The sequence below is a fragment of the Plecotus auritus genome (assembly GCF_963455305.1).
Source record: "Plecotus auritus genome assembly, chromosome: 5".
In the NCBI taxonomy this organism is placed as follows: domain Eukaryota; kingdom Metazoa; phylum Chordata; class Mammalia; order Chiroptera; family Vespertilionidae; genus Plecotus; species Plecotus auritus.
In genome coordinates, this window is record NC_137776.1 from 32,133,108 (window position 1) to 32,277,286 (window position 144,179).

The window sequence follows — 144,179 nt, forward strand, 5'->3', positions numbered from 1 at the left end:
CCGGCAGTGTCAAAGACCTGTCTGGGTGGTGGTGCTGATGCATTCCTAGAAAAGGCCACTCTTCCCATCTGGATTCTTACCAGCTTTGTAGGAAGACTCAGGAGTCCGCAGCTGTACCCTCACTGAACCCAGTCACTAACATTCTACTAAGTGGGAGAAGGGGGCTCCACAGCATCCCAATCCCTAAAAGCTCAAATATTGCCATTGAGTACCATCAAGTCTACACAACCATGCAATTGCCAGGGGTATGACTGCCCACCTCTTTACCCACCTAGGGCACAAGTGGACAAGAACTCAAGGAGCAAGACATATACCCAGGTGCTTGAATCCTTTCAAGATGTTCATGCCCTCCCCACCCCCTTCCCCAAAATGCATGCCTTTCCACCTGAATTCCAAACCAACTGACAGGCAAAAGCATGAGACAGATAGGGAGCAAAATACCAGCTTTCTTCCTCATAAAAGCTGGGGACATGGTTTGGATGTGTGTCAAAAAATAATTCCTCAATCTGAACCCCTGAACTGGGCTTATCCACAAGGCCCAAGGCTGCTCCAATCAACCACACACATTCCCCATACCCCAGACCGCTGTCCCTGTGCACAGGAGCTCGGAGGAGCACAGAGCCCTGGCCCCTCCAGCAGGATGAGCCCAGGGAGACCCACCAAGGAGCAGACTCACTTTCACAGAACTCCCAGCCTCAGAGTCTCCCCAGGAAGAAGGGAGGGCAGGGGGGCCAGGAGTCCTGCTGACTGATGGGCCACCTCCCAGAAGGGGACATTGGTGTGGGGCCTGAGTGCTCCCACTTGGGTCCCAGGTGTGCCTCCTCTCCATTTCTGCATCCGCAGAATGCCAGGTCTTCATCCTCTGGGCCAGTGGCTGCTGATGCTGTTACCTCCGATTCCTCCTGCACCTAAATTCTCAGGCCCGGGACTCTGTCTCCTCTCCGGAACAAACCCTGTCCCCACAGGGTCTCCCAGGCCAGAGACTCAGCCCCCTAGTGTGGTCTGAATGGAAGCTGCTCCTGGTGAAGCTAAGGAAGCCCGTCCCCTGGGTGTTTTCTCTGCCCCCTATCTCTTTTTAGTCGCTGCCTCTCCTGCTCTCCAGGTTTCCAGGCGCCGTAGCTAGGCTATTTTCCTGTTTTTGGAGTCATTGCTCAAACAAGAAAACTCCTGGGGGCTGGCCCTGCCCCTCCCCTTGGGTCCTCCTCCCCTTGCCTCCTGGTCCTGACTGTCCCTTTTTGTCCTCCATTCCTGCTGCCACATGTCCTGATGGCTGAGAACTACTGTGGGGCTGCAGAAGGAGAGAGACATGTCTGAAAATACTCAGAAAATTAGTTTCACTTCTAATTTCCCCGTTTGGGAGGAGCTCTCCCCGGATGATTGTACACACTTCCTGCTTAGGCCTGGGCAGCCACGCTAGACAGAGGCTGGGGACACAGGAGGGCTCCAGGCCCAGAAAGGGCCCAGGGCAAGACGATGGCCAGTGAGGGCACAGACCTCAGCACCAGGTCAGTCTCTGTCTTCCTTCCTTTAACTTTCTGTCTGGCTGTGCTGCTGCTTTAGTGAGTGTCTTTAGACACTCGTCTAAACCTTGACCTCATCCTGCTTTACAAGAACACTCGTGTGCAATGTAATGAAATGCAGGAATACTAGTGAAGGAATCAGATCTTTAAACTGCAAAGGGGCAGCTGCCACAACTCACAGGACTCTTGTCTTACAGCTACTGCTCAGCTGTGGGCCATCTGGACTCGGCTGTCCTTTCTGATGCAATTTGTTATTTTCTCATGACCTCTGAACCCTCTCGTTTCCCTCGGGACCCCTCTGCCTTCAGGTTTTTTCAAACAGGGTACTTTAGAAAATATAAAATTCTGGGTGCCTTGGTCTCATACCTGAGCTAAGGACGGGTCAGTTCCAGGCCTATTCCCTTCTCTGGCTGGGGCTCTGGACTCTCCCTCCAGGGATCTTGGTCTAAGGGAGTAAACGAAAAAGAAAGGGCCAAGACATGAAAGACTAGTGCAGGCTGAGTATTTTCATCTGTACTTTGAGTTTCTGCTCTGTAATGGGTTATACCTCTAACAAGGCAAAGGCCAGAAATCCCATCTTTTTCTCTAGTAATGGGTCAGAAATAACATTACTTAATATGTTTAACCTTTTTTAATAGAAAAGAATTACATTTTCCATTCTTGCTCATAAAATTTCAAATGACATGCAAGTGTGTAGAGGGGAAATTCCCCTTCACTTGCCACCTGCCTAAGCTGTCAGTCACGGTCCTTTTGAGTGTTGTGGGCACAGAATTCCATGTCTCTTTCTCTGTGTTTACACATATAACTGGTTTTCCTAAATACATAATTTGTGTTTTGTTTTTTAACAAAGAGGATTATATTATATATGCTATTTTGCATTGTTATTTTAGTAGTGAAAATATTAAAGATTTTTTCACATGAATGAACATACAGATCTCCTCCATTCTTTTTTAAAGCTGCATACTACTCCATGGAATCAATATGCCCTAATTTTTTTAAAAGAAGTTTTATTTTTTTAATTTTTTAAAAATCTTTATTGTTTAAAGTATTACATATAGTATTACATGTCTCCTTTTCCCCCCATTAACCTCTCCCCAGCCACCTCCACCCCCCACACACGTCCTTACCCTCCTAGTGTCTATGTCCGTTGGTTATGCTTATATGCATGCATACAAGTCGTTTAGTTGATCTCTTATGCCCGGCCTCCCTCCCCTGCCTTCCCTCTGAAGTTTCACAGTCTATTCGATGCTTCTCTGTCTCTGGAGCTATTTTTGTTCATCAGTTTATGTTGTTCATTATTTCTACATATGAGTGAAATCATGTGATATTTATCTTTCTCCAACTGGCTTATTTCGCTTAGCATAATGCTCTCCAGTTCCATCCATGCTATTTCGAGTGATAAAGAATTCTTTCTTTTTTACAGAAGCATAGTATTCCATTGTGTAGATGTACCATAGTTTTTTAATCCAGTTATCTGCTGATGGGCACTTAGGCTGGTTCCAAATCTTAGCTATTGTAAATTGTGCTGCTATGAACAAAGGGGTGCATATGTCCTTTCTGATTGGTGTTTCCGATTTCTTAAGCTATATTCCTAAGAAGTGGGATTACTGGGTCAAATGGGAGTCCCATTTTTAATTTTTTGAGGAAACTCCATACTGTTTTCCACAGTAACATGCCATAATTTTTAAACCATTCTCTTCCATTGACAGATACTTAGGTCATTTCAACAAGCTGTGATAACAACAATTATGTATTTCTCTTTTTTGCTTGTGTATGCACTAGAGGCCCAATGCAAAAAATTCGTGCAAGAGTAGGCCTTCCTTCCCCCAGGTGCCCTGCCAGCACAGGCTTCTGGCACCTGGGACCCAGGCTTCCCTTGGGCCCTGGCTTTGTCTGGAAGGACATCTATTAGCATATTACCCTTTTATTATTATAGATATATGAATTTGTCTTGTGTCACTAACCAAAAAATCAAATTGTTGAGGCAAAAAATACTAATACTTATGTATTTACATATTCTGCCAAGCTGCCTTTCTAAGGAACTGAACCAATATATTCTGCTAGCAATAGCAAATAAGATGAATCATCTCCCAACACCCATTTTCACAGATTCATTTAGTTAATTTGCATTTTCTGATTACATGGGAGGTGGAGGTATTTTGTGTCTATTGGTCATTTAAATTGCCTCTTAGGTGAGTTGCTGGCTTATTTATTGCCAGTGCTATTAGTTGAAGAGATTGTCCTTTCTTTGATGATAAGGGAGGGTTTGTTAATTATGAAAGTTATAAATTTACTTTCCTTTTCTTTAATTTTGTTTATGGTGACTTCTACTTATAAAGCTTGAAATTTGAAGACTTATTATAATATTGTTTTTTATAAGATAAATACACCCTGGTTATCCTATCTAATAAAAGGGTAATATGCAAATTAACCACCACTCTGTCACAAAGATGGTGGTGCCCATAGCCACAAGATGGCGGTGCCCAGTCCTCTCAGCCCTGCTGGAGTCCCCCAGTCCTGGGGAGGGGGGGTGAGGGGGTGTTGCCGCTGAGAGCGTGAGTGGCCTGGTGGAATGCTTGCTTCATTGCCGTGGCTACGAGACAAGCGTTCTGAGCCCAGCCATGGATGGGCCTCTGGGCTGTGGACAGCCTCTGGGTAGCAGGTGCAGAGCAGCCAGGCCCCACAGAGAGCTACTGGCACATGGATTCGTGAGCAGGGCTACTAGTTATGAATAAATAGAAGTGATGCTGAAAGTTACTGGTGAATTCCATGCACACCATCTTCAACCATAGTTCTCATGTTCTTAAGGTGGCAGAGTCAACTCTACCTTTACTTCAGTGAAAGTTTCTTCTCTACTATCTTTAAAAATGTATTCTTATTTAATTTTGGGGCAAAACTATTCTTCCATTGGTACAACTTTAGCCTTCACAGCTTTATCTGTCCCTAATAAATCTTCTCTTTCTCTCTTTACTTTCTGTTGTCTCAAACCTTTCTTCTATAAGAGTTATTTAACTTTTAGTCATTTTTTGGTTTCTTGTTATATCTAACTAGAGGCCCAGTGCACAACATTCGTGCACCTGGGGAGGAGTGGGAGAAGAGGTCCCTCAGCCCAGACTGCGCCCTTTCATAGTCTGGAGCCCTCAGGACTCCACATTCCTTAGGGCTGCCGCAGAGGCGGGAGAGACTCCTGCCACCACCGCTGCACTCACCAGCCGTGAGCCTGGCTTGTGGCTGAGAGGCACTCCCCCTGTGGGAGTGGACTGACCACCAGGGGTCAGCTCCTGCAGTGAGCATCTTCCCCCTGGTGGTCAGTGCATGTCATAGCAACCAGTCATTCCACCGTTCGGTCAATTTGCATATTACCTTTTAATTAAATAGGATATTTTTTGAAGTTGGTTGTGTTTTTTTTGAGGGGGTGTCTTAATTTCCCTCAATTATTATTTTTTAATGGTCACAGAACTAATTTTATTTTTTAACTTTATGCAAGCTTGACTGTAAACCACGTGTTATTTTATCAGCCCATTGGTGCATAGTTGCTTTATTTAGTTGTTTCTGTGATATTAAGTGCTTTGGGGATGTCTTCCTCACCCTCTGGGTTATTCCTCCAGATTGACCCTGTCTGCAGTTTGGTGCCTGTGTTGCTTCACTTTCTTTCTATTTATTTATTTACTAGAAGCCCAGCACACAAAATCACGTGGCCCCGCCCACCCACGCCAGTCTTTGGTCATTACGGCATTATGGCCACTGGGTTTTTATCTATATAGATTTATTTATTTATTATTTGTTTGTTTGTTTATTTTCCATCACCATTTATCCCCTCTATGTCCTCTTCACCTCCAACCATCCCTCAATACCCCACTCCCCAATCACCACACTTGTATTGCTACACTCTCTTTCTCACGTGCCTGCCATGGTTTTACAGACCATTTCAGGCATGTTTGACTTAGGCAGCTCTCCCTTCTTCCCCAGTTTGCACTGTCCTCATCTGGGTTAACCATCCTTTTCCCCTCTGCTCTGCACTACTGCCCTTTCATTACCCAGGGGCCACAGGAGCAGAGTCTGTTCTATGCTCTCTCTTCTCTGCCACTGGCCCACAAGAGTCTCTCCTTGTGCCTTACTGACTGTCATAGCTCCATATGAACTCTTGACACTTGGTAGAGTACATCTCCCCATCCTCTTTCCTTCTTCAAAGTGTCATGACCCTTTGCATCTCCAAATCAGCATGTCTAAATCTTGTTTGGATATTTTTTTTAGGATTGTAATGATTCTATGGATTGATTAAAAGAGAATTGTCATCTGTATAATATTGTGTATTCTATCTCATTAATATGGCATATGTATACTGTTAATTAAAAATATTTTCTGATAAAATTTATATTTTTCCTTCTGCTAGATTTATTATAAATACTTGATATATTTAGGCTTTTAAATCTACATAATTTAAAATGAGCTTTCTAGCTGTTTGTTATTAATATATAAAAGTAAATTAAAATTTTGCCAAATTCTTTTTAATTTTAATGACTTTGGAGAAATATATACATATTAATTTACATAATATATTTATAATGACAGTTTTGTTTCTACAAATCTGATCCTTACTAGTACACTTATTATTTCTATTTCTTGCCTGTGTTGGCCAGGACTTCCAGTATTATGGTGAATACAAGTAATAATAGTAATCATCTGTACCTTAAGCCCAATCCCAAAGGGAACGCTTTTCTCATTGTACCATTATGGGTAATGTTTGCTGTGGGTTTTCTTTTTTAATATGGAAACTTGCACAGATTAAAGAAGTTTTGTAGTTGGCCTCTGATATTTTCAATGTTTGAGGTGTTTCTCATCCTGTTTTCTACTTTTTCTACTATTCTCACTTGCAAAAATTTTTAAATAAATGATTGTTTTGGAATAATTTTATATTTACATTAAAGGTGTAAAGTTACTACAGAACTTTCTGTATACTGCACACCTAGTTTCATTTCCTGTGATGTTATCCTTTTACACTGTTATAGTATAATTTTCAAAACTGAAAAGCCAACAAGCGTACATCAGTGTTAACTAAACCACAGGCTTTTTTGTTTTTTAAATTGCAACTTTTTTAATTTTTAAATTATAATATATATTCAATATTACTGTGTATTAGTTTCAGGTGTACTGTATAGTGGTTAGACAATCATATACTTTACAAAATGTTCCCACTGTTATTTTCAGTATGCAACTGTCACCAGACATAGTTATTATATTACTAGTGGCCCGATGCATGGATTTGTGCACATTGAAAGGAAATTAATTAGAAGAAATATTTTAATATCACTATTCACTCTTTCTCTATAATATAAGTATCAGAGATGAAAGAAAATTAGTAAAATGTATTTGAAAATAATATATAAATTGATTAATGAATAAATAACAACAACAGGATCGAACAACAAAGACTTGATATAAAAACAACATTGATAAAAACAAAGACTGATAAATTGATTAAATTTATTCTAATATCTCCCTGTATACCATATTAAGAGTAAAAACACTTTCAGAGTGCTTGACTAATTTCCCTTGTGATGAACTTTAACATTTTTAACTTTAACATCACACGCTCTTCAAACTCGAGAGAAAGCAACATATAACTGATCATGTCTGAAAAGGGGTTCAGGTAGGAATATTCCTACTCTGTCTAGAGTTTGTCTTTGTGATTTATTAATAGTCATCACAAATGCTGGCATCATGGGAAACTGTCTTTGAATTCATTTAAATGTGAGACCAGTGTCAGCTGGGGACAAATATCGCGCATGCGCAAGTCAACATTTATTTTTAAATTGCCAGTGAGTGTCATATGTACCAGCCGGTCAGTCAGACAGTCAGTAACTTAGCCTTTTATATAGAAAGATATATAGATATATAGAGATATATATATATGATTAATCTTTAGTCTAGTTTTACTTTTCCACCTTACTCAAAAATTACATTTAAAAAATTGTATGTACTCCAATTTGCCAATGTTATCCTCCTGTGTCTTTTATAAGAATGTATACACACACACACACACACACACACACACACACACACATACTTGGATTTTGTATATCCTCATTACCAATTCTTCCCAAACACTCTACAGAACTATAAAAACTCTTCTCAATATGGTGAGACACATTAGATAATTGATCAGTTCTGTTTATTTTCTAAGTAAGGTCTCCTGGAACCCTTTATTCTCCTGCTCTAATTACTTCTGATTGCTTTAGGCCACCAGGGCTGACCTTCTGAAGCTTGATCTCTCTCAGGTTGCATTCTGTTTTTTGGATTATATGTATTCCGCTTTCTTATTTTACTCCCTCATTTTGAGTAGCACATTATCCATAGCCTCCTGAATATCATAGAAGGTATGCATATATTTTAAGATCATTCATGGATTTTTTTAAATGATTATTTTTGACCTCACACTTGTATGAAAATTTGGTAAGGAAAAAGGCCTATTCCAGAAATTAATTCAGTCTATTGTCTTGCAGTTTACAGTATTGCTAATGAGAACTCTGCTGCCATTCTGATTTCTGATTCTTTCTTTGTATGTTACTTGCTTTGACTCTGAGACTTTCTGGTTCTTTAATCACTTGATTTCATGATAATTTGCTCTGGTGGGAAGGTTGGTTTTAATCATTGTTCTGGATACTTTAGAGCTCTTTCAAATGGAAACTGATTCATTTCAATTCACATAATTTTACTTTCAATATTTCTTCAACAATTTCTTCCCTTCTGCCTCTCTCTTCTATCTTTTTGGAATTCCTGATAGTTGGATATTAGGTCTCCTAGGTTGATCCCCTACAAGCTTTCTGTTTTTGTGTTTTCTTGGCAATCTTTGATAATTTTTTCTTTTTTGCCATATTTTTAATTTCTAACAACTCTTTTTTATGTTTCTCCTTTTTTTTCATTTTATTTATTTATTGTTTAAAGTATTACAAATAGTAGTACATATATCTCCTCTTTTTCCCCCATTGACCTTCCCCCAGCCTTCCTTACCCCCTGTCGCATGCCCTCATCCCAACCCCCCAGTGTCTTGTATCCATTGGTTGTGCTTATATGCATGCATACAAGTCCTTTGTTGATCACTTCCCCCCTTCCCCAACACTCCCCAGGCTTCCCACTGTAATTTGATAGTCTGTTCGATGCTTTACTGCCTCTGTATCTATCTTTTTGTTCATCAGGTTATAATGTTCTTTATTTTCCATAAATGAGTGAGATCATGTGGTATTTTTCTTTCATTGCCTGGCTTATTTCACTTAATATAATGCTCTCCAGATCCATTCAAGCTGCTGCAAATGGTAAGAATTCCTTCTTTTTTATAGCAGCGTAGTATTCCATTGTGTAGATGTGCCATAGTTTCCTAATCCACTCAACTGCTGATGGGCATTTAGGCTGTTTCCAACTCTTAGCTATGGTGAATTGTGCTGCTATGAACATAGGGGTGCATATATCCTTTCTGATTGGTGTTTCTAGTTTCTATATACAATCTCTCTTTTTTAATTATTTTAATTATTTTTTAATTTAATAAATCTTTATTGTTCAGATTATTACAATTATTCCTCTTTTTCCCCCATAGCTCCCCTCCACCCGCTTCCCACCCCATCCTCTACCCTTACCCCTCCCACTGTCCTCATCCATAGGTGTACGATTTTTGTCCAGTCTCTTCCCGCACCCCCCACACCCCTTTCCTCCCGAGAATTGTCAGTCCACTCCCTTTCTATGCCCCTGATTCTATTATATTCACCAGTTTATTCTGTTCATCAGATTTTTTATTCACTTGATTTTTAGATTCACTTGTTGATAGATATGTATTTGTTGTTCATAATTTTTATCTTTACCTTTTTATTCTTCTTCCTCTTCTTAAAGAATACCTTTCAGCATTTCATATAATACTGGTTTGGTGGTGATGAACTCCTTTAGCTTTTTCTTATCTGTGAAGCTCTTCATCTGACCTTCAATTCTGAATGATAACTTTGCTGGGTAGAGTAATTTTGGTTGTAGGTTCTTGCTTCATCACCTTGAATATTTCTTGCCACTCCCGTCTGGCCTGCATAGTTTCTGTTGAGAAATCAGCTGACAATCATATAGGTGCTCCCTTGTAGGTAACTAACTGTTTTTCTCTTGCTGCTTTTAATATTCTCTCTTTGTCTTTTGCCCTTGGCATTTTAATTATGATGGGTCTTGATGTGGTCCTCTTTGGATTCCTTTTGTTTGGGGTTCTCTGTGCTTCCTGGACTTGTAAGTCTATTTCTTTCACCAGGTGGGGGAAGTTTTCGATCACTATTTCTTCAAATAGGTTTTCAGTATCTTTCTCTCTTCTTCTGGCACCCCCATAATTCTGATGTTGGTGTGCTTGAAGTTGTCCCAGAGGCTCCTTACACTATCTTCATATTTTTGGATTCTTTTTGCTTTTTGCTTTTCTGATTGGGTGTTTTTTGCTTCTTTGTATTTCAAATCTTTGGCTTGATTCTTGGGATCCTCTAGTCTGCTGTTAGATATCTGTATAATATTTTTTATTTTAGTCAGTGTATGCTTAATTTCTAGTTGGTCTTTTTTCATATCCTCAAGGGTCTCACTAAATTTCTCAGAGGTTTCAAGAAGATTCTTGAGTAACCTTATAACCATGGTTTTGAACTCTATATCCAGTCGTTTGCTTTCCTCCATTTCTTTCATTTGTGACCTGTTTCTTTGTCTCTGCATTTTGGCTGCTTCCCTGAGTTGATAGAGTGGCTTTGTATGCTAGGTGTCCTATAGGACCCAGTGGCTCAGCCTCCCCAGTTACCTGATGTGGACACTCTTGGTGCACCCCTTTGTGGGCTGTGTGCACAGTCTTGTTGTAGTTAAGCCTTGATTGTTGTTGGTATGACTGGGAGGAATTGACCTCCAGGCCAATTGGCTGTGAGGATCAGCTGTGTCTATGCTGGGAGAACTTCTGTGCTGGAGACACCCTTATGAGACAAGAATTGCAAAAGCCTCTGTGCTCAGCTTGGATGGGGCAGAGTCTCAGGGCGGAGCAGACAGCATTGGTTTCCCATCAGCCCTGCCCTAATAGGCCCCTGTGTCTCAGTGTCCCATGGTAATCGCTGCAAGCACCTCTGAGAGAAAGCTGCCCTCAAGTTACGCCTTCTGCCAGGCAGTCCAATTTCTCCCTGAATGAGTCTGGGTCCCCAGAGTCTCGCCTGGAACTGGAGTTCAGTGCAGTCAGGAGCTTTTGTCTCCCTCCTGCTTGAGAAAGCCAGCTGCGTACTCAGTTGCCCGCCCTCTCCACACGCGCGCATTGGTACCTCTGCCTTCCGCAGTTCCTCTGAGTCTCAGTGTGCTTTTATCTTTCCTGACAGTCCAGTTTCACCTCATATGAGTCTGGGTCCCCAGAGTCTTGCCTGGAACTGGAGTTCAGAGCAGTCGGGAGCTTTTGTCTCCCTCCCGCTTGAGAAAGCCAGCTGCGCACTCAGTTGCCAGTCCTCTTCGCGTGCGCGTCTCAGTACCTCTGCCTCCTGCAGCTCCTCTGAGTCTCAGTGTGCTTTTCTCTTTCCTTCTAGTTGTAGAATTTCCACTCAGCCAGTCTTCCTGTGGTTCTGGATGATGTCCGTTTTGTCTTTTAGTTGTAGTTTTGAAATTGTTATGCAAGGCAGCAGTTTAGATGTTTACCTATGCCGCCATCTTGGTTTCTCCTATACAATCTCTTGTGTGTGTGTGTGTGTGTGTGTGTGTGTGTGTGTGTGTGTGTTTTCATTGGTTTTAGAGAGAGAAAGGAAGGGAGAGGGAGAGAGAGAGAGAGAAACAGTGATGAGAGAGAACCATCAATAGGCTGCCTTCTGCATACCCCCGACTGAAGATCGAGCCTGCAATCCAGACATACACCCTTACTGGGAATCAAATCAGTGATCTCTTGGTGCATAGGATGATGCTCAACCAACTGAGCCACCCTGGCCAGGGTTATATCATGCTCTTTTTTAATAAATCTAATATTTTCTCTCTATTACTGAGGATGATAATGTTTTTAATTCATCTGTTTCTTCCAATGTTCTTTTAAGAGTTCATTTTTCCTCAGCTCCTGCCCCATTATTTGTTTGTTCTCAAAGATCCCATCAGGCATCCACTGGGTATCCATTTAGAAATGAGACATGAACACCTGATTAGGGCTATGTTAATGAATGGATGCCTCTAGATGACTTGTGAGCTTCAATATGCCAGTTTTGCTTTTCACCTCCCCACCTGTCTTCTGAAGTAATGGTGCCTCTGATTCCTGAATCCTTTCATAATTCAAAAACCCAAATTGGCTTGCCTCTTGCTAGTTTCCCTGTAACATCATATGAAACATGTAATTACTATGTTTTCTAAAGATTTATTGCGCTATTTAATACAAAAATTGCCCTAATCGGTTTTGCTCAGTGGATAGAGCATCGGCTTGCAGACTGAAAGGTCCCAGGTTCGATTCCGGTCAAGGGTATGTACCTTGGTTGCGGGCACATCCCCAGTATGAGGTGTGCAGGAGGCAGCTGATCGATGTTTCTCTCTCATCGATGTTCCTAACTCTCTATCCCTTTCCCTTCCTCTCTGTAAAAAAGCAATAAAATATATATTTTTAAATACAAAAATTATGCACATTAATGTATACATCTTCATGAATTTGGACATATCCATACATTTATGATACCATCACCACAACCAAGGTACTAAATATATTCATCATCTCCAAAAACTTTTTTATGCTTGTTAACTATAGGTACCATTTTATAGTAGATCTCTAGAACATATTCATCTTTCATAAATGAATCTTTATACCCACTGAAAAACAATTTCCCATCTCCCTCTCTCCCACTCCTGGACACTGCTATTCTGTTATCTTTGGTTGTTTTGGATACCTCATATAAGTGGAATCATGTAGTATTAATCCTTCTGTGACTGGTTTGTGTCACTTAGCATAATGTTCTCTAGTTTAGCCTGAATCTGTGAAACTTTTTGACATTGTTCTTGGCAATAATTTCTTGGATTTGACACCAAACACACAGGCAACAAATCATTAAGAATTTCAAAACTGTAAAAACAGAGCATTAGAGCAAACACAGTGCCTTGTGTGACCACATAGACGCATGCCAGTATACTGGCCCTACTCTCACATTTAGGACTACGATCTATCTTCAGTTGATTGTGGTATATTCTGTGAGGTAAAGTTATAAATTAATATTTTTGCTGTAGATATCCAAATATCGTATCACCATTTATTGAAAGACTGTCTTTTCCTCATTGAATTGTCTTGGCATTTTTTATTGAAAATCTATTGACCAATAACATAGTTTATTTCTTCACTCTCAATTCTGTACCAGTGATCCATATATTTTTTTTCTGCCAGTATTATTAATGTATCAATTACTGTAGCTTTATAATAACTGTTGAAATCAGAAAGTATAAGTCCTCCAACTTGGTTTCTCAAAATTGTTTTGGCTATTCACATTTCCACATAAAATTTGGGATCAGCTTTGTAATTTCTGCAATAAGGCCTGCTAGGATTTTGATAACTGCATTGAACCTATAAATCAATTAGAGGAAATTGCCATCTTAAATATGTTGAGTCTTCCAATCCATGAACATGGAATGTTTCCATTTATTTAGATCTTTAATTTTTTCGTAGCAATGTTTTGATGTTATCAGCATTTAAGATTTGTGTTCCAGCCCTAGCCAGTTTGGCTCAGTGGATAGAGCATCAGCCTGGGTTCGATTCTGAGCAAGAGCACATACTTTTGTTGCAGGCTCAAATCCCCAGCCCTGGTTGGGGTGCATGCCCTTCCCTGGTTGGAGTATGTGTGGAAGGCAACCATTCCATGTGTTTCTCTCACATTAATGTTTCTCTGTCTCTACCCCTCCCTTTCACTCTCTCTAAAAATGAATGGAAAACTATACTTGGAGGAGGATTAACAACAACAACAGATTTGTGTTCCATTTGTTAAATTTATTCCTAAAAATTTTATTATTTTCCTACCTTTATTTTTTAATTAGAAAATCAACTTTTAAATTTCTAAATTTCCCAGCCAATTGTTTTACAGAAACTATATTATCTCATAAGCTATAGGGGTATTAAATATACTTGTTCTAAAGTCTTACTTTGGCCCTATTTTTTCCTATTTCCTCTGATGTTACCAAAAATGATAAAACAAGGAACTGAAGGGACTGGGGTGAAATCCTGACACTCTGAACTAAGCCAATGTTAACAGCCTGGGTATAACATTGCATCCCTTTCCCAACATTTGCTCCAAACTTTACACACAAATAAAAGACTTTTATTACTTTGATTTGTATAAAAATGTAATCATAACATATTAATATGAAATTTATGTTTTCATTCATCAATAAAACTATACCTTTCCATTCAAATACTAGAAGTAAATAATTATGTATCCAGCAATATGAATTCACCATAATTTACTCAACCATTTAGCTGAATGAATCATCAAACTGTTTTCAGGTTTGGTGGATCAGTGTTACGTTGTTATGGTTATATTTTGCCTCAACAAAAACTTTTGCACTTATAGGCATCTAACCAATAAATATTGATTATCACCTTATGTGTATCAAGTACCCCCCCCAAAAAAAAATCAAAGGACAAAACAGACACAATCCCTATGCTTATAGCTTATATATTTTGAGAGAAGACAATGAATATGACAATAAAAGCAAAATAAAATATATAACTAATTGACTTAATATATTAAGGAGTAGTAAGGACATGGCAAAAAGAGAGCTAGGTTATGGGATTGGGAGCATAGGAGTAGGTTGGAGTTTAATATTGTTAAAATGTCAGTTCTCATCAAATTTCTCTATAGTTTCAAAATGCAAAAGGCTATAAAAATCCAAAAAGCTTTCCTTGTAAAAATTGACAAATTGATTTTTCCCCCAAATGTCTGCATTTATTATAAACAAAGGTGCATATCCCAGACTCAGAAACGCATCAACAGTACAAAGTTGAGACAGATCTGGCGAGACAGTTACAGAGGGACGGGGACTCCGAGGTATTCATATCTGGACCAGCAGCCACCCGGGGCCCCTCCACGTTGGTCGAGAGGCTGGTGGCCCACTGTCCCCGCTGCCAGGACAATGGAACTAGGGTCCAGGAGCTGGTGTGAGGGAGGCAGGAATTGTCAGGTCAGATGGTCCCTCTCCTCTGAGCCAATGTTTCTCTAGGAGCCAGGGGTTTCAGCCTCAGCAACTATCACATTTTAAAACAGAAAAGAGGCAAAAAAAAAAAAAAAAAAAAAAGTTTGGCTAAAAGTATAACAAAGACACTGCAGGGAGGACACCTGAGTGTGTAGGTGGACAGAGGCCACCCTGTCCACTTGTGTCGGGGCCCAGGGCAGCCAGCACTGATGTGGGTGTGGCCTCCAGATGGTCTCAGGGAGGTTGCAGGAATACTCCTGGCTCCAGGGAACTATGGGACCAAAACTCAGCTTAGCCCGGCCCCACCCACTGCCTTGCATCACAGCTCTGTTCTGTGAAGGGAGGCCACTCCTGGGGGCAGGCATGGCCTCAAGCTGGGCTGGCCACTGCAGAAGCCGAGCATGTGTGCTCTCTGCCCACAAAAAGCTGGGCTGTCCTAGTGATGACGACCCCATCTGGCCTCCCTAGGCGGACTGGCCAGGAACTCACCCCATTCTTTGCGTTTTGCTTGAGATTTCAAGGAAGCATAATTTGAAGTGGGGAAGAGAACAAAGTATGGTTCCAGCAATTCTGGTGAGGATCATCCCCACCTTGTCATCATAAGTGTACAAACAGGACACACACACCCCACGGGGAGGAAGGCCATGCCTGCATAGCCGCACATACACACACACACACACACACACACACACACACACACACACATGCACACACATGCACACACGGTGCCCATGCCCACGCTCACCCCATGTCAGCCTCCCTCTCACTCAGGGCCCTCCTCCGAACTTCGCTCTTCCCATCCTGGGTCACTCCATTTCATCTCCTCCCCTTTCCTCTCTCACATCCTCTTTCGGGGGAGGGAAAAGGTAAGTGAACCCTCTGGGCCCTGCCTCCCTTGATGTCAGAGGCAGGAAGCACAGAGCCTCTTAAAGCCACAGCAGGTGCAACCTCGCAGAGAACCAGCATGGGGGCTGTTGAGAGTGAAGGTGAGCCTCTCACGGCCCATCCACGTTTCTCTCCCTCTCCCCTCCTCCCTCTCTGAAAAGTAAAACAAAACAAAAAGATAAGCCTCTTAGTAGAGAAGTGACCTGCCCACTTAGGAATTCATGATCAGAGGACCCTGTGAGGGTACTTTCCACAGAACCACTTTTTTTTTTTCCATCCACAGATTTTCGGACCTAACCTCAGTCTAGCATTTCTTTTTATTTGTTTGTTTTGTTTTGTTAATCCTCACAGACGCTATTTTTCCATTGATTTTTTTTTTTTTTTTTTAGAAAGTGAAAGGGAGGGAGAGAGACAGAGAGAAACATCAATATGAGAGACACATTAATTGATTGCCTTCTGCACTCACCCTAACCAGGACCAGGGATACGTGCCCTTGACTGGAATCGAACCTGGGACCCTTCAGTCTGTGGGCAAATGCTCTATCCACTGAACCAAACCAACCAGGGCTAGTATATCTTTTATACCAGAGAGATTTATGGCTCAAAGGGCCCAAACATAATACAGAGATATTTAAAATGTGGGTTTCGGGGCACATGCCTAGGTTGCATGCTCTATCCCCAGTGCGGGCTGTGCAGGAGGCAGCCAATCGATGTTTCTCTCTCTTCAATGTTTCAATCTCTCTGTCCCTCTCCCTTCAATAAAATCACTAAAAACATTTAAAAGATATAGATATAGATATAGATATAGATATAGATAGATATATAGATATAGATATAGATATAGATATAGATATAGATATAGATATAGATATAGATGTAGATGTAGATGTAGATGTAGATGTAGGTGTAGGTGTAGGTGTAGGTGTAGGTGTAGGTGTAGGTGTAGGTGTAGGTGTAGATGTAGATATAGATATAGAGATATAGAGATAGATAGAGATAGAGATAGAGATAGAGATAGAGATAGAGATAGAGATAGAGATAGAGATAGAGATAGATATAGATATACTAGAGGCCTGGTGCATGAAATTTGTGCACTGGCGGGGGGGAGGTCCCTCAGCCCAGATTGCGAGAGGGCACAGGCCAGGCTGAGGGACCCCACCGGTGCATGATTGGGGCCAGGGAGGGATGTGGGAGGTTGGCCAGCTAGGGAGGGACCATTGGAGGGCTCCAGGGCACGTCCAGCCTATCTCACTCAGTCCCCATCGGTCAGACTCCAGCAGCAAGCTAACCTATCGGTCAGAGCGTCTGCCCCCTGGTGATCAGTGCACATCATAGCAAGCGGTTGAGTGGCCTTAGCATATCATTAGCATATTATGATTTGATTGGTTGAACAGACGACCAAACAACCAGACACTTAGCATATTAGGCTTTTATTATATAGGATGGATGACTGTGGACTTCCTGGTTTTCCTGGGCTTCATGGAATGCCAAGATTAAAGGGTGAAATGGGTCCCAAAGAAGATAAAGGATTACCTGGATTTTATGATAAAAAGAGTACAAAAGGTGACAAGGGGAAGCTGGTTTGCCTGGCCTTCCCGGATGTGCCAGGGAACCATGCCTGATCACCCATCCGGATACACTCACCACTATCACCCATCACTGTGTCTCCCTGTGCTCAGTGTGCCCACCCCATCACTGAGTCAATATGAACCCCCACCCTTGGCCTTTCAAATGCCAACCCCCAACCATGGTCACTCCCATCCCCAGCACAATGATAAGGATACAACTTCCCAGCATAAGGATTAAGACATGGTGACGGCTTCCAGGGGACACTTTCAGGGGGCTCCACCCTGATGACTCTGACTCATCCCAGACCCCGCAGCACTCCCCCGAGCCCGCCTGAGTCCCCTTGACACCTCCGCCAGAAAGACACCCCAACCCGCCGGCTGTATTTACCCTGGCAGGGGGTCAGTGTCTATGTTGGAGGTGTACTCCAGCGATGAGGCCGCCTTCTCCAGGTTCTTCCTGACAAAACTATGGAATGCTTCATGAATTTGCATGTCATCCTTGCACAGCGGCCATGCTAATCTCTATATCGTTCCAATTTTAGTATATGTGCTGCCGAAGCAAGCACAACAAATTGATTTTAAAAGATATTGTGCCAGATGGGTACTGGAACTATCTGGGGGAATGTTTTGTGAAGTATATGATTGTCTAATCACTATAATGTATACCTGAAACCAATACAAATAATATTTTTCAAAAGGACAGTGCCCTCAATAAACACTTTTTGGATTAAAAAAAAGAATAAAAAATAAATAAAAGATATGTGGAAAGCAAAAGACTTAGAAAACCAAAATAATCTTTCCTTAATTGACATCAAGACCTTCTATAACCTGTTGTAGTTAAGTCTTTGAAAGGATATAAGCTGGAACCAGAGTTGGCATTTCCAAATGATGGGAGAAGGCAGCTTGACAGATCACTGGGCCCATGGAGTGAACATGATTCACTTTGTGTGTATGTGTGTGTGGTAGTGGGCGGGGGTGGATGTCTGAGGTAGGGGTTGTGCAGTTTTAATTGCTAAAAGCAGGGTGTTTAGCATATTTGCCCTGAGATTTCAGATATATAACCTCTTTAAAAAAAAAAAAACTAAAAAAATGAAAACCACTTATTTCCGTAATATATAACAAACTCCTACACATCAATAAGGAGTAAAAGACAACACAATAATCTAAATAGGACAAAAACTTGAACAGACACTTTACATGAAGATATATAATACATAAAGATACATGAATCGCCAATAAGCATATGAAAATGTCATCAGTATTAGTCATTAAAGAAATACAAATTAAAGCTATTTGAGATAGCACATCACACATTAGAATGACTAAAATTGGAAAGGATATTTCTTATAGACTTCAAAAAACAGTTTGGCAGATACTGTAATGGTTAAACATACTGCTACACAATGACCTTACAATTACAATTTTAGCTGTTTCTCCAAGAGGAATGAAAACATCTTGCCAGCAGCCTTATTTACACTAGTCCCAAACTGGAATCAATCCAAATGTTCATCAATAGGAAAATAAGTAAGCAGATTGTGGTGAAAACATCCAATGGAGTATTCTGTACAATAAAAAGGAACTAACTTCTAATTACCCAAAAACATAGATAATGAACAAAAGCAGTTAGACACATAAGCATACACAATGTATTATTCTATATACGAATCCAGTAACAGGCAACTTAACATACGTTGATAAAAGGACAGCAATGTTTGCCTCTGAGAAGCTGCCTGGCTCCGGGCGGTCAGCTTGTGGGTTGTGGGGTTGTTCTGCTCTTCATTGTTCAAATGACATGCTGGTATTAAGCACCATGTCTCCCATTCAATTTCCACTGCCTTTAGGATCCCACAGGGCACGCAGTTGCTTTCCTGACTGCTGGGAGTATCCTCCACCTACATTCGTTCATTATCATTTTAGTAGGGTTTTCAATAAAAGAGAAGACAAATGCTTCTCTTCATCTCCCATCTTTAACCAGAAACATTTTCTTGCAGGAATTTGAAACAATAATGTGACATTATTATTACCTGATGTGTATATGCCTATTGGGTACTTTTCTGGTTTGACAAAAATATGTTATGAGTCTTCATAACATTTAGAAATGCAAGATGTTGATTAAAACATTGTTATCATAGTAATAAAATGATCAACTAAGAACCAGAATTATAGGCTCAGGTTTACAATTACTTTCACTGGAAACAACAGCAATTTCTGAAGTTTAAATACATAAAAAAATTCACATATATAACAAAGCAGAGGTAGATTTATAACAACACAAAGCAGAAGTCGCAGAAGAAATGGTGATATTCTTGTGAAATACTAAATTTATTCTATATCATTATCAAACCACAACTTTTCAGTTATGAACTAGTTTTATAATGCAGGGTGCTATTTCTCTTAACCACCTCCACAAGCATCTCAGAATCTTGATAACCATTTTCACATGGTATCTCTTCTCCCTAGGATGTCCACAGAAGATCAGAGCGTAGACCGTTTTATCTACAATATTATATTCAAGCACTTCAAAAGACATAAGGTGGAGATTTCAAGAGCAATAAAAAAGGGATTTCCTTTCCTTCAGATTCTTCGTGACCGTGAACTCATCACCAATAAAATGTATGAAGTAAGTGAGATTTATTATGTTACAAGGACTTAGTAGTCGTACAAATATATAGCAATTCTAAATTTTACATGAGAAAATACCTATGCAGGGAAATTGTAACACAGTTACAACCAAATCAATTGCTAGCTCTGGCCTGACTGGCTCAATGGTTAGAGTGTTTCCCTGAGCACTGTAGGGTCGCAGGTTTGATTCCTGGTCAAGGGCACATACCTGGGTTGCAGGTTCCCAGCCCCAGTCAGGACTCCTGCGGGAGGCAATCAGTTGATGTATCTCTCTCTCATCAATGATTTTTTCTTTCTCCCTCTCCCCCTCCCTCCTTCCCTTCCCACTCTCTCTGAAAAGCAATGGAAAAAAAATATCCTCTGGTGAGGATTAGCAACAACAAAAATCACTTTCTAGGGCTCTTCTGTAACTTGGAAGTCCATATTTATATTTTCTCCATTTATTATTTTTAGGATTGTCAAGAATCTTGTAGAAACCTGGTCCCTGTACAGAGAGTAGTGTACAATGTGCTCGAAGAACTGGAGAAGACATTTGACCTGCCACTCCTGGAAGCATTGTTCAGTGAGGCCAACAAACAGGAATACCCTGACTTAAATAACATTTATAAAAGCTTTGAAAATGGTAATTAGGTTTATTATCTACCTCTTCCTGTACAAGAATAACTTTTTTTTGACAAGTATATATTTAGCTCCTACTATGTACCACTCACAGTGCTGGGCAGTAGGGATATAGCAGTTAAGAAAACAAACGTATCATGAGCCTCTCAAAATTTTTGATAAAATGGCTACAATATAAACACCCATCTGCAGGTCTGCTTAACTAGGCATTTAGGGTCACAGGACAGCCAGAGCCATGGTGGCATGAGATCTACTTAGAAAGACAAATGTCAGGAAACTCAGCATCCCAACAGGGCAGCATCAGTTGCTGCTCTTCTGTGGGACCCCTTGAAGCTGTCCACACAGCAGTCCACCAAGTTGACTACCACCCACCACAAGTGACAGCTTAGTTGTGGGATCCACTGTGATTTGGCCATACCATGCCCATGGGAGTCAATGTCTCATGTAACAACTCTGTAGTTGTAACTTTCAGGGACCCCACAAAGAAGAGCTGAGTTATAAGAGTCACTACATTGAAGGAAGATCATAAATGGCTTATAGTTCACATATAGTCCTTCCTAGTATACATCCAATTTATCTACCTACAGTCACAGGTCATTTTTTATCATAAGCTCAGTCTTGGCCTAGTGACACAGAAGAGAGGCCACCTTCATCAGCTGTCTAGAGTAATAAGCAAGAAATTTAACCCAAAGTCAAATTTGCTCTTAAAGAACAAGAAATGGTTTTATTAACTTTCTTCACAATGGGTGAAACACACATTAGTCATAGAATCACAAAACCTATTGCTCTCCCAGGGACTACTTTTGATGCTATATAACACTACAGGTATGATTCTCAAGAAGGTATGACTTTCTAAGAAGACATAATTTATACTTTTTAATGGTATCCAGTTAAGAGAATTCTCTACTATATCTAGATGATGATGATGATAGATAGATAGATAGATAGATAGATAGATAGATAGATAGATAGATAATTTACTTGCCTAAGTGAACTTTTTATTCCAATGGAGGCTCAATGGAGTTCTCCAGATAAGAGATAAAGATATTACAAGAAAAATGGTCATATGTCCTAAGAGGGTGTATGCTCTGGGATCAGACATGAGTGTGAAAAGGACTAGTATGTCTTCAAAACAAGGACAAATTTGATTTGGCTCAATCAGAGAGTGAGAAGTAGACTGTGGGAGCTAATTCAAGAGAGATAAGTTTGAAGATGATTTTACAAAGTTTAGTATATAAAGCTAAGCAATTTGAAGTTTATAAGTAGGCAATAAAGAGATACTAAGAGGTTTGTAAACAAGGAAATAGTTTAAAGTAGATATGAAGCATGTGGCTTATTGAATTGTATCAATAGCAGTCTTATGTAATGAAGAAAAAAGTCGTTACAGCAAGTCATTTAGTCAGAAAAGAGATAAAGGAAGTCAAATACCCAGTCACAAATTTCAAATAAATATTATATTTGTAACCAGGATGTCCCAAGACATGGGTAAGACGGGAATGGCAGTTACCTTTACTACCTACATCTTAGGGTCTCTGATCCTCTCCATGGAGTTCAGGAACTTCCCTCCCCAGGGCTTAGCACCCAAATCACATGCCTCGGTTTCTAAGGCTCCCCATTCTGGGGTGACCCACACGTACACCAGCAGCTGCCCACCTGCCTCTGAGGAAGGCTGCAGCTTCCACCTCCCATATTCTGCTGCCCATGTAGCTACAGGTCAACCACCCAAAATTCAAGAAGCTAAAGGTTGTGGTTTGGGATGTGACACTCCCCTACTGCCTGGACTCCACCTTCATCCATTCAAAGATCCGCTCAACCCCTCATCAGAACACCTGCCCATAGGTTACCTTCACCATTTCTGGGCTTTAAGCCCTATGTTCTCTTCCTATCTTCCACCTGATTTTTCCTGGATTTATAGCCATGTCCTGGAATGACAAAGAATCTGTGGTTCCCACGGTCTTGTTCATCTACCAACCAATGGGCATGGTCCCAATAGGAGCTCCCATTATTGGCCTAAGATAGCCTTCATTTTCTTCCACGGTGCCTCATTCCTCCCTGGACTCCCCATAGACACTCACACCCAGACTTCTCAGTTTATGTACTTCCTCCTTACATTTATTTGTCATCTACATGCAGGGGCCCTAAGTTAATGCTCTAGTCCAGGGGTCCTCAAACTTTTTAAACAGGGGGCCAGTTCACTGTCCCTCAGACCGTTGGAGGGCTGGACTATAGTTTTTAAAAAAACACTATGAACAAATTCCTATGTGCACTGCGGGCCCGGGACAAGTCGGCTGCTAGGCAGGATAGGCAGCGGCACCCGGCGGGCCGGATAAATGTCCTCGGCGGGCCGCATGTGGCCCGCGGGCCATAGTTTGAGGACCCCTGCTCCCTCCTCACTGCAGCCTCCTGCCCCTGGTCCAGGAATCTAGAGGCATCTTCCAGTGCTGAAATTTTCATTCCCTGCTTGCAGTTTCAGTGTCCTTCCTTTATTTCTGAAATCAATCCCCCAGGAGGTCTGTCTAATTCCACCAGTGTCCTCTGGTCTCTCTCTTTGGGAAAAACTCATCCTCCCTGACCCAAATAAGTCCAACCCTTCTCTTCTCCAAGCCCATCTTTAAAGCTGTTGGGCTTTTTCTTCATCACAAGGATCTCTCTAGGACCCTAGTCCTTCTACTGAGAAACCCCTCTGTTTCTTCATTACATTTGGAACAGTTCAGAAAACACACTTAACTTCCAGTATTTATTTTGATTTTTTTTCCCAACCATATGATTTTTTTTACTATATTTTCACAATTCCTTTATCCTGACATTTGAGTGGCTACTTTCTGTGTTCGAAATATAAATAGTTGCTTGTTGGGGGTTCTTTTTTTCTGTCCCAGCAATGATGGAGAACTTTACCATGAGGATGGAGACCCAATGAGCTCTGAGTGACCCAAGGGCTAGAAATTCTTAAACTCATAAATTTGGGATGATGTCCCTGGTCTCTTATGGAAATCTCTAAGTGTCTTTTCTCTCCATCTTCTCAGCGATCCATGAGAACATTTGTTTCCAAGAAAATGATGGAGAAGAGAGTGTGGAGGACCCTAACACCCAACTAAGTCTTGAACAAGGTGATTGCAAACATAAAAGCTGATTCTCATCTGAAGTGGAAAGGAGAAAGGGAGATGGGCCCTGAGTCCTGATGGAATTTGGGAATCAGAGAAGAACTGTTGAGGAGCATGAAGAAGGCAGGGAGCACTGTTTATATGAGCATCTTACCAGAAACTGATCCTGGAGGAGGAGCTATGATAAGATACCATTAGCTCAATAAACAAGACAAAGGAACAGGAACGCAATGTGTCAGGAAACCAGATTTAAAGACAATGCTAACCTGGAAGTAATTGTGATTTAGAGAGAACCTGTAGGAGAAGATCAGTGTGAAGCTATATAGGATTAGGAACTATGGACCTCAGGTCAACATCACATAGGAGATCCTTGATAATGACAGAAGAAGAGGCTGATTCAAATGTGGGGGATGCTGTTCAAGAGCAGGAATATTCAAGGAGATGGGCAGTAATAGAAAGAAGAGAGGAAATGTGCATATTATGAGAGAAGAAGGAGGGAAAATGAAAGACAGAAGAAAGGGGTAAAGGACACAATAAAACAACCATATTACTAAGAGCTCACTTATTGAACATTTACTCTGACAGTTGTGGACTTAGTGCTCACAGCTGCCATTAGAAGTTAATATTACGTATGTACTCTTTCTGCAATTAGGAGACTAAAATCTATGTGTAGTTGGCTGGTTGTATGTGTAGTTGGACTGGGGTCAAATGAGCAAGATGAACCCAGGCATTCTGAATCCAGAGCCTATGTTCTTAACCCTGCACACACCCAGATAATCTCATGGAAAAACCAGAAGCATGAAACAAAAATAGGGAAATATATGCAGAGAGAAACACAGAAAGAAGAATACTAGGAGCTGGAAGGAGTACAGGAGAATCAGACACTGAACCTCATGAAAAAGCCAACAAGACAGAGAAACAGACATAGGGAGGGAGGGTATGGTGTGAAGAGGGTGCAATGAGGCACCAGGACTTTGTAGGAACTACAGCAAGGCCACCAGTCAGGGGCAACTGTGGGAACAAAAACAGGTTCACTATGGCCATGGCTGACATGAAAAGCCATTTCCAGTCACCTAAGGTGCTCATGGAAAATACTTAGTGAGATGGACTGGCCAAGGCGCTTTCAGTCCAAAGGGGGACTTGGGTCTGACTATAAGAGTGGGGTGGAATCCTCCAGGTCCAGATGGGCTCTGTATTGATACCTGAGGGAGGGCATCCTCAATTCCTACTTTATAACGATTAAAGGGGAATTTGGGGAGAATGGCATTTCTGAAATAAACTTCCCATTTTTCCTCCCAGGCACTGGTGAAAACTCGTATCAAAACCTGACCTGGATCTGCTCACATCTCTCGAATTACAACGGTCTGTTCCTGTTGACAGTTCTGTGACCCTTTGCAGTTCTTGTCCCATCCGGCAGGTGCTATGTTGGGAGGGCTGCTTCTTTGTAGTACTGATCACCCAGAATTGTCCATCTTTGCTTCTGCAATTTCTCCAAGGATTTAGATAACAGAGTCTTCATTTTCCTAGTTGCCTGGGAAGGTCACTCCTTCCATATTTTTTAAATGCACTTACTGCCAGCTCCTGACAACTTAGACCTGGACCTATTGCCCATGCACCTGGCTTCACAGTTTTCTGCCTCTGTGTTGCTTGAATCTGGCTGCAGTCTTGCTTTGACGTCACATCCAGCTGTGGCCAGCACTGTAGCAAGGGTGGTAGGGTAGGGGTGATAAGTGTGTTCCTCCTGGGCCAGGGTCTCTCACCTGTTGGGTCCCTCACACAGGACCATGGACGCCATGTGCCTCCTGAGCAAACCCTCTCTCATCATCTCTGGGGCAGCAGGCCTGGAGCTGCCCTCCAAATACCTGACCAGCCTCTAAAAAAGTACTTCAGTAATTTAGCAATCAATAGCCACTGTTTACAACTCTTGACCTTCCCTTAATCTATAACACTCTTAATAATGGTATTAAATGATTTAAAATATTATAAATTTAAGATATTAATCATAAAGAGTTAATTTTCTGATCAGTCACAATATCCCTTATAGTGATATAGGCAATATTTTATTTAATCTTCTCAAACACTTAAAATGATGGTATATCACCCTGGCCAGTGTGGCTCAGTTGCTTGGAGCATCATCCTGTACATGGAAAGGTCGAGGGTTCAATTCCCTGGCAGGGCACATACCTAGGTTGCCGGTTCAGTTCCCAATTGGGGCACATAAAGGAGGCAACCAATTTCTTTCTCAATATCTCTCTTTCTTTCTCTCTCTCTCTCTCTCTCTCTCCCTCCCTCCCCCTTTTTTTCTCTAAAATCAATGAACATGTCCTCAGGTGAGGATTAAAAAGATACAATGGTGGTGTATCAACCACATTTTTCAGAGAACAAAGAATGAGCTGAGACTTTGGCTATTTGTGCAAGTTCAGCCACTGAGACTAGGGATTGACCTCTGCCTTAGGGTTGTGTCAGAACAGGAAGTCTGGTGACCCATAGCTGGCTTCAAATTCTTCCCTGTGACCTTGGGAAGTGGATTTCCCTCTTTGTTCCTCAGTTTCATCATTTATAAAATGGAGGTGATAGCCCCAGCCGGTTTGGCTCAGTGGCCAGAGCGTTGGCCTGCGAACTGAAGGGTCCCAGGTTTGATTCCGGCCAAGGGCACATACCCTGGTTGTGGGCTCAATCCCCAGTAGTGGGGGGCGGTGCAGGAGGCAGCCAATCAATGATTCTCTAAATTTAAAAACTAATAATAATAAAATAAAATAAAATGGAGGTGATAATAGTACCTACTTCATAGGGTGATGGATTTTAAAACAAGTTATGTAAAGTATTCACAATCATGCCTGTTACCTCATCAATGTTCCATGCATGTGTTAATATCACTATGTTTAATGATCATTATTATTTGTATCTATTGCCAGAGTCTAAGCTTTTAACTACTAAAGTAAACTGGGCTATTTGGGAAAGCAGTGATAACAGTAATACCAACCTCAGGCCCAGGAAAATAAATTGAGGGTCTCAGGTTCTGTACCCTAAAGCACACTAGTCTATAAGAAGTATCATGTGTTTGTTGCATGACTCTCCTTTGGAAATGAGTGACAGGGAGGAGATTCAGGAAAATTCACTATGGACGGCATTGCAGTGTAGCTTCCAGTGGGAAGTGTTATTTAAGACAGGATATTCAAATTAGCAATACATTTTTATAAAAGAAAAACTTCTCAGGGTTATTTTTGAAAGCATAGTTATACTTTTAGCAAATCATATTTACTCAAAAAGTTGAATTTAAAAATATCTTTTAAAGTATATGAATCCATATTAGCCATGTAGCCACCGGTCCTGCTGGTGGGAAAAGGAAGGGTGAAAGGAAAGAATTCTGAGGAGTAATGAGCAGGAAATGGATTCTGTGTGTGTGTGCATTTGTGTGCGTGTGTGTGTGTGTGTGTGTGTAGGATGCAATGACATTAACTCCCAATGTGGTCTGAGAGCAAACCTGCTTGGAAATAAAATCCCAGAGCATCTTAATGATTGGGAACAATGTATACTAGTATAAAGAGAGGAATTTCAAAGATAAATAAAAATAAAGAGAGGGATTTCAACCTACAACCCAAATGATGCACCATAAGCAGGGATGGTTGACTGTGACATGCACAGGCGAGGTAAGGGCTGTGTCTCATGCTTACCACCCCAGGAGGAGGCTCTAAGAAACTGTAGATGTGGCATTAAAATGCACCAGGGCTCACATTCTGTATTAAAATTAGGGGTATTATTCTTAAATCATACTTTACACAAATTACTTTGCTTAGAAAATAGCACTAAATGAAAAAAAATCCAAACTGCACTGAAAAAAAAGTATTTACCAATTCATACAACTATTGAGATTGGGAGGAACAGAGTGGGATTGGTCAATGGAACCAATAATGAACCAAGGAGGCTCACCATAGGGAAGAGGGTGCACTGGTCCTGGGTGGTTTACTCGGGGATTCATTCCTTATGGGCTTCTGTTCTGCTCTGCCCTCTGTCTCTGGCCACAGACCCCTGCAGCCTCTCTTGCTACATTTTCCTGCTGGATCCCTAAACTGGGAGACAGCAAGAGTGGAGAGTGGAAGCAAGGGAGAAGCATGGTATTTCCCCATCCCTGTCTTGGGTAGCAATTCTCTCAATAGCTGCATCTCCCGTGACTCTACCTCCCACCAAGCAGGCCAGCCATGGTCCAGCTTCTACCTTCCCAGTGACTGGACACATGAGTTCACCATTGGTCCCTCCCACAGCTTCCTGCTGACTCTTCTTCAACTTGGAATTGTCAGCTCTTCCACCAGGTGTATAACTAACCCCCTGGATTAAATTCCCTCTGCTCCAAAGGCTTAGAGAGCTTTATATTTTCCTGTTGGACCCTGACTGATGCTCAAAGCAAATAAAATATCTATTAATCAAAACGTGGTTTAGGTACATCCCCACATGAAAATGGACTGTCAGAGCACCGTTGTGAAAGAGGACAGATAAATGTGAATGAAACAGTTACAACCAGTAACAACAATGATGCACTAGAAAGCCAACAAGTGAACGAACAATCTGCCCAAGAGACTGAGTCAGCAGGTAAGCCTGAATGGATGGGTTTGATGAATGTGGAGAGGCCAAGGGGCATTTGCTGGTGTCAGAGAATGAAGTAAGGTACGACTCAAGGAGTCACTTATTAACAAAAAGAGGGAAATCACACAGACACGCAGAGTGCAGAAATGGATCCTGATATATTGATAGGAGAGACCTGGAGAAAAAGAGAAATGCTAAGATAAGAGACAAAGGGAGAAGAGCTGCAGAGCTTCACTGGGGAAGACAGACAGAAACAAAAGTCAAAATAAGTCAGAGAGAGATTTACCGTGGAATCAACCAAACACAAACACTTTCACTGAGTGAAAGTGGCAATATATAAGTAGGAACAGGAGAAGAAAAGAGAAGCTGGTGAGGTGCAACAAAATGGTAATAGGCAGAGTAAGGCTCGGTGGGACCTCAGCTGTCGTTTTTTTTATTTCAGAGTCCTATGAACAAGTACCCATCCAAGGAAATAATGGAAATGGAAGACTAGAGATACCCAGCCCATTGCCCTCGGATGAAGAAAGTAATTATTACCTACCTTACCAATGATCTAAACATATCTTTGTTTTTCTATGAGAGCAAAAGCTTTCCTTTGTTCTCCCATAGTAGCCATCTCCCTCACCTACCTAAACACCACGTAAGACACGCAGCCTTGTGCACAGCCTCAGCTGTTTTTAACAGGTGGGAAAGGCCGGGGAGCAAGAGAGCTAGGCTCTTTGATAAAGGGTTGTCCCTGGAAGAAAATGCAAAGAGAGAAACTATGGAGAAGGTGAACTGGGAACACCAAACAACAATGTATAAGAGTGAGATAGAGTTCACATAAATTGACATGGAATCCAACCAGTGCCATGTTGTGGAGTTGGTGAAAAAGAAATAAGCTGCACTTCACTTATTTTTAATTTCTTTATTGATTATGGTGTTACATATATGTCCTTATTCCCCCATACCCCCCGTATCCTCCCTCCTCGTGCCCTCACCACGCCCCCCTCTGTCTGCACTTCACTTTTAGAATTTATAACAGAAACATGGAAGTCATGGGTAATGCTGCTGGTTAGATCTTCAACTAAGGAAGCCCAGGTGAAGGACCTTTAGAATGAACTGGCAGGTGGAGGGATTTTGTGCAGTGCACAAAATCACAGGGGACAACTTTGGTGATGATTTGAAAGCTTGAGATGAGGAAAATATGTGGAAAGACAAAATTGATACAGAAGAAGCATACACAGGTCCCATTACCAATTAAAAAACATAATTATAATGGAAGAAAGCAGGAACCAAACAGAAATGTAGGAACTAAAAAATCAGCTAGGGGATAGCAGGGCTAGGTCTAGATTCTAGAATGAGGCAAGGGAAATCTGAGGTGACAGATAAGGAGGATCTAACTCAGCACCTTCTTATGTCCTGAGCACCTCATTTGCATCACCCTAGACCTTTCTGGGCCCTGAGGGAAAGACATAAAAATGTGAAGGAAAAGAATATGAAGAAAGAAAGACACAGGAGGAAATGAATGCAAGTACATAGAAAAACTGGGGAAGACACAAAAGAAACTATGTAAAGAATGAGTAAAGAACAATGAATAAAAAACTGGTAGAGAGATGACCAAATAAAGAGAGAGAGCAGACAAATCAAAATATTGTTTTATTCGAGAGACAGTCACAGGTAAAAAGATGCAAGGGGCTGTTCATAATACCACTGAGAAGTTAAGGTGTCCACAATTATCAAAAGGGCCCTGGAACATTCTCAGATAAAAATAGGCCTCCTATCGCTTCTTGGCCTTTTGACTAAGATCAGGTGTAGTATCTATTTTTATCAGTTTAGTATCTGATACATCCTCTCTCTGAGGACAGTGTTTTGTGGGGTTGTATGGATTTAATTTAAAAAGATAAATTTTTTAAATGACCTCTTTCCAAATATCTCATCCTTTCCATTGCTTCAGTCGCCATTTATGATCTATTGATTTCCAAACACACATCTCCAGCCCAGACCTGTCACCTATGCTCATTTGATCAAGTGCCTGAAGCTCTTGATGGGAAGATCTAATGAACATCTCTACTGGAGGCTGTATCAGTTATCTACTGCTGAGTGACAAACAGTTCCAAAACATAGTGGATTAAAACAACCATGATTTTATTTGCCACTTCTGTCAATTCCAACTTTTAAAAATCTCCTCCAACCTTTCCATTTTTTCCATACCCAGCACACTACTCTAATCCAGACCCCCTTCACTTCTCACTTCAGTAGAGGAACAGTCTTCTGCTGGGCTCCTTTTTCCTATCTTGCTCCTTTCAGATCCATTCTTCACACTTCAGCTCAATGGACCTTTCAAAAATTCAAACAAGGTCTGATGGCTCTACTGTTTAAAACCCAATACCATCTTGTGGCCCTCAGTATTAGGTCAATACTGCATGCTGTGGGGATTAAAGGACACCTACCACAGCTTCATATTTCCCCTTCCCTCATGCCACCTTCCCATTGGAAAAAAAAACTCCTTTTAGTTACTTGAATTTGCCAAGCTCTCACAACTAAATCTCTGCCTTTATACATGCTTTTGGAAAACAGTTTGGTATAATCTTTTAATGGTTTTACTTTTAATGGATAATTTATATTATGGAATACTGTACCTCAGTGAAAATAAATATACAAAGTAAATACAAATGACTTTAATACACATAATGTTGAAAAAATAAGTCAAATCCCCACAACTAAATGGCAGAGAGGCAGAGACATAGAGAAGACATGGTTCCATTTATACAAATTTATATAAAATATAGAGCTGACAAACTTAATTATCTGTAATATTGAAAATCAAAGTGATGATTAACTTGAGTAAGATTGGTGGGAACAGTTAGTGACAGTCATCACTAAGGGGCTTCTGGGGTGTTGTCAATCTTCTATTACTTGACCAAAGTTATGGTTACTCAGATATGCTTCCTCTATAATTCAAAATACATGATTTACCCATTTTTATCCATGTATGTTTACAACAATTATTATTCTTATTTTTGAAAAAAACAAAAAAAATGATCATCATCAAATAATGAGAAGAGTCAGTAAAAACAAAAAATAATGCTAGTTAAGAGATGCATAAAGGAAAGACAGAGTTGAGCAGCTGAAAGGAGAGGGATGGGAGTAACTTTCCCTAGAGTGGAATTACAGGGAGAAGGGCTTGTTGATTGCAGTGAGGGTACTCACTCCCTTTGTGGGAGACAAATAAAATTCTTCATTTATTTTAATTTTGTTCAGGAGCAGAACTACCCAACCATGGAATCCAAGTAAATTCCTGTTCTGTACGTCTGGTGGATATAAAGAAGGAAAAGCCATTTTTTAATTCAAATGTTGAAAAGGAAACCCAAATATCTGACATAATAGGTAAGACTGACTGAAAGAATGTGTGATATGAATCCCAGATACTGTGTAAGGGTTTGGGACATGTCACCAGGGTCCACCGAGGAGATTCAAGTGACCTTGGGCGGAGGCAGGAGAAGAGGGAACCAGCGCCTTAGCAGTGATTTTAGCAGAAGAGTGTTCCTAGGAATTGAAAAAATGCAGATATAAGAATTGATGCCTGAGAAACTATTTCTAAAATAAGAGAGTAATGTATGGTGGTAGGAGATGAAGAAAAGAGAAAACAAAAGATTTTTAAAAAGGAAAAAATAATCAGAGCCAAGATACTTCTGAGAGGAAATGAGAAAGAAATGCAGGAAGAAAAAAAGAGGTACACAGAGATAACATCCCCAGAAAGACAGGCATAATTAAGAGAAATGGGCTGAGCCAATAGGAAAGTGAAGTAAAATGAGAATGAAAGAAGAGGTGGAATGAGGGTGGGCATTGGAGGTAGACTGAGGATGGAGGTAGGATATAGAGTAAGAGTGGGGGGAAGAAGTGCTTCAGGATGGGCAAAGCTGCTCTCTGTGCATGGATTTCACCACCTTCTGGGTAGGAGTTGGAGCAACCTGCAGGTTGCACATTTGGGTACAAACCAGAGAGACCTGAGTTAACTTAACTTCTCGTTATGGGGTTTTCTGTTCAGGGCTCCTTGGCCCCATCCTGAGACACTAAGGAGTTTTTCTCCTTCTGTGCAGTGATCAGCAGTGATGAAGATGAGTCCCCCAAAGCCTCCACCTCGGAACAAAGAAGGGGGTCTGGTAAGAAGGTGGGAGCTTAAGGATGGGACTGCAGGAACCTCAGTTAAGAGCTACTGCTTCCTGAGGCATCAGTTCTGAGTTTATTCTGTACCATGGATCCAGTTTATCCTGCAATCCCATTCTCTGCATTCATTTTACCTTGACCTTTTTGGGAAATGCAGGAAGATAAGATATATATATATATATATATATATATATATAAAATTATTAAATAAACATATACGTATTTTTGAGGATGACATCTATTGATGGGTTCTAATAGTCAACATATGTACTTGATTGTACAGTAGAAATAAGCTAGAACTAACTAGTTGTTATGACTATAAACTGTTGGATTTCTACAGTAATTTCTATAGAGAAGAGAAACCTCATATTTCTTAATTGGACAGTCATGTTGTCTTCTGATTACAAACTTTGAATCATGTCTGAATGCAATTCATCCAGCTATCTAGAGTTAGCAGAAATAAACACTTCAAGTAAAGTATGCTGAAACTCTTGTTTTTTAGAGTTTTTCAGCAAGTCATGATATATAGAGTGATTTTTCAAAGGACCTTTGCAAATAGTGTCTTAGCTTTTCCTTTACAACAGCCTTGAGGATTAAGCAGGAAGGACACTATTATCCTTGTTACTGGGTGAGAAAATGCAATCACATAAACCTTTCGGGGTCATCTACAAAGCCTCATGAAAATTAAGGGAAAGACAAGGCTACTGGATTCTGTGTTATTTCCTTTGTAAATTAGAGCTTGAAATGATTAACAAAATGTTATTTCCTCAATCCCATGAGCAGCACAAATGGTCACAAACTACAGCTCTTTAGTGCACAGGCTGGTCCTTCCTACTTTCTCAGAGGATATTTTGGAAAACACACTAGGAAAAGATCTAAGAACAAATAAAAATGTTACCTGGTCTTGATGTTACAAAAGATCAATATTTCAAATAATATGTTCATTCCATTGATCACTAGATCTATCAAAGTAAAATGTAAATTTACTTCTTCAGTTTTCATGGAGTATGCATTCTAACTTAGGTGTTAGTGTAAGCAAACTGCTTTAATAGGTCATTTCAATATAGGTCTATGTCTCAGACACAAGAGAAGATTATTTCTCAGCCTTGTAAACAGTTCAAGTTGCATCTGGGTGTGCAGAGGCTCTCTACCTTTAGCACAAGATTTCCAAGCTCTCCCCACAAAGAAACAACAAATAAAGGAAGTGTGAAATGACAAGAGAAGGGGTAAGAGGCAGGAGAGAGGTGTAGGAAAGTAAGGTTCAAACAGAGCAGAGGGGCTCTTTGCTAGTGACTTGTCTCTGTTCTGGGGACAAGGAATGGAGCATCACTAACCTACAAGGCAGGTGACTTAGAGGGACAGACCAGGTGAGCCTGTGTGTAGGCCATGGTATACATGGGTTTTCAAGATTTTTCAAGTTGTATTAGAGAATTTCCTGCTGAATCGGTTTCTTGGTTACATAGCGAGACATCTAAAGAATCCTATTCTTTTTTGCACTAATCAATAACCTTGACTCCTTAGAATCAAATGAGGAAGGAGAGATCCAAGAAGCCACCTGCTCAGCACCTGAGATTGCACCACGTAAGAATATTTGGATTGCATTCCTGGGTGAAAAATATCCAGAGTCTAAATCCAGAGCTCTATTTCCTAATAAACCTTATTCTGACATTCTCTATATGCATTGATTCTATTACTTCTAGGGCACAATTTCTGCTTTTAACTTCTTTGACCCTTTGGAATGTGAAAGAGGGCAAAAAGGCATTATAAACTGTTGTTTAGCTGGATGAGCCCAATCAGTTGATATATTGAAAAGGTAGAAATAATACACTAGCAAATGACTGTCTTTTTTACTACACACTATCATTTCTATTAATGCTGAAGAATTGAAATAATATACGTAGTCTTTACCAACATGCTTTATATTCTACAGAGCACAGTAAGCACAGCATTTCTGTATTTTTTGACAGTATTGTCATTAGTCCCCAACTTAGAAAGTCTTCAAAGAATAATTTGTGCTGCTATTTAATTATTGACATACAAATAGCTTCAGCCCAACTACTCTCAAACCCAAATGATAGTTGAGTGGTGGGCTTATATTGTGATTTTTCACAGGGCTTTTATGAATAAAGATTTGTCTTGTTTTCACAAATACCTTAACTGGGAGATAAAATAACTAAGTTATCCCCACATTATAGATGAGAACACTGGAGATAGACAGTTTAAGGGTCGATTATAAATTCACATGGAGTGCAAAAGGGAGAGCCAGGAAGGAGCCCAGCAGTATGACCATGAGCACCAGAACTTTATTCAGTTGAAGAAAAGAGTAAAATTATCATCTCAACATCAATATTATCATAACCCCTATGTGCTTTGTGACTTGTCATAGAATTTGTAAGATTTTGTTGTACAAATAGCTGTCTCTTCCTCCTACTTTACAGAGCCCCTGGCTTTGAGAACATCACCTACATGCAGGAAAAGACTTTGGGAAACTGGTAAGAGTAAATAAGAATTCTTCATAGTTATAAATGAACAGTATTTTCTACAAAATATTCATTCTAACTTTTTTATGTCCTTAAAAGTAAAATATAAATTTGCTTTAATTTTACCTGGTTTGGATTTTAACTTTTGTATAAGTTAGGCTAATGGCTATAACATATAAACACAAAGAGTCAAAGACTCAAACACAATAGAATTTGACTTTTTTCTCAAGTAAAGGTTCCTAGGAGGATTTGATGGTATACAGATGGGGCTTTATTTCACAAAGTCATTCTGGGAAGCAGCCATGGGGAGATCTGCCTTCTTCAATACCAGATTTCCAAGACAGCCCTGGGAGAGGAGCAGAGCTAAAAATAAATGTGAATACAAATGACTGGATATAGAGTTCAAAACAACAACAACAAATCCATAAAGAGACAAGTAAAAGGAGAAAGCAAATCTGGCATAAAAAAACAGAGGGTCGAGAAACCAAGATGGCGGCATAAGTAAGCACCTAAACTGCTGCCTCACACAACAATTTCAAAACTACAACTAAAAGACAGAACGGACATCATTCAGAACCACAGGAAAGCTGGCTGAATGGAAATTCTACAACTAGAAGTAAAGAAGAAAGCTCACGGAGAATCAGAGGAGCGGCAAAGGGCTGAGGTACTGAGACACAAGCAGAGAGGAAGGGCAACTGAGTGCCTGGCTGACTTTCTCTGGCAGGAGGGGGAAGGAAGCCCCTGACTGCACTGAACCCCAGTTCCGACTGCACTGAACCCCAGTTCCAAGTGAGTCCCTGGGGACCCACGCTCTTACAGGGGGAATCTAGACTGTCAGGCGGAAACTCAGGGGAGTCGAGGAAGTCAGAGGTCTGGAGGCGTGCGTGCAAGGGCAGGGCTAACGGGAAGCCAAGACTGTCTGCTCTGCCCTGAAACTCTGCCCCATCCAAGCTGAGCACAGAGGCTTTTGCAATTATGCAAGTCTAATCTTATAAGGCTGTCTCCAGCACCGAACTTCTCCCAGCATAGACACAGCTGATCCTCACAGCCAACTGGCCTGGAGGTCTATTCCTCCCAGTGATACCAACAACAATCAAGACTTAACTACAACAAGACTGTGCACACAGTCCACAAAGGGGTGCACCAAGAGTGTCCACCTCAGGTAACTGGGGAGGCCAACCCACTGGGCCATATAGGAAACCTAGCACACAAAGCTACTCTACCAACTCAGGGAAGCAACAAAAATGCGGAGACAAAGAAACAGATCACAAACGAAAGAAATGAAGGAAAACAAATGACTGGATATAGAGTTCAAAACCCACAGTTATAAGGCTTTTCAAGAATATCCTAGAAAAGGCCGATAAATTTAGTGAGACCCTGGAGGATATGAAAAAGGACCAACTAGAAATTAAACATACACTGAAAGAAATGAAAAATATTATACAGAGACCCAACGGCAGACTAGAGGAACACAAGAATCAAGTCAAAGATTTGAAAAACAAAGAAGCAAAAAACACTCAACTGGAAAAGCAAAAAGAAAAAAGAATCCAAAAATATGAAGATAGTGTAAGAAGCCTCTGGGACAACTTTAAGCATACCAACATCAGAATTATGGGGGTGCCAGAAGAAGACAGACAGCAAGAAACTGAAAACCTATTTGAAGAAATAATGACTGAAAACTTCCCCTACCTGGTGAAAGAAATAGACTTACAAGTCCAGGAAGCACACAGAACCCCAAACAAGAGGAATCCAAAGAGGACCACACCAAGACACATCATAATTAAAATGCCAAGGGCAAAGACAAAGAGAGAATATTAAAAGCAAGAGAAAAAGAGTTAGTTACCTACAAGGGAGCACCCATACGATTGTCAGCTGATTTCTCAACAGAAACTATGCAGGCCAGATGGGAGTGGCAAGAAATATTCAAGGACCTACAACCAAGATTACTCTACCCAGCAAAGTTATCATTCAGAATGGAAGGTCAGATAAAGAGCTTCACAGATAAGAAAAAGCTAAAGGAGTTCATCACCGCCAAACCAGTATTATATGAAATGCTGAAAGGTATTCTTTAAGAAGAGGAAGAAGAAAAAAGTAAAAATAAAAATTATGAACAACAAATACATATCTATCAACAAGTGAATCTAAAAATCAAGTGAATAAAAAAATCTGATGAACAGAATAAACTGGTGAATATAATAGAATCAGGGGCATAGTCAGGGGGAAAGGGTATGGGGGGTGCAGGAAGAGACTGGACAAAAATCGTACACCTATGGATGAGCACAGTTTGGGGGAGGTAAGGGCAGAGGGTGGGGTGGGAACCGGGTGGAGGGGAGTTATGGGGGGGGGGAGGAGAAACAATTGTTTTTTTTTTGTTTTTTTTTGTTTTATTTCTTTTTATTTTTTTTTTTATTTTTTTTTTATTTTTTTTTTCTTTTCAAATTTTTATTAAGGTATTATATGTGTACATATCTTACCATTGCCCCCCACCCCCACCCCACTCCCATACATGCCCTCACCCCCCAATGTTTTGCATCCGTTGGTTACTCTTATATACATGCATATAAGTCCTTCAGTTGATCTCTTATTTCCCCCACCTCTCCCTAACCTTACCCCTGTAATTTGACAGTCTGTTTGATGCTTTACTGCCTCTGTAACTATCTTTTTGTTCATCAGTTTATAATGTTTTTCATTATCCCCAAATGAGTGGGATCATGTGGTATTTTTCTTTCATTGACTGGCTTATTTCACTTAGCATAATGTTCTCTAATTCCATCCAAGTGCCTACAAATGGTAGTAATTCCTTCTTTTTTACGGCAGCATAGTATTCCATTGTGTAGATGTACCATAGTTTTCTGATCCAGTCATCTGCTGATGGGCACCTAGGCTGTTTCCAAATCTTAGCTATTGTAAATTGTGCTGCTATGAACATAGGGGTGCATATATCCTTTCTGATTGGTGTTTCTGGTTTCTTAGGATATATTCCTAGGAGTGGGATTACTGGGTCAAATGGGAGTTCCATTTTCAGTTTTTTGAGGAAACTCCATACTGTTCTCCACAGTGGCTGCACCAGTCTGCATTCCCACCAGCAGTGCACGAGGGTTCCTTTTTCTCCGCATCCTCGCCAACACTTGCCGTTTGTTGATTTGTTGATGATAGCCATTCTGACAGGTGTGAGATGGTATCGCATTGTTGTTTTGATTTGCATCTCTCGGATAATTAGTGACTTTGAGCATGTTTTCATGTGTCTCTTGGCCTTCCTTCTGTCTTCTTTCGAAAAGATTCTATTTAGGTCCGTTGCCCATTTTTTTATTGGATCCTTTATCTTCCTTTTATTAAGTTGTATAAGCTGCCTGTAGATGTTGGAAATTAAACCTTTATCAGTGATACCATTTGCAAATATGTTCTCCCATACAGTGGGGTTTCTTGTTGTTTTGTTGATGGTTTCTTTTGCTGTGCAAAAGCTTTTTATTTTGATGTAGTCCCATTTGTTTATTTTCTGTTTGGCTTCCATTGCCCTAGGGGCAGTATCACTGAAAAAGTTCTTTTGGCATATGTCTGAGATTTTGCTGCCTGTGGATTCCTCTAGTATTTTTATGGTTTCCCGTCTTATATTTAAGTCCTGTACCCATTTTGAGTTTATTTTTGTGTATGGTGTAAGTTGGTGATCTAGTTTCATTTTTTTGCATGTATCTGTCCAATTTTCCCAACACTATTTATTAAAGAGACTGTCTTGACTCCATTGTATGCTCATGCCTCCTTTGTCAAATATTAAATGCGCATATTGGTTTGGGTCGATATCTGGATTCTCTATTCTGTTCCATTGATCTATATGTCTGTTCTTGTGCCAGTACCAGGCTGTTTTGAGGACAGTGGCTTTGTAATACAGCTTGAAATCTGGTATTGAGATCCCTCCTACTTTATTCTTCTTTCTCAGGATTGCTGTGGCTATTCGGGGTCTTTTTTTATTCCAGATGAATTTTTGGAGAGTTCTTTCTAGGTCTGTGAAATACGCCGTTGGTATTTTAATGGGGAGTGCATTGAATCTATAGATTGCTTTGGGTAGTATGGACATTTTAATGATGTTGATTCTACCAATCCATGAACATGGTATGTTCTTCCATCTGTTTACATCTTCCTCTATCTCTTTTTTCAGTGTCCTGTAGTTTTCCGCATATAGGTCTTTTACCTCCTTGGTTAGGTTTATTCCTAAGTATCTTAATTTTTTTGGTGCGATGGAAAATGGGATTGCTTTTTTAGTCTCTCTTTCTGTAAGTTCATTGTTGGTGTATAGAAATGCCATAGATTTCTTGGTGTTAATTTTGTATCCTGCTACATTGCCGAATTCATTTATTAAGTCTGTTAGTTTTTTGATGGAGTCTTTCGGGTTTTTTATGTACAATATCATGTCATCTGCAAATAAGGACAGGTTTACTTCTTCTTTTCCAATTTGGATGCCTTTTATTTCTTCTTCTTGTCTAATTGCAGTGGCTAATACTTCCAGTACTATGTCAAACAGGAGTGGTGAGAGTGGGCATCCCTGTCTTGTTCCTGTTCTTAGGGGAAATGGTTTTAGTTTTTGCCCATTGAGTATGATGTTAGCTGTGGGTTTATCATATATAGCTTTTATTATGTTGAGGTATGATCCTTCTATTCCCACCTTGTTGAGAGTTTTTATCAAGAAAGTGTGTTGGATTTTGTCAAATGCTTTTTCTGCATCAATTGATATGACTATGTGATTTTTATCTCTCAATTTGTTTATGTGATGTATCACATTTATTGATTTGCGGATATTGAACCATCCTTGCATTCCTGGGATAAATCCTACTTGGTCATGGTGTATGATCTTTCTGATGTACTGCTGGATCCTATTTGCTAGAATTTTATTGAGGATTTTGGCATCTACATTCATGAGGGATATTGGCCTGTAATTCTCCTTCATTGTGTTGTCTTTATCTGGTTTTGGTATTAGGGTGATGCTGGCTTCATAGAAGGAGCTTGGAAGTGTTCCTTCCTCTTGAATTTTTTGGAATAGTCTGAGGAGGATAGGTTTTAGTTCTTCCTTGAATGTTTGGTAGAACTCTCCTGTGAAACAATTGTAATAATCTGAACAATAAAGATTTATTAAATTTTAAAAAATAAATAAATAAAATAAAAGAAAGAAAGCAGAGATGCCCACTGGGGTGAAATAGCTTAGTCCCAGGCCTTGGTCATGTGGCCACTCTAAAAACTGCAAAGAAAGGAAACATTATAATTCCTGCTTAACCAAAAAGGATGGCTCTTGTTGGATGGCAGTGAATCTTATTCCATGTTGTTAGACATGTCACCCCCAAGTGTGGTGGATCACATTGTGATGTTCCCATACCAGCTATTCTGCACAGAGCAGAGAAAATGGGACAGTCAGCTGCTGTTCAGTTTTGTCATAACCTTGTTCAAATCTCAATGGACTCTGGTCATACTCTCTATTGACAGAAGGAACAGCTTCTGGTTATTACCATCAAATCCCATTTATAACTTTTGTCAGATGACCCCCAATATGACATTAACCTACAGAGTGATATTTTTTGAAATAGCTTCACAATTATGGAAAATCACAAATGTGATAAATAGTTTACATAGACTCATGGCAGCTAAGTCCAGATTCACTGCCAAATTAGTTATCTGCCAGCCTATGAAAAAATGTTGGTTTTCTAACATTGATTTTGCACATGGGCTAAAGGATGTGGGTTTTTGCTCCATTTGGTATTGATCTCTTTCCTTTAGATGGGAAGAAACAGAAATAAAAATCATCCCACCTTTATGTTCCAAAGCCTTCTACAATGTGAGGAATCATAAGATTTACCTCTTTTCATTATGGAGTACTAGTTGTGTTTTCCCTTACCTCCTAGATTCTCCAGATATTGGAAACCAATCTACTTGGAAGATGAGCAATAAGAAAAGACGTAAGAACAAACAAAACTCTTGATGTAACAAATTGCTTTCTTTGCTACAATAGCTTCAGCCAATTTTTTGTTATATCCTTTACATTTAAAAAAGTTATTAGGATTTTAGGTGATATACATGATACATTTTGCATTGGGTGGACTGAGCTAATTGGTATAAAAGTTCAATGGCATTATGAGCAATGCAAGTTTATATTCTTCACTCAAATAAAGGACCAAGTAGTTCTGTGGTGGAGGGATACTTTGCTCCACGCGATCATTGAGGAACCAGCTGATGGAGACTCTGACTTCTAGAAAATATCTCTTCCATGGTTCCCCTGGATAAAACAGAGTAGAAGTAGATGTACAGATAAGTGGAAGGTTAAGAAATGTAAGAAATGGTGACAAAAGGAAGTGCCTTCCATGGCAAAGCTGTCCCTGACCTTGGGGATGGTTCCCGGAGTAACCTTGACCAACAGGTCAGATGGAGCCATAGGGTGGCCTGGCAGTAGGAATGTTCCTACCCCTCTCACACAAGCTTTCTTTTTCCAATTTTTCTTTTGATGATTCCATGCTGGATTGGTTCCTAGGACGCAGACTGAGACTGTTACGGAATTTTATTTTTTTCTGCAGGGTTCAGCAGTGGTGACTCTTCAGAATTGAGTAACGAAGAAGAGCCTCAGGAAACTTCTAGTTCAGCCCTCAGAAATGGGTCAGGTAACGAAGATTAAGATGCCAAGCCTTGGTCTGCGAATGTCAGGAATCTGAAATTAAAGCTACTGTTTCCAGATGCATTTTGCTCTGAGCATCTTGAAGAACTTATACCCAGTTAATCCTGGCAACTCCTTTCAGCATTTTAGAAAATTAGAGGAGGCAGGAAATTATTACAAACTCATGTTTAACAGGATGAGCCCTATTGACTAAATGTATATAATTATACATTGCTGTTTTAGAAGAAATAAATAGCAAAATGATAACATCTTTTAAATACCTGCTGTGATGCCGACTAATATTAAGATCTTAGATTTACATTGGTTCACATTAATGTCATTTGTAATGGTAAAAGAGAACTGGCCTGCCCTGCTATGTAATAATAGACAGAAATAAAAAGCTTCAGATCAACCACTCTCAAACTTTAGAATAGTTTTTAAAGATTTCTATCACATTGTAATTGGATTATATTGTGTTATTTTAAAGCACTTCGGCAAATGAGATTTTACTTTGTCATCACAAAGTCCTTAAGACTTAGGCAGGCTAATTCTTCTGTTGTTGTTAATCTTCACCTGCGGGTACTTTTCCATTGGTTTTGAGAGAAAGAGGAAGAGACAGAGAGAAAGAAACATCAATGTGAGAGAGACACATGGATTGGTTGCCTTCCACGCCAAGGTGCCAGAATTAAACCAGAGCCCTTCAGTCTGTGGGCCGATGCTCTATCCACTGAGCCAAACTAGCTAGGGCTAGGCAGGCTAATTCTTTCTATCCCCATTTTAGGATGAGGAAATTGATGTACAAATTTATGTAAGTGTCAAAAAGGATGAGTGTTGCATGTAGCAGGCAGGAAAATAAGGGCTATTTCAATATGATCAAAGTCCAAAGAGAAGGTACAAGGGGACCTGGCATATTCACAAGGGAATGTATCAGTGCCTGATATAAGAAAACTTATTTAGCAAACAACTATATATATATATATATATATATATATATATATATATATATATCCACCTATATTGGTGTGGATATTAATATATTAATATCTTGATGGAGAAGGAAATATGAAAATCATAAAGAATCAGGAGGTAGAAATAGAGTCAGCTCTATGGTATCCAAAACACCTAGAATAATAAAACTAAAAAGAATGGACAGAGAAATAAAAATAAACAGAGATTAACCGTATCATTGATTTAAAAAGAGAAATCAAGGACAGAGAAACTCACAAAATCAACAGGATGGAGACAGAAAGTGTAAGGCAGAGCAATGAGCAAAAATACTGAGAAGTAATAAGAAAATGAGGTATAGCTAGATAGAAAAAGAAACAGGTATCTGTTGTATGTGATGTGTAGTCATTGGAGTAGGCATACTTTTCCCTAGCTCATCTGAGCTGTGAACATAATTCAACATAACCACATTGAAGTGTGTTCCTGGTCATCATGTACTGTGTGTCATTTTCTTACTTCCCTTCAGTGTCCAGTGTCCTGTCTTCAAATGAATAGAGGAAGAGAGTCAGAAGAGATGCCATACTGTAGTGAAGAAGCCAATTGTGATACTACTTACCAGTTATCTTTGTTTTCCTGTCTGCACAGAGGAAAAGCTCTTCCTTCTTTTCCCTACCTCTCCCCCAAAACATTGCCTTACATGTGCACACAAATGAACACACACTCATACACGGACAGACTTAAGCACAGATTAGGACTACATCCTCCACTTTGAGGGAACCAAAGAGAAAGAGGAGCGGGGCTCCTGAATGGAGGGAGGGGACAATGAGAAGATAATGCGAGGAGAATGGAAAAGGTCAGCTGAGGTCATCAAATGAAAAGGTATATGAGTAAGTTTCAAGGTTTTCTAAGTGGACATGGGATCCAAATATCACCAGATGGGGGTTTTGTGGGGCAGAGTAGGATGACTTTCAAGATATGTCTCAGAAGTTTACCAGAAATCTATAATAATAAAAGTGTAATATGCTAATTAGACTGGACGACCTTCCAGACAAACTTCCGGATGAAGCCAGGGCTGTGAGGGAAGCCCTGGTCCCAGGTGCCAGAGGGAAGCCGGTGCTGGCAGCCAGGGGAAGGAAGGCCTACTCTTGCACAAATTTTGTACATTGGGCCTCTAGTATGGTAATAAAGTTCATGACTGACAGACCTGCAATGCAGAAAGATCAGAGGAAACTGGCAAAAGAAACAGTGGTCAATAGTGAAGTCAGTGTCAAAAGAGCAGGCATTTGGTGATGATAAGAGTAGTAATTTGTAAGACTAAGCTGAACATCGATGAAGAAAATGTAAAGACAAAGTTTGCAATTATAAAAACAGCAAAAAGATCAAGATAAGACAGAAAAGGAAGCAAAGAAGCAAAGAAAAACAAAAGGGAAGTGACAGTGGAAAGAGGATTACTTCAATAGTGGAACCACATCCAGAGGCAGAAGCATAGAAAAATAGATGGGAATGAGATGTATATAGGGAGTAATCAGTGGAGAGGAATTAGATGAGGCATAAAAAGAACTGTAGAGAAAGAGTTAAAATAAGAGAGAAATGGTAGAGAAGATGGAGGCAGTGGGAAAGGGAGAGGGAGGTGGAGAAATTGTGGGATCTGAGATGCCCATAAGACAAAAGCAATGTCTGCACAAGGGGTAGTTCACACCAGCAGTGAGTTTTCAGAGTAAGGTGTCTCCAGGTATTAAAATGGTCCATGTAACTCACCCAGACTACTAGAGATGTCACCAGGCATTTCAGCCATTCTTATGGCTTTAATCACCACCCACAACCTAATGGATTGTGGTGGAGAAGCCAATTGTGATACTACTTATGATGGTTCCTATACATCTTCAGTTCAGACCTGTCTTCTAAGCTTCTAAACTCATTCATCCAACTGTCAGCAAGACCTCTGGTCAAGGTCTTAAAGGCCTTAGCCTTCTCCTCTTAGATGTCTTTCCATTTGAAACTCAACTCTTCTAAAACTGAGCACATCATCTTTTTCTCTAAAACCAACACCTGCTCCCAGCGTTCTCAAGCTCTAAAACACACTATTAATTTACCAGTTCTTTCAAGTTCATATTCTCAGAGTCATCAGTATAGCCCTCTGTAACCTAACTCTATTAATTCTTCCTTTTAAATGTCTCCAGGCTGTCCATGCATCTCCATCACCAAGCTATCACTTTAATCAATGTCTATAATCACTTCTCACTGGAACTAGAGTGACAGGCTCCTGCTTGTCCTCCTGCTTCTAATTTTGTTCACACCAAACGTATTCTAAGTTATTTAGCTAAATTGGTCTTTCAAAAATGCAAATATGTCCATGCTGCTCTCCTACATAAAATCCATTGTCCTTCACTTTCCTTTAGGATTAAGTTAAATCTCCTTTGTGTGGCCCCCAAAGCCACCTATCTGGAGGCTCCTGCCTCTTTCTCCATCGTTATCATTACCACTAACTTTCCTACTTCATGTTCAAACATCCCTAAGCTCCTCTTGGTTACTTGCATTCACTGAATATAGACCTTTGCACATACTTCTCCATCCACATGGGGCTATTGTCTTGGTCCCTTTCCTCCATAATCTGGCTAACTCCTGCTTCCATGATACATACTCTGGAAGAGGTCCCTTATCTCAAATTTACTAGTTTTTCCTGCTGTACCCTCCCCTCCTTCCAGAGTACTCTGTGTGATCTGTGTTCTAACATTCTTCAACTTTCAATATATTCACTTCTTTATGTTTCAGTGTCATGGTTGCTCTTAAGTTGACAAACACTGACACTTCAGTAGTCATATGTCCTACATTGTTATCAGTGTCCATCTCAGCATATGGCACACAACAGAAGCTTAACAAATGTGTTGCGTGAATGAAAATAATTGCTTAGTCTCTGTATTCCAACATTTGGAAATTTGTCTGGCCAAAGTTAGTTTATTAGAGCATCTATATGGAATGTTTACAAAAACTATTTTAATAATTTAATTATACATTTAATAATTTAATTAGACTTATAAATGTAACAGTATTTCTGGAAAAGAATAACATCACATAAAAATAAATACAAAGGTTTGTAAAAAATGTCATTGAGGAATGGATGGGAGAAGCACATAAAGAAAAAATAGAAAGCTAAAGATGCAGATCTGGGGCAAAGAAAATAGAGAAGAAAAAAAAAAGATTGAAAGGAAGGGACAGAGATAATGAGGAACAACAATAGATAAAGAGATTTCAGAGGTAGAGCCATCCTTTGATGTAGGGGGAAAGGAGGAGGATTCAAGGCCAGGGGCGCAAATTAAAATTGCAAATTAAAGTTTTCTACAAATCATAACATAGGAGCAGAGATCCAAGGACTTGGAAATCAGAAGTGTTCCTGTGTCATGTGTTCACCAAGTGCTGTGCCAAGAGGCCAAGAAGCAAGGTCTAAATGTAGCCAAGCGAGAACCAAGATGGCAGCATAGGAAAACACCTGAACTTGCTGCCTCACACAACCACTTTGAAACTACAACTAAAAGACAAAACGGATATCATCCAGAACCATGGGAAGGCTGTCTAAGTGGAATTTATACAACTAGAAGGAAAGAGAAGACTACACTGAGACTGGGACGGGGTGCAGAGGTGCGGAGGGATGGAGGCGCACGTGGAAAGGGGCTGGCAACTGAGTACCCTGTTGTCTTTTTCAATAGGGAGGGAGATACAAGCTCCCAACTGCTCTGAACTCCAGTTCTGAGTGAGACTCTGGGGACCCAGACTCATAAGAGGAGAAACTGGACTGTCTGGCATCAGGCCGGAACACAAGGGCAGCTTTCTCTCAGAGATGCTTGCAGCGATCATTGTTCCTGCATGGTGCCACAGAACACAGAGACCTGGGAAACTCTTTGGAGCAGGGCTGACTGTCAGCCATTGCTGTTTTCTCCGCCCTGGTATTCCCACCCAATTTACAACCCCACCCAAGCTATGCTCAGAGGCTTTTGCATAAGTATGGTCTGGCCTTTTGCAATCTAAAACCAAACAAACTGCAGCTGGGTCAGAGAGCCCCAGTGCCTCCAAAAGAAGGCCCGAGGTTCGACAGCAGCTTGCATTGCTTCACAGCTGGGCCTCATCTGGGCACCTCCAACCCCAGACAAAGAGGAGGAACCTGCAGATCTCTCTGTAACTCCTGCTTGGTGGCCTCAGGCAGTGGCTCACTTTGCAACTCCTTGGAGATCCAAGAGCCAGTGTACCCAGTGGTCAGAGTGAGACCATCCAGATTACAACTCTTCACAACCATAAGAGACACACTCAGGGGGCAGACGCAGTGAGTGCCAAAGCCCCACTGAAGCAAGTCTTGCCCCATAAGGGTGTCTCCAGCACAGAAGTTCTCCCATTATAGATACAACTGATCCTCACAGCCCGTTGGCCTGGAGATCAATTCCTCCCAGTGATACCAACAACAATCAAGGCTTAACTACAACAAGACTGTGCACACAGCCCACAAAGGGGTGCACCAAGAGTGTCCACCTCAGGTAATTAGGGAGGCTGAGCCACTGGGCCCTATAGGACACCTAGCACACAAAACCATTCTACCAACACAGGGAAGCAGCCAAAATGCAGAGACAAAGAAACAGGTCACAAATGAAAGAAATGGAGGAAAGCAAACTGGATATAGAGTTCAAAACCACGGTTATAAGGTTACTCAAGAATCTTCTTGAAACCTCTGAGAAATTTAGTGAGACCTTCAAGGATATGAAAAAGGACCAACCAGAAATTAAGCGTACACTGACTGAAATAAAGAATAATATACGGAGATCCAACAGCAGACTAGAGGATCCCAAGAATCAAGTCAAAGATTTGAAATACAAAGAAGCAAAAAACACTCAACCGGAAAAACAAAAAGAAAAAAGAATTTTAAAAAAATATGAAGATAGTGTAAGGAGCCTCTGGGACAACTTCAAGCGTACCAACATCAGAATTATGGGGGTGCCAGAAGAAGAGAGAGAGCAAGACATTGAAAACCTATTTGAAGAAATAATGACAGAAAACTTCCCCACCTGGTGAAAAAAAAATAGACTTACAAGTCCAGGAAGCGCAGAGAACCCCAAGCAAGAGGAGTCCAAAGAGGACCACACCTGTGCCGGGGAAGAGGACGCCGGGATCACCACCCCGGATGCCGCTGGGGAGGAACTTGTCTCCGAACCGGACGGGACTTCGGCGGGCAAGGGGTGGCTACTACCGGTATCGAGGAGAAACCGCTTTCCGGAACAGGGAGCTAGCCTGGGGACCTAGTCAGGGGCCCTCTGCTGGAAGGAGTGTGTGCGGAGATCTCAGCGTTGGGACCCGCGTGGCCTGGGAAGACTCAGGCAGGGAGCCTTCTGATTCAGCCATGGGTGGTCCCGGGACAGAGAGCAGGGGACCTCTGTGTCCTCCTTTGCAGTTTTGCTCCAGAAAATAAATTGAGTATCAAAGAACCAGTGGTTAGCATCTCTTCAAACAATGCAGTAATAGAACTGGCCAAATCTTCAGAGTGCTATGGACATTGGAGAGAGTGGTATTATGGTTTAAACAACGATTCTTTGGAGGAAAGGTTATTTGTCAATGAAGAAAATGTCAATGAATTTCTTGAAGAGGTCCTGAGCTCTCCATTCCAACAGACAATACCCCTAACTTCACCGTTAATTGAAGTTCTTCAGGTTACTGATAGTAAGCTTCAAATTCACACAAAGTTGCAAAAACGTAGTAACTCTGAACAGCTTCATGAAAAGGAAGAAAGTCAATGAAGGAAGTCATCCAACTAAAAAAAATATAGAACATCCTACCACCTCAACAACTGCTTCTGATTCATCTATAGCAGTTAAAGTACGAGAAATAGACAGCTGTGGTTCAGTTGAATACCTGCAACAAGAGTCTCTTGATATGTCCCAAATGTTATTTGGAAAGTCTCAGCAACCCGAGTTAAAAATAGAACCTGAATTTGTAAAAGAAAAAGGTGCTGTTTACTCAAGTGAGGAGAAAGATAATTTAAAAGAACTAATAATAACTAAAGAGGAAGAATTAACAGTTCAGTATATACCTGGTTTTGACAACATAAAAGAAACCAATATGCAGGATGGTAGTGTGCAGATTACTAAAGATCATGTGACTCATTGTGCATTCAGTTTTCAGAATTCTTTGCTATATGACTTGGAACAATTCTTCAGAATTTAAAAGTTAAGAGCAGAAAATTTTTGGATTTAAATTCTATTTCTGTAAACTAATACCTTAAAACCAAAGATACTCAAGAAAGTATATTTTGGATTTAAAATAGGTTTTCTGTTTACTCTCTAAAAACTGAAGATATTCAAGAAATTAAAATTTGCAATTTTGATTCTAATGGGGAAACTGGAGATATTTTTTTGCATGTAGAGTTTATACAGCTTCAGGGAGATAAGTTTTGTGATTCCTCTGAGAGATGTATATTCTTAGAGTTAAACATTTAGTTTTAATATAACCTGTATATATTTACTTCTGTGTTTGTTTTCAGCTTCTTTTGTTTACCATTACACTTTAATAAAGTTTCAAGATATTCACTAAGTTGTGTCTGTCACAAAAAGCAACTCTCAAGAACGTAACTAGAAGTATGAGATGCATTTGTAAGGGGGACAGAATCTCAAAACTGTGTTTAGAAATATCACTAAACAAGATGTATTTATGCTTGAAATAGAGATTCTTAGATGAAAGAACTTTACTAACCAATATTAATAATTCCAATAATTATATACAGATACACTGAAATTTATTATTTTTGCTTCAATTCTGTATTTTACTGTTCTTATCTATCACCAAAAAATATATATATTTAATACAGGTTAATTAGTAATGACTTTAAGGCGGCAGCAGGTAATGTATCTGTGGCTAAGTTATTAATTTTGTGGAATAGTATTTGTATTTGAGGTCAGAAGAAAATCCTAATAGATTTTTTTTCTCACAAAAATTTTTAGGACAGGATGAAAGAAAATATAGAAAGGAAAATATCTGTTGACCTAACCTCTGACCCCAAAGGCCATGACCTGATGCATTTGTTCCAAAAACAGCTACCAATTCAAACTTCTGGCTTTACCTTAGTCCTGGAACTTACCTAGTATCTTTAGTCCTTTGAACTGGGGAGGTCAGATTAGAACACCAAAAGCTGTTTTTCTTTACATTTATAATCTTGGTAAAGTCTGGAACAAGACTAGACTGAGAACAGTATAAATGTGGCTAGCTCACAAAACAAGAGAACTATTTGCCCCAACTTAGATGACCAGATGCATTTTCCAACTATAACATGAATCTTAATTTGAGGCAGTAATTTTGAAAATGTCCACTTAACACAATTTTCGTAGATTGAAATAACTGTAATAGAATGTCAAACTACAGCGGGAAGGCAGGGAAGGTTGCGGTGGGTGGGGCTGTAAGAGATCAACCGAAGGACATGTACGCATGCATATAAGCATAACCAATGGATACAAGACACTGGAGGGGGGGCAGGTAAAGGAATGTACTGGGGGGTAGGGGAGGCCAGGGGGAGGTCAATGGGGGGAAAAAAAGGAGACATATGTACTACTATATGTAATACTTCAAACAATTAAAAAAAATAAAATTAAATTAAAATAAATAAATAAGAAATAACTGTAATAGCTACACAGAAATTAGTCTATAATTTTTGATTGAATGGAATCATATACTGTTAAGGGAAACCTCTACATTAAACGTGGTAAACATGGAGTAATTTTAAGCCTATTTCCTATTATTTATTGTATCTGTCCTTTTAAAAAGTATGACTTCAGTTAAAATAAAGCTGGCACTAGAACATGAAAAAAAAAAAAGAAGACCACACCAAGACACATCATAATTAAAATGCCAAGGGCAAAAGACAAAGAGAGAATATTAAAAGCAGCAAGAGAAAAACAGTTAGTTACCTACAAGGGAGTACCCATACAATTGTCAGCTGATTTCTCAACAGAAACTATGCAAGCCAGAAGGGAGTGGCAAGAAATATTGAAAGTGATGAATAGCAAGAACCTACAACCAAAATTACTCTACCCAGCAAAGCTATCATTTAGAATTGAAGGTCATATAAAGAGCTTCACAGATAAGAAAACACTAAAGGAGTTCATCACCGCCAAACCAGTATTATATGAAATGCTGAAGGGTATTTTTTAAGAAGAGGAAGAAGAATAAAAATGTAAAGATAAAAACTATGAACAACAAAGTGACAACATATACATATCTATCAACAAGTGAATCTAAAAATCAAGTGAATAAAAAATCTGATGAACAGAATAAACTGGTGAATATAATAGAATCAGGGGCATAGAAAGGGAGTGGACTGACAATTCTCAGGGGTAAGGGGATGTGGGGGGTGCAGGAAGAGACTGGACAAAAATCATATACCTATGGATGAGGACAGTGGGGTGGGAACCGGATGGAGGGGAGCTATGGGGGGGGGGGGAGCAGGCAAAGAGGAACAACTGTGATAATCTGAACAATAAAGATTTATTTAAAAAAATAAAAATAAAATAATAAATGTAGCCAAGCATCTGACATGATGGGTAAGGCCACACAAGGATCTTGGGGTGGAGGTGATTCAGCAGATACTACAGACCCTTGGTATATCAGTGATAGTTGATCAGGGCTCAAGGACAACATGAGGTATCTCACCAGCAGGGAGTAGGTCAGTTATAAAGGTGAGAGTCACAGGACCCAGGCTACAGGATGTCAGGAGTCTGAAATCAAAGTACCTGTTTCCTGCTCTCCTTGATGCTGAGGACACTTTGATAAGGAAGGGGTCCAGTCCATGTCAGAATCTCATTCTCTACATTTGCTTGACTTGACCATTTTGAGAACAGCAGGAAGGCAGCAGATCATGATAACAAAATGGGTCCTGTTGATTTTACATGGATTGATATAGTACAAATACATTAATTTAAAAAAACAACAACACAGTCCCTTGTGTACTATATTAGTGTATCAATAACAAAGTGTTGGATTTATATAGTTACTTCCACCCTTATTCATGGAGCAAAGAAGTCCAAGTGTTCTGTTGCTAGATAATAGTGTCACTTGGTCACAACCTTGGAAAAAAACCTCAAAAGACAAATAAATGGTCCTGTTACTTGTCAGGGAAAAGACCTCAGATAACTATTCTTAAGACCAACATATAGTTTTTAAAGGCTGCCCTCCAGCATGCTATTGATTTATATAGTGATTTCTCATTAACTTTTGCTATTTGCCCGGCTGGAGTCGCTGGTTAAGCATCGATCAATGAACCATGAGGTCCCTGGTTCCATCACAAGTCCAATTGCAGGCTTAATCCCCAATCCAGGAGCGTGCAGGAGGCAGCCGATCGAAGTCTCTCCCTCATCAATGCTTCTATCTCTCTATCCTTCTCCCTTCCTATCTCTCTAAAATCAATAAAAACGTGTGCTTTTTTAATCTAAAGCCTGAACAGGATAACTTTGCTACCTACCTATTTCATAAATGAAGAAACTGATGCATATAAGTAGTGAAGAGGGTTTTTTCAAAACCTCAGAGAAATCAACACTTTAGATATCAATTTGTATGTTTAATTCATTTAGATACTCAGACATCCTTATAAACTCTAGCTTTCCACAATGTGAATTGTCATAAGGTTTCTAATTTTTTTTGTAGATTTGTAATTTTTATTTATAAATGACAGTTCTCTGACCACCACCTGTTACTTTCTAGATACTATGGATATTGGAAGCAGTTCTATTTTGGAAAAACACAGTGGGAAAAGAAGTAAAAATGAATAAGAATTTACTTGATTTTTATGTTACAAATTAACTGGTTTTTAATGCTAACGTTTATTATCATTATTTTCTATACCTTTCATAAGGCAAAAAAAAATGCCTTTTAAAGTAACTATTTTTTTTTCAAAATGCTCATATCTTCATGTTGGTTTTTATTCTGATTTTGAAATGTATGTGTTTTATAAACATTGGTGTATGTCTTTTCAGAATTTCTCTATGCATGTATTAGTACAGTTTGTAATATAGTTTTATTTACCTAAATAGGTTAATTCTATGCATACCTCTCCTTTTCCTGCTTTTTAAAATTAAAATGTAATACATCCTATCTAATAAAGAGGGAATATGCTAATTGACCCTCACACTGTCACAAAGATGGCAGCGCCCGCAGCCAATAAGGAAGTAATATGCTAATTGACTGCCATGCCCTCAAAGATGGCGGCACCCACAGCCACAAGATGGTGGCGCCCAGTCCCCTCAGCCCCGCTGGGGCGGCAGGTGCGCAGCAAGGCTGGGCCCACCCCCAGGCGGGCCCAGCTGCTCCGTGCACCTGCCTCCAGAGTCCCCCAGTCCCCTCAGACACCCAACCACCCAGGACCAGCCCGAGGAGCAGGCAAGCCTCAGATGGTGGCTGCCCAGCCACCCAGAGCTGCCCAAGGCTCAGGTAACCAGGGCCGGCTGAAGCTTGTGCTGCCGGCAGTGGCAGCAGCAGAGGTGTGATGGGTCATCGCCTTCCCCTGATCACTGGGTCACCGCCCGCCCCTGAGGGCTCTCAGACTGTGAGAGTGGGCAGGCCGGGCTGAGGGACCCCCCCCTCCAGTGCATGAGTTTTCATGCACTAGGCCTCTAGTAGACAATAAAAACATTTAATATTTTTAATAGCTATAAAAAGTCTTGTTTAAGGGCTTTAACATGCACTATTTTCATTTTTAGTGCAGTTGAACATTTTTTGTTTGTTTTAGTCATTTGTTTTACTTCTTCGTAGAACTCTTTGTCATGGAATGTTATGTCAGTGCTTTCTGTTATGGTGCTTGTCTTCTTACTATGCTGAATGAATACAGAAATTCTTATATGATATATATTAAATATTGGTTGTAAATGTTGCTGGTATGTTGTCCCACTTGTTTTTATTTTTTACTTATTAATATAATCTTGCCTGAGAGAAGTTATAAATTTGTAGGTAGTCAAATTTCTCATCTTTTTCTCTTTAATACTATCATATTTACAACAGCCATTTCTAGCTGAAGATTTAAAAAGTATTATTCTATATTTAATTCTAGTGTGTTTGAAATATTTGATCATTTTTCATGTGTGCATCTATAATCCCTCAGTTTTGCTTCTTTGTGTATATGTGAGATGGGAATCATTAACTATTCCCTCCACTATTACATCATGGTTTGAATCACCTCTTTGATTGCACAGTGCCTTTACCTGTCTACCTAGTAGTTTTTGTCCCTCAATTGAAGGATTTATAGAAAAGAAAGTTGATCCAGGAGTCCCACCATCTTGATGACTCAATGGGAGTGAATTTTTTTAAATATATTTTTATTGATTTCAGAGATGAAGGGAGAAGGAGAGGGAGAAAAACTCAATGACGAGAGAGAATCATTGACAGGCTGCCTTCTGCATGCCCCCCACTGGGGATCAAGCCCACAACCTGGGCATGTGCCCTTGATCAGAATCAAACCCAGAACCTTTCAGTCTGTAGGCCAACACTCTATCCACTGAACCAAATCAGCTAGGGCAAAAATATATTTTTTAAAAAAATAATATTTTATTGCTAAAAAATGTTACCCATTATCTTAGCCTTCAGAGAGTCATAATCTTTTTGCTGATGGAGGGTGTTGCCTCAATATTGTTGGCTGCTAACTGATTAGGGTGGTGGTTGCAGAAGGCTCAGATGACTGTAGCAATTTAAAAAAATAAGACAACCATGAAGTTTGCTGAAATTATTGAGTCTTCCTTTTATAAATAATTTCTCTATAGGATATGATTAATGCCATTTTACCCACAGTAGAACTTCTTTCAAAATTGGATTCAATCCTCTCAAACTTTGCCACTGCCTTATCAACTGATTTCTTTTACTATCAAAACCTTTTATTGTAATTCAAAAATTTTCACAGCTTCTTCCCCAGGAGTAGATTCCATCTCAAGGAACCACTTCCTTTGCTCATCCATAAGAAGCAGTTCCTCATCTATTAAATATTTATCATGAGCCCTAGCCAGTTTGGTTCAGTGAATAGAGCATCGGCCTGTAGACTGAAGGGTCCCGGGTTTGATTCTGGTCAAGGGCAAGTACCTTGGTTGTAGGTTCCCCAGACCTGGTTGTTGTGTGTGCAGGAGGGCACCAATCAATATGTCTCTCTCACATCAATGTTTCTTCTCTGTCTCTCCCTCTCCCTTCCACTCTCTCTCTAAGAAAAAAAAAAAATCAATAGGAAAATAACCTCAACTGAGGATTAACAACAACAAAAATTATCATGAGATTGCAGCAATTCAGTCACATCTCCAGATTCCACTTCTATTTCTAGTTCTCTTGCTATTTCCACCACATCTACAATTACTTCCTTCACTGAAGTCTTGAACCCCTCAAAGTCAACCATGATGGTTGGAGTCAACTTCTTCTAAATTCCCTGTTAATGTTGATATTTTGATCTCTTCCCATGAATCAGGAATATTCTTAATGGCATCTATAATGCTGAATCCTTTCCAGAAGATTTACTTTTCTATAGCTGCCATAGATAATTATTTCATCAGAGGAATAATTATCTATGGCAGCTATAGTCTTATGAAATGTATTTCTTAAATAATAAAACTTGGAAGTCAAAATTACTCCTTAATCCATGGGCTGCAAAATAGATATTGTCTTAGCAGGCATGAAAGAAACATTAATGTCATTGTACATCTCCATCAGAGCTCTTGGGTGACCAAGTGCCTTATTGATGAACAGTAATATTTTAAAGGGAATTTTTTTTTCTGAGCAGTAGGCCTCAATGTTAGGCTTAGAATATTCAGTAAACCATGTTATAACCAAATATGCCGTCATCCAGACTATTTTGTTGCATTTATAGAGCACAGGCAGAGTAGATTTAACATAACTCTTAAGGGCCCTGGTATTTTCAGGATGATAAATGAGCACTGGCTTCAGCTTAAAGTCACAGCTGCACTAGTCCCTCACAGGAGAGTCAGCCTATCCTTTGAAGCCAGACACTGACTTCTCTTCTCTAGCTATGAAAGTTCTACATGAAATCTTTTTTCAATATAGAGCTGTTTTTTCTATACTGAAAAATCTGTTGTTTAGTGTAGTCATCTTCATTCATTATCTTAGCTTAGATCTTCTGGATAACTTCCTGCAGCTTCTACATCAGCATTTGTTGCTTCACCTTGCACTGCTATGTTATGGAAATGGCTTCCTTCCTTAAATCTCATGAACCAACCTCTGCTAGCTTTCAAGGCAAGCCTCTGAATTCCAGGATGTACACTTTGCTGATGATGTCTGAGATCTGTTGTTCCTTGATCTCCTTGACACTCCCTTTTATTTGTTGTCAGCTTCCTGATTTCAGCTGCTCTTACATTTTCCTTATTGTGAATAAGAAAACCTCATATGACTATGCAAAAGCATACTGTAAACAACTGGTACTGTGTAAAGGTAGGTTGTTTTTGTTGCTATTATTGTTTTCAGTGTGATGGCAACCAAGATGGTGTATTGGTACCTGGAGATTTAGCCCCACAAAAGTTGAGTGAAGACAAAATAGCCCTAGCCAGTTTGGCAGAGCGCCAGCCAGTGGACTGAAAGATCTTGGGTTCACTTCCGGTCAAGGGCCTGTACCTTGGTTGCAGGCTCCATACCCAGTCGGAGCTAGTGCGGGAGGCAACCAATCAATGTATCTCTCTCACATCAATGTTTCTCTCTCTTTGTCTCTCCCCTCCCTTCCACTCTATCCAAAAACCAGTGGAAAAGTATCATCTAAATTTTGGTGAGGATTAACAAAAAAACAAAAAAAAAGATAGACAAAAATAAAATATTTGAAGGTTACTGACATATAAAGCTTGTAAATATCTATTTATAATTCTAAATGATTGTTTTATTTTCTGTTTAAAGGAAAAAAGAGAAAGCACATAAGTAAAAAAAACAGTCTCCAAAAACATAAGAACAAATGTGAGGATTCACACCTGTGAGCTTACTACAGACCTAGTCTTCCTGTCAGATCCTATCTTTGCTGTAACCCCAAAATAGCCTATGGGCTTCATAGCTAATGGATTATTTAGAGTACAGATTGAATTGTTGTAACAAAGAGACCCCAAAATACAGTGGCCTGAATCACATAATATGTTTCTCTTTCATCAAACAGGTAGGAAGAACCTTCCCATTTCTTCTGAGTATTTCTGTCACCATATATTCATGTGTGGCACATAATAATCATGTGTTAACTATTAGCTCTCATTATTATTATTCTCAGTGTTCCTTGAGATGCAAATTAAACTCTGTCTTAAATTCCTTTTTTAATTAATGTGGGTATAAATAAATTAGGATTAATGTGAGGGTAAAGAAAATGAAATCTAAAATTAAACTTGCTTAAACATTTAAGGCTTGGTAAATATAAGGCTATGGGTTACATATTTTTCTTTATATGTTGGGCTCTTGAAAAGTTACAGTAAAACGGAATGTTTAAAAAGCACTATTATATACAATGTGATTTTTCACAGTGTCTGTTTTTATTGTTTTTATTTTTTTTCAGTGAGAAACAGAGGCAGAGATAGAATCCAGTCTCTGAATAACAGAATCCCAAGGAAAAGAAGCAAACCAAAAGGTAAAAATTTTAAAGATAGATATATTTTCAATTACTAAACATCTAAATTCTCGTGCTATATTCTTTGCTTTAAGTAACAAACCTATTTCCTTAATCACTTTATGTAATTATACTAACTGTTGAGGAACATATCAGATTTAGTCAATTCCAAAATGCATCAGGGATTGAAAGATAACACTGCAAACAAGTAACCTGGTAATGAATCCACAAACAGAACCCAGGGTCCACCGGCCATGGCAGGGCCAGCTCTGCTGAACTGCTAATGTTCTGGCTGGAAATACAGCCAGGGTGTTTTTCTAAAATACTACTATTTGCAATGCAATTTTATAAACAAGAGACATTTATGTTATTTTTCCCCCCTAGGGACAAAAGCAGTCAACACCAGGCCTTTGAAAAGAAGCAGAAAAAGAGGTAAAAAGAAGTGGTTAATATACTTTTAGTAATTAAGCATCTAAATTTTTATTTCATGCTCTGTTTTCTGAGTGACCAATCAATTTCTTAATTGGCTTATAGAGCCGGTAACAAACGTCAGGGTAGTCATCGGCCTTGGCAATTTCAACAATACAGCAGGTTGCTGATAACACCCACTTTATTGATGTTGAACAGTTGACCTGTGAGAGAGCACAAGCCTCCTTGGGCTTATGAAGGGCTCCCTTCACTACATTGAAAACTTTTAAGGAGAAAAATATGAAGGGTGTGACTAACATGCTGTTTAGTTGACCCTTCTCTTGATCACTTAGAGATCCATCGGTTGCCCACCAAGGGGGTCCCTGAGTGGTAATACAAGACTTGTGTCCTAATTTCTAACATTCCTTTGATTATGTAATTTTGCTTGTCATTTCTTCTTTTTGCCTCAATTTCCTCCTTTGTAAATGGGTGAGTGGCAGATGAACTCAACTGAGTGGCCTCTTAGGCCCTCTCCAACTTTAAAAGAACTGACTCTGAAAGGACCAGGGACAACCTACCCTCCCCATCCCAGACAGAAGCCCCAGTGTATATCTTTCATGGATCCCCCTCAATGTTGGCCAGAAAGACAGGAGTAGGTGCTGCTGCTACTAAAGTTCATTTTAAGGCTTTCAGCCTGGCTGATGTGGCACAGTGGTTGAGCATTGACCTATGAACCAGAGGATATTGGTTTGATTCCCGGGCAGGGTACATGCCCAGGTTGCGAGCTCGATCCTCAGTGGTGAACATGCAGGAGGCAGTCTATCAATGATTCTCTTTCATCAGTGATGTTCCTCTCTCTCTCCCTCTCCCTTCTTCTCTGAAATCAATAAAAAAATATATTTTTAAAAGACTTTCAACACCTACTTAAGCAGAATCAGAGCCAGTGCCCCACCCCAAGGATGTACAGCGGACCTCTTCCTGGGGGATCTGCAGTTTCTTCTGGAGAACCCCGCTCTGAATCACAGAGTGAAAGCCATACAGAAAGTTCACATGAAAGAGAAGTGAAACAAGGCAGAGAGCAAGGAGAGAAGGCAGACACTGCTCCTGCTAAGTTCCCCATTGTCATCCTGCTCTCTGTTCCCCCAGCGGGGCCTCCAATGGGGAGACAACACTAAAATTTGAGGGTATTTTTTTTTTCCATCCACATAATTCAAAGTAATAATACGGCTAGAAATCTTCCTTAAAAAACAGGAGAAAATCATTGTGCAATAGGTAGTTGTGGCCAACAAGCTTGGGAATTCAGGTCCTTCACATGAGACTGTTATGCAGGATTACAGAGAACAGAAGTGGAGGATGACATTATCATTGTGTGTCTAACCTGCCATAAAAGAAAAACATTGATCATGGGGAAACTCCTTCCAATACATTTTGATTTATAAAAGAAGGCTCTCAAGATGGGTGAAAAGAAAGAGGGCACAGTTAGAAGAAGGTGGAATGAAAATAATAATAATAATAACAATAACAATAATAATAATAATAATAATGCTTCCTTGCAGGTCCAAGAATTCCCAGAGATAAACATATGAACTTTAAACTCCCTATACTTCCTGTGACCTGTGGCCCAGCAAATGGGATGTTATATAAAGAGAAAATGAAACAAGGTAAGTTTCCTGGTCTTCTACGCTTTTCAACTAGAAACCACCCATGTGGATATTATATTGCTCAGGGGCTAGACACCTGTGTCAGGGTCTCCACGACCATCCCAAGGTTTGGTGATTTACTAAGAGGACTCACAGGACTCAGCATATAGTCTAACTCATTGCTGTGATTTATTAAGTTGATACAAAGCAAAATCAGCAAAGGAAAAAAGCACATAGGACAAAGTCCAAAGGAAATAGGTGCCAGTTTCCAAGGGTCCTCTCCCAGTGGAGTCATACAGGACACATTTAATTCTCCAGCAACAAATCATAACAACATATGTGACCTGTGGCCCAGCAAATGGGATGTTATATAAAGAGAAAATGAAACAAGGTAAGTTTCCTGGTCTTCTACGCTTTTCAACTAGAAACCACCCATGTGGATATTATATTGCTCAGGGGCTAGACACCTGTGTCAGGGTCTCCACGACCATCCCAAGGTTTGGTGATTTACTAAGAGGACTCACAGGACTCAGCATATAGTCTAACTCATCGCTGTGATTTATTAAGTTGATACAAAGCAAAATCAGCAAAGGAAAAAAGCACATAGGACAAAGTCCAAAGGAAATAGGTGCCAGTTTCCAAGGGTCCTCTCCCAGTGGAGTCATACAGGACACATTTAATTCTCCAGCAACAAATCATAACAACACATGTGAGATGTTGTCTATCACGGAAGCTGCCCTGAGCCTAGGAGTCACAGGGTTTTTACCAGGAGTTAGCCACATAGGTACACTTTACCTCTCATCTGCCAAAATTTCAGACTTCCAGAAGAAAAGCAAGTGTTCAGCACATGCCACATGGGAACGGTGGGACCCCTCCCAAAATCCAGGCTTTCAGATGTCAGCCAAGGATCAGCCTTGGAAGCAGACATTTCTAAAGATAGTTGTCTCAGGTTTGCTCTGTTAGGTCTTTTCTGCACAGCATCTCGGATAGACTGGAGGAAAGATGACATTTCCTCACTTTTAAAGTTCATAAACATTAGCCTACCAGGCCATCTCTCCTTTCCCCCAAGGAAAAGGTCCCTATAATGCCCATCCATCACCCAAATGCTTCAATATCAGGGTAGAAGTGTACACATTTGAGAAATACAACAACAACTTCACAGCCCCATTCCCTGCAACACCTATACCACCTTATGCTAGCCAGGAGCACAGGTTTTAGAATCAGGATACCTGGCTTCAAGTTTCAGCTATACCAAGAGTGTCTGTTGCAACTGGACCAAGCTATTCTTCTCTCTCATCCTAAACTTCCTCCTCTACAAAATGGGAATAAGTAATAAAACTTGCTTTACCATATTATTATGAGAAAAAATGAAATAACAGATATAAAATAATTTGCAAATTATGATTGTTGAAGTACAGCACAAATGTTTGGCAGCCCCGATTGATTCCCCCTCCCAAAATAGAATTCTTTAGGCACCAACAAGTATAAATGTGTGCCCTATGACTATATTGCATATGAGTAATTTAACTTTTCCTACTACATAACATTTCCATAATTACTTTCCACATAAAATAGCGATGAATCCAAAATATGAGAAATAATTGCTGCCATTAACTGGATGATCATCATTGCGCAAGACTAGACAGACGTGGCTGTGGTGACAGCTGCCACATGGCCGCCCATGTGCCCTCATCTGTCCTCTCTGAAATTCAGCCTGGCTCTATCCTGAGTCTCAGAAAAGGAAAGGGAAAGAATCCTGGTCTTCTTTTTTTTTTTTTTTTTTTTTTTGTTATTCTTTTTTTCTCTCTCTCTTGAATATAATTAAATGCTTTTTAAAAGTAAATGTTAGTAATATTTATTGCCCTTCTCATTGCACAGTCAAAGAAAGTGTGCAGCCGAAACCGGTTTGGCTCAGTGGATAGAGCGTCAGCCTGCGGACTGAAAGGTCCCAGGTTCGATTCCGGTCAAGGGCATGTACCTTGGTTGCGGGCACGTCCCCAGTAAGGGGTGTGCAGGAGGCAGCTGATCGATGTTTCTCTCTCATTGATGTTTCTAACTCTCTATCCCTCTCCCTTCCTCTCTGTAAAAAATCAATAAAATATTTTTTTAAAAAAAAGAAAGTGTGCACACAAGGTAGGAAGTCCCTTCCATCACCATCCTTCAGGTTGTTGTGGGGCCCCTGAGAGGGAACTCAGCTCTTCTGTGTTGCTGATTCTAAGCCCAAAATGGGTGGTAGGAGGCCAAGTTCTAGGGGTTTTCACAGTCAGGGGCACTCACTGGCAACAAAGAGAGCTCAGCCTGTCTTGCCCGGTCTCACAGGAATCTCAGCAAAGTGTATAAAGACAAAGAATGGGAAGCAGCTCACCCTCAAGGAATTTGAAATTGAAGGAAACCACAAAAGGTCCAAGAATTGGAAGATGAGTGTGCGCTGTGGTGGATATCCCCTGAAATGCCTGATTCAGGTATCCTAATGACAAAGGGCTTCCATTAAGGAGGGAGTGTCATAGTTCACAAACTCCAAGCTTTATCGATGTTCAGAAAACCATCGTGACTTCCCTTGCACAGGTCACAATGCATGCTATTACTAACTAACATTCCACTCCCGTGTTATCTTGGCCAGTTTATCACAGTGTAATCCTCTAAGTGCATGAACTCTTCTCTCTTTGAAGGTGGACAGTAATTGTGGCCTTCACTCTGTCACTAGTAGTTGCCATTGTGTAATATGGTCACAGGAAAGTAATTTAAATTGGGGGGTGGGGGGCATGGGAGGTCATCTTAGGCTTTGGGGACCAATAAAGTAGCATAGTAACATATCTGGGAGGCAGCTGGAAATACCAAGCTTAAAACAGTAGAAAAAGTACAGAAGTACAAAGAGGACACAAAGACTCCTCATAGCATTAATTTCATTTCTCTTTCAGAAAGGATTTCTACCAGTCCCACCGAGAAGAAGAAGGGTAATTATTGCATGACTTTCTGCCAATATCTCACCTATCATATTGTTGATTTTCCATTTTTCTGGCCTTATTCTATAGCTCCTAACTTCACTAATTCTAGTAAAATTTGATTTTATAATATGGGGATTTTTGCACTTGCTGCTTTCAAACATTACAGTGTCTAGACCAGAACTTCTTTTTTTATATATAAATCTTTATTGTTCAGATTATTATAATTGTTCCTCTTTTTCCCCCCATACCTCCCCTCCATCCGGTTCCCACCCCACCCTCTGCCTTTACCCGCCCCCCACTGTCCTCATCCATAGGTGTACGATTTTTGTCCCGTCTCTTCCCACACCCCCCACACCCCTTTCCCCCCGAAATTGTCAGTCCACTCCCTTTCTATGCCCCTGATTCTATTATATTCACCAGTTTACTCTGTTCATCAGATTTTTTATTCACTAGATTTTTAGATTCACTTGTTGATAGATATGTATTTGTTGTTCATAATTTTTATCTTTACCTTTTTATTCTTCTTCCTCTTCTTGAAGAATACCTTTCAGCATTTCATATAATACTGGTTTGGTGGTGATGAACTCCTTTAGCTTTTTCTTATCTGTGAAGCTCTTTATCTGACCTTCATTTCTGAATGATAGCTTTGCTGGGTAGAGTAATCTTGGTTGTAGGTTCTTGCTTTTCATTACTTTGAATATTTCTTGCCACTCCCATCTGGCCTGCATAGTTTCTGTTAAGAAATCAGCTGACAATCGTATGGGTGCTCCCTTGTAGGTAACTAACTGTTTTTCTCTTGCTGCTTTTAATATTCTCTCTTTGTCTTTTGCTCTTGGCATTTTAATTATAATGTGTCTTGGTGTGGTCCTCTTTGGATTCCTTTTGTTTGGGGTTCTCTCTGCTTCCTGGACTTGTAAGTCTATTTTTTTCACCAGGTGGGGGTAGTTTTCGATCATTATTTCTTCAAATAGGTTTTCCGTATCTTGCTCTCTCTCTTCTTCTGGCACCCCCATAATTCAGATGTTGGTATGCTTGAAGTTGTCCCAGAGGCTCCTTACACTATCTTCATATTTTTGGATTCTTTTTGCTTTTTTCTTTTCTGATTGGGTGTTTTTTGCTTCTTTGTATTTCAAATCTTTGACTTGATTCTTGGGATTCTCTAGTCTGCTGTTGGATCTCTGTATATTATTCTTGATTTCAGTCAGTGTATGCTTAATTTCTAGTTGGTCCTTTTTCAGATCCTCAAGGTTCTCACTAAATTTATTGGCCTTTTCTAGAAAATTCTTGAAAAACCTTATAACCGTGGTTTTGAACTCTCTATCCAGTCATTTGCTTTCCTCCATTTCTTTCATTTGTGACCTGTTTCTTTGTCTCCACATTTTGGCTGCTTCCCTCAGTTGATAGAGTGGCTTTGTGTGCTAGGTGTCCTATAGGGCCCAGTGGCTCAGCCTCCCCAGTTACCTGAGGTGGACACTCTTGGTGCACCCCTTTGTGGGCTGTGTGCACAGTCTTGTTGTAGTTAAGCCTTGATTGTTGTTGGTATCACTGGGAGGAATTGACCTCCAGGCCAATTGGCTGTGAGGATCAGCTGTGTCTACACTGGGAGAACTTCTGTGCTGGAGACACCCTTATGAGGCAAGACTTGCTTCAGTGGGGCTTTGGTGCTCACTGAGTCTGCCCCCTGAGTGTGTCCCTATGGATCTGAGGAGTTATAATCTGGATGGTCCTACTCTGACCCCTGGGTACACTGGCTCTTGGATCTCTAAGGGGGTGCTAATTTTGCCTCTGCCTGAGGCCACCCAGCAGGAGCTATGGAGAGATCTGAAGATTCCTCTTCTTTGTTTGGGTTTTGGAGGTGCCCAGATGAGGCCCAGCTGTGAAGCAAAGCAGGCTGCTGTGGGGCCTTGGGCCTGTTCTGGGTCTCTCTGACTCAGCTGCAGTTTGTTAGGTAAGTTTAGATTTCAAAGGACCAGGCCATTCATTTGCAAAAGCCTCTTCGCACAGCTTGGATGGGGTGGAGTCTCAGGGTGGAGCAAACAACAGTGGCTTCCCGTCAGCCCTGCCCCAAGAGGCCCCCGGGTCTCAGTGTCCCTTGGTAATCACTGCAAGCACCTCTGAGAGAAAGCCGCCCTCGAGTTCCGCCTGATGCCAGACAGTCCAGTTTCACCCCATATGAGTCTGGGTCCCCAGAGTCTTGCCCAGAACTGGAGTTCAGAGCAGTCAGAAGCTTGTGTCTCCCTCTGGATTGAAAAAGCCAGCTGCATACTCAGTTGCCAGCCCTCTCTGCGCGCGCACCTCCATACCTCTGCACTTTACTTCTGCAGCTCCTCTGAGTCTCAGTGTGCTTTTCTCTTCCCTTCTAGTTGTAGAATTTCCACTCAGCCAGCCTTCCTTTGGTTCTGGATGATGTCCATTTTGTCTTTTAGTTGTAGTTTTGAAGTTGTTGTGCGAGGTAGCAATTTTAGGTGTCTACCTATGCCCCCATCTTGGTTTTTTCTGTCATTATATTTTAAATTGCGTGTCAAATATACATACTGGCCCAAACTGGTTTGGCTCAGTGGATAGAGCATTGGCTTGTGGACTGAAGGGTCCCAGGTTTGATTCCGGTCAAGGGCATGTACCTTGGTTGCGGGCACATCCCCAGTATGGGGTGTGCAAGAGGTGGCTGATAGATGTTTCTCTCTCATCGATCAAGACCAGAACTTCTTTAAGCATTAAAACATAAGAGATAGAGGTGAGAATAATTCTTTAAAATAGATAATGAGACAGAGCTGACCTTATATGATTGTTTCAACTTCATTGTCTAACATGGGAGAATAACTCATGGGGTGGGGTGGGGTTCTAGAACACCCAGAGATGCAGGCAGTTACATGGCCACCTCTTTGGTCATTATGCCTTGGGTCCACTGGGTGGTTTCTCTATGGCCTCTCTTCCCCAGCTGGAGGTAAGTGCTGAGGTAGTCATTGCCCCGGGCTGAAAGGAGGCCCAGTCATTTCACAGATACCCAAGGTCAATGCAAGCCCTTGGGATTCAGGAGAAAGTGGAGAGGTACTCACCTTCAAGAAAAGATGCAGAACTGGGACTTTGTACCCATTTTATCTTTAGAGCTGTGTCCCAAGAGAGCTGCAGAAGGCCGTGGAGTCTGCTGAAACATTTGTATGGCACCCAGGACTCTGGGCCCTGTGGTCACTGGGGGCTGTGGGTGATGAGTTCTCAGTCTTAGTCTCTCATTTAAGCTCCAACTCCATCTGTGAAAACCAGGGCCAGCCTCCCTCCCTACATGGCTTCACAAAAGCCACCTTCGGTCTAAGTTCCACAGAATGGAATATGCATTGGGCCAAACCATCACTGACACATAATTTAATGTTTTTTATTCTCCAATTAGATATATAGACTCACAAAAGCAGATGTAGAGCAAAAGGAAGACATGAATCCTTTGTATAAAAAGTATGCTCAAATGTGTGGTTAATGAAAACTCGTATTCAATATTGTCACTCAATCTTACTCTATTTTCTATAGATGATACCAGAGTCTCACAGTGATAACATTACTGACCCATATGTAAGTACTGCCACCTGTAACCCCAAAATAATCCAGACCTTTTCAGTACATTGTCTCTGTCATTGTTGTCTTTCCCTGAAGTGTGCTCACACTCAGAACATGTCACTATGTGTGATGAGCAGAGAACAGCAGATGCATCACCCACACCAGGTAAATGGTTCTGGAGTTGGGTGTCTCAATATGAAAATATCCTTTCCATTTGTTTGGTGGAAACCATCCTGTTTTCCCATTAGTATGGGAGACAGAGCTCTAAATCACTGGGGTCTCTAGAGATGGGTCTTGGAGTAGAAATAGGCAGGGCTGGCCTGAAGATTAGGGGTAGGGAGCAAATTTGAGAGGATAGCAGAATTTTAAAGAAAGCAGAAAGGAAGAGAAGGAAAATCTCAAACATCCACTCCATGGTGCAGGCAGTGATAAGATGGTTTCATACATCAAACAAAAGGAACAGGCCTCACCAGGCTGGTAAGTTCAAGGTGTACATCCTGTCATGAGTCCTGCAGAGAAATGTACTCAGTGCAAGAGGATCCTTTATGGATCCACTTCATTGTGTAACATGGGAAAATAACTAATGGGGTGGGTGGGGGTCCTAGGACACTCAGAGAGGCAGGTGGTGACATTGTCACCTCTCAGGTCATTATGCCTTGGATCAAACTGGGTAGTTTGTTCATGCTCTCTGCTCTGGGCTGGAGGTAAAAGCTGAGGCAGTCATTGTTCCAGACTGGAAGGACATCGATTCATTCTAACGATACCTAAGGTTCAGAAACCTTGACCCAAAAGCCTAACAATAGTGGTCAGCATCCATGAGTCTCATTTGTTATGACAAAAAGGATAAACAGTTACCTGGCCCCATGACAGAGCCAGCAAGGTCCATATGGGGATATGCCCAAGGATGTCCCTAATGAGGCATTATACAAGTTTTCCTATTGAAAGGGAGAACATGGGCAAGAGCCACATTGCAGCTTAGAATTTCCTCATGCATGTGACTTTTGTGTCTCTTCTTATATTAAATTTATAAATGCAGAGAATTTACAAACTGGGGTATAGTCCAATTCACCTAAGCTCATTGGACCCAGAGATGATATTCTGACTGTTATGATTTGTAACTTTAGTAGCAGACCTTTTTTTTTTTATAATAAGTTGGTATTATGATTAGGGCCTCTACATTCTTATAGCAGTGGAACTCACAGAAGCACTGAGAATGAGATATTTAAAAATTGGGATCTGAAACACTGTTGATGGATTGAATATCTAGGTGTGGGAAAAAGCAGAATCCATGTTCACTTCTGGGCTCTTGGGTGAATTATGGGTTCCTTGGTGAGATGGGAGCTAAAAGAGGAGCAAATTACAGACATGAAGACAAGGAATGTAGTTAGGGACAGGGTGGATTTTAGACTTGATGAAAGACTTCTAACTGGAGATGATGGAAAATATAGTGTGGAGGTTTAGGAAGGAGACCAGAGACACAGGTTTTAAAGTCTAAGGATAAGTAAGGTAAGAATGGTCATGGGAGCAGTGAAGGAGTGGGGGATGTAGGACAGAGCCCCAAGGAATTCCAACATTCTAAGTGAGGATCCTTCAAGAAGAGGCAGAGTTTTAGGGGGGGGAGGGGAATCCAAGGAAGTAGAGAGTCAGAGAACAAAGCATAGTGTTTCTAGAAGTAAGAAGTGGAATGGCACTTCCTGTCAACTCCCCACTTCCTCACCACCCGCCAGCATCTCAACCACCCATCACTGAGTGAGCCAGTCCTCAAGTCTGTGCATTATTTTGTACCTACGTTGTCACAGGAGAATGTGAATTCCTCCTTCTAACCCATTTTGTAGACAAGATATTTTCATCTCAGTGTAGAGCTGTTACCAACACATTGGATGAGACATTCCCCCACCACATAGTTCTCCTCAAACAGTTATCTTTCTGCTCAGGTGGAGCCAAAAACTTCTGGACATTTCTCCATCACAGACACATGACCCTCATACATAGAAATTTAATATGTAGAGATTCACATGTTATTGCCACATAGATTATCATCTACACACACACAAAGAAAAACATGATTTTTCTCACCGCCCAATGGACACATTCCTTGACCAATTCTTATTTTTGTCTATAATTTCTACCATCTTCAGTGTGTTTTTTTTTCATTCCACAATACTTAGATGCAAACACTGTCAAATTATTGACTTCACTAAATGAAAGTAAATCTGGCTGAAGGACCTGCATATTAAAATTGTGGAAGACCCAGCATCATTCAGTTTTGTGGGTTCCTCCATCTTTCTTATATAGAACAAAGCACCAGATCATCCATGGACCCAGTGGTTGTCATTATCATACTCCCTGGCCATTCAGAGATGGCACCTCCACACCTTTCATGCCAAGCTGAGTTGAGGCATCTTCCCCAGCCTCCCAGAGCTAAAGAGCTTGGGATAGCCTGACATTTACCTGGCCATCTATGCCCAGAGTCTCTCCAACCCAGAGGTACTGTCACAGGCCCAGTAGCCCTCTAGGCACAGAATCCATAGTCCAGTAATATCTTCCCTGGCCCTTAAACTCATGGGGAACTTATGGTTGAGAAAATGAGGTGCAGTGATATCTCAGGAGTTTATTCCATCATATTAAATTCTTAGTAAATCACTCTTTGATGAGTCAATTTAGATGATGCAATAGAGACAACCAGATAAGATACTGTATTTCTGAACCATATTTTTCCAGCAGAATAATGAATTTCTCAGATTATCTTTAATTCACCCTTTTTGTTGCTAGCCGAATCTCTGTTTCCATAAGGAAAACTTTCCGATCTATACAGCCACTTCCTCCTGAACTTCACTGCAGACCAAAATGTCTTCTTCTAAAATCTCTGCTCAGTGTTATTCTTTAATATTACAAGTTTCACCTTGGTACAAGCAAAATCTGTGTGTTCTAGAGTCCAATGATGTTGTCCTTCTGGAATCTCACTGATCCCAGTGATATCTACATTATCTCCCTCTCTAGCCAGAAAACTCAAATATATGTGTGGTGTGCCATAAAGAAGGAACGCTATTTTGCTGTGATACTTGTCCAAGATCCTTTCATGAGACATGCCACATCCAACGTATCGATCCTGACAGGTTAGTGACGCTTGGCCCCCTCTTGCCCTTCCTTCTTGTGGTATAGCTCTCCCCACCATGCACACTCAGCCTGCAAAGTTTATCTGGTTTTATGTGTCTTGATGCAGCGGGAGCAGGGTCCTTAAGTATCAGGATCCAGAAATATGATCCAGAGCTATTTAACTGTGCTGGCAGCAGTAGATTCATGGGAAGTGAAAATTCCTCAAGTGGTTTTTAGGTGGAATAGAAAGAGGTGTCACCACCACCTCCCCTGCTTTGTTCCCTAACCCATGCACTTTGATGGGATGATGACACCAGACATTAGCTGCTGGTTGGAAGCATATACCACCTGCCTTGGGAACATCTCAAAGCTGGCAAAGCTGGGGCTGTGGTGAGTCGTCTGAAAGCCATCCCCATGGTCTACCAGATCAGCTGACACTGGGTGACAGGGCCCATAATCAGACTCATGAATTCTGAGGGTGAGGCCACTGCTGCATTTCCTTTGCTGTAAAATGTATCCTTGGTCAGAGGTGATGGTATGCAGGCTGACATGGAGATTGGTAAGGCATCTATGAGTGGTGGTGTGGGCAGAGGATGTCTACCAGGAATGTGTGTATCCCCATGGGGACAGAGCATTGCCCTCCGTAATAGGAAGATTCTAATGTAACCCAGCTGCTCTCAGGTAGCTCCCAGGCAGTGGTGCCACCTCAGGGATTTGGCATAAACCTCTCTAGTCAGTCAGGCAGTCTGCAGAGGCAGAGGGCAGATTCACTTTTTTGTTGAACCCACAGATAGTCCCCATCCATGAACCATGGACACTGTATAATGGGCCTCTTTTTTTTTTTTTTCAATTACAATTGACATGCTACATTATATTATTAGTTTTAGGTGTATAACATAGTAAATAGACATTTATATAATTTACCTATTGATATCCTAAGTAAGTCTAGTACCCATCTGACACCATACATAGTTAACATAATGTTACTATTTTCCCTATGCTGTACTTTACATCCCCATGACTGTTTTTATAACTGACAATTTGTACATATTAATTTGTAATGGGCCTCTGAGAAAGGACTGAAGTGGCCCAGGGGAGAAGCTAAATGATATCTCTAAGATGAATTCATTATATCCACCTGATTGTGGAGAGCCTCCCAGCACAGAGAACCTGGGAGAGAGGGCTCTAGAGGCAAATAGAATATCTGACACTCTGTTGGTAGGGTTCCTTCCCAAGAAGTCTCTGCAGCACAGATTCTAGGTATAGATATGGCAATGCCAGTGGGGAGGATGCCCATGGCTTGTGCTCTGTGCTTATTCAGCAAAGTTGAGAGACAAGAGCTGGTTTCCAACTTTTCCTATGGCCTGATGGTTCATCAAGGCCCAATACTTGGTCTTTATGGTACTGGTTGCCAATACTCAACTGTGGCAGGCAGTGATCATTACCATACTTACAGTGGCTCAATTGGGAACCCTAAGTTTTGAAGTGAATGAGAGTCCATCACCCACTATGGCACCTAACTCAACAGAGGGGTGTCTTTGGCAATTGAGTCTAAATGGAACTCTAGTGCAGAGGGGTTTCCAAGAGAAAAGTTGGCTTCAAGGTGGTAACCAATAGTCCTTTTGAGGACTTCAACAGCTGCAGGAACAATGGCTGCTTCAGAGATAACCTGCCCCCGCTCACTTCATGTCCTGCCTCTCAGGAACCCATGGAGTTGCATCTTCTGCCAGATAAAGGTTATTCAGGAAAGGTGCCCAAAAAATCAACCATGTCGTCAGGAATCGGAAGTCCTAGAAAGGAAGATGCTGCATGAGGAGCACTTGGTGAGTTGCAACGGGAAGCTGAAGCCTCCTCCTTTCTGTTCAGTTGAGAGAAGAATCAGTCTTGCAGGGGCTGGAGGAATGGTGCCCAGAGGCAAGCTGCTGTGCTTCTTTCTCTGTGCTTTGATCACACCTAACACCAAAATTTGCATCCAAAGGAAATCCCCGTTCTGCGTTTGTTTCAGAGTCCATGGGTTTGGGTATTGTGCATTCTGCCTGAATATGCATAGCAGTTCATTCTCTCCAAGCTGCTTTTCGCTTAAGATCTCCTCTATCTTTTGCAGAAATGTGAGTTACTCCTCTTGAAGGTCTGTGGCTGGTCAAAAAGCTCCTTTTTTACCCCAAAACCATATTATGTAAGTAACAGCAACAAAGTCCCAAACTGACATTTGTCAAATTTGTGATATGAATGCAATAGGTGGGAAGTGAAAATTCCTCAAGTGGTTTTTAGGTGGAATAGAAAGTTGCCATTATCATTGCCTTGTTGATGGATGTCTCAGTCAGCTTAGTCAGCCCTTAGCAGCTTAGGCTGCTCTAACAAAGTACCACAGACTGGGTGGCTTCAACAACAGAAAATTGTTTCTCACAGTTCTGGAGGAAGGAAGTCCAGGATCTGAGTGCCAACATGGTCAGATTCTGGCGAAAGCCCTCTTCCAGGTTGCAGACTGACAACTTCATGTTGTGTCCTCACAGGGTAGAAACAGGGAGAGAGCTCTCTGGGGTCCCCTTATAAAGGGCATTAATCCTATTCATGAGCACTCCACCCTCCTGACCTAATTATCTCCCAAAGGCCCCATCTCCTAATACCATCACAATGGGGGTTAGAATTTCAACATCTGAGTTGCAGGGGTGGGGAGGTGGGCATAAACAGTCATAGCAGTGAGAGTCTATAGAAAGTAGACTTGGAACCATGCCAATAGCCTGCCCTTTGACACTTCCATCCACAGAGTAAAAAGCCACCTCAGAGCCTGAAGAAGTGCATGTGGTTAAACAAAATCAGAGAAAAGCTGGCTTCAAAGTTGTACCTCAAAGTGAAGGAGTTTGTGCAGGACATGCGCCTCATCTTTCAGAACCACAGGTCAATTTACAAGGTAAGTGGTTGTCCCTGCATCCCTTTTTCTTTCGATTAAGTCACTTTGCCTTCCCTCTTCTTATATCAGGTAAATGTTACAACTCCCCTCATCACGCAGCAAGCACACACAAGTGAAAATTCTAGAAGAATTCTAAAAGCCCTGTGGTCTACAGAGGTGAAAATATGATAATCAACCAGAGGTATCATTGCAAACACTGTCGTAGGACCTCAGAGTCTGCTCACTGCCAGACAGCCAATTTTCTCCCAGAGAACAGTAGACTGCAGATCTAGTCCCTTCCACAGGAAGTGCTTTTTAAAGGCAACCAGTGTTTCTCTTCTGTAAAGGAAGATACCAAATCAAATTTCTCAAATTTCAAAACCTTGGATTTCTTTACATCCAAATCTCCTAGAACTGTGTCAAAAAGTTAATAAGGCCCTAGCCGATTTGGTTCAGTGGCTACAGCATCAGACTGCGGACCAACAGGTCCAAGGTTCGATTCCAGTCAAGGGTACGTACCTCAATTGCAGGCTCCTCCCTGGCCCAGGCCCTGGTCAGGGCTCGTGAAGGAGGCAACCAATCAATGTGTTTCTCTCACATCGATGTTTCTCTCTGTCTTTCCCTCTCTCTTCCACTCTCCCTAAAAATAAATAAATAAATAAATGGAAAAATATCCTCTAGTGGAAAAATAGCTTCGGGTGAGTATTAACAAACAAACACACACACACTCTCTCTCTCTCTCTCTCTCTCTCTCTCTCTCTCACACACACACACACACACACACACACACGTTAACAAGGATTGCCTCAAGGGGGGAGAATGAAGGGAGAAGAAGGCACAATAAATTTACTGCAGACATTTCCATACCACTATATTGTTGCAAATAATATGGGCTGTGCTCAAAACTCCAATAACTTCTATTTTGTCAAATTAAATCAGTCAATCAATTTCTGGTGAAGAATTAGGCTGCAGTATAGTACTATTTTTGTTTCTCTGTCTTCCAGATAAAGAGAAATGATCAAGCTATCAGGGAACATTAGCTATTCTTAACTGGATAAAGTCTCACTTAACATTTGGGGGTGACCTAAAATGAAGATCTTGATTACCTGAAACTTTGGGAGTCTAAGCTCATTGGCAATGGCTAATATTGTATTTCTCTTTGCTTTTTCAGGGCCAGAAATTCATCATGCTGGGATTACAAGTAGAGGCCAGATTTGAGAATAACTTCAAAGACATTTTTGGAATTCAGCAAATCAGCAAGAACAGTTCTCAGTCCAAGCCCATTACTTCGTGATTTTTGTCCATTTCTGTTTCCCCCTTCAGAACCTCCAACAGTACATGGTCAAGTGCCCGTGGTCCCGCTGACCATTCTGCCTAATGATATGCAAAAACAATCATATCACACTTCTTTTTTCAAACTTATTTTGTCATTATTTCAGCTCATTTATTTTTCTAAAGAAAATGTAAAATTGCTTTGTCCAGATCTCTTATTAAATAAATTGGAGTGAAATTTACAATAAAAATATTGAGTCTTTCTATAAAGAATCGTATCATGTGCTTCCATTTATTTAAATTATTTATTATTTTATTAGGTAAAGTTTTCTCTCCTCTCCTCCTCCTGACATAGAACTTATTCATTTCCTGCTTTTTCTTTTTACTGTCAGGTATTTTATACTATTTCTTATTATTATGAAAGTGACCTTTTTCCCATTACAGTTTCTTACTTATTGTTGCCTGTTATAGAAAACTACTGTTATTTATATATTTTGGTAAAGCCAGTGTTATTTATATATTTTGGTTACTGATTACCATACTGAATACTTTTTTGCCTTTTACCCCGTGGCATCAGGAAGCACATAGTATAGCATACTGTTTCCAACATTTAATTCATAGAGTCAGAATCCTAATTGGTACAGCTGATAAAAGCATTCCTCAGGCACTAAAACCTCTGACAGTTCTTGGTTCTGTTGGGGAATGGCTCTGCCATGACATCCTGGTGACCTTGCATGTCTCCACACAGCCCACATAGGCAAGACTTACATGCAACTGATCTGATTTAGGCCTTGGAAGAATGCCCAGTGATTTTTCCAAAACATGAGAGCATGGGAGACTTGTGAGGAGCTGCTACAAAGCCATTTTCCATTCATCGCCTTATCTTCCAGACGCTATCATGACTCTCTCCTTTCGTTCCAAGTTCTGATGAGGTCTGAGGCCTTCTGATTCTTTATTTAGGGCACAGCTGTAGGCTACACAACTGCTGGCTGCAACATGAACCATCACTCATGTCGCACCATAAGGCATCCACAATCCCTTGGTTTGGGTACAATCCTATGGTACAGAGGACATGGGAAGCTGGTACCTTGCTTTTCTTGCTTTTGTTGTTTATGTAAGTATAAAACTGTCTGAATAGTAAAAAAAAAAAAAAAAAAAGTGCATCATTTCTTTACCAGTCAAATCTTTTAGCTTTGCTTGACAGGTTCTCAGACCCAAAATATTCCAGTTATAGGAAAAAGAATACCACATATTGGTAGCTGGTTCAGAGTATACACTATACCATTCAGAAAAGTACCTCAGCCTCAGAAATTATTGTCTCCAGCTGGCTCCAAATTTGAGTCTCCAATATACCATGTCACCATTCAATAATAAGATTTTGTTATTGGAATAGAAAATTTTGAAGATTAAATGAATTTATGAATGTCAAATGTTCAAAATCATGTCTGAAACACATGAATGTGTCATCGTGGATACACATAGTAGGGATTCTGTATTCAAAATGTTAACTCAAGCAAAAGACAGCAATTCTCACTGTCTTTTCAGCTAGTTGATGGAAACAGAAGCAAATTGAGGCCATATGAACCAAGGTTGATATGTTTCTTAGCCCTTCCCAAAGAGACCAATGTCTATTTTCCAAGTTAATGGTGCTCTGGGAAAAGGAAAATACCCATATCCTTAAAGAATTATTGAACAAGAATACTCAGCTCATTCTAGAGGCCTGAAATGCCATAATGACCTAACAGAAGAGATTAGATGTTAAATGCAATTTCTACCTCATAATCGATTTAATCAAAAAACATTTCTTATTACAATTGATGGATTTAGGGATGATTCAAAAATAAACGTGTCTGGAGCTCTGTCTCCCTTTACTGATGTTATGACTGTAAAAGAATGGTCACCTAAATAGGTAAAATGTTCAGAGATCCTGCCAGAGAATACACTTTCTTTCTGGGACTACAGTTATCTAGAAAAATGGAGAAATTCCATCACAGACCAAGTAAAATATTTTATCCTTGAAGCTCTTTCTTGTAGCATAGTCTATTTTCAATCCTTTAGCTCCTAATAAAGTTATATTTTTTACTTAGGTTTACAGTCTAAATTCTGACTGGAGTTTTTTTCCCCCTTTTAACTTCTTTTTGTGTGCTTTGTTGTGTTAGCCCTAACCGTTAGGGGATTCAGTGATGCATCATTATCTAGAATTGGTGGTTTTTCCAGTCTATCATTTATTATTTGTAGCAGAGACAGTAGTGTTCATCAAATATTGCATGTATCCTCCAAATTTTTCCATTCCCTTGCATTAGAACTGGCTGAGTGACTAATACTGAAGTAGCATGTGTCATTTGCAAACTAATTCATAGGAGAGCAGTGAGAATTCTCCATGCACGTTGATTATGGAAGCCTGGTTTTGAGAGGACAGAGCCCAGAGACTGAAACAGCCTTGTACATGTATTTACTACCACCTCAGAGGGGCTCCCAGGTGCACTGTGGGCTTTGAGTAAGCAAGAAGTAAACTTATTTGTGTAAGCCAGTGCAACTGAGATTGTTTATTGTCACCACACAAGCTAGCAAGTCCTGACTTATTTGGTACTGAAAACAACAGAGAACACTTGTAGGGGTGAACTTTGGGTTTGGGGGAACTCTGTGCCAGGAACTAGAGACAAAGGCCAAATACATATTTTTTTTATTATAGGCATGCTATCTTGTTTCTATTCTGATGTGAACATATGAACACATGTGCAATAAACAGAGCCTTGCCTCCCACATTTCCCAAGAATGGGTTTCCATGGTTAAGTGAACCATGGTCTGTGGAATACACCAAAGTAAAATGTATCAAGCCCAGCTGGTGTGGCTCGGGTGGTTGAGGGTCGGCCCATGAACCAGGAGGTCGCTGGTTTGATTCCCAGCCAGAGCACATGCCTGGGTTATGGGCTCAATCTCCAGTAGGGGGTATGCAGGAGGCAGCCAATTGATGTTTCCCTCTCACTGATGATACTCTCTTCTTCTCTCTGAAATCAATTAAAAAAAACATTTTTTTTAAAAGTAAAACATGTCAAGAAACAGGAGCTCTGAACTCGGATGCCAGATGCTCTGCAGGCCCAGGCTCCTCACGAGGCCCACATCTTGGTGCTGATCTCTGGGCTTCTGGAGGCACTTCCTGCCCACTGGATTCACTGTTGATCACTACACAAAGGAACAAAACCCCTGAGGAGTCTCCATGTGGGGCCCATGAGGCAGCAAAAACCCCATAATAAAGGGACTCCAGGAGAGACCCAGCATCTTGCAGAACTTCTAGATAGGAATGTCCCTGCACCAGTCTGTCTTCCCAGGGAATCCTGTGGCCTGCAGGCTACTGGTGCTTCAGTCACTCTCACCGGTAGAAGCTCCCTGCGTTGAGCACCAGTCTCCCTCTCTTGCACCACCACCACCTCACCCCACTCCACCCAGGTGCTCCCTCAGCCACCTCCTGTCACATCCGCTGTGACATACACAGTGCCATCACATGACAGACTCCCTTAGCCAGCCTTACCAATTATTTCAGGTGCTTGGTCACGTGCTGGCCTTGCTTGCTGGCCTCTTTGTTTATCCGGGGGGAACAAGATGAAATTGTCTTCTGCATATCCATCAGACCCACAGCACAAGATTGCACTAGATTTTCATGTGTGGATAGCTCTGCTCCTAAAATAAATAATGAGTCATGAAGAATCTTCATCTATTCCCCTCAAAGAGCCTCGTTGCTCCCTTTCTTCCCTCTCTCCCCGTGCCCCTTGAGAGGCTCACTCTCATGAGGAATCTCACCTCTCGCCTACTGCCTACCTCTGCATTTGTGTCTTTCTCTCTCCATTTCTCAAGTGCTTTTCTTTTTACCTTGAATCTACCTTTTGGTTTTTCTCTTTTCCCTTTACCTGCTATTCTCACTCACCAACTGATAATAATCTTGGCTGGATTTGTGTTTATTCATAAGTTAGGTTCTTTTCCACAAAGGTAGCTTATTACATATATATATATATATATATATATATATATATATATATATATAAATGTAATTTTGAGAACTATTTTGTAAAGTTTTCCTATAAATATATCAGTAATGTAATGTTTGCTAAAACACATAATCCCCTTTAGAGCACAGAAATATGAGGACTTTCCTGAAAAATGTTAATTGAGCTTTTTTTTAATTTTTTTTTTTTTTTTTTTTTTATTTAAGAGAGGAAGGGAGAGGGAGACAGAGATAGAAACATCAATGATGAGTTTCTGGAACCTGGGGATCAGAGCAGGGAGTGACCATCAGAGAACCAGCTCTGGGGCAGCCCACTCCCACAAACCGGTATTGAGTGCCATAGGGAAAGCAGGATCTAAAGCAGAGGCTAGAAAGGACCCATAAAACCGGAAGTCAACCCAGAAACACTGCCACCCAGGGGCTGAATCACAAATTGACTGCTGTGTAATCACAAATTAAGGAATACAAGAAAGTAAGACACACTGCCTGCTTAAAAATCAGGACTGGCTTACAACACTGAGGAGCAGTGGAACACAGGGAACTGCAATACTGTCCTGACTGGGAAACAGGTGTGCCAGACAGAACAATAGAGGAAGTGAATGACCTTCACTACTGCACATTTTATTTTTATTTTTTTTATTTTTTTATTTTTTTTATTTTTCATCTTTTGCTTAAGAAACTAATTTTTTTCTTTTTTCCTCACTTGATTTTACCTTTTTAATTATTACATTTTTATTTTCAATCAGTATTATTACTACTACTATTTTACCTTTTTTAAAAAAAAAGGTGTCATTTTATTTTCTCTTTATTTGACTTTGAAATTAGTGTTCTACATTCTATTTTCATCTTTCCTTTAGCATCATTTTACTCTATCTCAACTCTATCTTTATGCCATCACTCTCCTCCTAACTTTGCCCTTTTGTTGTCCTGTTTCTCTTACCCTTTCCCTGCCTTAGATTTTCCCTATTCTTTCTTTTTACCCCCTGTTAAAATATCACCCTACTTATATATCTAACTTCCAATCCCCTACTCCAAGTTCATACACACCTCTCTCTTCTCTGTCTTCACTATCCAAAAATTGTTTTTCTCTCTGTCCGTTTGTTGTTGTTTGCTTGAATGTTGATTTTATTATTTTTTATGCTTGTCTGTGAGATTCTTTTGCTTATTCTTTTTTGTTTTGTTTTCTTGTTTGCTTTGTTTTTGTTTGTTTGTTGCATCTGTTTTTCCTTGCCTTGCTCAATATTAATTGTTGTTTGTAGTTTGTATTCATCTCCAGGTACTTGTTGCTGGCATTTGTTGGGATTAGTGGCTGTTCTATTGGAGTTTTCCCCCCATATATACAGTTTGTTACCCTTTTCTTCTTATTCTCTTTCTTTTCTCTCTTACTTTTTCTTTCCTTTTCCCAATTTTATTTTGGCACTCCTTTCTTTCTTTTTTATTTTTTCTTCTTCTTTCTCTCCTATCCCCTAATTTGCCTTTCTCTGGTGGTCACCTTTATTTGGGGTTATTAATATTGTGAATACATTTCTGTTCAGTGCCTTATGTGTGGTACTTGGTTGTGTTGTATTTTGTGCCTTTAAATCAACGCAGGAGAGAGAGAACTACATAACCAGACACCCGGAGAAGCAGAGACCATGGGGAGACAAAGAAACATATGAAAGAAAAGCAGGCATCACCAGAAAAGGAAGTAAATGAAATGGAGGCAAGCAACCTGCCAGAGAAAGAATTCAGAGAAATGGTCATAAGGTGGCTGAAAAAAATGGAAGACAAATTTGACAATATGAGTAAGAACCAAGAGGAAATGAAGAAGAACAAAGAAGAAATGAAAAATGACGTCGCTGCTGTAAAGAACTCAATAGAGAGCATCAAGAGTAGACTAGAAGAAGCAGAGGACTGCGTCAGTGAGCTAGAAGACAAGGTAGGAAAAAATACTCAAGTAGAGCAGCTTCTAGAAAAAAAATTAAAAAGCAGGAGGAGAGCCTAAGGGAACTTTGGGACAACACGAAACAAAACAACATCTGCATAATAGGGGTGCCAGAAGAAGAGGAAACGAAGCAAGGAATAGAAAACTTGTTTGAAGAAATAATGACAGAAAACTTCCCTGATATACGGAAGAAAAAACCCACACAAATCCAAGAAGCTCACAGAGTCCCAAGCAAAATGAACCCCAAAAGACCAGCGCCAAGGCATATTATAATTAAATTGGCAAACACCAACGACAAAGTAAGAATCTTAAAAGCAGCCAGAGAGAGACAGAAAGTTACCTACAAAGGAACCCCCATCAGACTAGCAACTGATTTCTCAACAGAAACTCATCAGGCCAGAAAGGAATGGAATGAAATATACAAAATCATGCAAAGGAAGAGTCTGAATTCAAGAATACTATACCTAGCAAGGCTATCAATCAAAATTGAAGGTGAAATCAGGAGCCTCAGAGACAAAAAAGGACTAAGGGAATTTATTACCACCAAACCAGCAATGCAAGAAATGCTAAAAGGTCTGCTGTAAAAAAAAAAAAAAAAAGAAAGAAAGAAAGAAAGAAAGAAAGAAAGAAAGAAAAGAAAAAAAGAAATAGGAAGCGAAGAAGGAACACAGGGGTAAAGAATAAAAATGGCAACAAGTAAGTACCTATCAATAATAACTTTAAATGTAAATGGATTAAATGCCCCAATCAAAAGACATAGCGTAACGGATTGGATTAGAAAACACGACCCATATATCTACTGTCTACAAGAAACCCACCTCAGAAAAAAAGACACACACAGACTGAGGGTAAAGGGATAGGAAAAGGTTTTTCAGGCAAATGGAAATGAAAAAGAAAAAAAAGCTGGGGTAGCAATACTTATATCTGACAAATTAGATCTCAAACTGAAGGACATAACAAGAGATAAGGAAGGCCACTTCATAATACTAAAGAGAGCAATCCAACAAGAAGAAATAACTCTGGTAAACATATATGCACCCAATACAGGAGCACCCAAATACATAAAAAATCTCCTGGAGGATATCAAGGGAGAGATTGACAGCAATACAATCATAGTAGGAGATTTTAATACCCCACTATCACCATTGGACAAATGCTCTAAACAAAAAATCAGCAAAGAAACATCAATCCTAAATGACTCACTAGACCAGATGGAATTAATTGACATCTTCAGAACATTTCACCCCAAAGCCACAGAATATACATTCTTCTCAAGTGCACATAGGTCATTTTCAAAGATAGACCATATGTTGGGACATAGGCAAAGCCTCTTCAAATTCAAGAAGACAGAAATCATATCAAGCATCTTCTCAGACCACAGTGGCATAAAACTGGAAATCAACTACAATAAAAACAATCCAAAGAAATCAAACACATGAAGACTAAACAGCATGCTATTAAACAATGACTGGGTTACCAGAGAGATCAAGGAAGAAATAAAAAACATCATGGCAACAAATGACAATGAAAACACAGCAATCCAAAATCTATGGGCACAGCGAAAGCAGTCTTGAGAGAGAAGTTCATAGTTCTACAAGCATACTGCAAAAAACAAGAAACAATGGTAATAAATTACCTAACCCTACAACTCAAAGAGTTAGAAAAAGAGCAACAAGAAAAGCCTAGTGTAAGCAGAAGGAAATAATAAAGATCAGAGTGGAGATAAACAACATAGAGACCAAAGAAACAATACAAAAGATCAACAAAACCAAGAGCTGTTCTTTAAAAGGATAAACAAGATTGATGAACCTCTAGCCAGACTCACCAAGAAGCAAAGTGAGAGGACCCAAATAAACAAAATCAGAAATGAAAGAGGTGAAATAACAACAGATCTCGCCGAAATACAAAGGATTGTTAAAAAAATACTACAAACAACTCTATTCCAACGAACTGGACAACCTGGAGGAAATGGGCATATTCCTAGAAAAATATAACCTTCCAAAACTCAATCAGGAAGAATCTAAACAGCTCAATATACCAGTAACTATGGAAGAAATTGAAGCAGTCATCAAAAAGCTTCCAGCAAACAAAAGCCTGGGCCAGATGGCTTCACAGGGGAGTTTTACCAAACATTCAAGGAAGAACTAAAACCTATCCTCCTCAGACTATTCCAAAAAATTCAAGAGGAAGGAACACTTCCAAGCTCCTTCTATGAAGCCAGCATCACCCTAATACCAAAACCAGATAAAGACAACACAATGAAAGAGAATTACAGGCCAATATTCCTCATGAACGTAGATGCCAAAATCCTCAACAAAATTCTAGCAAATCGGATCCAGCAGTACATCAGAAAGATCATACACCATGACCAAGTAGGATTTATCCCAGGAATGCAAGGATAGTACAATATCCGCAAATCAATTAACAGGATACATCACATAAACAAACTGAGAGATAAAAATCACATAATCATATCAATTGATGCAGAAAAAGCATTTGACAAAATCCAACACACTTTCTTGATAAAAACTCTCAACAAGGTGGGAATAGAAGGATCATACCTCAACATAATAAAAGCTATATATGATAAACCCACAGCTAACATCATACTCAATGGGCAAAAACTAAAACCATTTCCCCTAAGAACAGGAACAAGACAGGGATGCCCACTCTCACCACTCCTGTTTGACATAGTACTGGAAGTATTAGCCATTGCAATTAGACAAGAAGAAGAAATAAAAGGCATCCAAATTGGAAAAGAAGAAGTAAAGCTGTCCTTATTTGCAGATGACATGATATTGTACATAAAAAACCCAAAAGATTCCATAAAAAAACTAACAGACTTAATAAATGAATTCGGCAATGTAGCAGGATATAAATTAACGCCAAGAAATCTATGGCATTTCTATGCACCAACAGTGAACTTACAGAAAGAGAGACTAAAAAAGCAGTCCCATTTACCATTGCACCAAAAAAATTAAGATACCTAGGAATAAACTTAACCAAGGAGGTAAAAGACCTATTCACGGAAAACTACAGGACACTGCAAAAAGAGATAGAGGAAGACGTAAACAGATGGAAGAACATACCATGTTCATGGATTGGTGGAATCAACATCATGAAAATGTCCATACTACCCAAAGCAATCTATAGATTCAATGCACTCCCCACTAAAATACCAATGGCATATTTCACAGACCTAGAAAGAACTCTCCAAAAATTCATCTGGAATAAAAAAAGATCCCGAATAGCCACAGCAATCCTGAGAAAGAAGAATAAAGTAGGAGGGATCTCAATACCAGATTTCAAACTGTATTACAAAGCTACTGTTCTCAAAACTGCCTGGTACTGGCACAAGAACAGACATATACACCAGTGGAATAGAATAGAGAATCCAGATATCGACCCAAACCACTATGCACAATTAATATTTGACAAAGGAGGCATGAACATACAATGGAGTCAAGACAGTTTCTTCAATAAATGGTGTTGGGAAAATTGGACAGATACATGCAAAAAAATGAAACTAGATCACCAACTTACACCATACACAAAAATAAACTCAAAATGGATATAGGACTTAAGCATAAGATGGGAAAGCATAAAAATACTAGAGGAATCCAAGGGCAGCAAAATCTCAGACATATGCCAAAAGAACTTCTTCACTGATACTGCCCCTAGGGCAATGGAAGCCAAAGAGAAAATAAACAAATGGGACTACATCAAAATAAAAAGCTTTTGCACAGCAAAAGAAACCATCAACAAAACAACAAGAAACCCCACTGTATGGGAGAACATATTTGCAAATGTTATCACTGATAAAGGTTTAATCTCCAACATCTACAGGCAGCTTATACAACTTAATAAAAGGAAGATAAATGATCCAATAAAAAAATGGGCAACGGACCTAAATAGAACCTTTCTGAAAGAACACAGAAGGAAGGCCAAGAGACATATAAAAACATGCTCAAGCCAAAACCGGTTTGGCTCAGTGGATAGAGCGTCGGCCTGCGGACTGAAGGGTCCCAGGTTCGATTCCGGTCAAGGGCATGTACCTTGGTTGCGGGCACATCCCCAGTGGGGGATGTGCAGGAGGCAGCTGATCGATGTTTCTCTCCCATCGATGTTTCTAACTATCCCTCTCCCTTCCTCTCTGTAAAAAATCAATAAAATATATTTAAAAAAATAAAAAAATAATAAAAAAATAATAAAAACATGCTCAAAGTCACTAATTATCCAAGAGATGCAAATCAAAACAACAATGCGATACCATCTCACACCTGTCAGAATGGCTATCATCAACAAATCAACAAACGGCAAGTGTTGGCAAGGATGCGGAGAAAAAGGAACCCTCGTGCACTGCTGGTGCGAATGCAGACTGGTGCAGCCACTGTGGAGAACAGTATGGAGTTTCCTCAAAAAACTGAAAATAGAACTCCCATTTGACCCAGTAATCCCACTCCTAGGAATATATCCTAGGAAACTAGAAACACCAATCAGAAAGGATATATGCACACCTATGTTCATAGCAGCACAATTTACAATAGCTACGATTTGGAAACAGCCTAGGTGCCTGTCAGCAGATGACTGGATCAGAAAACTATGGTATATCTACACAATGGAATACTATGCTGCCATAAAAAAGAAGGAATTCTTACCATTTGTAGCAACCTGGATGGAATTAGAGAACATTATGCTAAGTGAAATAAGTCAGTCAATGAAAGAAAAATACCACATGATCTCACTCATTTGTGGATAATAAAAAACATTATAAACTGATGAACAAAAAGATAGATACAGAGGCAGTAAAGCATCAAACAGACTGTCAAATTACAGCAGGAAGGATAGGGAGAGGTGGGGGAAATAAGAGATCAACCGAAGGACTTATATGCATGCATATAAGAATAACCAACGGATGCAAAACATTGCGGGGTGAAGGCATGTATGGGAGTGGGGTGGGGGTGGGCAATGGTAATATATGTACATATAATAACTTAATAAAAAATAATAAAAAAATAAAAAGAATTTTAGACCTAAAAAAAAAAAAAAAAAAAAAACACTAAAAATGGAACTCCCATTTGACCCAGAAATCTTACTTCTAGGAATATATCCCAAGAAACTAGAAACACCAATCAGAAAAGATATATGCACCTCTATGTTCATAGCAGCACAATTCACCATAGCTAAGATTTGGAAACAGCCTAAATGCCCATCAGCAGTTGAGTGGATTAGGAAACTATGGTACATCTACACAATGGAATACTACGCTGCTATAAAAAAGAAGGAATTCTTACCATTTGCAGCAGAATGGATGGAACTGGAGAGCATTATGCTAAGTGAAATAAGCCAGGCAATGAAAGAAAAATACCACATGATCTCACTCATTTATGGAAAATAAAGGACATTATAACCTGATGAATAAAAAGATAGATACAGAGGCAGTAAAGCATCCAACAGACTGTCAAATTACAGCAAGAAGGCTGGGGAGTGTTGGGGAGTGGGGAGAAGAGATCAACCAAAGGACTTGTATGCATGCATATAAGCACAACCAATGGACACAAGACACTGGGGGGGTAGGATGAGGGCATGCAACAGGGGGTAGGGGAGGCTGGGGAAGGTCAACAGGGGGAAAAAAGGAGATATATGTACTACTATTTGTAATACTTTAAACAATAAAATAAATTTGAAAAAGAAAAGGAAAACAGGAAAAAAAATAAAAGAAATACTGCCGCTCCAAGAATGCCACCTCAAATCCAACCAAGCCCCCTTTTTACCTCTTTCTCTCCCTTTTTCAATTTTCCACCAGGGTCCAATCTCCAGGCATTGCTGCTTCTACCTAGGAAGGTATCTCTGCATCCTGGCTGCCACTGGCCTCTGTCTCCCTGGCTTCTCCTGTCCCCTGCTTTTGACTTCTTCTTTCTGGTGATACTCTCCAGTTCAGTCCTTGATATCTCTATTTTCCTTCCCAGGTGTCTTCCCCTGCACCTCCCCACCTATATGTCAGGCTCCCTTCCTGTTCTCTCTGTCTCTGTGATTTTCCCCACTTAACCCACATGTGGGATCCCTTAACACGACCCGCGTGGTTCAGGGCCCACTCAGGGTCTGGTTTCTGGAGGAGGCCACACACTAAAATGAAGAGAGAGACTAGAAAAGAGTTAATTTGGGAAAATGGGGGGCCAGGCGGGTGTCAACCTCTAGTGGGAAGACTACTGCTAGGCTCTGGCCTTGCTATCCCTTTTATTGAGGCTATGGGATACACCCATTACCCTTAAGCAGCTTTGGGAAACACCCATAGCCCTTAAGCAGGTAATAAGCGGATTATCATATCAGTAAGGATTTACATGATTACAAGATGGGAAAGTTGCCTCAGTTACCATTGTCTCAATTAGATAGGGTGTGGTTGGCTCTGACCTTTCAGAGCTTCAAGGTTGACCAGCCTCTTTCTATTAGTGAGACAATGATTGGTTTCCGGCACCCACAGAAACAAAAGATGCACTTTTTATTTTTATCAATGTCTTCTGGCAGTGTGAAGAGGGCGATGGGAAGTAACAGCTTAAAGGATATGGGGTTTCCTTTTGAGGGGATCAAATTATTTTGGAACTAGATAGAGGTTATGCTTGCAAAATGTTGCACACTTTTAAATGGTTGATTTTATGTTATGTGACTTTTACCTCCATTTAAAAAGGAAAAAAGAACACAGGCTCTGGGTTCAGAATGCCTGGGTTCATCCTTGCTTATTTGAACCCAGGCCAATTACATACATGGTCTCTTGACATTTCAGTTTTCTTATGTGCATAATAGGCACGTAAGTAATACTAACCTTTAAATGCAGCTGTGAGCACTAAATCCACAACTACCAGATAGATGTTCAATCAAATGAGCTCTCAATAATGTTATTTTTATCCCTTCTTGCTGTCTTTCATTTCTCCTCCTTCTCTCTCTCTCTCTTTTTCTCTCTCTCCCTCTCTCTCACACACACACTCTCTCTCTCTGTCTATCTCTCTCTTTCTCTCAAAGTGCCCACATCCCTTTCCCCGCACCCCTACCACTTCCTCTTTTTTCTATATGACGGCCTTTCTTCTTGCATATTTCTGTTCTTAAATAATATCCCCCGAATTTAAATCTGCCCCTTCTTCCAACCTCAAGGTTGATGTTGACTATGCATACTGATGGTCTCATATGGAAACTCATAATTTACACTTGAGATCTTAGTCCACCCTCCAGGTTACTGGGCAGAGAGTCTCTCTCTACTACCTTTTGCTAATACCCTTGGATTCCACACAGAATCAGGTCATTTTGGAATCAACTCAAAGTAACACATGTCTACCCACCCCTTGTTCCCCTGGTATCCCAGCACCACCATCTCCTTTTGGTCCCTTTATCTATTTTTCTTCTTAGTCATAAGAAAGAAAAGTTTGGAGAAACCAAGATGGAGGCATAGGTAAGCACCTAAACTGCTGTCACGCACAACAATTTCAAAACTACAACTAAAAGACAGAACGGACACCATACAGAACCACAGGAAAGCTGGCTGAGTGGAAATTCTACAACTAGAAGGAAAGAGAAAAGCTCACAGAGAATTGGAGGTACGGCAAAGGGTCTTTGGGCGCGCAGAGAGGAAGGGTGGCTGAGAGCCTGGCTGACTTTCTCTGGAGAAAGGGGGAAGGAAGCCCCCGACCACACTGAACCCCAGTTCTGACTGCACTGAACCCCAGTCCCGGGCGAAACCCCATGGACCCAGGCTCATACAGGGGAAATCTTGACTGTCAGGTAAAGAGAAAGGCACCCGGAGACTCGGAGACCAGGGGGAGACCTGGGGGAGCCCCGGCAGGCAGGGTTCTGGAGGCGCGCGCGCCAGTGTGCACAAAGGCTGCGGAGGTTGCCACAGGCTTTGCCTAGCAGAAGGGAGTCCGAAGCTCCTGATTGCACTGAACCCCAATTCTGACTGCACTGAACCCCAGTTCCAGCGAGCCCCTGGGGACCCGCGATCTTACGAGGGGGAATCTGGACTCTCGGGCAGAGACTCGGGAACCGGGGAAGGCAGAGGTCTGCAGGCGCGCGCATGTCAGTGCGCACAAAGGCTACAGAGGTTGCCACAGGCTTTCCCTAGTGGAAGGGAGTCAGAAGCTCCTGACTGCACTGAGCTCCAGTTCTGACTGCACTGAACCCCAGTTCCAGGTGAGTCCCTGGGGACCCACGCTCTTGTGGGGGGAATCTGGACTCTCGGGCGGAGACTCGGGAGCCGGGGAAGGCAGAGGTCTGAAAGCGCGCTCACGCACACGCAAGGGCAAGGCTGACTGGAAGCCAAGACTGTCTGCTCCGCCCTGAGACTCCACCCCATCCAAACTGAGCACAGAGGCTAGTGCAATTTGGCAAATCTAATCCTATAAGGCTGTCTCCAGCACCGAACTTCTCCCAGCGTAGACACAGCTGATCCTCACAGCCAACTGGCCTGGAGGTCAATTCCTCCCAGTGATACCAACAACAATCAAGACTTAACTACAACAAGGCTGTACACACAGTCCACAAAGGGGTGCACCAAGAGTGTCCACCTCAGGTTAACTGGGGAGGCCGACCCACTGGGCCATATAGGAAACCTAGCACACAAATCTACCCTACCAACTCAGGGAAGCAATCAAAATGCGGTGTCAAAGAAACAGATCACAAACGAAAGAAATGGAGGAAAACAAACGACTGGATATAGAATTCAAAACCACGGTTATAAGGCTTTTCAAGAATATCCTAGAAAAAGCCGATAAATATAACGAGACCCTCGAAGATATGAAAAAGGACCAACTAGAAATTAAACAGACACTGACTGAAATAAAAAATATTATACAGAGACCCAACAACAGACTAGAGGAACACAAGAATCAAGTCAAAGAATTGAAATACGAAGAAGCAAATAACACTCAACTGAAAAAGCAAAAAGAAAAAAAATCCAAAAAGTTGAAGATAGTGTAATAAGCCTCTGGGACAACTTCAAGCGTACCAACATCAGAATTATGGGGGTGCCAGAAGAAGAGAGAGAGCCCCTCCCGGAGCTGCGGGCTTGGAAGCGGAGTCTGCGCCATCTTGATCCGGAAAGTGGAGCTTATCTGAAGCCTGAGAATCCACAACTGCGGCACCCCAGGAACAGCTGCGAGCCCCAGAACAACGCTCCCCAACTGGCACGAGCACACGGGTTCAGAGAAGCTCTACACTCCACCACGGAAAGGTCAGATTTCGCCTGGGATAAGGTGAGGTCTCTGGTCCCGGCGGGAGAGAGGAACGCGCGTTTTGCGGGAGCTGGAGGACCAGGGAAGTCTGTGCCTAGAAAAATCCGTGGCTGTAGGGGCTGGCGTGATCTGTGACTGTGGAAAGGGGTCCTCAGAGCTGCTAAGAGAAGGGCACTCTAAAAAGCAACCCATTTTGATCTGAAGTGCAGGGACACCCTAAGAATTTCAGGCAGTCCAGACTTACGCGCAGCCCGTGCGCTCCCTGGGTGCCTGGGCTTACTCGCGGTCCCGGAGTTCGCACACTTGGGCTTTTTCCTCTTCAAATCCTTGCTTCTGATTACTAAGCCCAATACATAGGATCACCCAGTTGGGGACACCCTGGGAGACTGCAGGGGAAGGTTGTTTTTCTGGAACCTGGGGATCGGAGCGGGGAGTGACCATCAGAGAGTCAGCTCTGAGGCAGACCACTCCCACAGGCCCGTGGCGAGTGCCACAGGGAAAGAAGGCTCTAACACTGCCTAGAGAGGCCATAGATAGACCCGGAAGTCAATCCAGAAACACTGCCACCCAGGGGCTGAATCACAAATTGACTCTTGTGTAATCAAAAATAAAGGAATACGAGAAATTAAGACACACCGCCTGCTTAAAATCAGGACTGGCTTACAACACCGAAGAGCAGTGGATCGCAGGGAACTGCAATACTGTCTGGACTGAGAAACAGGCGTGCCAAACAGAAAAACAGAGGAAGTGAATGAACTTCACTACTCCACATTTTATTTTTACCTTTTATTTTTTTTATTTTTTTATTTTTTTTTAATTTTCATTTTTTGCATCTTTTAATCAAGAAACTTTTTTTTCTTTTTTCATCACTTGATTTTACCTTTTTAATGATTACATTTTTATTTTCAATCCGTATTATTACTACTGCTATTTTATCTTTTTTTTTTTTTTAAGTATCATTTTATTTTCTCTTCATTTTATTTTGGGATTAGGGTTCTACATTCTATTTTTTATCTTTCCTTTAGCATCGTTTTACTCTATCTCAACTCTACCTTTAGGCCATCACTCTCTTCCTAACCTCCCCCTTTTCAGTGTCCTGTTTGTCTTACCCTTTTACTGCTTTAGATTTTCCCTATTCTTTCTGTTTACCCCTTGTTAAAATTTCACCCTACTTACATATCTAATCTCCAATCCCCTGCTCCAAGTCCACATACACCTCTCCCTTCGCTGTCTGAGTTATCCATAAACTTGTCCTTATCTCTGTCCTTTTGTTGTTGTTTACTTGAATGTAGATTATATCCAATTTTTATGCTTTTTTTGTGAGATTGTTTTGCTTATTCTTCTTTTGTTTATTTTTTTGTTTGTTTTGTGCTTCAGCTTTCCCTTGCCTCACTCCATATTACTTGGTGTTGTAGTTTGTACTAATCCCCAGGCACTTGTTGCTGGCATTTGCTGGGATTAGTGATTGTTCTATTGGAGTTTTATCCCCAATATATATAGTCTGTTCCCCTTTCTCTCTTAGTCAATTTCTTGTCTCTCTTACTTTTTTTTTTCTCTTTACTTTCCCTTTTCCCAATTTCATTTTCACACTCCTTTTTTCTTTTTTTCTTTCTTTCTTTCTTTTTTCCTCTTCTTCTTTCTCTCCTATCACCTAATTTGCCTTTCTCTGGTGGTCACCTTTATTGGAAGTTATTAATATCGTGAATATATTCCTGTTCAGTGCCTTGTGAGTTGTACCTGGTAGTGCTGTATTTTGTGCCTTTAAATCAACCCAGGAGAGAGAGAACTACATAACCAGACACCCAGAGAAGAGAGACCATGGGGAGACAAAGAAGCAGCCCGCATATGAAAGAAAAGCAGGCATCACCAGAAAAGGAAGTAAACGAAATGGAGGCAAGCAACCTGCCAGAGAAAGAATTCAGAGAAATGGTCATAAGGTGGCTGAAAAGAATGGAAGACAAATTCGACAATATGAGCAAGAACCAAGAGGAAATGAAGAAGAACCAAGAAGAAATGAAAAATGACATCGCTGCTGTAAAGAACTCAATAGAAAGCATCGAGAGTAGACTAGAAGAAGCAGAGGACCGCATCAGTGAGCTAGAAGACAAGATGGAAAAAAATACCCAAGAAAAGCAACTTCTAGAAAAAAAAATTAAAAGGCAGGAGGAGAGTCTAAGGGAACTTTGGGACAACACAAAACAAAACAACATCCGCATAATAGGGGTTCCAGAAGGAAAGGAAGCTGAGCAAGGAATAGAAAACCTCTTTGAAGAAATAATGACAGAAAATTTCCCAGATATAGGGAAGAAAAAACCCACACAAATCCAAGAAGCTCACAGAGTCCCAAGCAAAATGAACCCCAAAAGACCGACGCCAAGGCACATTATAATTAAACTGGCAAACACCAACGACAAAGTAAGAATCTTAAAAGCAGCAAGAGAGAGACAGAAAGTTACATACAAAGGAACCCCCATCAGACTAGCAACTGATTTCTCAACAGAAACTCATCAGGCCAGAAGGGAATGGAATGAAATATACAAAGTCATGCAAAGGAAGGGGCTGAATCCAAGAATACTGTACCCAGCAAGGCTGTCAATCAAAATTGAAGGTGAAATCAGGAGCTTCACAGACAAAAAAGGACTAAGGGAATTTATTACCACCAAACCAGCAATGCAAGAAATGCTAAAGGGTCTACTGTAAAAAAAAAAAAAAAGAAAGAAAGAAAGAAAGAAACAGGAAGCGAAGAAGTAACACAGGGGTAAAGAATAGGAATGGCGACAAATAAGTACCTATCAATAATAACTTTAAATGTAAATGGATTAAATGCCCCAATCAAAAGACATAGGGTAACAGATTGGATAAGAAAACACGACCCATATATCTGCTGTCTACAAGAAACCCACCTCAGAAAAAAAGACGCACACAGACTGAGGGTGAAGGGATGGAAAAAGGTTTTCCAGGCAAATGGAACTGAAAAAAAAGCTGGGGTAGCAATACTTATTTCTGACAAATTAGATCTCAAACTGAAGGACATAACAAGAGATAAGGAAGGCCATTTCATAATACTAAAGGGAGCAATCCAACAAGAAGAAATAACTCTGGTAAACATATATGCACCCAATACAGGAGCACCCAAATACATAAAAAAACTCCTGGAGGATATCAAGGGAGACATTGACAGCAATACAATCATAGTAGGAGACTTTAATACCCCACTATCACCATTGGACAAATCCTCTAAACAAAACATCAGCAAAGAAACATCAATCCTAAATGACTCACTAGACCAGATGGAATTAATTGACATCTTCAGAACATTTCACCCCAAAGCCACAGAATATACATTCTTCTCAAGCGCACATGGGTCATTTTCAAAGATAGACCATATGTTGGGACATAGGCAAAGTCTCTTCAAATTCAAGAAGATAGAAATCATATCAAGCATCTTCTCAGACCACAGTGGCATAAAACTGGAAATCAACTACAATAAAAACAACCCAAAGAAATCAAACACATGGAGACTAAACAGCATGCTATTAAACCATGACTGGGTTACCAGAGAGATCAAAGAAGAAATAAAAAACATCATGACAACAAATGACAATGAAAACACTACAATCCAAAATCTATGGGACACAGCGAAAGCAGTCTTGAGAGGGAAGTTCATAGCTCTACAAGCCTACTGCAAAAAACAAGAAACAGGGGTAATAAATTACCTAACCCAACAACTCAAAGAGTTAGAAAAAGAGCAACAAGAAAAGCCCAGTGTAAGCAGAAGGAAGGAAATAATAAAGATCAGAGCACAGATAAACGACATAGAGACCAAAGAAACAATACAAAAGATCAACAAAACCAAGAGCTGGTTCTTTGAAAGGATAAACAAGATTGATGAACCTCTAGCCAGGCTCACCAAGAAGCAAAGGGAGAGGACCCAAATAAACAAGATCAGAAATGAAAGAGGTGAAATAACAACAGATCCTGCCGAAATACAAAGGATTGTTAAAAAATACTACAAACAACTCTATTCCAACAAACTGGACAACCTGGAGGAAATGGACATATTCCTAAAAAAATATAACCTTCCAAAACTCAATCAGGAAGAATCTAAACAGCTCAACATGCCAGTAACTATGGGAGAAATTGAAGCAGTCATCAAAGAGCTTCCGGCAAACAAAAGCCCGGGGCCAGACGGCTTCACAGGAGAGTTCTACCAAACATTCAAGGAAGAACTAAAACCTATCCTCCTCAGACTATTCCAAAAAATTCAAGAGGAAGGAACACTTCCAAGCTCCTTCTATGAAGCCAGCATCACCCTAATACCAAAACCAGATAAAGACAACACAATGAAAGAGAATTACAGGCCAATATCCCTCATGAATGTAGATGCCAAAATCCTCAACAAAATTCTAGCAAATAGGATCCAGCAGTACATCAGAAAGATCATACACCATGACCAAGTAGGGTTTATCCCAGGAATGCAAGGATGGTTCAATATCAGCAAATCAATAAATGTGATACATCACATAAACAAATTGAGAGATAAAAATCACATAGTCATATCAATTGATGCAGAAAAAGCATTTGACAAAATCCAACACCCTTTCTTGATAAAAACTCTCAACAAGGTGGGAATAGAAGGATCATACCTCAACATCATAAAAGCTATATATGATAAACCCACAGCTAACATCATACTCAATGGGCAAAAACTAAAACCATTTCCCCTAAGAACAGGAACAAGACAGGGATGCCCACTCTCACCACTCCTGTTTGACATAGTACTGGAAGTATTAGCCACTGCAATTAGACAAGAAGAAGAAATAAAAGGCATCCAAATTGGAAAAGAAGAAGTAAAGCTATCGTTATTTGCAGATGACATGATATTGTACATAAAAAACCCGAAAGACTCCATCAAAAAACTAACAGACTTAATAAATGAATTCGGCAATGTAGCAGGATACAAAATTAACACCAAGAAATCTATGGCATTTCTATACACCAACAATGAACTTACAGAAAGAGAGACTAAAAAAGCAATCCCATTTTCCATCGCACCAAAAAAATTAAGATACTTAGGAATAAACCTAACCAAGGAGGTAAAAGACCTATATGCGGAAAACTACAGGACACTGAAAAAAGAGATAGAGGAAGATGTAAACAGATGGAAGAACATACCATGTTCATGGATTGGTAGAATCAACATCATGAAAATGTCCATACTACCCAAAGCAATCTATAGATTCAATGCACTCCCCATTAAAATACCAACGGCGTATTTCACAGACCTAGAAAGAACTCTCCAAAAATTCATCTGGAATAAAAAAAGACCCCGAATAGCCACAGCAATCCTGAGAAAGAAGAATAAAGTAGGAGGGATCTCAATACCAGATTTCAAGCTGTATTACAAAGCCACTGTCATCAAAACAGCCTGGTACTGGCACAAGAACAGACATATAGATCAATGGAACAGAATAGAGAATCCAGATATCGACCCAAACCAATATGCGCATTTAATATTTGACAAAGGAGGCATGAGCATACAATGGAGTCAAGACAGTCTCTTTAATAAATGGTGTTGGGAAAATTGGACAGATACATGCAAAAAAATGAAACTAGATCACCAACTTACACCATACACAAAAATAAACTCAAAATGGGTACAGGACTTAAATATAAGACGGGAAACCATAAAAATACTAGAGGAATCCACAGGCAGCAAAATCTCAGACATATGCCAAAAGAACTTTTTCAGTGATACTGCCCCTAGGGCAATGGAAGCCAAACAGAAAATAAACAAATGGGACTACATCAAAATAAAAAGCTTTTGCACAGCAAAAGAAACCATCAACAAAACAACAAGAAACCCCACTGTATGGGAGAACATATTTGCAAATGGTATCACTGATAAAGGTTTAATTTCCAACATCTACAGGCAGCTTATACAACTTAATAAAAGGAAGATAAATGATCCAATAAAAAAATGGGCAACGGACCTAAATAGAAGCTTTTCGAAAGAAGACAGAAGGAAGGCCAAGAGACACATGAAAACATGCTCAAAGTCACTAATTATCCGAGAGATGCAAATCAAAACAACAATGCGATACCATCTCACACCTGTCAGAATGGCTATCATCAACAAATCAACAAACGACAAGTGTTGGCGAGGATGCGGAGAAAAAGGAACCCTCGTGCACTGCTGGTGGGAATGCAGACTGGTGCAGCCACTGTGGAGAACAGTATGGAGTTTCCTCAAAAAACTGAAAATGGAACTCCCATTTGACCCAGTAATCCCACTCCTAGGAATATATCCTAAGAAACCAGAAACACCAATCAGAAAGGATATATGCACCCCTATGTTCATAGCAGCACAATTTACAATAGCTAAGATTTGGAAACAGCCTAAGTGCCCATCAGCAGATGACTGGATCAGAAAACTATGGTACATCTACACAATGGAATACTATGCTGCCATAAAAAGAAAGAATTCTTACCATTTGTAGCAACCTGGATGGAATTGGAGAACATTATGCTAAGTGAAATAAGCCAGGCAATGAAAGAAAAATACCACATGATCTCACTCATTTGGGGATAATGAAAAACATTATAAACTGATGAACAAAAAGATAGTTACAGAGGCAGTAAAGCATCAAACAGACTGTCAAATTACAGTGGTTAGGTTAGGGAGAGGTGGGGGAAATAAGAGATCAACTGAAGGACTTATATGCATGTATATAAGAGTAACCAACGGATGCAAAACATTGGGGGGTGAGGGCATGTATGGGAGTGGGGTGGGGGTGGGGGGCAATGGTAAGATATGTACACATATAATACCTTAATAAAAATGTGAAAAAAAAAAAAAAAAAAGAAGAAGAGAGAGAGCAAGATACTGAAAACCTATTTGAAGAAATAATGATCGAAAACTTCCCCCACCTGGTGAAAGAAATAGACTTACAAGTCCAGGAAGCGCACAGAACCCCAAACAAAAGGAATCCAAAGAGGACCACACCAAGACACATCATAATTAAAATCCCAAGAGCAAAAGACAAAGAGAGAATATTAAAAGCAGCAAGAGAAAAACAGTTAGTTACCTACAAGGGAGCACCCATACGATTGTCAGCTGACTTCTCAACAGAAACTATGCAGGCCAGACGGGAGTGGCAAGAAATATTCAAAGTGATGGATAGCAAGAACCTACAACCAAGATTACTCTACCCAGCAAAGCTATCATTCAGAATTGAAGGGCAGATAAAGAGCTTCACAGACAAGAAAAAGCTAAAGGAGTTCATCACCACCAAACCAGTATTATATGAAATGCTGAAAGGTATTCTTAAAGAAGAGGAAGAAGAAAAAAGTAAAGAGAAAAATTATGAACAACAAATACATATCTATCAACAAGTGAACCTAAAAATCAAGTGAATTAAAAACCTGAGGAACAGAATAATCTGGTAAATATAATAGAATCAGGGGCATAGAAAGGGAGTGGACTGATAATTCTCAGGGGGAAAGGGGTATGGGGGCGTTCAGGAAGAGACTGGACAAAAATCATACACCCATGGATGAGGACAGTGCGGGGGAGGTAAGGGCAGAAGGTGGGGTGGGAACCGGGTGGAGGGGAGCTATGGGGGGAAAAAGGAGAAACAATTGTAATAATCTGAATAAAGATTTATTTAAAAAAAAAAAAAAAGAAAGAAAGAAAGAAAAGTTTGTGTCTTCTCATAATTACCTCGTTCACAGCTTGGCTGAGTGCTGGGCATTTCGTGTGTCTCTTCTCTATCACATTCCCAGGAAAAATGTTTGTCTTCGATCACTGAATAGAGGGAAAAAATTAATTAGAGGTTGCAGGTAGGTAATTAGGGTCACCACCTCATAATTACGTATCTGGGTCACCCATGAATCCATGTCTTTGAATGGAGGGACTTCTGGCCCTTGGGTCAGTGAATCTCAGTCGTTCCTAACTTGGTGTTGCTTATCCCTTTCCCTGGGGCAATGAAGAAGGGGGAAAAAACAACACTGAAATTCTACGGTGATGAGTCTTGGGTTTTAAGGATGGTGGTGAAACTGGAAAAGTTACTAAAGTAATCAATCACCCCACAAGATGATTAGAGAGGAGTAAAAGAATTCTCAATATAAATTCTATAAGTGGAATGTCTCTGTGAACTGTACAAACCTTAGAGAAGAACAGAGGAATTTTCTCGGTAAGAGAGCTAGTTATTCCCGAAGAAGAAAAAAGGACATTATTAAACCCAAATTAAGCCCTCGCACAGTAGTCACTTGGCAGGTTATTTTACATGGCAGTTTTGTCCACAATTACTTCCATTCATACTGCCTAGCATAGGGCCTGGGATACGGTAAGCATTTCATAAATACTTAATAAATGAGTGACTGAGTTAATGAATGAATGAAAAGTAGACTTGGACCCCAAAAGGGAGGGAAGAAAATTGATTACCATTTTTGAAGCTTCTGTGAACCTGAATTAAATCAGGATACTCCTTCAGATGAACCCTGCTGAACAGAGCTTGTAGAAGTGACTGATCAAACGTCTTCTCAAGGTGGCAGAGAATATGATACACCACTCTTCCTACAGGAACCAAGTCTTTACAGGCTTCTTGAGAATCCTTTTAAAAAGCAAAATGGAAAAAAATATATAAAGTGATTGTTTTAAAGTTAAACAGCCATCAAGGAAGTAATGGCATAGGAATCAGTCTACTTTTTCAGTGTAGATTATAATTTTCATGTCATATTTTAGAACTTCTAATATATTTGATCAATTGCTTGAAATCACAAATGGAGCCTTCCTCTTGACTTTCGTACTCTCATCCTGTCTAGGCTGTTTGTTTTAAGGATGGATCTTTGCACAGCAACTGCAGGTATGAGAAGTCCTGATGAGACTTTAATATGCAGGGAGATGCACAAAACACAATCACACAGTGAAGAGTTAAATTCCTTCTCTGTCTCCAAGAGGATCCACTAACCAAATCTGCTTGAATTCCAAGACTCCCAAACCACCTAATAAAGTTTAAACACTTTGGAGGAGACAACAGCAAGACCGAAATTTGATTTATAATGGCACAAATTCCCTGTGGATTTCATTTGAAATAAGTGGATGTGATAATGGAATCCTGTCCCAATTCTTTCAATTATTTTAATTTTCTTTCATTTTGCTATCTTGTGTAAATTGCTATGCATCTGCAAAGCATATCAGTTTCAATCCAACCATTTCACCATTACCCTCCACCCCACACACATACCCCAACATGCCCCACAGACAAGAAGGGCTTCATGGGCACAGATAATAGTGTGGGGAAGGCCTGGGAGGGTGGAGGGGGTCAATGGGAAAAAAGGGGACATCTGTAATACTCTCAATAATAAAGATACATTTTTTAAAAAGGAGAGAATGGCTTCAATTAGAATAGAAGTGTTGTTAGTGATATCTTCTTGCCCTGTCACTCTCAGCCTTACAGGATGATTAATTTAATAGAGCCTTCCCATTGCCAGTGTCCCACATCCCACGTGGTTCAGGGTTCAGGTTCAGGCTCTGGAGGAGGCCACGCGCAAATGAAAGAGATAAGACAAGAAATAATAATTTGGCCTAAACCAGTTTGGCTCAGTGGATAGAGCGTCGGCCTGGGGACTGAAAGGTCCCAGGTTCAATTCCAGTCAGGGCACGTACCTTGGTTGTGGGCACATCCCCAGTGAGGGGTGTGCAGGAGGCAGCTCATCCATGTTTCTCTCTCATCGATGTTTCTAACTCTCTATCCCTCTCCCTTCCTCTCTGTAGAAAATCAATAAAATATATTTTTTTAAAAAAAGAAATAATAATTTGGAAATTGGGGGCCAGGCGGAAGCCCAAGGAAGGACTCCGCTTTGCTCTGGCCTTGCCATCCCTTTTATTCAGGTTTGGGATACACCCATAGTCCTTAGACAGGCAATTTCAGTAACAGGCAGACTATCTTATCAGTAAGGATTTACATGACTATCTGGTGGGGAAGTTGCTTCAGCTACCATTGTCTCGACTAAACAGTGGGTGCATAGCTCTGACCTGTGCCAGAGCTTTAAGGGTCACCAGTCTTCCGGGATCCCTGTCCACACTTCCCTGATAGTGAAGACAATGGGCGGCTTCCCGCATCCCAGGAAAACTATAAAGGGCTAGATTTTTAATTCAGGACACCAAACATAAATTAATGTGAGGCTAGGGTACCATGAAGAGATATAATTCACTTCTCTTACATTATAGAGCTCTTCAGTGATGAGGGCGTGGTCTCTGAGGCTCTCAAAGAAAGGAAATGGCTTTGTTATTGCTTTCGCTATCTCCACCTTATTTTTCTTGAAGTGAGTCAAAAGAATTTCATGGGAAATTGTCTCTTTGTGCTGAACTGTTGGAAACATCCTAAGGGGAAAAATAGAATGAGAAAATTAAATGTTAAAATTCAAGACTTATGTGGTCATCATTTCACAGTGTATACAAATGTCAAAGTATTATGTTGTAGACCTGAAATGAATATAATGTTGTATGTCAATTATACTTCAATTTTTTTTTAATCTTCAGAATTCAGTTTGTGAAGAAAAAAGGCTTTAGAAGAAATAACAAGAGATAGGTGTTGGTCAAGCAGTCAAGGCATGAAGAGTGGGAAAGAAAAAAATGCTTTGATCCCATCAGACCCACATATAGAAGACAAAGGCAGAACTAACTCTGGAAAATTCTGCTGGATCAACTTGAAGGAAGTATGTAATAATAAGACTGACATGTGACACTTCTGACCCCATAGAAACAGAGTAGATTATTCAAGGCCTCAAACACTCCGAAGCAGAGGAAGATTCAAAGCTGGGGATAGCACCACTGAGGTAACCGTCTCTGTAAGCTTCACCAAAAATGGCTTCAGTTCAGGATTCTGTATTGAGGGGTGAGTGTGAGCTGAGACAGAAGTTTATCATTCAGAGGAAAAGACTTCCTGGGCCTGAATTCAAAGACAGGAGTCAGTGGCAGCAGCACTGCCCACAGGTTTTCTCCTGTGAATGAGAATTGGAAGCAAAGAGCAGGTGCCTGAGAACTTCAGGTGGGAACATTCATTCCCAGCTCCTGATGTTTTCTGCCCGGGACAACCGGAGGGTGGGGGAGAGGACATCAATCAGTGTGACACTCCTGTTTTCTCCCTGCACCCTTCTCCTCCCCATAAGAGGTAAGTTCTTAGATGTTTCTGAAGAAAGAACACAAGCTAAGAGGAGCCAGCCTGGGGGTACAGAGTAGGCCTTAGACTGATGCTTCAGGTACAGTCATTGTAAGAGCTGGCCTTGCCTGGCCAGGGCGGGTTTCCTCCATTGTCATTTTGATTAATAATAAGACAGATGTTATGATTTCCAACTACCTGACTTCTTATCTCTCTCTTAAATGGCTCTAAAATCAAGCACATATAAGGTGTTATTGTGGGGCCCCATTGAGTCCCCACAAAAACCAACTGAGATATGTAGCTATTGTCTTTACTCAGGCAGGTGCCCGTTATAAATGAAACCTCCCTAGACAGGTCCAACACTGATTCACCATTGGTGTGCCAGAGCACAAAGCTCAAAGGACAAATGGAAATCAAGAGGTGTTAGATATCAAAGCTTAATAATGGGAGGGGACGTCACGGAAAAAGGCCAAATGAGAAACACCAGGAATCTGTCTCTCCATTTAGGCAACAACTCTACTCGCAGAAAGTGTCTGAAGTCACAATTTTGGAACTCGGTTGAAATGCTTTTAACTTCCAGGATAAAGCGTGACTGGTAAAGTGTGATTGATTCTGGCTAATTTCAGCCTTTAGTGCTGTACTGGTTACCTATTCCCCCCACCGCCCCACTCCCATCCCCAGCCTAGTGGCAGGCAGATGTGTTTGAATTCCTGATATGGCTTGCTAGAGCCAGAGTGGACAATAAGGAACCAGTCCCCCAAACATCAGGGCTCTGTTTTCTGATTGCTGCTCACTGCTTTCCATCCCTGAGGTGCAGGCACTGAGATAGGCAGCCATTATTGCAATCCCACTGGCTGAGGTGGTTTTCTGGGGATTTAAAGGAGTTGCACCTTGATTTCTTTGTTTGTTTGTTTTTTTCCCTTTCTCCCTTTTTGGAAGCCAGACATGTAAGATTAGACATTCAAAATCAACCACATACACAAGGCAATTTAGAAAACCATTGCATATGCCCATAGACGATGCAGGCTCAAAAAAGATAGGAAAAGAACTTAAGCTTTCTCCTTCAGCTGACCCCCAGCACTGAGATATTCTTCAACAATTAAAAAATAATAATAGCCGAGACCGGTTTGGCTCAGTGGATAGAGCGTCGGCCTGCAGACTCAAGGGTCCCGGGTTCGATTCCGGTCGGGGGCTTGTACCTTGGTTGCGGGCACATCCCCAGTGGGAGGTGTGCAGGAGGCAGCTGATCGATGTTTCTCTCTCATCGATGTTTCTAGCTCTCTATCCCTTTCCCTTCCTCTCTGTAAAATATCAATAAAATATATTTTTTTAAAAATTTTTTTTAAATAATAATAATAATAATAAAAAGAAAGCAATTCCACCTACAGTAGTATCTAAAAGAAGTAAATACTTAGGAGTAAATCTACCCAAGACATGAAAGATTTGCATGCTGAAAACTACAAAACATCCTTGAAAGACATTAAAGAAGGCCTAAGAGAATAGAAAGACATCCCATGCTCATGGATTGGAAGACTTACATTGTTAAGAAGTCACTGCTACTCAAAACACTCTACAAAATCATCACAATCCCTATAAAAATTCCAACAGCCTTTTTCACAAATAATGGAAAAGCTGATCCTCAAATTCCTATGGAATTGCAAGGGACCCTGAATAGCCAAAACAATCTTTAAAAAGAAGAAAGTTGGAAGACCCACACTTCCCAACTTTGAAATGTGGTACAAAACTACAGTATTTAAAACAGTATAGTACTGGCAAAAGGACAGAAATATGGATCAATGAAATAGAATAGAAAGACCAGCAATAAACCTTCATGTATATAGTCAACTGATTTTCAACAAGGGTGCCAAGACCATTCCATGAAAAAAGGATAATCTTTTCGACACATGATGCCGAAAAAAACTGAATATCCACATGCAAAAGAATAAATTTGGGCCCATACCTTACCCCACATACAAAAATTAACTCAAAATTGATCACAGACCTAACATGAAGATGCAAAGCTATAAAATCTTTAGAAGAAAACATTGGGGGAAATGTTCATGGCACTAGAGTTGGCAATGATTTCATGGATGTGACACCAAAAGCACAGACAGCAAAAGAAAAATTAGATAACTTGAACTTCATCAAAATTAAAAATTTTGTACAGCAAAAGACACTTTCAAGAAAGTGAAAAGACAACTTACACAATGAGAGAAAATACTTGCAATTCACATATCTGATAGGGGATTAATATTCAGAGTCTACAAAGAACTCCCAAAACAACAAACAACTCTATTCAAAAGTGGGCAAAGGATTTGAGGAAACATTTTTCCAAAGAAGATATGCAAATAGCCAGTAAGCACATGAAAAGATGGTCAACATCATTACTCATGATGGAAATGGAAATCAAAACCACAATGAGATATCACTTCATTCCTATAGGATGGCTATAATAAAAAATGTTTTAGTTTTTTAAACAAACCCACACACAAAAAGGAACAAGTATTGCCCTAGCTGTTGTGGCTCAGTTTGCTGAGTGCCGTTCCCATGCACCGAGATGTCAGGGCACTTGCTGGGGTTTCTGGGCTGGATCCCCGTAAGGGGTATGCAGAAAACAGCGAATTGACGTTTCTCTCTCTCCCTCTCCCTTCCTCTCTCTCTCTCTCTCTAAATCAATAAAAACATATTTTTAAAAAGAAAAGTAACAAGTATCGGTGATGATGTGGAGAAATTGGGATCCACATACATTGTTGGTGGGTAGGTAAAGTGGTACAACCACTGTGGAAAACAGCTTGGTAGCTCCTCAAAAAATGAAACAGAACTACCATATGACCTAGCAATTTCCCTTCTAAATACATATGCAAAAGATAAGTACACAAAATAAAAGGGGGCGGGAGATTCCATGCCCTTTCCCAAAAGGACAGGGTTCAGAGAGCTTCCAAGTTGGTGAATACATGGACTATGAGGAAAGTGGTATGCCTGGAGGTCATGGAAGCTCTTCACCCTTTCCCCATTCTTTTCCCTATGTGTCTCTTCCATCTGGCCTTCCTAGTTATATACTTCTGTAATAAACCAGTAATCTAGAAAAAAAAAGGTGGGGGGGCGGGGCTGGAGGATTCTCTGCTTAGTGGTGAATGTGGTCTTGTAGATAACTCGTGTCATGAAGAATATCAGAAACTTTTCGGAGCCTCTTCTGAACTTCTTACTCTGCAGGTTCCGGCTGCGCACAAAGACCCAGCGGCAAGCGGACCTAACATGCCTGCTTGAAGCCAGGCTTCCCCGGCTCTGCTCCTCCCCGCCCTAAATTCAGCCACATCCTGGTTTGGCTCTTAAACTGAATAGTTTAACAAAAAACAAAAGTGAAGAGATTCAAACTGAGCAGGACGTCCTGTCCCTAGCTCCTCACTCTCCCCCTAAAGGAAGGAAACCTGATCTGTCCCAGTCCCTTCCCGGACCCAGGCTGGGCCATTGAAGCCGCAGGCAGCAGTTGGGTAACACAAAGGTCAGGCAGAGGGGGTTTGCCACAGTAAACACCGGACAAAAAACCGGGTGGCCTCCTCTTTCTTGCACAAGGGCTCTTTCGGGAAGTCAGCTGCTGGCACCGGCACCTGGCTGAGAGCCCAGCCACTTTCCCAAAACACTCTCCACCTTGTCGGTTGACCTCAAGCAGAACGCTCTCTGTACTAAAGCCATACCATTATTAAAGTATGAACATGCTTTTGACCCAGATAGTAAATAGCCGCTGCCCCGAGACCCTTCAAGAGCCTCCCGCATGTCCCTCCCCGCAACCCCTACCTCACTGACCACCCCAATCAGGAAACTAATGGCAAGGGGTCCTCCGGCAACCGGATCCAACAACCTTCGGTAAGAATCAGTTTTCATCAGAAGTACAGACTCTACTACCGGGTTATTTTTTATGCTAATTTTAGCAAGTGAAACTTCATTTCAAATTTGCATTTTAACGTTTGCTTCTTTCTGTACCCAGGCCCCTCTCCAGGTTCTACAGTGGTCTACACTGCCCTCTGGTGGCAGAATGTTGATATTGCAAGTCCCCTGTAGAAGTATTTTGCCCCTTTTTCCCCCTCTGAATCCATCCTGTTGTCCCGTCCTGGGGAGAAATAGAACTCTCTTCTCAAACCTCTAACCAAATAGTTCAAAATTAAGATTGGAAGTACCATATTTCCTTACAATTAAGGGTGAAATAACATAAACAACTGGTGCATGATATGTTGTCCTGTTTGGCAGTTCATATGCCCATAAATGGGTTTATGCCAGCCGTGGGCAAACTACGGCCCGCGGGCCGGATCCGGCTGTTCTATCCGGTTCTCTTGCTCTCCCCTCCGCTCCTTTACTTTGAATTTATATTAGTTCACACAAACACTCCATCCATGCTTTTGTTCCAGCCCTCTGGTCCAGTTTAAGAACCCATTGTGGCCCTCGAGTCAAAAAGTTTGCCCACCCCTGAAAGTTGTAGTTCAAATTGTGAGGGAGGCCCTGTGTGTTTGACTCTTTCTACCCCTTTTCTGTGCTGTCCCATTTCCTAGGTACCTGAGGCCTTCATTGGGCCTAGGTGTCCCCAAGGTCAAGGCATCAGCCCCCACGGCCTGGAGTGCCCTGAGGTTGCAGAGCAGTAAGGTGGCACCTGGACAGCCTCCCCAGAGTGCAGAGCCTGCTGGATTCCACTGGCTTGCCCCTCCAGATTCTCTGCTCTGTGAGTGCTTCCTGCAAGGCGGCTTGAACAGCGGCAGGAGGGGCTGGGCGGGGGCGCAGAGGATGGGCCAAGACCCAACCCTGTGCCCACCGCAGCCTTGCAGCCCAGAGTTCCTTTCAAGGTGCACGAATTCATGCACTGGGCCCCTAGTTATTAATAATAGGAAAGGAGCAAAGGGAAGATCCAGACATTATGGCCATGTTCCCTGCAAAACACTGGGGGAGGGATCCAACAAAGGGAAGATAGATGCATGCTCAGTAAAGTTGGGATGACATAGGGAAGGTATTTGCTTGTCAGTCACACCTGGGGATAGAGATGGTTAGCCAGAATGGGCATGGCCACTGCAAGTACTCAGAAATTTGGGATATATAATCCCCTGAACAAAGAAGTTTACTCCCTTGGTTCCTCTTGGCACACTTGGCTCATGGCTCACGCTTGGCTTCCTGCCATTCTCCCATGCGGCCCACAGCCATGCAGACCTCCCTCCCCCCCACCCCAACAACACACACACACATAATGGACAAATGACTGCAGTTAGCCTGATGCTGTACTGGACCCAGCCACAACATGGAACAGAAACTCTGTACACTGACTCTGATTTTAGCCCTACTGAAACCCCAGCTACACTTCTATGACTGGACTAAGGGAAATGGGACTTTGGAAACCCAGGGATATAATTCCACAGAAATAAAGCTGTCTACCATATCATATCCTCCCATGTGAGTCTCAGAAAATCCCTGTTCTCAGAATAAGAGGAATTTTGTTCTAAGAACCCCACTCCTACATGTTTTTCTCTGATAACAAAACCAGCTTTAATATCATATATTTTCCTAGATCACATGGTCCTGAAAAGCATTTAGGTTAGTTTCTGTCATATTTTTTTTAGAATATTTTTATAGCCGAAACTGGTTTGGCTCAGTGGATAGAGCATCAGCCTGCGGACCGAAGGGTCCCAGGTTCGATTCCAGTCAAGGGCATGTATCTTGGTTGCGGGCACATCCCCAGTGGGGGGTGTGCAGGAGGCAGCTGATCGATGTTTCTCTCTCATCAATGTTTCTAATTCTCTATCTCTCTCCCTTCCTCTCTGTAAAAAAATCAATAAAATATATTTTTTTTAAAAATTAGAATATTTTTATATGTGCTTGTATTTAACCTAATTAAATAAAGCTTTTTAGCAAGTTAGCATTATCATCCAGCTGTATAAAATACTATACAACACACATGAACATACTGACAGACAGACACAGAGACCTCCTGGCCTTCATTTTAAAATTGCTGCCATTGCTCTAGCTTGTTTGGCTCAGTGGATAGAGTGGCAGCAAACAGACTGAAGGATTCTGGATTCGATTCTGGTCAAAGGCACATGCCCGAGTTGCAGACTCGATCCCCAGTGAGGGGCATGCAGGAGGCAGCTGATCAATAATTCTCTCTCATCAATGATGTTCCTCTCTCTCTCCCTTCCTCTCCGAAATCAATAAAAAATATATAAATAAATAAATCTTATCTAATAAAAGGGTAATATGCAAATTAACCATCACTCAGTCACAAAGTTGGCGGCACCCATAGCCACAAGATGGCAGCGCCCAGTCCTCTCAGCTCTGCTGGAGTCCCCCAGTCCTGGGGGGCGGGGGGCGGCCGCTGAAAGCAGACAGCGTGAGTGGCCTGTCAGAATGCTTGCTTTGTCGCCTCAGCAACAAGACAAGTGTTCCACCCCAGCCACGGATGGGCCTCTGGACCGCGGAGAGCCTCTGGGCAGCAGGCGCAGAGCAGCGAGGCCCCGCAGAGAGCTACTGGCATATGGATTCATGTGCAGGGCTACTAGTAATAAATAAAATTGCTGCATGAGCCCTGGGCAGTTGTGGCTCAGTTGGTTGAGCATCCTCCCTTTTGATTCCCATGCCCTAGATGGGGTGTGTGCAGGAGGCAACCAATCAATATTGATGTTTCTCTCTCTCCCTCTCCCCCTCTCTCTCTAAAATCAACTTTAAAAACATATTTTTAAAAAATAAATAAAAATTGCTGCCATGAGATGAGCAATAAGTTGTTTATCCACTCAGATGGCTAAGGCCTTTTCATATTAATACTAGTGGCCCGGCACAAGAAATTCATACTGCGGGGGCGGTGAGGGAGAGGAGAGAGTTCCCTCAGCCCAACCTGCACCCTCTCCAATCAGGGACCTCTTGGGGGATGTCCGACTGCCGGATCAGGCCTAAACTGGCAGTGAGAGATCCCTCTCGCAATCTGGGACTGCTGGCTCCTAGCCACTCACCTGCCTACCTGCCTGATCACCCCTAACTGCCTCTGCCTGTCTGCCTGATTGCCCCTAACCCCTCTGCCTGCCTGCCTGATCGCCCCTAACTGCTCTCCCCTGCTGGCCTGATCACGCCCCCAACTGCCCTCCCCTGCAGGCCTGATCTTGCACCCAACCGCCCTCCCCTGCTGGCCTGATCGCCCCTAACTGCCTCTGCCTTGGCCCCCACCACCATGGCTTTGTCCGGAAGGAAGTCAGACGTCCAGAAGATGGCCGGTCAACCTGGCCTAATTAGCATATTACCCTATAAATAGATTATATAGGATAGGATTACTTAAATGGGGGGGGGGGATTTTTTTCAGCAGGAGGAGATGCTCTTGGCAGACAAAAATACATAATCCCTATATCTGGACTGATAGCCATCCATAAGCACTATACTGCCAAACTGGTCATTAAAAAGTTGAACTGCTTTCTTACACCTTACACCAAACAGCTGTTGCCCTTAAAACCCCTCCTCAGCCCCCACCTTAGGTTCTGCCTTTGAAGTTCAACCAGATTAGGTTCTGATTGGTCAGTTACTATGCCAGTCAGCATCAAAAGCTCCGCCTCCTAGACAGCCATTGGCTCCTTGCACTCCACCCAGATTTGGTTCTGATTGGTCGGTTTCTATGCCAGTCAGCATCTCCAGGCCTATCTCTGGGCCTGATCAGAGAGGCGGGGCTGGTCAGCAGTCCCCATGGATGCCTGGAGAGAAAAAGAGGCATGACTACTGGCCAGGCCTGGAGAGAAAGAGAGAGGCAAAGGCTGATAATAGTTTCCACGGAGGCTATGGATCAGACCCTGCTCTCTCCAGGCCTCTCTCTGGGCCTGATCTGCAGCCCCCTCAGCAGTCAGTGCTGGTTGCTGCATCTGCAGCAGCGGCAGTCAGTGCTTGGTTGAGCCTTTGGTCCTTTTGGATGTTACAGACCCTGGGTTTTTATATATTAGGATTTGTGGAGAAGACAATTAGGATTTGTATGTGTTCTTGGCAAGGGGGATTTGGAGCCAGAGAAGCAGTTTGTGCTTTCAAGAGCAGTTTGTGCTTTCAAAATAACCCTTGTCTCCTTTTATTTTTTTTTCTTTAGTCTTAGGAATTGAGAATGATAAAGATGGAGGGGGGAGGATTTGAACTACTTCTAGAGCCACATTTCTGGTTTTGCAAAAATTTGTAAAATATGGAAAATTGCTCTCAAAATTGGATTGTAATTTAATGATATTACAGTTTGACCTACCTGTCTAACTACACAATCCCTCATTTGCTTCTTTTCCTCTGGGTATATAGTTTTATTTTCACTTTGGGGAGGAGGCAGAGTCCTCCCTGGGTTGAAGAAATCCTTTAATTATTGCCCTTAAGTTGGCCTTGGACCAAGGAGTGAAAGATATACAAGGACAATCACCTGCAAATCAGTTTTACAGTCTTATGTTTTAGATACTTTTTATCTTTCAATGAAGCTATTTAAGCTTTTTCTTTAGCATATCTAATTAATATTGCTTGAAGAGTGCATTTATGTTTTCTGTTTACAGTATTAGTCAAGGGAATGTTTCTCAGTTAGACACAATGTCTACTCCACATTACAATCAAGTAAAAGAGATGAGATCACTTCCTATAAAGCCTATCCAGAGTATAACAATTCACCTGTAAATTTTTATCTTAATTCCATCAACTCTTAAATTCTTAACTACAGTCCCATTAGAACTTTATCAATGATTTTGATCAGAAAGACCATGCTCTCAGGACAAAAACATAGATACCAGACAGAGACAAGAGAAAAACAAAATTAACAAAACCCATGAGTACTCATACCAAATAACCTAGAATCATTAAGACCAAGAAACTAGTTTTACAAATATTTTCTCCTGCTAATTGTGGACACACAAAAAAAAGTGATTCTGTAATAAAACCGACAAGTCCAATAGAAGTAACCTTATAAGGGATCTGATCATAAATTCCTAACTGTCCAGGTTATGGTGGGTAGTTCCACCCAGGCCTATAATATTTTTAGTAAGAGTTTTATCTTTGTTTAAACAAGCCCTATCTATTGTTCTTGTGCATCTTGGTAAAAACACCTTTGAAATGCCAGAATAATCAGACCCCTGAAGCATAACCATCCTCAAGAGAACACATAATCGAGTTAACTATCCTGTAATCCAGTTCTCACCTGGCTTTCTTCCACCTTCATTCAAGCTTCCTTACATCCCTTTCTTAATCCCAAATGTGTAAAAGAACTACAAACTGTCATTCTTGGGAGCATTTGAGATTTTGATTCCCTGCATTGTTGTCAGTTTGGCTCAAACAAAATATTATAAAACTTTCTTACCGCCTCGGATGTTTCTTAGGACATAACAAGACAAAAGGAGAGATACCAGACAGACAGAGAAAAACAAAATCAGCATTTACGTGGCAGAGTCAGCCCATCCAGGACCACCTTGGAAACCCAGTGTCAGGTGCCAGCATGGCCCATTGTGCCCCCACCGGCCCCCTGCTTCACATTGGGTAGAAAATCCCTGAGGTGCGTAAGGGTTGAGAAAAGGTAAGGACAATAAAAATGGGTGGCTGCTTTTAATTTCAGTTTTTAATTGGATCACTTACTGAGGGTCTGAACAAAATCTTTGCTGGTTAAGTGAGAAAGAAAACTTTAGCAAGGAAGGACACTTGCTTTCCCAGTCCGAATCGCCAATGGGGTGATGATAGTTGTTGCAGAGTCCAGAATCCGGAGTAGTGGAGATGGGCGCTGTGGGGCATCCAGTGAGGTAACACAGCCAATTCTAGAAGCCAGTGGCCTCCTCGGAAAGAGTTCTTTGTGAAGGGCAGAGCACCCCCAAAGAGGGGCCCATGCCTTGGAAAGCATCGTGGTTCTGGTGGCATCGAAGCATAAGCTCTCGCTGGCCCTTGCTGGGGTCTTTTTAGATGACGAGGAATCTTTGAGGAGTTACCTAAGGAAAAGTTTCCTAGGGCATGAAGCAGTCCCCTAGGGATTTCCACCACATTTGGCTCTTCCAGAGACGGCCACGTAAAGGCTGGTTTTCTCTAGAAGTTTGTTCAGGCTCTACAGATCTCAAAGGAAAAACTAAAATTAGCACAGGGAATTGTGCCTCTGAGGCCGACAAACCCCAGGGCAGTCAGCCTCCTATTAATATAAGGTGGCCAACAAGAGAATTCTTTGATACTCCTAAATTAATCTTTTGTATGCACAATTAGAAAAAAATGCCAGCTATAAAATTAGTCAGAACAAATAGAAAACATATTTTAACTGCTCTCTTGAAGCTTCAAAAAGAGGATTACTCTGGCATTTCCAAGGTGTGTTAACCTAGATGCACAAGAACAATGAACAGAGCTTGCTCAAGGCAGAGGTAAACATTTCACTAAAAAAAGTTATGTGCCTGGGGCATGACTACCCACTATGAGCTGCCCAGTTAGGAATTTATGATCAGATCACCCTGTGAGGTGACTTCCTATCACTGAACTTCCTGTCAGCTTTATTACAGAACCCCTTGTTATCCATATAACCTAAATTTTAAAAGGAAAAGAAAGGACTCTCATCACTCTGCCTCCACCGAACTCTGCGCGTAGAGACCCGGGTTCACATTAGTGGTCTCAGGACCTTTCTCCTGGAGCAGCTGGGAGGTGAGCAGTGCCCAGCCGGTGAATAGCCTGCTCACAGCACTGACTGTGGGGGAGGCAAAAACTTTCCTCTGCCATCCTAGGTCCTTTCAGTCTGTCTAATCATTAAATGTACATGAGACAAATGAACAAGAGAAAATAACCAAATTTAATTACATACATAGAGATGGGAACCCCACATACATGAGACAGAGACCCTAGGTACATGAGAGGTTCTGAGACAGAAAGAGAAAATAAGTGTCGACATAAAAAAAAATTATAAAAATTTATTTGAACCAAAAAGAGGATACACCTGGAAGCAAGATCTCAACAGACTGAGGAAAATGTTTCCAGGAATAACAGTTTGCCATTTCTTTTATGTGCTTGAAATTAAGGCAAAGATAACTTTTTTACTAAAAATGTTATTTGCCTGGGGCATGACTACCAACCATGACCTGCCCAGGCAGGAATTTATGATCCGATGACCCTGTTAGGTGATTTTCCATAAAACCCCTTTTTTGTTCACAAGGTATATATGACATTCTGAGCTAAGGATGAAGTAAGATGCCTTGGGACTTCAGAGGGGAGGAAGGTCATTGCAGGTTGATAAGAAGATCAAATATTTAGAAGTTAGTAGTTTGCCCCACCCCCAGTATAGGTCATAAAAAGTCACTTCTGGTAATAACTATTATTATGGGCAAGGCCCCTAATTTAAATTCTTCCAGGTAGTTAAAGGGGGTGGGGGTCTTAGGTCTCGGCTGTCTTTAACTCAAAATTATCCACGTATCACACAGGCCCATTTTAGGTGACTCCCTCGGAATTCTTATATCTCTTTGACATAAAAAAATTAATTTGAGTTGAAGATAATGAAAAAGTAGCAAACATAGGAAAAGTGCTCTTTACCCTTCCCTTTTTTGCCTACAGGCAGGATATAAATTCTCCTTGTACTGGAAACAGGCTCTTATCAGCCCAGACTCTTATCTGCACCAGAGGAACCTGCAAACAACCTTCCTCCACCATTTGCCTCCTCTACATTTACCTTCCCGCAGTAGCCACCCTTGGAAGTTGAAAACTGCTTTCCTTCGTCCTGTCATTTCTCTGCAGATCTTTGTTCTTTGTTGAAGATGTTAATGAACCGGGGTTCTAAGCCACCTGCCTGAGTTACCCACAGGATGGTGTGCACTGCCTGAGTTAACAAGTGGTTTTGCTCTTGTTAATCTGTCCTGAAAAAGCCCCAGCTTAAAACCTAAGGTGGGTAGAGGTAAGGTTTTGCATCCCCTACTTGGGAATGAGGCAAGGACTTGGGGACAGGGCATTTACTTGAGAGACGGACTAGGACACACATGTGGGACAGGGGAGGAAGAAAACGCCAACAAAGGGCCTGCTCCTGAGGGAGTGGACTCCTGGGGCTCCATCCTACTGGGAACACTGAGAAGCTGGATGGGGGATGTGGGGGGAGGTGGCAGTACCCTGTACTCACTGAACCCACCCTGCTTGGGTTGTCCCTGGGGGCAGTACTGCTCAGAATTTCCAAGTCCTCCTGCTTGTAGCCCAGCCAGTTCCCATGGGGCCGGGAACTCAACTGAGCAGGGAAGGCACAGACCACTGTCTCTCCTTTCCCAGGTTCATTCACTCTGTCCCAGCTTCTCCTTGCCTCCCTTTAATCTCAGCCTCTCTCTCTTGCTCCCCTTGGACTTTCTTCTGCTAAACGCCCCATCTGTGCCCTCTACACTATTCTTACTTATTTCTCTGCCTTCTCCCTTGTGCCTGATGCTCCCTGTCATCACTGCTGTCCTCTGCAGTCACCCACCTTTAGAGACTTTGAGCCATGTCCTCACCAGCTTACACAGCAGAGAGATTTCTGAAATATGACTGAGTCTACATTTTGGGTAAAAAAAGGGTATCCTGCCATAAAAAAAGAATGCCAGATAAAACCTCTCAATTCGAAATGCATTAAGTATCCTGTGCACTTTGCCAGTTTGAGCCATGTTGTCAGCACGATCGTAGGGAATCACAACATAGGGCAAAGGCAGTGGCCCTGCAAGGGGCAGGGGGCAGATGCCATTGTCCATGTAAGAAACATCCAAACCTGGAGAGAATTTTTGTAAGTATTTATTTGAGCCAAACTGACATTACCAGGAAGCAAACTCTCAAACGCTCTGGAGAACAACAGTTTTGCAGCTTATTTTATGCATTTGAAATTAAGGAAGGAGGGTACGTGGAGATGGGAGGAAGCAAGTTATGCATTGGATAGTTAATAAGATTATGTGCTCTCTTGCTGACTGATGACCTGCTTTGAGGATATTACTTCTGGTATTTCAAAGATGAGTTATCCTAAATGCACAAGAACAATGGACATGAGGCAGGATAGCAAGAAGCTAGGAATATTTATTGGCAAGTGGAATGAGGAAACAGACAGCTGAACAAACTAGTCAGCCAGCTAATAAATCACAAGGTCTTCTCTTCCCAAACCAAGGACACTTAGGAGCAAATGGTTTATACATTCCAGACCGTGTAGGGGCAGACCTACCTTGGTCCTGGTCCCTCTTCCGTGACATTCTTTGAAGGTGAAACTGACCGGAGAATGACCCAGATCCCTTTATACACTCATTTTGATAAATCAGCATATTGAACGGCACACCTGGAAAGCTGATAGCTTATTGAGATCCTGACCTGAGGCCTTCTCTAAAATTGCCACCTTTAGAAAACAGATAAAAACCCTCAAGATAAAGGAAGTCAGCAGATGTTCTCTTTGGAGCATGCCCACACTCTTCCTTTTCTTGGGCATGACTCTTGTTCTCTTTCTCCTAAACTCTAAGGGTCCCTGTGAGACTTGTGACCAGGGGAGCAGTGGGAAATGGCAGCTCACCCTGGGCTAACCCCCTGGACCTGTCTCCAAGGTCCCCTTTTTCTAACTTTTCTTTTTTAAATCCTCACCCAAAGATATTTTCCCATTGATTTTTAGAGAGAGAGAGTGGAAGAGAGAGGGAAAGACAGAGAGAAATATTGACGTGAGAAAAATACATCAATTGGTTGCCTCCTGCATACACCCTGACCAGGGCCTGGGCCAGGGAGGAGCCTGCAACTGAGGTACATGCTCTTGACCGGAATCAAACCCAAGACCCTTCAGTCCACAGACAGGTTCTCTGTCCACTGAGCCAAACCAGCTAAAGCATAACTTTTCAATGAGCTAAAAAGAAGCCCTGCCTTGGCTCACTTCTGTCATTGTGACTTTTACTCTTCAGTGAGTCCACACAGTCCTGTGTGGCTCACTTCTTTTCCATAATGTTTCCAGAGGACCAACCAGCTCCACATAGGCACTCTCTTGTTGCTTCTTATATCCTAAGTCCTTCCTTTGTTTCACTGACCCCAGCTTTCATAAATGTACTCTCAGAATCACCTGGACTGGTGTTGTGAAATCTTTCCTGCATGAAATCAAGACCCATACACTATAGGCCGGCATGAGGCAGACCAGCTCTAGGCCAGTCTCTTTCCAGTGAGAGATGGGACTGGCTTAAAACCTTCACTAAAGAAGTTATAGGCCTGGAGCATGACTACCTACCAAGAGTTGCCCAGTTAAGAATTTATGGTAATGTTTAATTTTTTAAACTAGGTGCGTGTTGTATTTTTATTTATATATTTTTATATATTTGAGTCATTAGTAATTATATTTTTAAAATAAATATATAAGTTACCCAGAAATTTGTTTTAAAGAAAAGTAATGGGGGATTAGACTTACTGTATCAAAAAATATGTTATAAAGCATCAGTAATTAAAACAGTTTGGCATCAGCAGAAATGGGCTGACCCATGAAACAGAACAGAAAGTCCAGCTAAAGCCCCCAAATGCATATGAATAAAGACCATGGTAAGGGAACATTTCAGGTTAGTGTAGTGAAGTGGCACAATACAAACTTTCAGAAAGCAGGAGATACCTGTACTGCAGAGGAAGTGACCTGCCTCCAATACTGCATTGGACCCTGGCTTAGTCAATTAACATCTTCCATCCCTTCACCCCTAAATCATTGGTTCAGGGATGGACAAGTATCTTAAGCTTAGCCAATCAGAGTGACTCTCGGGACTCTTGTTTAGAACAGTTGAACAGAGGGATCTACAGAGAAGGGTGCAAACCGATAGATGTAAACTAGAAAATATGCAGCCTGGATTGCATCTGGCAACCATCTTCAGAGACAGCCAACACAGCAAGCAACAAAGCAGAGAAATGCAAAGATGCTGGGTCCTTAGAGATATCTTTAAACCACCAGGCCAGTCTGCCCCAAAACACACCAATCCTACAGTTAGAGGTGCTATAGTTTAAGCCAGTTGAACTTGGATTTTGCATTCCTTGTGACCCAAAGCTTCCTAGCTGACAAGCTGTTATCAGAAGGCAGTTTGCACCATCTCAAGCCAGTGAGAGGGGCTTGAAGAGAACCCCTTAGGGATTAGAGATGAAGGACACAAGGCTGGAACCACACCCACAAAATCTGAAGGCTGTGAGTTGTACGACTCTGGCAGCTGCAGGAGATGGCATGACTACAGTGGGAATGGCCTACTCTTTGAGAGCTTGATGGGACAGGGACAGATGTGTACACCCCATTGGCCAGAAGCGGGCTTGCTGAAGGAAGCCAGACAGGTCTTCTTGAGAAAGATTCTGCCCAAGAGACCTACATGGAAGTCCAGCAGGAGACTGAACCAAAGCAGAAGAGGAAGCCCTGCACTGGTATCAGTCGGCCAGTAGGAGGAGTCATTGCCCACTTCAAGGCAGGTGTAGGTGCAAGATACCCAGCAATGGTAGAATCCCTGAAGAGCCTCCCTCCGCATTCCCGCTCCCCCCTCCCCCCCAAAAAAGAAAAAATGCTCCCAGAGAAAATAACGCACCAACTGTGCCTCTTCCCCATGCTGAAAACACCAGGATTAAATTACAACCCAATCAGTCAAGCAAAGTCTTTCCTGCCGCTTACCTCCCCTCCCCTGCCCAGTCTAGCCCTGCAGAGACCAAAAAGAGCAAATAGTAAAGGAGGAAAAAGATTGAGTCACAAAGAAAACCAATCAGATTATTTTCCTACTGGTATCCAGTGTGAAGGAAGGTCCCAGCTGAAGCAGGGGCGAGGATTTAAGTAGAACAAAATATCAAACATTTTCCCATTGTTACAAGTAGTCTTTTCTAGCGACTAAAAGCCTGGAAAACTGAGCCCTTCCAGATTCTAAGCAGTTATGTTGTCCCCATACCCAGACACTGATGTTAAGAGGAAGGCTGTGTTTTGAGGATACCTGCGACTCTGGCTAAGGGCTTTTATCTGACTAGAGAGGGTGCACAACCCTTGAGCAAGGCAAACCGAAAGTGCTCAAGTGTGGGGAAGCAGTCCTCTACCAATGAGGGACAGGAGGCTGTGGTTACGTACCGCAGCTTCCTAGCCCCCAATGGAGATAGTTCCATGATGTCTGAAACATACTTTCCACATATATATGTAATTTTTCAGTTACATATACATTCAATATTATTCTATATTAAATTCCTGTACCGCATGGTGGTTAGAGTGGTTCCCCCAATGTTTTCAGTGCCCACCTGGCCCCATACATAGTTTTTACGATTTTATTGACTATATTCCTATGCTGTAATTTACATCTCTGTGGCTGTTCTGCAACTACCAATTTGTACTGCTTAATCCTTCACCCAGTCCCCCAACCCCTCTCCCCTCCGAAAACTGTCAAACTGTTATCTGTCCTATGAGTAAATATATATATATATATATATATATATATATATATATATATATATATATATTAGTTTTCTATTAATTTCAGAGAGAGGAAAGGAGAGGGAGAGAGAGAGACAGAAACATCAATGATGAGAGAGAATCATCAATCAGCTGCCTCTTGCACTCTCCCCACCAGGGATTGAGCTCACAACCCAGGCTTGTGTCCTGACTGGGAATCGAACTGTGATCTCCTGAATCATAGGTCGATGCTCAACCACTGAGTCACATCGGCTGGGTGAGTCTATTTCTATTTTGTTTGTTTTGTTCTTTAGAGTCCACATATATGTGAAATCGTATGCTATTTGTCTTTCTCTGACTGACTTAGTCCATCCATGCTGTCACAAAAGGTAAGATTTCATTCTTTTTATGGCTGAGTAGTATTCCATTGTGTATATGTACCACAGCTTCTTTATCCACTCACCTATTGATGAGCACTTGGGTTGCTTCCATAACATGGCTATTGTAAATATTGCTGCAGTGAACACAGGGGGGCATATATTCTTTGGAATTACTGTTTTGGGTTTCTTGGGATTTGGACTCCTGTTCCCTTTCCTACCTCACTCCCTCACAATCTTACCTATTCGACCTGAGATTGCCTCCATATAAACTGCTTGCACTCAAATTTGTGTCTCTGGGTCTGTTCCTGGGGAAACCCAAAGCAAGATAGCAGGAAAAGACAAACTCGTTTCAAAGAGCAGGTTGGAGTTGGCATTAGGAGGAAAAAAAAAAATGTTTTCTTCCTGCTCGTCCATTCAATACATGAATCACACTGGCATTCTGGTTTTTACTCATAATGAAGTTTCCTGCCTAAAACCTGGGGACCAGAGGCAGTGGGGCTTTCCATTCTCTTCCGCATGCTCATCAAATCTTGAAACTAAATAGAGTCAGATACTCATCTACTATTCCGACTTCTTCCTGCCTACTAAACTTTCCACTTCCTCCCGTGATGTCCTTGTGCTGGAATGAATTTCACAGGGGGACACAGGTTGCATGATGCACAGTTCATAGAGTTGGGGTTGGTGGCTGATATATGTCAGGGTAGCTAGCCTCCCAACAGCCCAATAGCCTTACTACTTTGTTTTTATATTTTCTTATCAAAGTGTAATTTACATACAGAAGAATTCAATCATTTTCATGCTCCAACACTTTTGTTTTGCTTTATAAATAAATTTTATTGTGAAGTATAATTCATAGATTAAAAGACATAAAAATAAAGATATAGCTGGATGAGTGTCACAAAGTAGGCAAACTTTTAACAAGTTCGTATGGACGTGTTATCACACTACAGTCAAGATTTCCATCCTGTGACGCTTACAGTTTTCCTTTTACATTTAGGACTAGGATCCATCTCAGATTAATTAATGTATATTGTTTGAAGTAGGGGGTCAAGATTAATCTTCCCATAGGAATGCTCATTTGACCTACAACATTTACTGAAAAAAAGCATTTGTCCCTTACTGACTTGCCATGGAGTTTTTGTCATAAATCCAGGTCCTATGTATGTGAGGACAGCTTCTTGACTCTCTTTTCTGTTCCATCTGTCTATTTTGTCTACTCTTGCACCACCATCAGACTGTCTTACTTACTATAGCTCTATATAGTAAATCTTTTTTTTTTTAATATATTTTATTGATTTTTTACAGAGAGGAAGGAAGAGGGATAGAGAGTTAGAAACATCGATGAGAGAGAAACATCGGATCAGCTGCCTCCTGCACACCTCCTACTGGGGATGTGCCCACAACCAAGTTACGTGCCCTTGACCGGAATCGAACCTGGGACCCTTCAGTCCGCAGGCCGACGCTCTATCCACTGAGCCAAACCGGTTTTGGCTATATAGTAAATCTTGAAATCAGATAGTATAAGTCCTCCAACTTTGTTCTCATTCAGTATTGCCTCGGCTATTCTAAATCATTTGAATTTCCCATACAAATTTCAGAATCATAATTCAGAATTTTATTATCATAAAATAACCAACTAGGATTTCTCTTGGAATTTCCCTGAATCTATAGGTTAATTTAGGAAGAAATGACATATTTAGTTCATAACAATATTTAGTCTTCCAATACAGGGGGCAGCCGATCGGTGATTCTCTCTCATCTTTGATGTTTCTATCTCTCTCTCCCTCTCTCTTCCTCTCTGAAATCAATAAAAATATTTTTTTAAAAAATCAGCTTTAGTCTCCCCAACTGTATTTTTCTGCAGTACAGAAATCATGGCTCTACCCACTCCAGACACACATGTTTCCAACCCCCCACCTGGAACAAAACCTCTCTTCCCTTATTTCCCTTTCAAAAAGTGCTGGGGAACTAATATAATCTCTAATCAGCTGGAGATTGTATTACTGACCCTTGGCTAGGCTGGCAAACAGTAGCAGAGGTAGCTCCTACTAGAACCCAATAGTTGGAGTTGGGATGTGGGAAGAGGTTTCTCCCAAAGGGATGTGCTATTTCCAAAAGACAGATGGACTATAGACAGACAGTTTCATAAATGTCTATGTCATCCAGGCCCCTTCTTTCCTGGAATTCACTCCTCTGATGACTTCTGTCCTTTTCAAACTGATAATGTATGCCTCTGTCCTCTCCTGGGTTAGTCCTCACACGCAGAGATGCCTCAAGTCCTGCAGACAGTGTGGGAAACACTCTCTTGGGTATACTCAAGGTAAACAGCCACCTCTTGTGCCCAGTGGCATTTTGTACCTTTAAGAAATCCACAAACTGAACCATAGCAATATGTGGTTCAGTCAATTTGGTGATGCCTACTACATTTTAAGTGTTTATATCTTTGACCCAGCATTTCTGCTTCTAGAAATGTACTCTATATTCACAGAAACACTCACAAGTACACAAAAACATATGTATAAGGATATCCATTGCAGTATTGTTTATATTAAAGAAAAATGCTGTTGAAAGGGGTTGAATTCCAAGTATCTACGAATAAGAAACTCATTTCAAAAATGATTATTCATTATCACAATGAACATTGTACAATTGTTTAAAAAAATGAGATCCTAATACTGAAATAAGTTCAAGATACGTTAAATCAAAAAACAAGTCGCAGGACAATAATAAGGGTGATGATGATTATGATAATGTTATCTATGTTAGTTAGGAAAAAATCAGAGCAATATATGCCAAAGTATTAACAATAGTTTTCTGTCATTGGGGGAGGGGAGGAGGTTGATGCAGACTTATGAGAAACTTTCATCTTCCAAAGTATATCTTTCTGTAGTATTTGAGGTGTTTTTTTTTTAAATGTCTTTCTTTGGGATATAAAACATAAAATAAATATTTTTTTTAAAGAAGAAAGAGTCTTGAAAGTTGGGGCAGTGTGACAGATGCTGTTTGATCGCCTTTCAGACAGATGTCATGTGCTCACAAGGTTATTTAAGAATTCAAACTTATCTCCCTGCTCACTGACCCATAACACAGCAGACTAAATGTTTGACATGGGAAAATTCTCTGAGACAAAAGAGCTTATTCAAGCAGACCTAACAGCCATGAGCTATCTCATAATCAGCAGAGACAGACGTGTTGTGCCTGCACTGGGGGTGGGGAGAGGTTGGGAGATGCTGGGTTGGGACAGCCTGAGCTGGGAAGGTGACTAACTCTTTTCTCCTATTACCAGCGCCAGTGGCCTTGGCTTTAATGAAAGTGAAGGGCCTGTGCTGGTGGGGGAGCCTGGGTAGGAGGCCCCAGGGAGAGTCAGGAAGCTGCTGCAGGGAGGAGGAAGCTCTTCACAGGGCTTCAAAGGAGCAATCATAGTTAGAAAAAGTACAGACAGTGAGATGTGTTTGAAGGTGGGTGATTGAAAAAGTGCCAGTAAAAAGAAGGCCTAGGCCCTGGCAGGGTAGCTCAGTTGATTAGAGCACCATCCCCACACACCAAGGTTGCCAAGGTTGCAGGTCAGGGACCATACAAGAATCAACCAATAAGTGGAACAACAAATTAATGCTCTTTTCTCTCTCTCTCTCTCTCTCTCTCTCTCTCTCTCTCTCTCTCTTCCCCCCCCCTTACCAAAATCATCTTCAAAAAAAAAAAAAAAAAACTTAAGCCTATGTTAGGGAGGCCAACATAGAAACTGCATCCTGTGTTTTTCTGGCCTGAGACAGATAATCTCTGAATCAGATGATGTTAATGATAATGCCAAAACCAAGGGCCACATGCCAGTGTCCAGCTCCCTCCTAAGCTCCATCTGACTATACAGGTCACAGTGAGTCCATTCCTGTCAGAAACCTAGTTTAGACACAAGTGGACCCTCTACCACATATTTTATCACTATCTTAGGCATCTTTTGGTGTTATAGTCTCTCCTTGTGAAAGGAGCAGGGAAAGAGGAGTTTCCACAGCTCCTTACATAAACACAGGCATGTCCTCTGCTCCTTTTTACAAGGCAGCTGGGTGGGCCGGACACTGGTTTCCCACTAGTCTTGATTCCATTAAAGCTCATCAGAAATGTGCTTGTTTATGCATTTCGTCAAGAATGCTGGTTTCTTCTGAGCGGGAAATTATTAATTGCATCACACAAAAATACTTCTGTCCCAGACCAGTTTGAGAACAACTTTTCTTTTACAGATTGTTGACATACATAAAAATCACCCGAGCTGTTGATTAAAGAGTCAAACATGTTCACATAAGAGGGTGGGGAGCGGACCCCCACTCCCCAGGCTTGTCCACATGTCCCCCTTCCGCCCCCGACTCCTCAAAGGTGACCCCTTCCCCAGAACTTTCTGCTCCACTGGAGCCACTGATCACTGCTGGTCATACCAGGATCGCAGACTCAGGGTAAGTGTGGCTAACCTTGCCCAGGGCCTCCCCAAGGGCCAGGGGGTGAGAATTTGAACTTGGAGATGAAAGAACTTCCTTTCTGTTTCCAAGGGGAACACTCCAATTTGGGTTCAGCCTACTTTACTGAAAGTTTGAAAAGACACACAAGGCCCACCCCAGCACAGTGTCAAAGTAGGTGTCCCTATTCTTACAAAGCTTCTTGGCCATTCAGCAGGCAGTCACTCTAGACTCCCTTCTCACTCCCTTTGCTGAGGCCCTGAGCCACCCCCAACTCCAAAAATATTTCTCCCAACTTTATTATGCAGAGCAATTCCATGCTCATTACTTTCTGCCACCAACCTGCTTTGCATATTCAAAGACTAATTGCTATGCTCTTCCAGTAAAGGGGCATTTTATCCAAGTCTTGCCCCCTCTTCTGACCCCTCTCCACTTTTGAGGAAGGAGGTAGAAGGTGGGCAGATACATTACGGCATACCCACCCCTTCTCCTGTAAGGCCCTGTTTCTCTAGATAGGATCTTGTGGTTTGCCATAGCAAGGGGGGAGTGGTTGTCCCAGTGGTTGTCCCCTTCTACCTTCTGCGACAAGCTGAGAATGCATCTCGGCAAAGGCTGGGGGACAGATGCTGACTGCAAGACAAAGGACAGAGTGGAGGCCAGCAAGGCTTAAGGATGCTCCCAAGGACCCACCTCTTCCCCCAGTGTCTGGACCAGGGGTGGGCAAACTTTTTGACTCGAGGGCCACAATGGGCTCTTAAACTGGACCGGAGGGCCGGAACAAAAGCATGGATGGAGTGTTTGTGTGAACTAATTAATATAAATTCAAAGTAAAGGAGTGGAGGGGAGAGCAAGAGAACCGGATAGAACAGCCGGATCTGGCCCGCGGGCCGTAATTTGCCCAAGGCTGGTCTGGACCCAACTTGGATCCTTCTACAGAATTGAGGAGGAGGAAAACAGAATAAGCAGAGCATAAATTGGACTGTAGGGGAGGGCGATCACAGAACTGGTGAATTTTCTGGAATTGGCTCAAGTATCTGCCATGAGGCAGATAGGGGGCTCAAGATAGAGATTGACCTATAGAATTATTAAACTCTTTTTTGATTCACACAATTAAATGACTGAAATGACACCCAGATCTCCCATGGAGCAGTGAAGGCATCTCTCCAGAGTGTCCCTCAAGTTTCGAGGGAATTTGTGTCCCTAACCATAACCTCCTGGCTTCTCCCTGGTGGAAACACCCAGGCGAAGTGAAAGTTCATCTTAATCCACTGCAGTGGGGTAGGGCCAATGTAGTTTCCACGGAGCAGAGAATGCAAGGCAGTGGGGCAGCCTCACCATCACATGGGGTCCCAGCTATGAACAACAGGGCTAGAGAGGGCTGGGTCCACTGGGCTCCAGCCCTGCCCATAGGGTCAGGGAAAGGATTGGGGCAGAAAGGCTGCAAAAAGCCGTCTAGTTTGGCTCCAAAATAGGCTGACACTCAAAACTCAGGGCACCTTTCACAGTTTGCTGGAGGCCCCCTTCCACAATGATAACAGTTACTGCCCACTGAGCACTGGTTCGATGCCAGGACAGCTCCCACGCTTCATGCCCATAGTGACCAGAGATGCAATTACTAATCCCTGATACTATGAGCTGTTGTCATTTTCACTGAGACTCTGCAGGCCATTCCTGCCTCCTCCCACCCCCACCGGTGCCCCCTGTCAGTGGCCCACACAACCCTCAAGGCCGAGTTCAGAGCCACTTGCTCCCGGGACTGGGAGCCCACAGTCTGTCTTTGCTTCTTTGGGTGCAAGGACCTTTCTGCTTCTCGTTGGAGCGAAAACAGGGTCTGCCTTGTTCACCTTCCTCTCCTGCGCGTTCTTGCTGGACCTCTGGAAGGAACCCCTTCTGCTGGGTAGGGATCCCCAACAGAGAGCAGCGGGGGCGTGGTAGCCTCTGCTCCCCAGACTGGGACAGCTGTCCTCTCGGTGGCCATTGTGTCCAAACCACATAATCTGCCACAGCTCTGTGGGGACCGGGAATCAGATGCCCCACAAAGGCCCTTTCCTGGGCCTGCTGCTCATCCTCCCCCCAGCCACCAGCCCCCTTCAGGTATAGCTCCGGCCGAAGCCTCAGGGCCCCTGCAGCAGCAATATCCTCTTCAGCCTCTTCCAAAAGGAAGTGCCTCCTCCTCCTACCTCTGACCCCTCCCTGACCTGCACACCTGCCCGGCACATAGAGGCTCAGGCCACCTGCTTCCTCCCAGGCCTCCAGTGATCCCTCAACAGTTTGATGTGGACCAAACATACCTGCACTGACAGGCCCTTCAGAGGCTGTCACAGGTATGCCCCTGGGAGCCTTGCCCACAGTCCTGGTGACCACAGACACACCTCAGAAACCTGCCCCCTCTCCAGCTCCCACTGAAACCAGCTCTGCCTGGCCTGGTATGTCCCCCACATGTTTAGCCAGGCCTCTGCTGCCATCCATGGAGGCCCCCCTCCCACCTGCTTCTGGTTTCACATCTCTCTTCTACCACTCCCCCCTCCCCTGTCAGGAATACACCTAGGCTCCCCTCCCAGACCCCTTCCACGTATCCCTGTGCGGCCTGCCCATCCAACTCTCTCGAAGCACCTACAGTTGACTCAGTAACCCCAACCTGCCTAGCAAATCTACCCCAGGCTTTGGTCCTCTCATTCTGCCCCTGTAGCTGCAGGTTGTGGGAGGTGTCCCATGAAGTCTCAAGGCCAGTGTCACCCACATCCCGGGGGCGGGGGGGGGGGGCAACAGAAACCACTTGTCACAACACAGCAGGTTCTAATTTCTAGAACTGCAGAGTCATCCAGAAAATGAGAAACAGGGTGTTGGGTGTCTGATAAGTGAAGATAAGGGTTTAAAGGGGTTGCAGGTTGGGGGGAGGTTCAGAAGGCAAGGCAGTCACACTAATTTTTCTCCAGAAAAGCCAGAAGTTATCCATAAAATAGGATAAGTGTGATTGGGAGGTGAGAGCTTTGCCGGGACACAAAGGAACAGCCCTCAGTGACCCTCCTCCTTCAGCCTGCACCATGCCCAGGCCCCATGGCCACAGCTCCAGAGGCCCTGGATGTGCAGCCAGAGGCTTTGCCTGGTTGTAGCTGGTGAGCCTTTGGAGTTGGGGCCCTGCCACTTCCTCAGACTCTGTGAGTGGGCGTGGCCTTGGGCAGCCTCCTCATGCCCTCTGACTTCCCACCAAGGCCACCCAGCCCACCTGCCTATGTCTCAGCCTACTGACATCACTGCCCTCTTCCTCTGCCAACCATCTTCCTACTGGCCACCTGGGGACAGGACAGGGGGCAGGCTCACTAACAGACACAGGTGGCATTCCTGGGCATGTGTACCTGCCCCTACACACACACACCCCATGCGCCCCCACTCACACAGAGGACACGTCAGACATGGGGGGCATGCAACCACACCTGGATTGGCCACACTCACACAGAGGAGAGGTGGCCCTGGGGAGGGAGTGGAGTAGGGCCTGATGGCTCATCTTCACGCAGAGTCGACCTGAAGTGTCCATGAAGCCAGCAGAGGAAGGAAAAGGTTCCCAGCCCGACTCCTAAAGCCTGGTGGATGGTCAGAGGGCACCTCCTCAGGGTTTTCTCAGCACAAAAGGGAAAGAAACAGCCCCACACTGTTGCTAATGAGGAAAGGAAGCGGGCCCCGTGGCCAGAGGGAAGTGATCCTAAGGACAGAGTTGAGGCAATTCACCACCCAGTGCCCACATGCCATGCTTCAGACTGTCTCCAGACCATTCTTGTTCCTCCAGGAAGGGCCTGGACAATTCCAGCCGCAGGGAAACTTCCTTTCTCTCCTCTGCTGTGGGCTGACCAGTGACAAAAAAACTGGTGCAGGGGGCACCTTCGCCTCCCTCATGAACCTGGCTGAGATGAACAGGGGTGGCCTTGAAAAGGGTAGACTCAGACAGAGGGGACAATCTCAGCTCCCAGGGAGAGGTGGTTAGTGGGGAGGGAGAACAAGCAAGGGAGGTAACTGACCACATATTCAGGAGTTCGGACCTTTGTTACGCTGGTTGGCAGTTTCCATCCTCTTTCCCATGAACTTCCTTCCTAATTCTCTCCCAACACAAGGGGTGTGGGGAACGTGCCCGACCAACTACAGCCTGAGGTAGCATGAGGCAGGGTCTACAGTCAGTGGCTGTTAATGGTGAAGAAAACCAGCACTGGGATAGGACTCACAACTTACTAACCGAATGGTCAAATCACTTGAGCTCTCTAAGCCTCAGTTTCCCCGTCTGTAAAATGGTGACAATATCAGTGTCCATTTGCAGGGCTGCCCAGAGGAAAAACTGGATAGAATGCACTTAGGACAAGGCTTGGCACCTGGTAGGACCTCAGTAAATATTAGACTCTACTGTTGTCCTGACTACGAGTGGTAGCTGAAGAACCAATGGGCTCCTCACACCTTGTCTTGGAGAGTCTGCCTCTCTGGTCAATGCACAAGGACTAACTGCTTTGAGAGTCACTGAAGAAATTCTTCCCAGTCCGTTGGCCTCGATGTCTGAAATTGCATCATAGAGACTTGTTGCTTGAGGAGAACCAGGCAGCGTCTCAGATCATAGGGCTCTCCACAAAGCTGCTGGGATAGCAGGTTGGGGTACAAGGAGTCTAGCATAGGACCATGTAGGGGTGGGGTATGAATGGGCAGGAGAGGATCTCCTGATAAAGATGGGTCCCTGGTAGGTCAGCAGCTGAGTCTCCCTCCTCCCATCCCCAGGAGACCTAGCACCCCAAGATATAGCCTTCCCAGGCCTCTTCATCATCACTTCCTGGGCCTCAGTTTCTGCATCTGAGCTGTATTATCTCTTAGCATTGTGGTTAAGTTCAATTGAGGCAACTCGTACAAAATCCTTCAAACTAAGCCAGACATAGTTTGCTAGGGCTGTCGTAACAAAGGACCACAGACTGGGTGGCTTAAACTACAGAAATTTATTTACTCATGATTCTGGAGTCGAAAAGTCTGATATCAACGTGTTGGCAGGGTAGATTTCTCTTGAGGCCTCTCTGCCCTTGGCATGTAGTTGGCCATGTATCCTCACATGTTCTTCACTGTGTGAATATGTGTCAAAACTCTTCTTATAAAAACACCAGTCAGATTGGATTAGAGCCCACCCCAATGACCTCATTTTAATGTAATTACCTCTTTAATGACCCTATCTCCAAGTACAATACTGAGGTGCTGGGACTTAGGACTTAAACATACGAGTTTTGGGAGTACACAATTCAGCCCATAACAGTTGCTGCTCAGAAAACATCCCTAATTAATTAAACTCAACAAATACCTTCTTCATCGGCATTATTCTAGGCTCTTTGAGTGCATTATTAAACAAAGCCCAGACCAAGACCCTTGTCCATATGGGGCTTAATCCTGGGGGGTGGGAGGAAGGGTGACAGACATCATACAATGACATAATCATGTGGTGTGCTAGAAGGTGATCAGTTTTATGGGAGAAAAAAAATAGAGCAAGATAATGAGAGTTAGGAGATAGGGGTACAAATTTTGAATAGGGCGGTCAGGCTAGGCTTCATTGAGGCAATATTTGACAAAGCCTTCAACAAGGTGGTCCATTATCTATTATTATTATTATTATTATTATTATTATTATTATTATTATTCCTAGGGAATCACATTAGATTCTTTGGTCTGTGAACCCCCACATCTCTACCAATCCACACCCACTCTAGTATCAGAGGAGAAACAGTGCCCCTGAGACAGATCTGATGTTGATGGTCGACTCTGTTCTTTACTAGCTGTGTGATGTGGGGCAAGTCACTTAACCTCTCTGAGCCTGTGCTTCCACTCCTCTGGGCCATCACCTCTGTGTGGTGAGGTCCCAGTACAGGCATGGCTATGGCTATGCAAGAGTAGGGCTGCTTTAGGGCTGGCTGGGGTAGGTGCTGAGATTTCTAAGAGTGCTGCCAGAGTTTGTGTGGTATGGGCTGATTATCAGTTAAGACTATGTTCAGCTGCAGGTAACTGAAAACTAGAGTAACAGGGGCTTAAACAAAGAAGGATTTTTGTTTTAATCTCATGCAGAAAAATAAGTTCAGAGTAGGCAGTCAAGGGCTGTTGCCTCAGTCAAGATCCAGACTCCTATCTTCCTCCTCCAGCACACTCAACTTCTGCCTTTTAGCCTCATGGTTGAAAGATGGCTGCCGCACCTTCAGGCATCCAGACTGTCTTCCAGGAAGGTAGAAAGAGGAAAGGGTGAGGTCAGCGATCAGAGATAACGGGCTGGTGAACATGCCAGTTGAGTCAGTTCCTTTTTCAATATCTACCCACTGACTTCCTCCCTTATTTCATTGGGTGGAACTGTAGCAACAGGGCCACCACTAGCTACAAAGGATCCTAGGAAGTATTTCAGCTGGGCTTATTGCTATCCCCCCAAAATTGGGCTCTGCTAATAGGACGAAGGGGAAACAACATTGGGTAGATGCCTAACACGAGGGTGATGCTCAGACCCCTGGTGAGGCCAGCACTGGGGTCAGAGCCTGGCGCAGGACCATCCCCACCAGCAGCAAGGAGAGTCCACAGCAGGAAGGGGCAGAGCCTGGGCTGCGGGTCTGGAGGATTTTTCCTTCCTTAGCAATGTGTTGGCTCACTCACACACGGTTCCTCTGTGCACTGTTGTCATGCAGCCTCCATTTTCATAGAGACCTTGTACTCTTATCTCTTTCACCCACTTGGGCTCCAGTCTTTCTGACTACATGAGCATGATATCATGGGGACAGGAGATGGAAACTGTCCCTCATCACTGCTTCTCAGAGGTCCCCCTTCCCTCCACCCTCACTCACACTCACACTCTCTCTCCTCTCTCTCTCTCTCTCTCTCTCTCTCTCTCTCTCTCTCTCTCTCTCTACCAAAGAAGGAAGTGGAGCTGGGCACTGGGCTGTGTGCTAAGAACAACTATTCTTTCAGGTCGTTCAGTCACCTACCCCGACCTCCCACCTCAAGATTGACAGTGTGGGGACTGGAGCATCCTCAGGGCCCTCAAATCCAGAGCCTGTAGGCTAAAGCAAGTAAATGTGAGGATTGAAGCAAAAGGCCTAACAGGAGGACAAAAAGCCTGCCCTCCCTGTCACAGCAGCATTACAGGTGAGCCCAAAGACGAAAAGACAGGAACTAGAGGTGGGGGTATCCTCCACACTCCTCATCCACGCTTCCAGCAGCAAGCCTAATGGGCTTGTTGAATTAGCACATCTCAAAGCAAATTCGTGATTCCACCTAAGGGACCTGCCCCTCCCAGCCTGCCCCTTCTCAGCCAGCCGCATCTACATTCTGCAAGTGGCTCAAACCGCAACCGAGGAGTCCTCCTCGAAGCCTCTTCCTCTCCTGCTTCCCCCTCACATCCAATCTGTCATCTTCCTTGTACTAACCAGAAGCTGGCAGCTCCTCCTGCTTGCACGACTGCCACAATGGCCACGTGACTCCTGTGAACCTCAGGAGCACACCAGCCACTCAGAGTGGGCTCCTTTCTTGGGGTCTTTGCACTTTCTGCACCATCTGCCTTTGAAGCCTTCCACAGAGCACTGGGGGCAGGGGGAGGGGAGGGGGTTGTCTCAGCCGTTCAGGCCTTGGTAGCACCTACCTGAGAGACTCTCTCTTACCTCCTGTGTTAACAGACACTAACCCAACCTGCTTTCTCTTCTCCACAGCAAGCAAGGGTCACCTCCAGAAACAGTTACAAACTCCTGGAGGGAGGGACCAGATCTACTTTGTTTAATACTGACTAGATTTCAACCAGTACGTGCTGAGCAAATAAAAAGGATGAATCAATCAATCAATCAATCAATCAATCAATCAATGAAAATGAGGCCTCAAGAACAGACATTGGGGTCATGGTCTTACTAACCTCTGCATTGGATGACTTGTACGTCCCTCAGACTTTCTTTCTTAAAATCACCTTGGGAAACATGAAGAGAATCAGAGTAAAAGTTTCAACCTAAAGCCCCAGCAGAGAATGAGGGTGGCAGCGACAGGGACAGTGGGCCCTGACAGAACCTCGGTAGGGTTCACAGAGGCCATGGTTGGGAAAGGCTGGACAACCTATTTGAAACAGCCCCTCCAGTGGCCAAGGCTGTGGGTGGTTTGGTTCTGCTACTTTCTAGCGTTGTGAGCTTGGGAGACTGAACTTTTCCAACCCTCAGTTTCCTTATCTGTATAATAGGGATAAATAACACACACTCTTTATTGCCCTTAATAAAGTGAATTTTGAGGCTGATACTATATATATATATCTATATATATAGATATATAGATATAGATATAGATACATATACATATATATATATACATATATATATATATATATATATATATATATTATTGATTTCAGAGAGGAAGGGAGAGGGAGAGAGAGATAGAAACATCAATGATAAGAGAGAATCATTGATCGGTTGCCTCCTGCATGACCCCTACTGGGGATCGAGCCCACAACCCAAGCATGTGCCCTTGGTCGGAATCGAACCCAGGACCCTTCCGTCCGAAGGCCAACGTTCTATCCACTGAGCCAAACCAGCTAGGGCAAGGCTGACCCTGTTTTGAAGGGCTGGCAAGATTTTCATTTCCCCACTGGGACCTCCTTTTCCTCTCATAAGAACCCAGGAGGCTCTGTGGCGCCTCTGTCTTTTGTACATCAAGGTTACCCTTGGCTTTTTTGCCGTCCAAGCTCACTGGGTGTGCCCCCCCATTCCCAATGCCTAGAGCCCCTTCAGGTGGGGGAATCTTTGGCAAGCCTAGGTGCCCCACCTAGGACCCCCACACCAGGCCTGGCCATTTCCTCTGGCTGCTGTAGGGTATGGGGGTCCTTGCTGCTCAAGGACCAGCATACTATCTGCCCTGAGGCTGGAGTCTCTGCCACTCTCCAAGACAACCTCCCTCTTGCCCTCCAGGACACCTAGAATGATCTTATCAACATCTGGCTTAACTCCAGGGGATTTACTGCAGTTGAAAACGGGCAAGTGTCTCCTGGGGCTGGGCAGGCTGGCTGAATGTCTGAGCCACCAAGCCCAAGGGAATAATAGGGCCTGGATGAGTTGGCTAAGGCTGCCCTAGCAAATCACCACAACAGAAATCTGTAGTCCTACAGTTCTGGAGTCCAGAAATCCAGAAAGTGCTAGAACTGGGAGAATGCCAGGCAAACTGGGATGCGTGGTCACCCTATAATGCAGGCCTTATTGTTTCATATTTCAAGAATGGCCAGAAAATCGAATTTCATGTAAAACCACCCAATTTTAAATGTTGGCAACTAATTCAACAGATTTAAAATCCTGCAGAGCCCCAAGTGAATGTGACAGCAGCCAGCATATGGCCAGCTTGCCATCCGCTGAAGTTTTGAGAGGTGGGCCATGCTAGACTCCACCAATTCCCAAGGCCAAGTCACACAAAGCATGGTGCCGCGCTGAAAAGGAGGTGAAGGCAGGTGTTTAAAAGAGCAACCCCAAACTAACATTTCAATAAATGATGCTGCCTGTCATGTGAGGTGCTTTGCCAGGCACAGGGAATACATACGGGGCAGGTGATGAAGAATCTATAGAATGGCTGTAGCTGCTGTTAGCTCAGAGCGAGGGATTCACGAGAGGGCTTGAGAGGCTTGCTCTCATCTCACCTCCTTCGGAAGCCATCCTGGGCCCTCCTGCCCATGCTCAGTAGCACTTCATTCTCCAGAAACTTCTATAACAGCTGGTGGAGTTTAGCATGGCCCGTCTCCAACACTTCAAAGGGTGGCAAGCTGGCCAGATAAGAAGCCTTCACGACCAGGGGTGGCATTTGCACATTTACAGCCCTGTGAAAGTTGGAGTTGGTCACCCAGGAGAAAAGACTCCAGACTGAAGAGAGATGAGAGACAGAGGGCACCAGGCAGGCACTCCGGCAAGAGGGACTGTGCTAGTTGGCCAGGGCCACCATAACGAGCACCACAGGCTGGTTCGCTTTATTTTCTCACAGTCCTGGAGGCTACAAGTCTAAGGTCGAGTCGGCAGGGTTGGTTTCTTCTGAGGCCTCTCCCCTTGGCTTACAGATGGTGTCTTCCCCTGTGTCCTCACATGGTCATCCTCTGTGTGTGTCTGTGTCCTAATCTCCTCTTCTTATGAGGACACCAATCCTATTAGGTTAGGGCCCACCCTCATTTTTACATAATTACTTTTTTATTTTTTATTTTTTTATTGATTTTGGAGAGAGGAAGAGAGAGAGAGAGAGAGAGGAGAGAGAGAGAGAAACATCCATGTGAGAGAGAAACATCGATTGGTTGCCTCCTTCATACTCCCTGACCAGGGATTGAACCTACCACCTTTTGGTGTACGAGACGAGGCCCAACCAACTGAGCCACTCCAGCCGAGGGAACATAATTACCTTTCTTTTCTTTCTTTTTTTTTTCATAACTAAAGACCTTATCTCCAAATACAGTCACTTTCATAGGTACTGGGGGTTAGGACTTGAACAAATGAATAGGGGAGGGACATGATTTAGCCCATAACAGGAGCCACTTTGTGGGTGTCTCACGTGCGGAGGGGCACTTCATGGGAAAGTGATGGAGACACTGAAAAGGTTGCCCAGCTCCCCAGTTCCCACTTATGCAACCACCACCAGACTGGGCCATCAACTTCCCACCCCCACTCACACCATGCCACTTGCTGCTCCTTATCTGCCCAGATCAACTCCAGCACTTTTGAAGGCAAGATTAGACTCTCAAACAACAACACCCCCTCTCTGCTGGTGGTGACTAATAGAGGGAATTGCAGACAAGGTCAGAAAGGAGATTGGCACAGGGCACAGTGGGTGAGGATGAGATGTCCTGGTTCCTTCCTCAGGGCCCCAGAAAGGTGCCTGTCCAGGCCTCTGCCCCCCTGGTTGGGCTGGCCCTGTGCAGCCTCTGGTTTGCTGACCCAGACAGCACTCTGGTCTGCTCCTGGCCACACAGCAGAGCCTGCAAATCTGGAAGGGGAATGAGGAAGTGAAAGAGGAAGCATTGTTTTAAAGAAGGGAAAGGCAGGGACTCCCCCTTCTCTCTTGCCAGACCCTGCAGCACTGGGGAACCCCCCCCCCCCACCTCCATGGGAGACCACCTTCTTCCAGCAAGGAGCTGCACCCTTTCTTGGCCTGGCCCCGGGTGACCTGTCCTGCCTGCTGTGACCTGGGCAAAACACGCTGTCCCTGCACACACTCGTGCTTTCTGAAACCTGAGGAGGCCAGGGGGATAAGGAGTCCCGCACAGCCCAGGCCCAGCTGGTGGGGCTAATTTTAGGTTTTTCCCAGCTTAACTGAGGCCCACTAATCTCTATCCACCCAGAAAATGCACACTGATCAGATGGTGCCTTCACTCATGGTATCCCCCACACCTATGCCCTAAAAAAGGCTGTCTAATTTCAACCCCTTTTACCTGCGCATTCCCACCCCCCTGAGGAAACCTGCCCTTTCCACTACTTCCTGCAGAGAGCTTTTCTCCCCCAGTGTCTGGGGCAACTGTAGTCTGAAGGCATAGTGGAGCCCTGTGTCCCCAGCACAGCGTCTAAAATTAGCACTCTGTCAGGGTGGGTGGAATGAATGAATGAATGAATGAGCACTTAATTACATAGTGCCATCACATGTTACACGGAAGTTAGGTCTAAAGTTAGCACATAAGGTCGAAAGAGTGACGTTTAAGTCACCCTTGAAACTCCATCAACAAGGCATAAATCTCTCAGTTAGTCCAGTGCAACCATATTTCCTCCACAAGACCTGCCTCCTCAACCTCCCCACCTCTTTACTCCCTACCCCCTACCCAGACACCAACAACAATGACCAAGGAGAGGGACCCCGTCTTCTGCCCTGTTCCCCAGCTCTCTGCCCAAGACTTGGGACTAACAGGTGCTGGCTCAGGAATTCTCAAGTTTATGCAACATGTCCCTATAAGAACCCACATCTAGAAACTAAAGGTAAGAGGCTCTTTCTCCATCCCGGCTCAGCCTCCTCTGGGGGCTGCTTCTCTGTGGCCACAACAGTCAGGGCAGGGTCCTCAGAAAGTCCAGCAGGCTGAGGACAAAGCCAGTCAGAGGCAGGGAAGTGGCCCCCGGGCCGAGAGCAGAAAGAGGAGGCCTGTGGTGAGCAGCAGAATGCCCAGTTTTGAAGAACTCTGAAGTGTGGCCAGGAAAACTCTCCGGATCCCACCATGAAAAGGGAAGTGCCCAGTGCCCTAGGCTAGAGCCGAAACCCACCAGCCAGGAGGGAGGGCTGTTCTTTTTTTTTTTTTTTTTTTTTTTTTTTTTTTTATTGCTTGAAGTATTACAAATAGTAGTACATATGTCACCTTTTTTTTTCCCCATTGACCTCCCCCTGGCCTCCCCTAACCCCCAGTACATGCCTTTACCTGCCCCCAACCCCCAGTGTCTTGTATCCATTGGTTATGCTTATATGCATGCGGTTGATCTCTTACAGCCCCCCCACCCAACCTCCCCTGCCTTCCCGCTGTAGTTTGACAGTCTGTTCCATGCTTCTTTGCCTCTGTATCTATTTTTCCCCATTTCTTTCCTTTAAAAAATCTTGCCTCTGCAGACTAGAAATAAACATATAATAACAAAAAATGTTTGAGTCCCAATTTCAATGAGTGAGGGAGGGCTGTTCTTACCTCATTTTTTCTCTTGTGGCTCAATGAGTTTTCCTCACCTTCTCACTTGACAATTTCCAAACATAGAGGAAAATGAAAAGAATAGGACAACAGTCCTGAACCCTCCGTCTAGGTTCCACAAATTGTTAGCATTCTGCCTTATTCTCTATCTCTCTGTATTTGAAACATTTGATAGTGAGTCCAGACATCATGACATGTCAGCCCTAAAGGCTCCAGCTCTATCTCCTAGAATTATCTATTCCCCCACATAACCACAAAACTGGCTTTCATGGGTATTTGAATTAAAAAAAAAAAAAGTTTTACCTAATACTTTTTCTAAATAAAGAAGCTGAAGCTGTGCAAGACTAGAAAAATAAGGGAGGGTCAGGGGTTACAGAGGACAGCCATACCAAACTAAGTCTAGATTTGTTCTGAGAAACTTCTAAATTGGGTTCTCATCACAGGAAAACAAGAGAGCTTTTCAGCTCCGCTGAACACCGCCCCAGGAAGCCTCCAGGTATATATTTAACAGCAAGTCTCCAAGTTATATATTTATACTTCCCAAAATGATGTCTTGTGAAGCTGGAGCTGTCCTGTAAATGTATGTTTAGCACATAGTAGGTGCTTCATAAATCCAAGTGCAAACTGCCTTGGGGCAGTGGAAAGTGTTCAGAGCCCACCTTCTGAGCCTGCAACGGGGCTCAGCATGAATCGGTCCTAACTTGGCCTCGAAAGAATGGCCTTTACTTAATCAAAGGAGGTCCCTCTGGTTCATTGGTCACCAGCTCCAGCTGCTCTGAGACCAGACCTCCTTAGCCATCCAAGTCCTCCCAGCTTTTCTTCTTATATAAATCCCTAATGTATTTGTGGAAGTATCCCAATTTGGCTCTTAATTTGTCCTCTATTTTCTCCCTGTGGGTTAATCTTATTCTTTAACCAGAGCCCCAAACCCACCCCATCTTTACCTTACAGCTCAGAGCTCACAGCCAAAGTCTGTTTCAGAATCGGGGCAGGTAAAGATCAGAATCACCACAGAATCTCTGACTCCTAGAGTGCCAGGTACTGAGCTAAGCCCCTCCAAACACAATCTCACCTAATCTTCACAAAACCCTGCGATGTGCGTACTAGCATAACCCCCACTTTATAGATAAGGACATTGAGGCTCAGAGAGATGCACAAAAGTGGCACAACTAGTAAGTAAAACAGAGGCAGGATCTGAACCCGTCACTCGGGAACCAAGTCCCAGATTTTTTAGCACTAGATGCCCAAGACAGCAAGGGGGCTGCATGGGTTCCCACCACCCTGGAGAGGGTGGTGGATGGAACTGCTGTGTCAGCATTGCTATGGTTCTACTCCAGGTGCAAGCTTTGCCTCCCCCTACGCAGGGCATCCCACAGAGCAAGGGACCCAATTGTCTCTCCTAGCCTTCTCTCTGGATGTCACACAACAGGTGCTCCATAAATACTCAGTGAGCATAGCAGGTATGCAGAAATGTGGCTTATTTCTCCTTTATCATCCTCTTCCCGCCCCTCCCCCCCGCCCCATGCAAATGTCCAGAAGGCAGAGTGCAGGGGAGTATCCGGACCCACCCATTTGTGTCCCCTTGACAACTGCAGGGAGTCTGCTCTCCGCTGTTCAGGCTGTGTCTGAGGTCCTGACATCATCTCCCAGGGAACGGATTTTCCACAGCAGACAACCGGAGGTAGACACCCCACATTCTTCTGTATTATGTAGGACAGCTGTGTGGGATACAAGGGTGGCCAGAAATGGAACCGGGAGGATGGAACTGGAGATGAGCAAACAAAGGGCTGCCCCCAACAGATTCCTTCATTATCTGACTCATTCATTATCCAGAAATATGATGAAGGAAATAAAGAGGAGAGCTCAGTTCTTCCTCAAACAGACAAACATAACTTCTTTTTTTAGAGCGAGAACTTTGAACATGAGAAATGAATGAGTAGGAAAGTGTGCAATGGATTTGAACAATATTAATGAGACCTTGAATCTCCACCTTAGTCTGTGCTCCATTGATCTGCCCCTGGGAAATTTTAGGATTTGTTACAGAAGTTAAATTAAGAAGAAAAAGGAAAGCTAAAGGAAAAAAAAAATAAGGCTTGAAAGTCAGACTATTGCTTTATAAAACGATATTCTAAATTACTCTTTCTCTCCCTCCCAAGTTAACTTTTAACAAAATGTTTTCTCCCCGTCCTTTTCTTTCTTTTTTTTTTTTTTTTTAATATATTTATTTCAGAGAGGAAGGGAGAGGGAGAGATAGAAACATCAATGATGAGAGAGAATCATTGATCGGCTGCTTCCTGCATGCCCCACCCTTGGGATACAGCTTGCAACCCTGACATGTGCCCTGACCAGGAATTGAACCCTGACCTCCTGGTTCATAGGTCGATGCTCAACCACTGAGCCACACCGGCTGGGCTCTCCCCATTCTTTTGGAAGCCAGGGGAGAGCTGGCCCCTCCAGCCCAGGAAATAGTGAGCAGAGGCAGAGAGAGGAAGGAGTCAAAACAGTCCAGAGTCATCCCAATTAGCGGAAGGTGGATAGGGCACAAACAAGAGCAGGCAGAGAGTAGAGGGACCCCTTCTCCTCCTCTCCACACCCTACCTCACCCCTCGTCCATACCCAGGCCTGTGGGGGAGGCTATCTGTACCTGCCTGGGATGCAGTCACATCCGCACCAATCTGAGAGAGTATCTTGGTTAGGGGAGGCCCACTCCACATCTGAGCTCTGCCTGAGCCACTCTTTGGTTCCTGGAATCATGGGCTAGCTAGACCTTGAAGGAGCTGTCAGTCTAGATTGGGAGCTTCTTAGAAAAAAAAAGGGGGGAGGGGTATAAGCAAAGCCCTAAGGGTGGAGCCAAGTGCAGGCTCCACGCCTACCTCAGAGGGGCCTTCTGCCCCAGTAGTTGCTGGGTGGGGCTAGCCAGGGGTGCATTGGTTTCCAGGGATGCAGGGGCCATGGTGTTCAAGGTCACCACTCTGTCCCCTGGCTCTACTGAGCTGTCCTGGAACAAGTGGGCACATTTGTATAGAGGTCAAGAAGCCTTCCAAAACAAAAGCAACCCACACCCTGGCCCTGAGCATTTGAACTTCACCATAAGAGCATCTCTGATGAAATGAAACTGCCCCAAATGAGGACTGGTGGCAGGAAGGGCCTCAAGGGGAAACTTACCCATGAGAACAGGTAGTGGCAGGACTCAGGGTCCAGGTTCAACAGGAGAGCTTAGGATGTGGGGCTCAGCCTGCGGACTGGCCCAGGAGCTCCCAGAGTGGCTTTTAGAGACCACGGCTTAGCAAGGCATTTAGACCTTGGGAGACCGAGGGTGGGGCTCTGCTGCCTGGGCTGAAAGCAGAGCAGTGGCACCATCCCCAGTGAGAACAAGGAAACCTTCTTCTGTGCAGGGCCCTTTCCCAGTAGCAATGCAGCCAAAGCCAGGAATTGGATTGAAGTCTCCACCCATTCACTGACACTTGGAATCCTGTGCCATCTCTGGAGCTCTTTACCAGGTCCTGGCCCCTCTGTCCCTCTGCTGACCAAGATCCTAAGCTTCTCACATGTCCCAAAGTGTCCCCAGCTCTGTGGTCCAGTGTGATTGACAGCAGAGGGGCTTGGCTGTTTGGTTCCTGGGAGAGGCCATCAGACACCATGGTCCCCCTCTTAGTCCTACACTGAATCCCAACACTAGGGCACCTGGAACTTCAGCTCTACTTCGTCTGATCAGTACCCAGCTGCCTGGGCCCTGCCCACAGCTACACCCAGCAGCCTTTCTGCACTGAGGGCAGCCAGTCCAAGCATATTACAGGCGGGTCCCTTCCTTTTGAGTCTTTGCTTGTAGTGCCTTCTTTCCTCTTCCTACCTGGGTTCACCTGGTTGATGCTTAGAGATTCAGGTTAGGCACGCTCGCTGCAGAAAGCCATCCCCGAATTTCTAGTATGGACTTCTCTGGCACCCTGCACAGATTTGACTTCTATATTTCATCCATTCCTTCCACAAATATTTATGTCTCTACTATGCATCTGTTCTAGGTCCCAGGGATGCAGCAATGAACAAAAGAAACAAAAGAATCCCTGCCGTTATGGAATCTGCTTTCTAGAGCATGTGGAAGGGGGACAGAAAATAAATAAAATAAACTACATGGCATGTCAGACTCGAAGTTCTATGAGGATTAAACAAAGCAGCAAATGTAAGGAGACAGGGGAAGGTCATTTATGGGTGTGTCTCTTTCACTGCATGCTCCTGAAAGACAGGCATTTGGTTGTGTTTCTCTTTGGACCTCAGGTCTAGCAGGGTACCTACTGAGTGGTCCTCTCCACCAGGCCTGCCACATGCACAGCCACTTGCCCTTTAAGACCCCAGAGATCCTTTGGGTGTCTGAACCCATGCCTCCCCGCTCCAGATCATCCAACCAGTCTCCAAGGAGTGAGGGCCCAAGAAAGTCAAGGCAGGGCTTCCACGGGATTCCAGGATCACCCAAGCAACCTGCATAGCCCTTCTTGAAAACAATTTGGGGATCGAGCCAATATTGTTTCTGCCAGCCCTTAAAGGGGACTTTGGGCAAAGAACTAATGAACAAATTATTGATGAAGGTCTGAATCCCAATGCAGCATCAACAGCCAGATGTACTAGAAGACAACCCTGCCCAGATAGCCTCATAAGAACCATAATCCACTTAAAGAGGCTGGCTCTGGTCCAGGGGAAAGGGGTCAGCTTTAGCGCTGTTTTCTAGAAGTTTCTTTTCATGATTTTTTTTTAAAAAATCAGTTATACTAGAAATTAGAATCATTTCCTTCCAGGCCACAGCTCAGATAGGCACTCTGTGTTCTAAGAAATTCCTCTCCTGCTCCTAACCCAAATTTTCCCACAGATAATCCCTCATCCAAGGTGGCCCAATCCCTTTCTTCTGGGATGTGGAAGTGAGTCCCAGAGTCCCAAAGGTGTTGCTGCTGCTTGGAAGCTGCCTCATGAGCAGCTGGGGGAGGACATAGAGCTGGAGTCAGTACCACACGCAAGGCAAAGCTCCCCGGCTGCCAAGAGAGGGTAGAGCAAGTGTGCAAAGTGCAGAGGGATGGAAGCTATGAGAGACAGAGACAGAGATATGGAAAGGTGGGGGGGGGGGAAGAGAGAGAGAGAGAGAGAGAGAGAGAGCGAGCGCAAGAAAAAGAGATAGAGAGCAGGAGAGACAGACAGACAGGCTGGCTGGGTCTGGCCGTTTGAGAGAATGCTGAGATACATGTGGTGTTGGAGGCATGCCTGGGAGAGGGGCTTGTGGCTCTGCCTGAGGAAACCAGAGAGGTGAAGCTTCCTGGCAAAGAATGATGATGCTTAAGGTGAGCACCAAGGATGAGTAAGATGAGGCTGAGAAGCAAAGAGCGGAAGGGAGTTCCAAGCTGTACATATCACAGGTAGAGGTATGAGGCATCGTGGCATGCCCTGGGACATCCTGCGAGTTGGGGATGACTAGACAGTGAGTAAGATTGAAGAAAGATCAGGAGCCAAGACCCAAGGGCACATATGGCATACTGAGGAACTTGGACTTGGTGGTTGGTCAGCCTTGTGGCAATGTTCATGGAGCAGCGAAAGATGCATTCCATGGGTAAAAGAAAGCATTTTAAACCTTAGATGCCATATCAGGGCTGAAGATCTCTATCAGAGCATTGGCAGCATAGAAGCGATAGAAATTCTAAGGTGGATGAGAAGTGAGGCAGTATGAGAGAGAAGAGCATCTTAAGATCCCAGCCTCCATGAAGGAGTCTCTGAAGAATCGTTGATGAATAGAAGGAACACCAGGTGAAGGCTGTCTTGGGAACCAAGAAGAGGGAAGTCTCAAGAATGAGAGTATCAGATCAATAAAGCAGTCCAGAAAGATAAGGACTGAAATGTATCCAGTTGGCTTGATAATCTGGAAGTCACTGGAGACTAAAGTAGTTATAGTGGAGCTGTAGGGAGAGAATGCTGTGGGGTGGGGAGCATTGCAGTGGGGAGGGATAGAATTTCCTAGTGAAGATGGCTCCTTTATCAAGCTCAGGGCAAAGGAAAGGGAAGAGAACCAAGGAAGGTGCTTTGGAGGAGGGGGAAGCTTGAGTATGTTTCTGGGGGAAGGGGAGAGAGGTTGAAGACATCAGAGGGAGCTAGGAGTAGGTGGAGTAAGTCCTGGAGGCATCAGAGGGAACACAATCCAGTGTACTTGGGAGGGGCTGACTTGAACCTGAGGGGGGATGCCTCCTCCTGGAGACCAGGGAAGGTAGGCAGGTCTGTGTGAAACACAAGGAAAGCAGGGTGATGTGAGCAGTAGCAGTGGTCAGCCCAGGATGAACACTGGGAAGAAATAGTAATGAGAGCTTACCTGTGGATCCTGACCCTTTCCAAAGAGAGTCCAGAATAACTCGCCAATTCTAAATGAGTAGCTTTCTTCTACAGTCAACCCAGGAACAAGGAAAGATCTGAGTTTGGGTCAGAAAATTAGCAGTTTTATCAGGTATTTCAGGCACCAGGTGACAACAGGTCTAGGATCAAAATGTAAGGTGGTGCTGAAATGGAGCAGAGGTAAGAGTCACCGGAATTGAGGAAAGCAACGAAATCTGAGGCTAGGCTCTTGGGTAGGTGTCTCAGGTCAGAATGACATTCAGCTGCAAGCAACAGAAAATGACTACAGTGGTTTACATGAGTAAGGGTATACATAGTAAGTCCAGAGTGGACAGATGTTGCTAATAGTTCAATCGCTTTGAAGACAGGATGGCCACTGTCATCTATTTTTCCTCATGGTTCATAGATAACTGCCCCTGCTCCAGCCATCACATCTAAGTCAAGGAAGGAAGATGATACCAGACATGTATGTCCTGGGGTATCAAGAAAGCAAATGCTTTTCCAGAAAACATTTCCTCACTCCCAGCAGATTCCCACTTAGGTCTCCTTGAGAGAACTAAGACATGTGGCCTTTCCTGAATGCAGGAGCAGTGAGGACAAGGCTGCCATGATAGAGTTAAACCCTGAGCCTGGACTCACCACTGCATGGAACCAGATTCAGAGAAGAAGGGGGAACTGGACATTGGTCAGGCAAAGATGAGATCTGCTGCAATAGGTCCTCTGAGCTGTGAAAGCAATCTTGCCCTGTCCCCAACGGTTGAGACTCAGATTTTGTCTCCCAGTAATGCTGGGTAAGAGCTTCCCAGGACTCCTGCCCCCACCCCCTCCTCAGGGACCTCTGGTCCTCTGAGAAGAACAGACTAAGGCAACACAGAGGAAAACCATGGGAAAGACACTGCCCAAGTGGCTACTAACTGGCTGTGAGGGCCAAGGAGATAGAAGGGTAAAGTTGATCCCATTTCAAACCTAAGTGACCCGTTCTGCAGCCCATAGCAGTCCAGAGGACCTGGGCAGCAGCGGTGTCCCGGTATGTGGCCAGGATGTCAGGTTTTGTCTCAGATCCGCCAGAGTGTGGGTGATTGAGCTCCTCCTGTCCCTCTACCCTTTGTCCACTCCTTCAAACACACCCTCTAACCACAGGGCCTTCACATAAGCTGTCAGTCTAGAATGCTCCTCCCCATACTGTTCTCCAGGCTAACTCCCACTCTTACTTTGGACCCTGGCCTAAGCATCACTTTCCTAAGGATGAGGATGCCTCTCCTGGCCCTTTGCCTGGTCAGTTCTTTCCATTTTCCCCTCGCAGGAAATAATTCTGTATTAGTTAAGGTAACTGCAGCTGCTACCAAGTCAAAGCTGAGGCCTCAGTGAGCAAGCACAACAGTGGTTTATTTCCCTTAATTGTTAAGTTCAATGTGACTTGGGTAGCCCTCCTTCATCTCATAGCTACACCATCTCCACAGTGCCCAAGGTCATCAAGGCAGAGCTGAGAAGGTTGAAAGAGACACGCCATCCCTTAAAGTCTTTCCCTGGAGGTGACCCACATCACATCCACTCAAGGTCCTTGGCCAAAATTAATCACATGGCCCCAACCCAAACTCTAAGGAGGGGAGATGGGAAATGTAGGGAAGCACACAGAATATTTGGTGAGTGCTGCCCGTCTCTGGCACAGCTCTTCCTAAAGCCTCTTATCACAATTGTCATTTTACATTTGTTTACATGCTTCTTTTTTTAAAATGTATTTTATTGATTTTTCTACAGAGAGGAAGGGAGAGGGATAGAGAGTTAGAAACATGGATGAGAGAGAAACATCGATCAGCTGCCTCCTGCACACCCCCTACTGGGGATGTGCCCGCAACCAAGGTACATGCCCTTGACTGGAATTGAACCTGGGACCCTTTAGTCCGCAGGCCGATTCTCTATCCACTGAGCCAAACCGGTTAGGGCTATTTACAAGCTTCTTTGATGACATGTGTCCTTTTCCTTAGGCTATGAACCCCATTAGGGCAGAAACTGTGTGTGCGTTGGTTTATCAGTCACCTTCAGATTACCTGTGTGTAGTAGGTTGTTCACTAAATACTGAATGACTGAACCAAGTAAGCGGGCAAGTGGGCTCAGCAATTGGATTCACTTCCGGAGACAGAGCATCAATTCAGAGGTGAAAGAGATGAAATTGACTTAGCAATCGGAGGGGCAGCTCATTTGACAGAAAAGAGCAAGAAGATCTGATAGGAGAAGGTGTTTGGGTGGAGGAGTGCCCTCCATTAATAAACCAGCTTTTATTAATTCACTTGCAAGCCCTCTGGCCCTCCCTCAGCTGCCATGGGGCAAGAAGTAGGGAAGCCAGGAGCTGTGGGGGAGAAGGCGAAGGTCGCCTAGCCATCACCAACACCCACTCCTAACCCCCTGACCCTACCACCACCAAAAATAACGTAGCAGCAGCAGAATCTGCAGTCTCTATAATTAGGCCCCATGAAGAGGGGAAGCGATCTCAAAAAGGCAGTTGTTTTAGCTCTGTTAGCTGTCGTAACTGAAGAGAGCCTGTTTCCCAGGACAGAGGGCTTAGACACTGTTGCCTGAGAACAGGCAGGCAAAGGAAAAAGAAACTACTCAGGAAAAAAGGCTTCGAACCTCTAGAAAGGTGGTGGACTCTGGACGCATCAAAAACCCAGCTCTGCCTCTCACCAGCTCTGTGGTTGTGGCCACAGTACCCAGCATCTCTAAACTTCAGCTTCCTTGTCTGTAAAATTAATTCTTCATCATCAAGTCTAAGATGCCCTTTCTTTTCACATTTTAACATCTCTGAAATGAGGGTGCAATTTGCAATCAATGGAAGGTTACAATATTGTTTACAGAGTGTTTTTTTCTTAACGTTGCAACATGTAGCTATGAGTGCTACAACCCAAGTGTCCTATATTTGATAAAATACACTATTTCCCTTTTGTTTTAGTATCAGCTATTAACGTAGGTAATGCCTCTGGCATAGGACCTGGGCATAGTAGAGTCTCAAAATAATTGCTATTTTAAACTTATTACTTCATGATATAAAAAGAAAAACAGTTTTCAGACTCTTTGTGAATTGCTTGATTTCTATCCTCAGACTCTGTACAACTGTCATTATAGGCTTTAGGAAGTGCCCTTGCATGACCTGTTGAGTGAAATGAGCTAATTTTGCAGGTGGGACTGGAATAAAAGCTAGATGAGGGGGCGCAGAGGAGTGGGGGAGAGAGAGAACACCGAGAGAAGAGAAGTTAAAGCCGTAATATTAACTGATGACTTCATTGGAACTGTACAATCACAATTGAACTGTAGGAGATGCTGGCTCCAAGCCGGGGAAAGGCAGCGAGCCTGAATGCAAGATCAGGCCTCATGAATGACTCAGCAAGGAGCAAAGAACATCCAGGATAACAAATAATCCTTAGCCTCAGAGAACCAGAGACTGGAAGAGTCGAGAAGCCATGAACTTTGATTATTATAAAATTGGAAGTTGAAAATATAAAACTTTTCTTTTTCATTGAAAAGATAGAGACCTTTGTTTGGTGCAAAGCTCCCCACTGATTTGTAAAGAAATGAAGGAACCCTGTTAGGTACATGGGAAAGAATGCCCAAATTTATCCCCGGTTTAGATCCAGCTCCTCCCCGTCCATCCTCACCCCCAACTCCACCCCCAGCCCACCCCACCCCCACCACAGTGATTTGCTCTATTTGAATTGTATTAATTTGAATTGTTGAAATTGTCTTAGTGTGTGACTATCTGGATATTTGTACTTGAGTTTAACACTTGAAAGTTTAGTTCAGTTTTTGAAGTGCTTTTTATAAAAAGATTTCTTTTCTTTTTTTCCCACCACCATTTATGCCCCTTAAGGATTTAATTTCTTAATGGAGTGGGATAATATTTAAAGGCAAATCAGGGTTTGATTTGTATTGATCTAGAGAACTTCTACAGATGTCAAATGTTTATGGTTTTTCAGATCAAAATGATAAGAATCAGGGAAGGACATTAAAAAATAAGCTTACAAAGAAACTTGGGTAAGTATTGACTCAGGACATTCCTTATTTTAAGGAAAGGGAATTATTAATGAACTAGAGGCCCAGAGCATGAAAATTCATGCCCTGGAGGGGGGGCCCTCAGCCTAGCCTGCCCCCTCTCACAGTCTGGAAGCCCTCAGAGCCGGAGGCAACCCAGCGATCAGGGGAAGGTGATGCCCTGGTTACCTGAACCTTGGGTGGTCTTGGGCAGCTGGGCAGCCGCCATCTGAGGCTTGCCTGTGCCTTGGGCCAGCCCTGGGTGGCTGGGGGGCTGAGGGACTCTGGAGGCAGGTGCATGGGCGGGCCCTGGCTGACCGTGTACCTGCCACCCTGATGGGGCTGAGGGGACTGGGCACCACCATCTTGTGGCTGTGGGTGCCACCATCTTTAAGGGTGTGGCAGTCAATTAGCATATTCCCTCCTTATTGGCTGTGGGTGTTGCCATCTTTGTGAGGGTGTGATAGTCAATTAGCATATTCCCTCTTTATTAGATAGGATTGTTTTAGGAATAGAATGGACAATTGTTTTGTTACCTCTATGGCAGAAGAGAGCAAATGTGAAGATGCTCAGTTTTGTGTATAATTCAGTGCACGATTAGGTAAGTGTGTCCAGTTCTGCTAAGTGAAGGTATAAAGTTGTATAGCAAATTTACATTAAAATAATAAAGATCCTATAAAAATGCAGAACTGAGTTTTTGATCATAACTTGGCAAATAGCAACATATTTATAAATATTTTCCATGATGTAATTTGTCCTTTAATTTAACCAAGATGACTTCTTTAGAGATAATTTTTGTTAAAGCAGTCAGTGGTGAAACTTACATTTGAAAGCTGAGATAGAAATTGGGCTGGTTTTAAGGTAATTTTTATTTAAAAACATCTCATAGTGTTAGGGTTAATTTGCTTGGTAATTTTAATCAGGGACATACAATAATTATTGGAGAATGGGATGGGATTTTGTTTTTAGAGGTATCTCATCTACTCATAACCTAGCCTGTGCTCTGGGGTGGTTTGTGGTATGATCATCATAAAATAGGCTTGGTCCACTGAACACCTGTGATCAACTCATATCTACAAA

General features: G+C 42.4%; 2 protein-coding genes across 5 annotated transcripts; one reads left to right on the forward strand and one right to left on the reverse strand.

Annotated features, from left to right (window-relative positions):
- The first annotated feature begins 1,229 nt into the window (after positions 1 to 1,229).
- LOC308248033 (nuclear body protein SP140-like protein) lies at positions 1,230 to 72,912 on the forward strand. Of its 2 annotated transcripts, XM_080667955.1 has the most exons (24): positions 1,230 to 1,505; positions 19,600 to 19,759; positions 20,215 to 20,383; positions 23,403 to 23,486; positions 24,780 to 24,842; positions 27,918 to 28,067; positions 28,504 to 28,587; positions 31,305 to 31,430; positions 32,144 to 32,206; positions 33,732 to 33,791; positions 34,649 to 34,702; positions 40,576 to 40,629; positions 41,242 to 41,325; positions 56,788 to 56,859; positions 57,223 to 57,270; positions 58,803 to 58,907; positions 61,206 to 61,348; positions 61,805 to 61,840; positions 65,351 to 65,392; positions 68,378 to 68,493; positions 70,176 to 70,296; positions 70,578 to 70,649; positions 71,241 to 71,384; positions 72,535 to 72,912. In XM_080667955.1, exons 1-24 carry the CDS (start codon positions 1,474 to 1,476, stop codon positions 72,655 to 72,657), a joined length of 2,205 nt encoding a protein of 734 aa, XP_080524081.1. In that variant the 5' UTR covers positions 1,230 to 1,473; the 3' UTR covers positions 72,658 to 72,912. The 2 variants fall into 2 exon arrangements, with proteins under 2 accessions (XP_080524081.1, XP_080524082.1); XM_080667956.1 differs by lacking the exon at positions 57,223 to 57,270 and having other exon boundaries at positions 1,382 to 1,505; positions 72,535 to 72,911.
- A 2,243-nt stretch (positions 72,913 to 75,155) lies between these two features.
- Positions 75,156 to 102,840, reverse strand: LOC308249349 (nuclear body protein SP140-like protein). Of its 3 annotated transcripts, none has more exons than XM_080670676.1 (6): positions 102,738 to 102,840; positions 98,005 to 98,164; positions 96,224 to 96,392; positions 95,501 to 95,584; positions 76,165 to 76,313; positions 75,156 to 75,818 (listed from the first exon to the last, which is right to left on the reverse strand). In XM_080670676.1, exons 2-5 carry the CDS (start codon positions 98,161 to 98,163, stop codon positions 76,168 to 76,170), a joined length of 558 nt encoding a protein of 185 aa, XP_080526802.1. In that variant the 5' UTR covers position 98,164; positions 102,738 to 102,840; the 3' UTR covers positions 75,156 to 75,818; positions 76,165 to 76,167. The 3 variants fall into 3 exon arrangements, with proteins under 3 accessions (XP_080526802.1, XP_080526803.1, XP_080526804.1); XM_080670677.1 differs by having other exon boundaries at positions 102,747 to 102,831; XM_080670678.1 differs by having other exon boundaries at positions 76,165 to 76,307; positions 102,738 to 102,825.
- Between the last annotated feature and the right edge of the window lie 41,339 nt (positions 102,841 to 144,179).

Bases quoted from the DNA above. Each gene is read 5' to 3' on its own strand.
- LOC308248033 (XM_080667955.1), top strand. From the start codon at position 1,474: ATGGCCAGTGAGGGCACAGACCTCAGCACCAG. The intron at 23,487-24,779 runs GTGATTGCAAAC...TTTTCCTCCCAG, and splicing joins CCAACTAAGTCTTGAACAAG to GCACTGGTGAAAACTCGTAT. The intron at 68,494-70,175 runs GTTAGTGACGCT...CCTGCCTCTCAG, and splicing joins CAACGTATCGATCCTGACAG to GAACCCATGGAGTTGCATCT.
- LOC308249349 (XM_080670676.1), bottom strand. From the start codon at position 98,163: ATGTTTCCAACAGTTCAGCACAAAGAGACAATTTCCCATGAAATTCTT. The intron at 96,393-98,004 runs GTAAGAGAAGTG...GCTTTTTAAAAG, and splicing joins TCACTGAAGAGCTCTATAAT to GATTCTCAAGAAGCCTGTAA. The intron at 76,314-95,500 runs GTAATTATGAGA...TATTTATTTTAG, and splicing joins TCAGCCAAGCTGTGAACGAG to GAGCAGAGCTATCCACACAT.